The following is a 144,179-nucleotide window of genomic DNA, read 5'->3' as shown; positions in this document are numbered from 1 at the left end:
GACATTATTGTGTGCACATTCACATTGGAATTTACATTTCCTTGCAATAATACTGACCTTATCACATAGTTGGGTTGTCCTGTGAAGCTTTTCAGAACAACACAACTATGTTTTAAGGTGAATATTATTGCAAGGAAATGTAAAGCTAGTTATTATTGCTGTCAAGTGTAAAGACTGAATCTGTAGGCAGATGCAGCAGATATTTTATTCACAGCACTCCTGGATAAAGTAAGAGGTGCTGAAGCCATGGAAGTTGAAAAAAACCCTCTGCATTTTAAGATAGAAATCATTGGAGTTACACACAGAAAATCAAACTGGTGAAACAGCCCCATTACCTGGGAAATGAAATCAACCCCACATCTGTATTACTGTGAGTAAAGTGAACAATTTGACAGCTGTGCTGGAAATCTGTATCACTGGAGAACATTAGCTTGTATACTTCTGCTTAAATAGAAGGCGGCAACTAAAGAAAGATAGAGAGAGAAGGAAATAGATACAAATGAAAACAACCTTGTATGTTTAGTGCAAATTTCCATGTTTACTTCAAACTTGACATTAATACTCATAAAAATGATCTTAATTCCAGTCAAGTACTGTGCTATGTATACTGGAGAGCTATCTAAGAATGATGTTGAAAGATGACACACAATAAAACATCTGGCGGATGTGCGCTGAGTCAAAGTTTGTGGTTCTGTGAGAATAACAAATGTCCTCACCACCAGGGTGAACCTGTTGCAGAGAATACACACATTTCCATGTGGGCTATTTTACTTCCTTCCACAGGGACTGTTGCCTAACACTGAGTTCGGCAGTCAACAGCCTAGTCCACTGTAGGACAAATGCTTTGTTTGAGGGTTTTCCCCCAATTTAGGAAGCTGCACATCTATAATAAATAATGATAATTATCCCTGCAGGATTATTAAAATTTGATATTGCACCTTTCAGGTCAGGAGGATGGATTGAAGTGCTTCACAGAATTTAATGTCGGGTGTAGTAGCTGTAACTTGGAGGGGAAGCACAGCAACCCTCCACAAATGTCTTGAAATGAATCATCAGTTTTATCAGGGGATTGCTGACCAGGACATCAGAAGAAACTCATTTTTCTTTTCAAATAATGCCACAGGCTCTTTAATTGATCAACTGAACAGGCAGACGTGACTTTGGTTTAACATCTCATCCAAAAATAGCACCTCCAACGCTACCCCACCAATGCATTGGAGTGTCACCCTAGACTGGTTGAGCTCAGAGTCTCAACATGGGGCTTGATCAAATTTTACTGAATACTGAACTGATTGCTCTTATATCTTGTACGTAAAGCTGGACTGTGCCAGTTAAAGGCAAGCAGCCATATCTTTCCACCCCTTTCTTCTCGTTTGGACTTGGGTCGTATAATATATACTTGAATTATTATTATTATTATTAGCAAGCTACAGCCTGTAACAACTCAGTCACAATTTCAATGCAGGTCTCTACATGGCCAGCACCAGTTCCCTCTCCAAGATAATTTCCATATATCACAGGATTCCCAATCAGAATGTATATAATGATGAGGATATCCTGCACTATTCGTGTGATTTCCGACACTGGAATTGTTTGAAGTGGTTCCGGCAGATTCTGTACAAAAAAAATGCTTATTGCAGAGCATGGGGCAGAGGAGGCTCTTGGAGTACAAAAATAAAAGGTAAAAGAACATGAGGGGGAGTGAGAGAAGTGAAGAAGAGAAACAGGAATAAACAGCAAATGGAAGAAAATGAGTCAGAAACAGCAGAAGTTAGAAACATCCGGAAACCAACGGGTGAAAAGTCAGTAATGAACGTGGGGAAAGTGCCAAAATGAAAGCAGCAGCATAGAAAGGAGAAAAGAGAATTTTGAATATCCGCACTCTAATTATCTGTACACGCACAAGTGAAAGCACAAAGGCATGCACAGAAACGGTTTCATTGTTTCTATCCTTCTCTTGTGGTCAACCATCAAATGTATAGAAAAATGAAACCACGAATACAGGACTACAGTCCTGTGAACATCATTTTATTCGATCATGACAGTTATTTTAAGATGATACTCTCATTATTTCTCTGTATCCTTTTATATGCTCACTGTTTTGTCTGTCTGTCTCCCTGTCTGTCTCATATACTCACAGCACTTTCCATGAAGACGTGTTTCCGATTTCATTTTTAACTGGCTTAGCTCTAATGTTTTGGAAAAATTCAATCATGTTATGGATCTACTGCCAAGAAATTTTCAATAGATCCCAAGAACAAAAACAAGATCCCAAGAAAAAAAGCAATGGGCAAAGACATACATAGCTCCAAGTCCTACACTAATAGTTTGGGTATCAACCTCACACATTAAACTATTATGACAGTTTTTTGAAAAACGACTTAATGGCTTTATGTATAAGATGTTATTGATGAAACTAAAGGGAACCATCTTCGTTGAAAAGTGCTTCAAACCTTTTTTGTGTAAATAGCCACATCAAATCCTGTTGGTTTGGTATATCTGAAAATATTGCTCTAGTTTATTTTCTATATACTATTAGCATCTTGGGGATGCAATTTACAATTTTTCCTTGAGTTATTAAACATCTCAAATTTAATTTCTTAACTATTGCTGACTTTAATGTACTTGATAATCAGGCATAGCTCTCAATGCCAGGCTGTCATCTTGAAATCTCCCCCTCACAAGGTTCCTTTCATTGTATGTCAGCCTGGCTCAGATGGTAGCACTCTCGTCCAGTGCTTTGACATCCTTCCTAAAGTGTGGTGCACAGAACTGAACACAGCTGAGGCCTAAACAGTGTTTTATAAATGTTCATCATAACCTCCTGACTGTTGTATTCTATGCGTCTATTTATAAAGCTGAGTATCCCATGTGCTTTATTAACAACTTTATCTAGCTCTCCTGCCACCTTCAAAGATTTGCTTATGTAGACCCCAGCTCTCTGTGTCCCTTCACCCTCTTTAGGATTCTACCATCTGGCTTATATTGCCTCTCCTCATTCTTCCTCCCAAAATACATCACTTCGCATTTCAACGTATTAAATTTCCTGCCCATTTCACCAGTCTGTCTATTTCCTCTTGCAGTCAACTACTATTCTCCTCACTGTTTACTACTTTTCCTAGCTTTGTATCATCTGCAAATTTGTGCTCTCTATACCCAAGTCCAGGTCACTTATATACATTGAAAAGAGCAGTGGTCCTAATACCGACACCTAGGGAAAATCACTGTATGCTTCCCTCCACTCAGAGGAACAACCATTCACCACTACTCTCGACTTTTTGTCTCCCAGCCAGTTCTGTATCCCTGCTGCCACCGTCCCTTTAATACCGTGGACTTCAATGTCTCTTATTTAGCACTTTATCAAAAGCCTTTTGAAAATCATATACACTACATCAACTGCACTACCTTCATCCACCCTCACTCTCTGTTACTTCATCAAACAACTTTATCAGGTTTGTTAGACATGATTTCCCTTTAATAAATCTGTGTTGCCTGTCCTTTATTAACCCATATTTTTCTAAATGAAAGTTGATTTATTCCTGGATTATCACCTCTAGCAGTTTCCCCACTACTGACCGGCCTGTAGTTCCTCGGTTTATCCTTCTCCCCCTTTTTGTACAGGGGAGTAACATTTGCAACCCTCCAGTCCTCTGGCACCACACCAGTGTTCAAGGAGGATTGAAAGATTGTGGCCAGAGCCTCCATTATTTCCACTCTTACTTCCCTTAGTAACCTAGGATGCACCCGTCCAGATCGGGTGACCTATCAACGTTGAGCACCATCAACCTTTTTAGTGTCTCCTCTCTATTTATTTTCATCCTATCCAATTTCTCTACCCTCTCCTCCGATACTGTGGCATTGGCTGCATCCACTTCTTTTGTGAAGACAAATGCAAAGTACTCATTCAGTACATCAGCTTCCACAAGAAGATTTCCTCTTTGGTCCCTAATTGGCCTCACCCTAACTTTGACTAACTTTTTATTTTTTATATGCTCATAAAATATTTTAGAGTTCCCTTCTATGTTACCCTCTAATCTTTTTTCATATAATCTCTTTGCCCCTCTTATTTCCTTTTTTAATTCTCCTCTGTACTTTCTATATTCTGTTTGATTATCTTCTGCATTATTTGAATCCCAATTTCCTTAGTCATCCAGGGAGCTTTTGATGCCCTAACTTTCCCCTTCGTGGGAATGTATTTGTTCTAATGCATAATATAATTATTATTATATTTTATAAGTATTTAATAATTATTATTATATTATTATCTGGAGTAGATATTTGTATAAAAATCTATTAGAGGAACTCAACTTTATTTAGTCAGGAACATTGTCTCCCAAGGCCTTGGAAGCTCAGGAAAACCAGATGCAAATCTTCTGAGTCAGAAGATGTTGGGTTCAAGCCCCCCGTCAGAACTTGAAACTCATAGCCTAAGATGACACTCCAATGGACTGGTGGGGGTGTGCTGCAATTTGGAAAGCACTGTCATTTGGTTGAGCCGTTAAACCGAGTCCCTGTCTGCCTGTTCAGGTGAACACTAAAAATCCTATGGCACTATTCGAAGAGAACAATCTCTCCCCAAAAATTGGTCATTAACACTCATGGGTGTTTGTGGGACAAAACTGGCTGCATCTTCATCCACAAAACACACAGTCACTGTACTGTCAAGTGTTTTGGGAATTCTCCTGACAAAAAAGCTGCTAAGACATATGTAAGGATTATTATATTCTTATTATTAAATCACACCTGGAAACTTTGACTGCGCCTATGGTCACTTCCCCTTCCCCCGGTTCCGTTGCTCAGCATCTAATCCCATCATTGTACAGTGCTCCGAGACACTATCGGTGAAGTCCTGTAGCTCAGTGGTTGGAGCACTTGCTCACAAGTGAAAGACCCGGGTTTGATTCCCATCAGCACAAAATGTTGGGCAAGTTTCCTTATTCCACATACCTCTGTTTACCAAGCAAACAGCAAATAATAATCCTTGCATTTGATATAGCACATTATAGCATCTTCGAGATATCTCAAAGCGCTTCACAGAATATACTGTAAAGTGAATTAACTGTATATTTTGTGGGCGAAACATGGCAGCCAATTGCGCACAGCAGTGTCCCACAACCAGTCATGGATTGAAGGACTACTTTTTTTTGTTGAAGGGATTAGTATCCCTGGAAAAGCAATCCACCAATTGACTAACAACTAAATTCCTACTTAGTGCTAGGTGAACAGACACTTGTGGATTAAGGAAATTTGTCCGAAAGACTGCTCGGGAATCAAACCCAGGTCCTCAAGTTTGCGAACCAAGCGCTCTAACCACTAAGCTACAGGACTCCAAAGAACAACTAGAGATAAAACATTGTAGAGGAACAAAAGTCAAGGTGATTTGTAATGAGAATAAGTTTTTCATTCAAGATATATGTTTCAATATTTGCCACAATGAAGCAAAAAGATATTCACAGAAAGGGAAAATGTGCAACTCACCATTTAAATGTCAATACCATGTGTACAGTTTCATGGAATATAATGGAAATTGAAAATAACTGTTGAATATTTATGCAGTATAATCTTGTTCTAACCTAGGTGACCCATCACAATGTTGATGTATGACCCAGTGACACAGTGAATTGCTGACTTGAGAACCTGAGGTCAAATCTCAAGCTTGGCTGACATTCACGTTTACTATCAGGCTTGACCCAGATGGCAATCTTGGCTAGTTTGACAGACATACTAGCAAGCAAAGTGGAGGTGTCTAACTGACAGGAGGAAGAGCAAACCAGCAGGGACTCCACCTTGGGTCACCCTTCAGCACTTCTTGCCAGTTATCACAAAGAGGCAGTAATGGGAACCATGGACATATCCATGGTTACCTGTCTACACAGTCAAGAAGGTCACATAGAGGATAAAATCAGAACAAAGATGCATTTTAGAAAGAAAGTCTTTCAAATAATTTCTTCCTGTTTATTTATACCCTTGATTTTTCTAGCAACCAAATCCCTGCTTTTTTCCTTCAGTCTCTTTTATGGCTGCTACCAATGTCACTTTCTGGTAATTGACAGAAGGAGCATTTATCAGCACTGGGTGCCAAGCCCTAGTGAAGAAGTGTTTTGCTGTCTGAAGTGCATTTCTCTGCTACCATAAGGCATTCAACTCGGTGGCCTGGCTAAGAACAATTGAAATGCACTCACTGAGCAAAGCTGAGATTTAAGAGCTAGTCAAAGATGAGATATGAGCTGTGAAGCTCAATAATAATAACCTTACGTTTAGTATGGTGTCTTTCATGTCAGGAGGACGCCTCTCAGGATATACCGTAAATTGTAAATTGTATCTTTTGTGGGCGAACGGAGCAGGCAATTTGCACGCAACAATATCCCACAAACAGCCACAAAATGAACGTCTTTCCGACATGAAGACTGGAAAAATGTCCAGTCGGAAGACTGGGACGTCTTTGCAACGTGAAGGGCACTATACACATGTAATTTGTTGTTGTTGTTGTGAATAACCATTTTGATCTGGGAGATTGTTGGCCAGTACGTTCGGAGAAACTCAAATCTCTTTTTGAATAGTGCCAAGGTCATGAAGGTGAGCTTTAATGCAACCTAAATAAGCAGCCAGAGCCTTGATTCAACCGTTAATCCAAAGGATGGCACCTCCAACCATGCATTACACTTCCAACACTGCACTGAAGTGTCTGCCTAGATTATAGGAGTTTCAATTCCCAATGTGGTGCTTGAACCCACAACTTTCTGACTCAGAGGCGAGTGTGCTGCCCACTGAGCCAGACTGAACACACTGGAGGAACTGGATTATAAATTGTACAATTATTTCAGTACATTATGCAAATAAAGAAAAATGCAAAAATAGAGAGGAGTAAAAGGCGGCTACCAAAAACAGATAGTTCATTGAAATGATGATCTCATGCTAGGAGATACTTTTCACCAATGACATTGTCGTAGGAAACCCATTCTATTTTAGTATAAGTTGTAATTGTCCATTCATCAACAAAATTCTGCACCAAGTATTTTCAATCATATGACACCATATTATGAAGAAATACAACTTGAAAATACCACAGATCCACAATGTCACCTACTTTTACCCTATAAAAACTGGCATACAGTGCAATGCTGAGGGTCTGGTGCATTGTTAGAAGCTATGTTTTTAACATAATATATTAAACAATGGTCCTGTCTGCCTGTTCAGGTGGATGCTATGGAGCCCATAGCACTATTTGAAAGAGACAGGAATTTCTTCTGGTATCCTGACCAACAATTCCCCAGGTAAATTAGTTATTCATATCATTGCTGTTTGGGGAACATTGCTGTGTGCAAACGACTACTGCAACTATTCTACAGTAAATCCTGTGAAGCTCTTTGGGACACCCTCCCAACATGAAGGGCGCTTTATAAAATGCAAGAGTTTTTTTTACCAGGTTCAGAAGCTACTAGGATCACCACAGAGGATTAACTAGATTCAGATATTTAGCTGCCAAGCATGTCACCTTGGAGCCAGCTCAACTCCAAGGAGACCCAGCTTAACCCACACCCCACACCCCAAGATCAATAGTCACCTAGATCCCAAATCTGGCTTGGAGACCCTATGCCCTGGCTGTAGTTTCCTGGTATTGCTGGGACCCTATCCACTGCTTGTGTGTAATATTTAAATCATCTATAAACTGGACCTGACAGAACATGTCATATAAGCAAGATCACTTGTCATCAGCAACATCTTTAAGACTCACCTATTGACGAGTGATTGTTGCTGCCTGCTTCAGTGCTTTTGTGACACGTTTCTCTGCTCCCAAGGACGCTGGTGATGCCAGCACATATCAGTCACAGAATGAGCTTTGAAAGTGTATGGTAATTACTAAAGCTGGCAGCATATTAGTCATTTCAAAAGATAGCTAAAATCGACTCAGACTGTAAGACCTGCGATTTGAATGCGTATGGAAACCTAAAGAAATTAATAGCTTAATGCATTAACAAAGACTGCATGAATATTTATTTCCAAGTTAATATACATGTGCTATAACCTCTGCAAAGCTTTCATGTTAAGCTTCCCGAATTTTACCAGCAGATAAGCACAGCTCATATTAATACATTTCAAATACTTCAATTAACCGTTCCTCCTTGTCCACATAACTTTCATTGTCATCTTGTAATTAATACTCCGTACAAGGACAGAGCACATGCTGCCTCCTCGATCTTAAATGCGAGCACTTTATCAAGCGATAGCAAATCATTTCAGTACATTTCAAAAAACATACCCTCAGCATTTTGGATGCAAATCGAATCAATACAAATCTGTGAGGATTTGCTCTTGGAATAATAAAGAGAATAGGTTCTAGACCACAACAAGCCTGATAATAACTGTTGAAAGTATTGTATAATTCCTTGAGACCCATAAATTCCACAGTGATTCTGTACATGTCAACTTTCAAACTGACAAGCACCTTAATTCTTTGGATTAAAGCTTCACAGAATTAACTTTGTATTTAATAGTGCAAATTTTGGGGGGAAATCCATCACCAAAGTATCCAAACCAAGCTGAGATTTCCATGCATCCCACCTACATATGGAAATCTTATAGACAGATTGTTTGCATGGAATTCATACTCTCACACTGCATCCTGCTTACCTAATTCCGGAAAATCTTAGGTGCAGGTTAGGGAAAAAAAGCAGGATGTGTCCCTCCAGTGAGAGTGTGCATTCTATTCCAACAATATATCTCTGGGATTTCCTTGCGTAACATCTGCTTAGCATCTCATCTACACATCTTCCATGTGTAGGTGGGATGCCTTTGCACATTTTCTAATTGTTTGCCATTTTTAAAGGATCAATTTGACCTTAAATGTATGGAGAACAACAACAATAATTTACTTTTATTTAGCGCATTTCCCATTGTGAGGACATTTCAAATCCCTTCACACAAATGAGCAGGGAGTGGGGTGGGGCTGAGAAAGTGGCTTAAAGTACAGTAGAAGAGGGAGGACTTAAGGAAGGTTTTGAAGGTGTAGAGAGAAGGGGCAAGATGGAGGGTCACTGGGACAGAGGTCTGGAGAGCAAGGGCAGAATACGAGAAAGCTTATCCATTGATGATGGGGCAGAACAAGCAAGGAACATTGATGATGGGGCAGAACAAACAAGGAACATGAAGCAGGCCAGCGTTTGCTGAGTGGAGAGAAAACAACACCCAGACATTATAAGAGTTAAACATATGTCTGACATAGTTACTGCTGAAAAATCCTAAAGAGCAGCAAACCATATTATGCCATGTTGTGATGATACAAAGAGTATCATAAAATAAATTTTGTTTACTCTCAAATAATGGCTTTGATGGGCCAGCAATAACGGTATAATGGATAGAGCTGCAGCTTATAGACCAGGAGCTTGTTGATTTGAATCAGTCTGACCCTAACCTTGAGTTTACTGGTTTCAACCGGGTTTGCTTCATGAAGTTAAATTGGCTCTGACATCCCCAGGGTTAGCGGGGGAAAAAACAGCTAGGATTCTTGTTCCTGGTTCCTCTATGGCACACTCAAATTGTGATTTGTTTGTGTGTCAGTAACGGTTCATCAAGTGAGGCACTGATCTTGCAACGAGCATCCCGAAACCAGCTGAGATCAGTGGGCCTACCAAGAATCAGTCCGGCAGTATCTTACCAAGAGAAGGCTGGATCAGAAGCAGAGAGGCACATGACGGTGGGGGCAAATTAGGAAAATAATTGGATGCGCTAAATTTAGTTTTTAAAAAACTTTAAAATTCCAGCTATTTAGGGATAGCAGACAGTGATAAAAAGCAATCCTTCAATTTAAATTCAAACCATGATCAGAATTTCCAAATAATAGAGTATAATTGACTTTGAATAGGACACATTTACACAAGCAAAGTTCCCTTTGTGCAAATTAATAAGCTATCAACTGTATTACTTTTTGTATTGTGCTCTTATTAAAAGTAAATATAACCTGTTATCTTTGCAAACTGCTGTTATCTATTTACGGTTATTTTGCAAAAATGTAATGAATTCCATTAGTGTCTTATCTAGAATATGTACAGTGGCCTGCTACAGAGCTTTTAGCTGCATGTTTGTTGATTTTGGCTAACAGCTTCCTTCTTTTATTCACAACTCCCCCTTCCCGTCATTATCTTAAGTAGGCACCGCCAAGATTGCTTTCTGATGAAATTTGCATTGGCTTTTGAGGCCAAAAAGAGACTTGGTTCAGTTCCAAGTCAGTGACATGCAGGCTTTGGTGTTCTTTCAAGGTCATCTTCTATTCAGAGTAAGAGCTTATTCAGCAGGCTCAGGCTAATCTCCACAATCCTTTTTCTCGAGAGTCAAACAAGCAGCCCATGACTGCTGTGAATGATGTGGAAATAGTTAAATGGATCTAGGTCTAAAACGTCCAACCAAATTCTTGTTTAAATTACAGCACTAAACAGGTGAATCAGCCATTGCAAATGACTTTAGAGTCGGACAGAAGATATGAATGGCCCTGAAGCTTGAGCTGCTGCCTGGTTGACTTCAGCAAAAACAGATGGCTGATCTTTTGAGTGCAGATATATTGGTAATCTTTAGCACACCAGCACAAAACACTAGTAAAATAATAATAATCCTATAACAAGAATCCTTGCATTTGATATAGCGCATTATCATGTTGTTGAAACGTCACAACGTGCTTCACAGAATATACTGTAAAGTGGATTGATTGTACATTTTGTGGGTGAAACGTGGCAGCCAATTGCACCCAGCAGTGTCCCCCAAACAATCATGGATTGAGTGACCAAATTATTATTTTTTTTTGAGGGATTATTACCCCCAGAAAGTGATCTGCCAATTGACTAACAACTGGGTTCCGACTTGGGACATCTTCCCAACATGAAAGGTGCTATACAAATGTAATTTTGTTGTTGTTGTTACCAATTTCTTTTTGCAAAGAATTTTGTTGTAATTTGCAGACGCCATGTAAAACAAGCTCCAGTTCAAGTTCCTGGTCCTCACCCTACCTCTGTGACCTCCTAACTCCTTACCAACACGCCTGCTCCCTCTGCTCAGAGGCATTGAATGTTGAATGTTTCATTTATTTTGCAACATTTTACAATGTCTTCCACATCCATTGATAATGCAAGATCACAAGTTAGGTTCAGATGAAGAACTATCGATCTAGTCAGTTTGACCTCATCCTTTTGGAAAAACAATCGTTTTGCTTCTTATTACAGCGCTCACCTGGTTTAAATGAGTCCATTGGTCTTGCCCTCCAACCACTTCTTGGTAAACACTTAACCCTTTTTAATGATGCATTGCAGATGTTAATATAACAACAGCAACAACAAGATTCCATTTGTATAGCGCCTTTCACATCGGGAGCACGTCCCAAGGCGCTGGACAGTGTACAGCATTTCAGACTCGAGCTGGGGTCAGGGGGTAGAAGGGAGGGGAGGAGATGGGGTGGCCAATGGCATGTTCGAAGAGGAGGGTTTTGAGGCAGGACTTGAAGGAGGCTAAGGAAGGGGCGAGGCGAGTGACTGGGGGATGGAAATCCAGAGGTTGGGGGCAGAGTGGCTGAAGGTTCTCCCTCTAATGGTGGGGCAGGTGGATTGGTGGACGTGAAGCAGGCCAAAGCCGGCTGAGCAGAGGGAGCAGGCGTGTTGGTAAGGAGTTAGGAGGTCACAGAGGTAGGGTGAGGACCAGGAACTTGAACTGGAGCCTCTGAAGGATACAACAACAACAAACAAGATTCCATTTATAAAGCGCCTTTCACGTCAGGAGGACGTCCCACGGCGCTGCACAGTTGGGTCAGGACCCGAGCAGGGGGAAATGGTCAGGGTGAGGGGAGGGAAGGGAGGGAGCGAGGAGGGGGGAAATGGTCAGGGTGAGGGAGGGAAAGGAGGAGCGAAGAGGGGGAAGAGAGTCGAGAGGGGAGCTGAAGGCTCGGTCAAAGAGAAAGGTTTTGAGACCGGCCTTGAAGGAGGAAAGGGAGGAGGAAAGGCGAAGGCACTGGGGGATGGAGTTCCAGAGCCTAGGGGCTGAGAGGCTGTAGGCCCGACCACCGATGGTAGGGCGATTGGGGCGGGGACGTGGAGCAGACCGGAGCCGGAGGAACGGAGGGTACGGGCAGGTAGGTAGGGGGATAGTAGGTCAGAGAGGTAGGAGGGAGCAAGGCCGTGGATGGCCTTATAGGTGAGGATGAGGATCTTGAAATCAATCCTCTGGGGGATGGGGAGCCAGTGGAGGCGAGCGAGGGAGGGTGTGATGTGGTCCCGAAGCCTGGTGCGGATAGGGAGCCAATGGAGTCGGGCGAGAATGGGGGAGATGGGGTCACGGAATTTGGTGCAGGAGAGGACTTGGGCTGCAGAGTTCTGGATTATCTGCAGCCTGTGGAGGGAGGAATTGGGAAGGCCGACAAGCAGGGTGTTTGCATAGTCGAGCCTGGAGGTGATGAAGGCATGAACAAGAGTTTCAGCGGCCTGAGGAGTGAGGTAGTGGCGGAGTCGGGCGATATTACGGAAGTGAGGGAAGGCAGAGTGGGTCATGGCTTGGATGTGGGGAAGAAAAGACAGTTGAGGGTCGAACAAGACACCTAGTTATAATAATGATCCTTGCATTTGATATCGCACCTTATCTTGTCTTCGAGGTGTTAATCACCCTCTATGTAAACAACAACTTGCAAGTAGCATGATTCACTTAAAACGTCCATGAGAGGGAAAAGGAGGGGGGGGTGGGGGGGTTAAGAAACTGTTAAAAAAAAATCCTAGTATCAGTCCTAAAATTTCCCTTCATGAATCTACGTTACTGACACTGTTCTCATGCCTTGTGATAGGATGTGGTTTATTTCTGGGTTCTATTGAAATTGTTTAACAAGCTGCTAATTTGAGAAGAGACAATGTTAGTCTCCATGAATACCCCAATGCACACTTGTCAACCTACGACTAATACTTTCCAGAATTAGATGAGCAGGATGCGTCCCTCCAGGGAGAGAATATGCATTCCATTTCAACAATTTATCTCTTGAATTTCCATGTGTAGGTGGGATGTATGGAATTCTCAGCTTGGTTTGGATACTCTTAAGCATGGTAATGGGTTTCTGCATGTGTCAGACACCCGACTGACCAAAAAAAAACATTGTGGTGTCTGAATTTAATGTCCTTCAATGTGTGATTACCAATAAGTAGAAATGGCCTTTACTCTTTGATGCCTCCTCAATGAAGGAGTACTGCTGAGTGCGCCACATGATCCGATCTAGCTCAATTGGTCAACTCGACCAAATTATCTGGTATTAGCTAATCTCAAATAGACCATTCCAATCCCAGTGCAATTACATGAGAAGCATAAGAATTTGCTAGATGAAAGAAAACCAAGATCCATCCAGTTTGCCTTCTACCATCCTGGCAGTCGCTTAACAGGTTGTGTCCCAAATTATATATTGTATCCTAAGATATTATTATCTAACAGAAATCTTTCTAATTTGCGCTTGAAAGAATCAACACTTTCTGCTTCCATGGTCTCCCTAGGGAACCTGTTCCATACGTTTACTACTCGTTCACTGAAGTTGTGTTTAATAATAATAATAATAATAATCCTTGCATTTGATATAGCGCTTTTCACGTCGGGAGGACGTCCCAAAGCGCTTCACAGAACACACTGTAAAGTGAATTGACTGTATATTTGTGGGCGAACGCGGCAGCCAATTGCGCACAGCAATTTCCCACAAACAGTCGTAGATTGAAAATGACCAATTTATTATTGTTTTGGGTTTTGGAGGATTATTATTAGGCGTGTGGAGTAAGGAAACTTGCCCAAGGTTTCGCCCTGCCTGGAATTGAACTCAGGTCTCTCGCTTGCAAAGCGAGTGCTCTAACCACTGAGCTACAGGACTTGTTTCTATCAATAACAGAGGTAACAGCATGTTAAAATCCCCTAGTCTCTTTAGTGATTTAGCATTACTTTGCATTTTTCTGCCATGGACGGAACATTGATAATTCTGATCACCAGTCGAGTCATCAGCCAGTGACACCTCAGAAAAATGTTATGACCATAAATATAGCCTTGGCACAATATTCCGTAACAGTGTTAAATCTTGATGGATTTTAAAGTTCAAGATGGTCTAAACAAAGCATTCACAAATGAACAGCACAACCGATCTAACAGCAGCAATTGTTCAAAGTATACCAGTGTAAAGAAACAGCAACTGGATTTACCCAGTAGGAGAGAGAGTTGGTCCAGAAAATTTACATTCATTATATGAGGTGCTTGCCGCCATCCAACAAGAATGCCTCAGGAGTTTTTATGCTTAAATAGAAGTTCTATCTGAATTTGTTAGCGACTTAAAAAATTAATTAGAAATTCATGTTGTCCCTTTTCCCTGTGTTCCTATTAGCAGCTAAAGCAACTACAGCTACTTTTGTGCAACTGACTGCTCCCAGTACCTTTCACTGAGATAACAAGCTAACAGTCTTCAACCAAAATAAATTATAAATAACAAGTCGCAGTACTCCATCCATCTGCCTGTTCATGCTGAAAATCCTGTAGCACTGTTCGAAAATGAAAAGAAAGTTTCTTTCTGTGTCCTGGCCAACAATCACCCAAATAAAATTGTTCATCCATTTCATGGCCATTTGTGGAACATTGGTGTGTGCATATTGGCTGCCATGTTCACCTACAAAATGCACAGTTACTACAATAAATGCTAGAAGGACTTTGAGACGTCCTGCCGACATGAATGATGCTATACCAAATGTAAGTTTTTAAAATATATATATTTTATTAATAATAATTATAAGCTTTGCATTTGATATAGTGCCTTATCATGTAGTAGAAACATCTCCAAGCGCTTCACAGAATATATTGTAAAGTGGATTGACTGTATATTTTGTGGGTGACTGAAAAAAGCATATATATATTTATTTGTGCAAAGTTAATCCTTAGATATTATTGAGGAGCTTCCTCCTTCTGGGTTGTTACCATTTATTGCTTAAGTACAGGATTTTTGTTTGTGATAGTAATTAAATATTCAATAATCTGTTTTATTTGTTGATTACTCACCACTCCTTCATCATCAATGACCAAGCTTTCAACCATCATGTCCTGGTCCCTATAAAACTTGCTTCCAAATCCACTACGGTATTACCTTTACATCTATTCTCTCTGTTTCCAAATAACTCCTAAAACTGTAGCTCTGCTCATAATGAATCTGGAGTTTGATGGTAAACTTCTGAGAGACATCAATTGCTACCTGATGTTCCAGAATCCCATCTGAAGACAGTTCCACCTCAAACACTCCACTTGTCTTCACTGTAGACCTCTTCCACCGTTCTCTGTCTACTGAATTACTGTTAGGATTGTTCATACACACTGACAAAGTATCTGGTTTCTGGCTTGGTAACATGATGAATTCACTCACTATTGTCAAATGACTGACTAGTAACTACCCTCCAAGTGGGGAGAGGTAAGTGGGGTTTCCTTGAAGCTGAGCTTCAAAATGGAATGGTAGAATCAAGTCAATCCTCTGTGGTGGCCTCGGTAGCCTGGTTCCTAAATCGGAGGTCCTCAGTACTCCAGGCACTGCTAATGACAGATTAGCCCAGCCTGGCTTACAGGCAGGACTCGGAGGGACATCACTAGGATCTGGTATTCTTTCAATTCAGCCCTTGTTAATCCTGCAAGTCAAAGCCTAATGGGTCAGGTCATAGCTGGACAAGTAGCAAGAAGCTTGTCAGATAATGCTCACAATGGCAAGCTATGCAGTTTTAGCTGATATCTGGTACCAGGCCTTGTCTCCTGCCAACATGTGCCTAAACTCTTCAGAATTAGGTAAGCTAATTTCCTTTCAAGGGAAAGAGTGCACATTCCATTCTAGACACAGGGAAATTTACATGTGTGTGTGTTGCACATATGTGAAACATCCAGTCTAGTTTGGATACTCTTAAGCATGGTGATGGGCTTCCGCATGTGTTGGATACTCGGTTCAACCCCCACCCTCCCCCCAAAAAAACCTTGTTTTGGGTACTCCTTGCCTTGCTTTTGCATCCTCCCAACAAATCTGCACAAATGCACTTCAAAGTACTGGTATTTAGCAACGTTCACTTCTACAATAATAATAATAATAATCCTTGTATTTGATATAGCGCTTTTCATGTCATCTCGACATCTCAAAGCGCTTCACAGAATAGACTGTAAAGTGAATTGACCGTATATTTGTGGGCGAAACGCGGCAGCCAATTGCGCACAGCAGTGTCTCACAAACAGTCATGGATTGAAAATGACCAATTTATTATTTTTTTTGTTTTTGGAGGGATTATTATTAGGAGTGTGGAGTAAGGAAACTTGCCCAAGGTTTCGCCCTGCCTGGAATTGAACCCAGGTGTCTCGCTTGCAAGGCAAGTGCTCTAACCACTGAGCTACAGGACTCCGAAAAAAAAAAAAATTGATAAAAATAATAATATTAATATTAATAATAATCCTTGCATTTGCACTTCACAGGATATACTGTAAAATGGATTGATTGTGTACTTTGTAGTGTCCGCATTAACTGAAACTGTGCTTTCTAATGATACTGTTCATTCACTGGACTTGTTATCTCTATTAAATGGAGTGTTTCCAGAGGTTTGCATTTATGCTGTAAGTAGCATTTAAAATATCGTACCACACTGTTTTGTTTAATGTCAGCTTGAAGCCCTGCTGTTCACAGTGCAATATTCGCAAAGGACTTGGAAGAGACTTCTCATAATGTGATACAATCTGGTGATGATGCCAAGCTATGTGGCTACGCTGACAAGTGGAGAGGTGGGAGGGATATTCTGGAGTGTTTAATTGATTAGTTTTGCTGATGGGAATGTTCTTTATATTAGGTTCCTCTCCATCTTCTCTGCTCAACTGAATACAACCTTTTTTTTCATTATAACTGTCATTATAAGCTTTTCATTATAACTCTGAGACATTTCAATGACATGATAAGGCACTATAATGCAAGGATTATTATTATTATTATCATTATTATTATTATAACTGGTATAATAGTCCAGGCTGAATACTCCAATGCAATGTTGGAGGAGCATGACATTGTTGGAACATGCAAACAGCAGTAGGCCATTCAGTCCCTTGAGCCTATTCCACCATTCTATTAGATCATAGTTGATCTGTACCTCAACTCCATTTACTTGCCTTTGCTCCATATCCCTTGATATCCTTATCTAACCATAATCTATCAACCTCGGTCTTAAAAATTTGAATTGATCCAGCAACCATAGCTTTTTGTGGGAGAGAGTTCCAAATTTCAGTATAGCATAAGTCTGTGTGTAAATCAAATACCCGAGGGTTGGAATGGAAAAATTGCTCCTGAAGTATCTACTGGGTCTGGTTGATGCAGTTTGGAGACCAAATATTGAAAGGGAGTGGATGAAATGGCAGGCTCCAGAGAGGCTCAAATCATATTTTCTAACAGAATGAAGATGTTTGTCAAATCACTCATCCATGCTGTACTCGGAATCACTAAAATGCAGAGCGACCGTGAGCTTCTTTAGAAAGAAAGAAAATTGCAGTTTTATGGATCTTCATCACATCAAAATTCTTCAAAGTGTTTTTCAGTCACTGAGTGAATGTTTATAGACAATGCATGGGTTTTAGACCATGGATCCAGTTAAGATTCATTAAAGTCCCACACACAGTCATTATGTGAATTAATATTTTACCTGGAGAATTGTTGGCCAAGCCATCAGGAGAAATCTTTACAAATAATGGGATCATGGGAATCTTTGAGGTTTACTACAAGAACTAGAGGATGAGTCCTTGGTTTAACAGCTCATCCGAAGGCACCTGATACAATGCAACATTGACCTAGGACTGCACCAAAGTATCAGCTTGGTCTCGGAGCTCAAGCACTTAAGTGAGGCCCACAGCCTTGTGATACAGAAGCCAGATAAACATTAACTGAGCAGAATTAACAACAATATAGTGCCCTTCATATGGGCCAGCGTTCTGGAATGCTTCAGATTGACACCTTATATTCACTGCTATATTCACTGCACCTTTACAGTCTATTCTGTGAAGCGCTTTGAGACGTAGAGAAGACGTGATAAAGCGCTATATCAAATGCAAGGATTATTATTATATGAGATTGGAGGAGGTACATGAAAATTTTAAACTGTCTCACATGGACAGGATGTTATAGGGCTACAGCTAGTGGTGTCGGAAACAATGACGGCCAGTGTGTTAGATTTGCTATAATTGTAGCACCGATGTTCTGTGCCTGGGAGCATTCCCGCCACCTGCTACTCCCACTCAAGACTCAGCCCAACTCCAAATATTCATTGCTGTAAGAACATATTTTATTATTTTGTTTGAGAACATGAATAACTGGACACTTTTGACTACCACTTTTGTATCGACAGTATAACAAAAAGGTGCTCTGTGAGAGGAAGATTGTAAATGTCACCTGTCAAAGATGAACTCTGCACACTGTGCTTATCAAATACTACCTTTACTGAGGTAAAAAAAATCCACCATCTCCACCAGAGCTGTCAAACAGGGTTTTATCATCATTAACATTTCCACTCTTAATACAATATCAACCGTCTGTTTATTAACACTTGCCATTTCGGCCAGATGTGAATTTATGAGGGACAATAGCAATAGCATGCATGCACCATTAAAATAAACACTTAATGTGGTTCCCCAGTGAAATGGTTTACTGTGACACAGCTAGAGTGCTTGAAACTGTCACTAGAGAAAAAATAGCAGTGAACCAATGCTGAGCAGGTTGCTAAGACTATATTTCGATTGAATTCAAAGAATACAATATGGGGACAATTTATATCTCTATCTTCAGCTTTCTTGCCCAGCACTGTCCTTTGTCAGCTTGGAGACTTTTATGGTCCACGTCTGAACTTCTGTAAATGTTTCTTTGTCTAACAAATAACAGGGGGTTTGCATTGTGTGATAGGGTAGGCCTCCCTTCTGATTTTCACCCCCCCAGGAGGAAGCACTGAGCTATCACAATGCCATCTACAAGAACCAGCAAAACTCATCCAGAGAATGTTACTGAGCCTGAACAGGATTCCACCTAACATACTGAATGGCATTGCTCCATTGTTAACCCTGTACACAGAGGCTCTACATTATAATTCTCTATAACTTCACTTACAAAAAGGAAGTTTAAAAACATACGATTTAGTTGGGTTAGTCATGCAGCACACCTCATTACTGTGGTCATGTTAAAATAAACATTTTAAACATGAAATAGACTGAACAATATTGCATTTTAATTACAGTAATTATAATGAGACCAAACAACTCAAAACTACAAAAGGTTATACTTATCTTAGAGCAGCAGTCACTAAAGAGAGGCAGGGAGTCAATACAGAAAGGTCCTGCTGACTGGCATTTTCCCCTCATGCTGTCAAAGTTCCTATAAGGTCAAAACCAAAGCAATTTCTATTTCCTATTGTTCAAAAGCCATAATAGTCCTGCCCATTCAAAACAAGCTCTTGTGTGGTTTGTGTCAGATCCCCAAGCAAATTATCCTAAGAAGCTTATTTTCTATCTATTGAATTAACAGTTTAATTCCAATAAGTGACATCAGTAAGGGCAGTTTGAATCATGACGGACAGTGTCATTCTGGCTCAGTTGGTAACATTCTCGCCTCTGAGTCAGAAGGTTGTGTGCCCAATGTCAGGACTTTGAACTCACAGTCTAAAATGACACTCTGGTATAGTGCCTGGAGTGTGCTGCATTGGGAGAGGTCTGTCTTTTGGATGTTAAACTATGGTCCCGTCTGCCTGCTTCTGTGGATATTAAAGATCCCATAGTATGATTTGAAAAGAGGAGTTCCTCCCAGTATCCTGGTCAGCAATCCCCCAGATAAAATTGGGCATTCACCCATGGCTATTTGTGGGACATTACTATAATAATAATAATAATAATAATACTGTGCGCAAATGGGCTGCCGTTTTCACCTACAAATACACACTTTACAGAAAATCTTACGAGTTGTCCTCCCAGAGTGAAAGGTCTATATCAAATGTAAGGAGTAGTATTATTTTTTTGAATATAACAGATAGCTCCATGATGATGTGAGGAATGCAATTCACTAGTGTAAATTACAAATTCAGAACTTTACCCCCAAACAGCATCATAAATAAAATCTCTAGAACTTCCCGAGGTTATCAGATGCTAAGGGCTTAACATTGCATCAGCTTCACATTTGCTTATTTTCGTGACTATTGATAAATGTATATCCAGGGGCAGAATGTTAGGAAAAAAATACCAATAGATAAAATGCCAGTGTTTATTCATTCCTTGACCTTTAATGAAAAAGGAGGGTAACTTGTTAAGAAATAATTAATTGTGAAGTTGGGAAACCACATCAAAGACTGAATATTTCACTCTAGGTCAGGATATTTAATTCTTGGTCCTTAAAATAGCTTTTTACTACTTCTACTACTAATAATAATTTAGTCACTCAATCCACAACTGTTTGTAAGGCATTGCTGTGCTCAATTGGCTGCCGCATTTCACCCACAAAATATACAGTCAATTCACTTCACAGTATATTCTGTGAAGTCCTTTGAGGCGTCTCGAAGACGTGATAAGGCACTATATCAAATGCAATGATTATTTTTATTATTGTTATAAAACACGCAACCCCATCACTCTGGTCCATGTCAGGCTCCACCGGCTCCCTATGGCGATTTACGGATTTCAATGTCAAGATCCTCACACTCACCTACAAATCATTTCATAGTACCTCCCTGCATCTCAAACCTATTTGCACCCCTCTTTGCACATCCCTTTCCCCTCCACTCAACTATTGACAACCATGCTTTCAGCAACACTGGAACACCCCGCCTCAATACTTCTGCCTTTCCCCCTCTTTGCCTGTCTTCAGATTATGCATGAATACCTTCCTCTTCAACTGGGATTACAGTCACCTCCCCTTTTGCTCCGGCTGGCGTCAAGCTCTGCTATTGTTAAGTGCTCTGGGACACCACCCCATCTGAGGGGCACTATATAAATGCAAGCTACTGTTGTCTAGGTTAGACATGGAAAGATTTGAAATGCCACCAAAGCAATCATAGAAGTGAATGGTACAAGAGAGTTTTCTACCCTTACTGAGTTCTGATGAAGGGTCACCGTAAGAATATAAACCTATCATTCTCATTCAGATGCTGTTTGACCTACTGTGAAATTCCAACATCTCATTGTCCAGATGAGCTCCATAATTGGGCATCATTTTTCTTGTCTGAACATTCTTGGAGTCCCAGAACATCCAAGTGTTTAGAATTTACTGTCTATGTTCTTTTTTTGGCTTTGGTACAATTGATCTTTATTTTAAACAATAACAGTAAGACATACAAGAGAGTTTTAAATGAAGAAGCCGATTTTTCTTAAACTGGGATCTGCACAGCGGGAAAATGAAAGGTGTCAAAGCCTGGGTGAGTGATTGCAGGAACTGGCTGTGGGCAAAACCACTGGAAGAAAGTCAGAGTGGGCAGAGTTGGGAGTGGGAGTGGATGTTCCACTTTGGCAACTATCAACTGGGACATCTCCTGGAGTGGAATGTTTTATGATGTAATAATGACATTAGAAATAACAGTTTAGCTCAATATTTATATCTTTCCCTGATATGACAAGATTACAGGATCATGCGATTACTTTGGATGATGAAGGCCCTTCAGACCCATCTGATCCCATCCTTCCAGAATACCCATCCTACCGTCCTCCCATCACAGCATCAAGCTGTTTTTTTTAATTAATCCAATAACCTGGCCTCGACCACCCAGGCTGGCAATCTGTTCAGTTTTTACTTTTTCAATCTCATTTAAAATGTTTACTTTTTCAATCTCATTTAAAATGTGCATACAATGTCCTGTTGTCCTGCTTGCAGAGCAGTGTTCCTCTTTTACTTTGTTGTTTATCTTTTAAGTCATGCAGTTTCCTTTTCGCCTCTTGCCAGATTTTCAAGAAGCGCAGGCAACGTTGACACTGCCCATGACTGAGCTACAACCTGGGGCCTACTTTGCATGTTTGAAGGTACACACTGCAAATGTCATGACCCCCACACCCTACTCCATCATTTTGTCTAAAAGCCAGCTTTCACAACTTTACCAGAAGATATATTTACATTGAATTTCACATTCCTCAGCTGTGTTTAGAGATTTATTACATATGCTGTCATATGTTTTTACATTGGTAACGTACACCACTTTAACACTGTGAATTATCTGGTGACGGCACTCCTGGGAACAAATTCCCGAGAATGAGCACAGGTTGGCAAAAGGCAAGAGCCATAGCATGGGGACCCCATAGCATGTGTTGGGGGTACTGCTGGAGTTTAAACAGCTAAGAGAGGCTGAAGGCTCTCCCGCCATTATAATAGATGTGTTTACAATTTTTGTTAATTCCTCAGTTAGATTAGACAAATCAAATGCCACATGAAGGATTTGAAACTGTAAATTGGGCTGATCGTGTAACGCACAGTATTTTTTTTATAAACGCAAACCAATATTGATATAGCAACTCAAATGTTCCAAGTTATTATTTTTAAATTCTACCTTTTCCCAAGCAAATACTATCTTTTTGCATATTTTGCTGCAGGAAAGAATGAGCATGTTAGGGCTTTTTTCCGTGAAGATGAGATGATTGAGCAGGGACCTGATAGATGTTTAAAATAATGAAGGAGTTCAATAAGGTGAACATAATGGATTGTTTCCATTTGTTGGTGAGTCCATACCAAGACATATAAAGATAAGATAGCCACTATAGAAGATATAGGTTTAGAGTTGTAAAGGGCAATTTTGGGACAGACACCAGGATATTTTTCTTTAAGCAGGTGATAACCAATGATTGGAACAGGTTGCCAGGAAAGGTGGTATAAGCCAGGACACTAGACTCATTAAATAGACAGCTTGATACAGTGACAGATGGGTGTTCTGAAGGTATGAGATTAGATGGGCTGAAGGGCCTTCCCCATCCAGACCAATCTTATGTTCTTGTGATCTATGTGATGGTGTGTAATATTTTCTGGAATGTATTTTCACTTTAGTGACCTCAGACTCGATGCTTGAGAAGCATTGCAATTGCATTTGAAAGAAGTGAAAGAATTACAAGATGCCCTTTTGAATTATACATAACATGATTTCAAAGGACCTCAGGTATTGGGTTCAGTTTATCAAAGAGTAACCCCATCTCACCAGTTCTGGCCAGGCTCCAGTGGCTTATAATTTTCACTGTATAAATGATCATTAAACAGCTTCACACCGAACCACCAAGATTACTTTAAAATTATCGTCCCTGTGCAGGAGAAAGATAACATCAGCTCAAAGAAAGTGACATGAAGAAAGAATGAAAGAAATGGCAGTTATTATCAGGTTAGCTGCTAAACTGTTAATGCAATAATTTAAAGAAAGCCGGGTATGAATGTTAAAGCAATCAATGAAAGGACCTGAAAACTGAAGAGAAGTTTAATGATGAAACGTGATGCATTTTCTTCAAAGAAAGAGGAAAGTAGACCGAAATGTCAAGTGCCTGCCAATCAGCAAATCAGGCAATGAAATGTGTATGATCAAAATCATAATTATTCGTGCCAGGGATTCTCACGTATATCACCTCATTGATATACAAGCAAATGTAAATGGTCCAGTTGAGCTGAGAAATTCACTGTGCAGGGAAATAACAGGGCACAGTCAGGAGCCGTCCACCATAATTATAATCTACGGTTAACAAAGCTTCTGATCAGTTCAGCATTTTGAATATTATCCAACACTGAAAGTTTTAGGGAGCGATGCAACACCTTATCAAAGGTGTGGTCTGTTGGTTGAGATGTCCTGTCCGATTGCTCAGGTGGATCTTGAAGGTTCCATGACATTACAACAACAACTTACGCTTATATAGCGCTCTCCACGCAGGGTAGAGTCTCAGAGCACTTAACAGTGGCGGAGCCTGAGCCTGACGAGCTGGGGGTGGAATGGGAGGGGCAGGTGACCGTAAGCAAAGTCGAAAAGGAAAGTTTTCAGGCAGGATTTGAAAAAAGGGAGAGAAGGGGCAAGGTGGAGGGATTGAGGGAGTGTGTTCCAGAGATTCGGGTGTAGTGGCTGAAAGCGGGACCTCCAATGGTGGAGCGCAGGGTGCGAGGGACAAGCTGGAGGCCGGTGCCACTCGAGCAGAGGTGCCTGCCTGTGGATTGGAGAGTGAGTAGGTGGGAGAAGTAGGGACGTGCCAGGGATTGAAAGGGCTATACAAATTTCATTTTGTTGAAGGGATTTGAACACGAGTGTGAAGATCTTGAAATCGATCCGTTTGGTGATGGGGAGCCAGTGGAGCCCAGCCAGACCTGATAAGACGGGGGTATGGAGTTTGGTCCGGGTCAGTGTGCGGGCAGCAGGATTCTGAATGACCTGGTTTTTTTGAATAGTAAAGCTGGGGAGACCGGTGAGGAGTGCGTTTGAATAATCCAGACAGGAGGTGAGAAACTCATGCATGAGGGTTTCGGCTGCATTTCGGGTGAGGCATGGTCAGAGGCAGGTAATGTGGTGGAGGTGGAGGAAGGCGGTCCTGGTCAGGGACAAGATGTGGGGGAGGAAGAACAGCTGAGGGTCGAACCGGATGCCTAGATTGCACATTGGTTCGATGAGTCTGAGGGAGAGCCCAGGAAGATTGAGGAGTTCAGACCCACAGGAGTGAAGACGTTGATGGGAACCAAAGAGGTTTGCTTCCGTCTTGTTCACATTACTCAATTTGAAAGGAGTTTTGAAGTTTTCCTCACGTCTTGGCTCAAAATATTCCAGGTCATTCACTTCAAGGCTGTTGTTGGGACATTGCTGTCTGACTTTTATGTTTGCCTCAGACACCACACTTGACGGTGCTTTGAAATGTTTTGACATGATAATAATAATAATCCTTGCATTTGATGTAGCACCTTATCACATCTTTGAGACGTCTCAAAGCGCTTCAGAAAATATACAATCAGTTCAATACCATATTCTCATACTATATACAGTATAGTCAGTACAGAATATACTGTACTGAACTGATTGTATATATTGTGGGCAAAATGCGGCAGCCAATCGCGCACAGCCATGTCCCACAAACAATCGTGGGTTGAGTGACCAAATTATTATATATTTCTTAAGCGATTATTACTGCCGGAGAAGCGATCCATCAATCAACTAGCAACCAGGTTCCTACTTACTGTAAGGTAAACAGAGGCGTGTAGAGTAAGGAAACTTACCCAATGTTTTACCCTGCCCGGGAATCAAACCCAGGTCTCTCACTTGCGAGGCGAGTGCTCTAACTACTAAGCTACAGGACTCCACCGGTCATCATAACAGTGTAATGTCTTTTCTTAAAATGAAACTCCCGCACAGCCTGAACTCAAAGCTCTATAACTAAATAATGAGCAATAGAAATGAAGTTATAAACAGAAAAGTACCTTAAGGAGCAATAAAAAAAATATAAAATTCTCTCTGGTGTTAAACTATTTAGTACAGCTTAAGTGATCTCATGTGAGAAGTAGCTGTTGTAGTGCTATAAACCATATTAACATGTAGTTCTCTCAACTCGTCCAATGGCTCAGCTGGTAAAACCACTGCCCTGTGTGAAATTGAGCAGCACAGATTGGGAAGGACCTAAGTTTAATGCTCAATCTGTGCTGAGTTAGTTTATTTCAGATGAATGAGTGAGGGGAATAAAATCAGCCATGGTTTCCGTTCCTGACCATTATTCAATGACTCCTGCTGAGAACATGGAGAGAATATTCATTACTGTTTCCTAAACTTTAGGCGAAGTAGATAGCTCATTCTGAGAATCCAGACTCAGAGACATTGCTGTGTGTGTAAATGGGTCAATAGGTTACTGCGCTAAATATGGCTTAAATGCATACAAATTTACATTAATATAGCTCCTTTCACATCGAGAGGACATCTCAAGGCACTGGACAGTTCAGGGTTTGCTCTGAGGTGTGGTTTGCCGATCAAGTCGTTGGGGGTGAGGGGGCTGAGGGAGGAAAGATGGCCAAAAGTGCAGTTAAAGATGAAGGTCTTGAGGAGGACCTTGAAGGAGGAGAGAGAAGGAGAGAGTCAAAGGGATTCTGTGATGGAGTTACAGAGAGTGGGCGCAGATATGCTGAAAGTCCAACCACCAATAGTGGGGCAAATAGTTTGGGGGACATGAAGCAGGCCGGTGCCCGCTGAGTGGAGGGAGCAGCTGGATTGAAAGATCTTAAGGAGCATGGAGTCTGGTGCAGGAGAAGTCATGGTGGGACAAGGCCATAGAGGGATTTAAAGGTGAGGACGAGAATCATGAACTCAATCTGCCAAAGGATGGGGAGTAACTAGAACTGGCTGAGGGAGAGTGTGATAGGCTCATGGAGCTTAGCGTTGGAAAGGAGACAAACTGCAGAGTTCTGGATAGTCTGCAACTTGCGAAGGGAAGAGTTGGGCAGTGGAGCAAGTAGAGAGTTGATGTAATCTAGCCTGGATGTGACGAATGCATGAATTAGGGTCTCCTCTGTGTGATGGGAAGCCAGTGGAGTCGGGCGAGCATGGGGGTGATAGGTTCACTGAGCCTGGTGTGGGAAAGGACATGGGCTGCAGAGTTCTGGATGATCTGCAGCCTATGGAGGGAAGAATTGGGGAGGCTGACAAGCAAGGAGTTTGCATAGTCAAATCTGGATGTTTTGAATGTACGTTTGAGAGTTTTGGCACATACAAACTCACATACAAATCAATTCATGCCTTTGCACCTCCTTACTTCTATAATAATAATCCTTGCATTTGATATAGTCCCTTATCACTATGTTGAGAAGTCTCAAAGCGCTTCACAGGATATACTATAAGGACCTTTTACTGTATATTGTGTATGTCTCTGACCTGCATACACACCATTCCTCTATCTGCCTCTTCGCTTAGGTGCTTCCAGGCTCTTGCACGTCCCTTGCCCCTCCGTTCCACCATCGGTGTCCATACTTTCAGTCACTATGCCCCAAGACTCTGGAACACTCTGCTCAATTCCTTCACCTTGCCCCTCCATGGGAGCTTTTCCCCTTGTTCTGGCTGATAATCCTTCAAATCAATCTGGTTACCTACAAACAAAAATCACTGCAATTGACAATAATTACTATAAAGTGCCTTGAGATGTTTCAGGGAAAGTTCTTTCATTCTAAACAATTACAATATCAGAGAATCTGAAAGGATTATAGTGATGGAATTGTCCTCTGTTAGACTCAGTTCCTATCTACATTTTTTGTTAAAGTATCAACAAACCTTGTTCATATAATAATATTGCTTATTAAAATGTCACTCTCAACATGATGTCACAACAATACTGTTGTGACAACTTGAAAACGATCTCTTTTCAAGTTTGTCATTATGACCTTCCAACTAATGTATCATATTTTAAAGATGAAATCCCTTGTGAGCAGAATGTGATTATTCCAATGGTTTGAAGCATTTCACCTCTTCAAAATAACAAAGTCGCTTGAAAGATCCGCATTTGGTGTCAAAACCTGGGTAATTCCAGCTCTAGCTCTCAATTAATAGATTTAATTCCCTAGTGCCATCTTATCCTGGAGGGGACTTTTTTTTAACCTTACTTTATAGTTACATTAGCAGCAGATCTTGATGGGATTTTACAAGAATTCCTGTAACTGAAGCAATGTTTAGCTTGATCAATTACAGGCAGGCTTCCTAGCTTGTCATTGAACCATTTAAGCAATTGTCTGGAGATCTGAATCTTATTTGCAGACAGCGGAACAGTTTTTACTATATGCACACTGGGTAATGTATAAATTCTGCACCTTGAATCTGAATGGAAGCAATTTGGTATTGTTAAACAAATCCACATGGTTCTCAATTGGTTAAACTGAAACATCTGTTTGTGCCTACAAAGCATACAGTCAATTAATTCACTTTACAGTGTATTCTGTGCACTTCACATGGACATCCATTTCTCTCACTGTTATATCCATACATCCATAGGACGTAAATGGTATCTGTGTCTGGACACTGGACACTGAACAAACCTACTGTTACATAGAGAAATGGAATAACATTTGCAATGTCTGGAGAATGGACTTAAACAAATGGGAGCCTTGCCACATGGTTAGTGTTGATACACTGGGCAAGCACGGAGATACTCACAAATTATTTGAAAAGGAATGGGAAGCGTTATTTGCAACTTTGGGTTTGCCATTTAATTTGAAATAAAAGGTACATTAAATTAGACTATCTGAAGCTGGTCAAAGGGCCAAAAAAGGGTAGTGAGAGAAATGGCCTCTCCAGTCCAAATTATAATTTGGAGTCCTGTAGCTCAGTGGTTAGAGCACTCACCTCGCAAGCGAGAGATCTGGATTCGATTCCCGTTAGGGCAAAAATTTTCCTTACTCCAAGCGCCTCTGTTTACCTAACAGTGAGTAGTTGTTAGTCGATTGGTGGATCATTTTTCCGGGGGTAATATTCTTCCAAAAAAAAAAAAAATGGTCACTTCAATCCATGACTGTTTGTGCGACACTGCTGTGCGCAATTGGCTGCCAAGATTCCCCCACAAAATATACAGTCAATTCACTTTATAATTTATTGTATAAAGTGCTTTGAGATGTCTCAAACACGTGATAAGGTGCTATATCAAATGAAAGGACTATAATTATTGTATTCCACATGAGTGTCCATCCTAGATCTTATCCCTTGTCCCATATTCTGTCCCTTCCCGCATGTCCTTCAACTTTATTCTCCCTCAACCATGTATCCAGATTCGTCTCTGAGTCAGAAGGTTGTGGGTTCATAACCCACATAGGGACTTGGAATCACATAGTCTTTACATCAATATCAAAGTGTTTACAAATTGTCCAGTGAATATAATTAGCTACATTATTATGTTGAATCAGAAATTGATTATTTCAACAGTCTTATTAACAGTCCCAGTTCATCGATAATTATAGGAACTATGCTTGTTTTATACTACCATATATGATATGTCAGCATTCAATTTGTAAATTGATGTATTTCCTGATCATCTCTAGTTCCTTAAGTTGTAATCACTTGGGATAGCCACATCAATAATACTATATGCACAATCTCCATTTTTTAATATAATAATATCTGGTTTGTTACAGATCACTGTTCTATCTGTAGGTATTTTTGAGTCACAGATTATTGTGATGTTATTTTTCGATGTCATTTTTGCTGGAATATAATATTATTCAAATAAAACAAGTCATACCAAAGCCCTGTCTGCCTGTTTAGGTGGACGTTAAAGATACCATGGCACTACTCTTTACAGTACATCCTGTGAAACACTTTGGGATGTCCTCCCGATGGGAAAAGTGCTGTACTAAGTGAAAGGTTTATTATCATTATTATTATCTACATTTATGAAGTCATAGGGCAGCCATTGTTTTCCAAAATTTGAGATGCATCCACTCTAAGAGCTCAAGGGCTCCCTCTAGAGGTACCATTCTCCCTTGGATGTAAGACTGTATTGATATCGAGAAGAGACATCATTTTGCCATGAGATTGACCAGAACTACTTTGCTTTGCATTAAATACACACTACACAATACACATTAAATACATAGAGATACATCTGCACGTGCTGAGTTTGGTTCTAATCCATTGAAAACTTCTGGCATTATGAAGATGTTCATGTGTCGGCCTGGCTCATTTGGTAGGCTCGCGTCTCGGAGTCAGAAGGTTGTGGGTTCATGTCGCGTGTTTGGACTTGAAATTACATAATCTAAGTTGATGCTCCAGAGCAGTGCTGGAAGTGTGCTGCATTGTTGGAGTTGCTGTTCTTTAAATGAGATGTTAAACTGAGGTCCTGCCTGTTCAGGTCAAGATCAGGTGGATATTAAAGATTCCATACTACATTTGAAAAAANGGGAGTTTCTCCAGGGTGTTCTGGCCACCAATCCTCCCAAATAATTCATGGCTGTTTGTGACGTCCTCCCAACCTGAAAGGCACTCTATAAATGTAATTTTGTTGTTGTTGTTGTTTGTGGGACATTAGCTGCATGTTTGCCCACAAAACACACAATCTCTGCATTTTACAGTATATCCTGTTAAGTGCTTTGGGACATCCTCCTGGCGTGAAAGATGCAATAACATATGCATGTATTGCAATACACAAAATGCATATTATTAGTTTATTATTATTTGAGTAGACAACCACATGTTGAAGTTTTCACCATTGGATTTTCCACAGTATCACATGTGTTTACTGGATCACTCCATTTGGCTCATAACTACTAAGGGTTTGTCAAGTCAACTCACATAACTTGATTGCAACACATTACAAGGACTTTACACAAGTATAGGGCGTAACAAGAGAGTGGGATTAGACTAGGATAGAGAATAACATTGAGGCAAGATTTGATAGACCAAATCCCCTTGTCAATTTGTAAATGTATACAGTGAACACAGCAGCATTCCCACTGTTTTTCAAGGGAACATCCCGCAAAAGTGTGCACATCGCATGTATTGTTAACCTGTCCACACTCCCCATAAAGGTGGGGTGGTGGGGGGGAGTGAGGTACAAGACCCACCTTGTAACTGCACTCTGCAAAGGGCGGTAGAACACTGAAGCAGGGAAGCCTTGATCTCTCCACCAGTGAAGTGTACAGAGGAACACACCAACCACACCAGCCCCTCACTCCCGCTACAATGAATTGGGGCTGTTGTGTCCTTGTGTCCTGTAATGGGTCACTAATGAGTTGTGTTTTCTTTCTGTCACAGGAACTTTTTTCTTCGCGATAAGCGTAAATAAATATTCTATCCATAAATATATATATATTTTGTTTGAAAGAAAACATTTTCTAATTCTGAAGTTAGCAGCCTTTGATTACATGGTTATAACCTTGTGCAGAAGAATGAGAAACATTAGTTGCTATCTACTGTTTGTGAGCTGCTAAGCTTTAACACTCATCATGATATACCTCATGTAATAAATTGCTAATTTATTACATGAGCTATAAAATGTCCAACATTTCCATTTTCCATACCACTGATGGTGAGATGGATCCCAAATATCAAAATCCACAGATTCCCCAAGACATTGTGTGCCTTGTGATCCAACATCTGGCATTTATTTTCCCCAGTAACTGAAAAATACAGGTCTCCTCGGCTTCCTTCTGACTCCCACACACGCATAAAACGTTGTTCCAATAGATGACCACATCCTGGATGTGTTTTTAGGCAGGACAGCTTAAGGATTTCCACTTATCCTAAACATAGGGTTGTGGATTTGGCATTGCTTTTATGGTAGCTAGCAACCAGTAGCTGCAATGAAATATATCTTTTCTAACTGTAGCAACTCCTAATTATTATTAATAACAATAATAATCCTTGTATTTGGTATAGCTTGGGGATACTACACTCTGGGACCCTGCCTGAGAGACGCTATATAAATCCAAGTTGTTGTTGTAGCTTATGTAATGTCAAAATGCCTTAATGCATTTCATAGGTAATTGATGTCAAGTGTAGTGACTCTATTTTGTAGGCAAATTGATCACATAAATGTTGAAATAACAGTAAACCATTACCCATTGTTCCAAAAAATAAAGGTCTCTCCCCTTATTCAAGGCATGTCTAAACGTTCCTTTTTTGACCATGTTAGATCCATTCAAATTCAAGAATGAGGTGGATAGATATTTGTCAGTTAAGGGTATCAAGGGTTATGGAGCAAAGCCAAGTAATTGGAGTTGAGGTACCAATCAGCCATGATCTAATAGATTGTGGAACAGGCTCGAGGGGCTGAATGACCTACTCCTGCTCCTATGTTCCTATGGCCATACTTTCGGTCATCTTTCCCTTCCCCTTTGGCTCCCACCTCCAGTACAACTGCTCTTCCAGCAATGTTAAAACGTTTTGAGACATCATCCCAATGCAAAAGGCACTATGTAGATATACATTGTATTGCATTGTAAGAGCATACGAAAGTGAAGAATGTGAACAGCTATGATGTTGCCTCCATCAAGCACATTTCCCTCCATTTTGTGTATAAGGTTGTCAATATCTTGGATTCTACCCAACCCATCTAATCTCCTGAAAGAGGTAGACAACTCCAGCTAAAGCACCAATAATAAGATAAAGATGGATGAATTATCTCAAGAGTCTCATATTGAAACTGTCATTTTATCAATTAGATCTTAGATCCCTTGAAAACTGTCAATGGCGATTGTATTATTGCAGAGTGTGGTTTTATTCACAAGCTGGATGTTTCCTCCTCATGAGAAACCATGTACCAAATGGAATATAGGAATATATAAGACATGAAAAGACAATGTAGGTACAAGTATCCAGATCTTGTGCCACTTTTAATTACTGCCCACTCACCCAGAGCTGTTTCTAGTTAACATGACCTTCTGTTTTACATTGCCAAATACACTGCCAATCCATCGAGCTAATCTTCCACCAGTCCCATTTAATCTTCTGTAAAACTCTCACATGTGTGATGGGATCAAAAGTGACTGTTACAAATGCTTGGGGGTGGGCTCTAGATTTTCAGTGTAAGTAATTTATGTTGATTTACAACCTTTGTGGAGTCCTGTAGCTAAGTGGTTAGAGCACTCGTTTTGCAAGCGAGAGACTTGAGTTCAATTCCAGGCAGGGCGAAGCCTTGGGCAAGTTTCCTTACTCCACACGCCTAATAATAATCCCTCCAAAACCCAAAACAATAATAAATTGGTCGTTTTCAATCCATGACTGTTTGTGGGACATTGCTGTGCACAATTGGCTGCCACGTTCGCCCACAAATATACAGTCAATTCACTTTACAGTATATTCTGTGAAGCGCTTTGGGACGTCCTCCCGACGTGAAAAGCGCTATATCAAATGCAAGGATTATTATTATTATATTATTATATAAATAGAAGTTCAGATGTTAAAGTTACTTTTAATAGTATTAATAGTACTTTACATTTTCAAATATATGTTTACACTGTGGTTGGTGTTTTAAGTCAATGGATGGACTAAAACAGTAATTGAATCAACACTGATTACACTGCATTTTCTGAATTATACATACTATCAGTGTAAATTAGCCAAGCTGTATTCGTCCCAACAGTCTTAAATTAGTACGATTCAGTACAAGTGTCTTTGCAACAAATATGTTAATACATTATTCTAAATTTAGAACAAATTGGAAAAGGAAACAAGACCATTTACCAGAAGGTAATATTTTCTATTTTGCAACTAACCACATGGAAAAGTGACAGCAGAACCCACAAGAGTTTGTGACTAACCATTGCAGATAGCAAAACAGCTGCAACCAAGGGGGTGAAGAGTAACACTCCAAAGCAATGTGGTCAGCAAAATATGGAAACGATTTAAATACTGGAATGTTGAAAGAAGCATAACAGAGCAAAATAAACTGTTACTTTTAACTAATGGATTACCAGAAAGGGTGGTTGAGCTCATTTAAGGAACAGTTTGATACTATAATGCAAAGACGGTTGATACAATGTAATCTGGTTATACTTTAGCTCGTCCCTTTAACACTGAGGATCAGCCTCATTGCGCTAGTCCATACTGCTTCTAAGGCTTGGACAGTCTCATTACAGCATTAGTAACTAGAACTGCACACAGTACTCCAGATGCATCCTGACTGGAACACTGTGCAGCTTGAGAATGAATTCCGTGAATCTAAACTCAATGGATTGGCAATATAACCCTGGTTCCTGTTTGCCTTGTTTATTTGTACTAGTAATGGGTTGCAATTGCAGTAGGTGTTACCTGTAGCTTCCTCATCCCTCTACCCTACCATCCAGTACCGCAGAGTCCATTGTTTTAAAATCCCTTCATGCCATCGCACCTCCCTACCTATCCGATCTGCTTCTCCCCACTCCACCACCCACTGCCTCCACTCAGCTGGCTCCAGCCTCCTGTTTGTCCCTCTTCCCCTCTGCTCTACCATTGGTGGCCATGCTTTCAGCCATTATGCCCAGAAATTCTGGAACTCTCTCCCTCAATTCCTCCGCCTCCCCACTTTTAAATCACGGCTATAAACCTTTCTTTTTAATCGTGCATCCCCCACCCTCTCCCCCTGGCTTGGTGTCAGACTTCGCCACTGTCAAGCGCTCTGGGACGCTACCCCATGTGAGGGCGTTATATAAATGCATTGTTGTTGTTGTAGCTTTCAAGACATAAGCAGACAGGCATATGAAAGAGAGGAGCTTGAAGCGGTATGGGGGTAAGGTGAGGTGGTGGGAACGAATTGATCTCCTTGGTCCATGAGCCGGTGCAGGCTCGATGGGCCAAATGGCCTTCTTCTGCACTATAGATATGTATGTTTCTGTTTCTAACCTCTACTCTAAATTCCCATGCTTCGCCTCTGCTCCATGTCTTAAAAAGTTTGACAGAGATAGGTAATTGACCAGAGACTAGAGACTGACTAGTTCAGTAAGGCAATAAGATATGCTTTGCAAGGGATTTCAAAGGCTTGGAACTGTTTCTGTGTGCCCACCCAGTGTCCAGCACCATCTCTGGAATGTGCTTCAAAATATTTCGCTACGTGAAAGTGACTAAATAAATGCTAGTTGTTGTGAAAATTCACCACTTCACCCTGTAATATAATGTTGTTCTGGAACTCAGAGCTATGATCTGGAACTTCACCAAGTTGCAGCTCAGGAATTTATACTTGTTGAATCAACAACTCACAATGAACTGGGACTTAAGAGACTACGTCAGTAACTAAGGGAATAAGAAATGTTTTGCAAAGGATTCAAAGCTTTGGAACTGTTTAAGTGTAGAACTCAGGGAATTAGAAAGGCAGTGGACAAAGCTGTGGAAGAAGAATTGGAATCCAAGTGCATAGTAAGTGGTTTAGATGAATAGCTTCAAAAGCATCTGCGGGATATAGTTAGGTTCCTTGATGTGCCACATGAGAAATAGTAGCAGTTCGGATCCTTAAGATCTCTAACGAGGCTGGTGGGAATCTGAGCAAGAAATGCTTGGATAGGATTTAAACAGTATTGTATGAATGGTTGATGCAGAACTATGTTTGGATTGTGCTCTCAAGTGTTTTAGACATTTGCAGCTATTACATTTTTCCAGCTTCTATTTACCGGCTGCAGATTTTCACTTAAAATAATGTTTTTTTTTTGCAGTTTTCTTTTCAGCTTTAAATTTCATTGATGCCAAAGCAAAAGGTAATACAGTCCTGCTTTCTTTAGATTCTGCACAATGTGGTACACTGAGTTTAAGAAATGCCTGACAATTGTTTGGCAAGGGAAGGGTCCGTGCTGTCACAACATTGGATCCTATTTGACTCAGTAATTAATTAAATATGAAATGGACAAAAAATCCCTCTCCTAGATAATTAGGCTCAATTGTACCAAGCAACGTGTGACTTAAAGAGTATTATTCTACCTTTATCAGTTGATTTACTGTACTTGTTCTTCAGTGGTGTGTAATTTTTTCCCAAGATCAAATGTGAGTAGATTTACCAATTAAGTGGTGAATAACCCTCCATAGTTTGTAAACAAATCTAAATATAAAGATTTCTCAGTGTTCTGCAATGATGAACTTGAGGCTCAGATTTATAATAATAATCCTTGCATTTGATATATGCAGCACCTTATCACCTTTCAAAAATGCTTCACAAGATTTTACTCTGAAGTGTTGTGACTGTTTTTGTGGGTGATGCGGCAGCCAACTTGCACACAGCAATGATCTACAAAAACCTTTGGAGTGAATCACCATTTTTTTTGCTGGAGCACCAGGAGAAATTTATTTTTCGAATGGTGCCATGGGATCTTGAAGATCGACCAGAATTGGCAGACGGATCCTCAATTTAACATGTTATCCAAAGAACACCACCTGCAACATTGCAGCACACCCCCAGCACTGCCCTGGAGTGCCAGCCTAGATTTAAGTTCGAAGTGACAAAATGGGTCTCTGACTTAGAAGTGAGGTACCCAGGCTGACATGGTTCACATGTTCCCAATTTCATTGAATTCAATAATTGACAGTGGGGCCTAATTCTCAATATACGTAATAGTGGAGGGAACTTGGACTATCAAGTTGACATCTAATTTGCGATGACCTCAGGCACTGGCTGCATCAGCATGCAAGGATACACACTCCACCTTTCCAAGCAAGTCAGGAACCTAGGCATCTTGTTCGACTTTCAACTGTACTTTTTTCCCCACGTCCATGCCATGACCCACTTTGCCTTCCCCTAACCTCCGCAACATCGCCTAACTTCGCCACTGCCTCACCCCTCAGGCCGCCAAACTCACATACATGCCTTCATTCCATCCAGGCTTGACTATGCCAATGCACTGCTTGTAGGTCTCCCCAACTCCTCCCTTATCCAGATCATCTAGAGATCTGCAGCCCACGTCCTCTCCCACACCAGTCTCCGCGACCCTATCACCCCCATCCTTGGACGACTTCACTGGCTTCCCATCACACTGAGGATATAGTTCAAGATCCTTGTCCACACTTTCAAAGCCCTCCATGGCCTTGCTCTCCCCTACCTCTGCGAGCTCCTAACCCCTTACCAACTTGCCCGCTTCCTCCACTCAGTAAACTCCGGTCTGCTTCATGTCCCCCAAATTTTGCAAATTTTGCAAATTTGCACTCTCACTCTCCGCCCTCGCTTGGTATCCAACCCCATCCCTGTGAAGCACTCCAAGACATTACCCTATGTGAAGGGCACTATAAATGTGTTGTTGTTGTACATCCCAGTGTCAACATTCCTTACTGACATCCTTTGTGTGATCCATCTTAGAAAGGTCCTTTCGCTGCTGTAGTTAGTCCTCACCATTCTCATGAAAGATTCTGCTGTGCTTGTGTCCCCTGTGTAGCATCTGCTCACAGAGAAGCCTGTATCCTTTAGATCCATCCTGTTCATGATTCGGTATTTGACCTTTCCTGATTGCTTGGCTCTTCACTCATCTTCTGTTCTGTGGCAGCTTGATTCTCATCGTTTAATTTGCTTGCCTTTTCATGCACACCCATTGCTTATTGACGTAAATCATAATCCTTGCATTTGGTTCAGAATCTATGTCAAGACTTTCAATGACCTTCAAAGATAATTCTGTCAATTGTGACAGATTAATCTGTAGGCCAACGCCGCAACCAATTTGTGCATAGTATGGTTTCACAAACAGCCTTGAAAAAAGCATCCAATTTATCTGGAGGATTGTTGGCCAGGATACAAGGAGAAACACCCTTCTTTGTTTGAATAGCGCCAAAGTGTCAACATCCACCTGAACCAGACATTTGATTTCCAAATACTGACCAAGGTGATAGCTTGTCACTAGAAGGATTCAACAACCATATTTTCCTATTTGTATAGAATCTTTACACTTTGTATAATACCTTTTCACGTCGGGCAGAACTTTTAAATGGCTTCACGGGGTTTACTGTAAAGTGTGGTGTCTTTGTATTTCTAGGTCAATGCCCATTTGGACACAGCAGTGTCTTACAAACAGCCATGAAACAAATAACTATTTTTTTTATTTCGGAGATTGTTGGCCAGGACACAGGGAGAACTGCCTTCTGTTTTCAAATAGTGCCATGAGATCCTTAATGTCTACCTGAACCGGCAGACAGAACCTTGGTAAACGTCTCGTCTGAAGGATGACACCTCTGACAAAGCAACAGCCCCATCACAGCATTGGAATGTCATCCTAGACCAGGGATGGCCAACTTGAATGACTATTTTATGCATGCAGATTGCAAGTTGGCCATCCCTGGCCTAGACTATGAGCTCAAATACTGACATGGGGTCTAAACCCACAAATTTCTGACTCAAATGATTGAGTGCTACCAACTGAGCCAGGCTGATGGAGCAATACATCAAGAGTGCTTCACAATAACGGGATTGGACTCCAAGCATGAGAGAAGGGAAAGGAAGAAGTGACCAAAAGGGTATCATTAGCATGTTGTTTCAAATGGAAGGTTATATAACACCACTCATGATGTTAACAAGTGAGTTTAATGTCAACTTATATTAGCTGAACAGGTTCGTTCTGCCACTTTGAGCAGGATCTGATCATTATGGAATATCATTTTTACAAGTAACAATGCAATCCCTCTTGCACAGCAGTGGGTTACTATAGTCATTATCTGGAAATCTAGGAATGAGCTGGATGATTTTCCTCAGCAGTCGTCACTTTGACAGGCTTTGTTGAACATTATGAAGCAGTGTTATGATACCTAGTGTACTGTAAAATCCTATGCAAGGATGGAATTGAGTTAGGAATACTATATTTCCCTGGAGATGGGAAAGGAGGGGTGTTTCATAATATCAAAGGAGGTATTATCATAATTTTGCACCTTATTTGACTCTGTGAATTCATCAAATATGAAGAGGAACAGTGCTACCATCTGATGTATGCATTCCATTCTGGATCACTTTAACCTGTAAATAATAATAATAATATCAATAAGTAACCCTACAAGTGCAGCTATAGTCAATCAACCAACAGTGTTGAGTTTGCCTATATATACACAATAGTTACATTTGACAATTATTTGTAAATCGCTTTAAGTTATAAGCATTTATCAAATGTAAGAATAACTTTATAATATGTGGATTCTAAAAGGATTAGTGTTTGCATTATCTGCAAAAATGTCCTCGTCTACATACTTCCTCTTGACAATGTCATTCGCAGACACAGGGTCAACTTCCACGTGTATGCGGATAACACACAAATCTACTTCTCCTCTGCAACCTAGGCATCAGATTCGACCCACAGCTGTCCATCCTTCCCCACATCCGGTTCCTGACTGGGAACAGGCATTCTTCCACCTTCACCACATTGTCTGTCTCTGACCCGTACCTTACCCCATACACAGCTGAAACACTCATCCATGCATTTGTCCCTCCCGCCTCGACTATTCAAATATCCTCCTTGTAGTCCCATCACACTAGTTCTAGCCACTGGCTCCTTATCATTGAACAGATCGATTTCAAGATCCTTACACTTGTCTTTAAATCCCTTCATGTCCTGGCACCTCCCTAACGCTCTGCTTACTCCCCAACCCACTTTTCTGCTTGTCCCTCACGCTCTCCATTTCACCATCGGTGGCCATACTTTCAGCCACTATACCTTGAAATTCTGGAACCCATTTCCTCTATCCCTCTGCCTTGCCCCCTCCTTTCCCATCTTCAGGTCACGCCTGAAGACTTTCCTCTTCGACTGTGCCTATGGTCATCTCTATCGGGCTCAGCATCGTGCTCTACCACTGTCAAGCAGTCTGAGACATTACCCTGTGTGAGGGCCACATATAAATGCAAGTTGCTGTTGTTGTTAAACTATTTTAGGCAATAAACTGGAGTCCTGTCTGCTTGTTCAAATGGAAGCTGAAGACACTATGACACTATTCAAAAAGAGAAGAGAGTTACTCCGGGTATCTTGGCTAACAATACTTCAGATAAAATTGGTTACTCATTTCTTGGTTGTTTATGCCACATTGTTATGTGTAAATTGGCCTACAAATGCAGTCACTAAACTTCACAGTAAAAGCCTGTGAAGCACTTTGAGACATCTCACCAAAGTGATAAAGTGCTGTATCAAATGCAAAGATTATTATAATCGAAAATGTGTTCCCAATGAAAGAAGGTGGAAATTTATCATGAACCCCATCAAAATTAATACTAAACATTCATTAAACTAGTGTAGTCTGCATTTCATTCTTTCAAACAAAACGTCTGTCCCTCTGCCCTCCCCGATCCTGCCCCCAGCCCAGGTCCGAAACACAGAATGTCCAGCGCCTTGGGACGTCCTATTTCATGAGACATGAAAGATGCTATACAACTGTAATTTTGTTGTTGTTGATTTCTGGCAGACTGATTGACTAGCAGTCAAGTTGTTGGCAATTAATGATGTCAAAACAGCTTTTGCAGCGACATTGAACCTTCCATTTCTGTGACTAAGAATGATGACCTTGTTTCACACTCCAGCCACCAATAAAACATTACTAGCTTATGTAAGACATATCATTTTGCCTACAAATATAAATTGCTATATTTTACAGTAAAATCTTTTGTAGTGATTTTAAGATATTTCAAAGATAACCGTTAATATCAAATGGAAGAATTATTATAATTTCTGTTATAGTCAATTGTGGCTGTGAATCCACATTGAGGTGGGGGGTGATGGGAGGTGATATTAAAATAAATAAGGACCAATGACAAAATCCTCACGTGGCATGTCAGGGAGAAATGTCATCAGGAAGTGTACAAATGTTTAATTCATCTAGGCAGGAGCGTTGTAATGAAGGTCAAGTCATTGGGCATTAATAAAACATTAATGACAGCCATTAGAAAATTGACTGAGTTGTATGAATGGAACCCAGAGCTGTTGTGATTCAGGTAGTAAACCTCTCTGTTACAGTACCAAATAATGAAAGACCTTTTATTGCTCCAAAGAATATTTTCTAGAGTATCCTAAAATTGCTAGATTTGCTAAGATTGAAGATTCAATCTGACTAACCTCAGGGCGGAAGGAGGGAAGGGAAGGTATTTCAAGGTCGGAGATGTGTTGCCTGCAGGGTGCATGTCTGGCAATGGAAGATTGGAATTGAATCAATTCTCTGTGGTGGTCTCAGTTGTCCACTACCTAGATAACAATACTAATAATCCTTGCATTTGATATAGCACCTTTCATGGGTGGATCAACATCTCAAAACATCTCAAAGGATTTACTCTAAAGCTTAAAGTGTGTTTTGAAGGCAAGGCAGGCACCCGGAGGCACTGATGATGACAGGTCAGCCAACCTGGTTCACTACCAGGACTTAGAGGAACAGACCTGTCATTGGGGTTTAGATTTTTCCCATTCAACAACAACAACAACAAGATTCCATTTATAGAGCGCCTTTCACGTCGGGAGGACATCCCAAGTCGCTGAAGGGGCCTGATAACCCTGTAAACTGAAATCCTAATGGGTAGAGTGGAGCAAGCTGGAAAAGTTGCAGAAAGCTTACCAAAGAACTCCAGCAGTACCTTAACACACTTTCTGGAGTCCACAGGTCTTGGCTCTTAGCAACCTGCACCTAAATCTCTGGGTTTAGATAAGAAGGAAATTCCACACCAGACAAAAGGCAAACACATATGGGAAACACTAAAACACATAAATAGGTTATTGCCAATGTCAGAAAGCCAGCTAATCAAAAAATAAAATGTAATATTCTGAGTCTTTAGAAATGGTGGAGATGATTTGTTTTCTGAAAATATGAAGAAAACATTGGAAATCCAGTTATTCTCATTGAGGGGATTGTAGCATATCCAAAATGTGATTACAGGCTTGAATTTATTTTATTTTATATCTGTTATTTAGAAATTATAGATACCAGTAATGTATCAAACACTTTTATCAAATATTCTTTTTTCTGCTGAGTCTGGCCTTCAGAGACTTAGAAAAACAACCTTGATTGTCGCGAAATAACACCTTCATTGTATTGCAAAATACTTTACAGATAATTATTAACCATATTTGAAGGCAATTTCAGCAACAATTTGCTCCGGCAAGGTTTCACCAGCAGCCACGAGGTGAATGAGAAATTAATCTAGAAAATTGTTGGCCAGGATATTAGGAAAAACTCCCTTTCCTTTTCAACTGGTACCGTGGGATCTTTAATGTTTACCTGAATAAGCAGGCAGGATTTGGGTTTAACATTTGAAAGAAGGCAATTCTGACAGTACAGTTTCTCCCAGCAGAAAGAGGGCATTAGATTAGATTGTGAGGTCAAGTCCGCCTGTAATTCTTAGCAGTGCATTTATTTGCTGTCATCACTTCCCAACAGGATGCTGCTATATGGTAGTCAAGATATAATTCACATATGGTGGTGGCGTGATGGAGATCAGTACGGCATAAGTTTGCCAACGATTGTGTGGATGAGGGAGTAGCCAGAAAAAGACTGAATAAAGACATTATGCGACCAGTCTGACACGTATCAGACTGCTGAGCTACAATTTTCCACCCAGTCTTCAGCTTGCACCCACAGGATGCTTACACGAAACACTCATTGTCACATCACAACACACCCAATCTAAAGTTTCAAGAGCAAAAACAGTTTCTCTTGTTTTTCGATCACAGGGTTGTACCTTATTTCTTTTCACGAATACGTTCCTTCTGAACAGAAAAGTAAAAGTTTCATTATTTGTTTTTAAATTTTCCTCAGTTGAGCCACAAAATGTAAAAATTATCTTGAGAGAATAACATCCAGAATCAAAACAAACCTGTTAAATAACATACTTTGGCACTGGTTAGTTAAGAGTCCTAGTACGAGAATGATAGATTCTTCTATTCCATTCTCTAAGCTTCCACTGTTTTTTCTCACTGTGGGGCTATTTTCTCTGTGCACTAGTTCCTAATTCATACAACATACTTATACTCTTTATGAAATGCCTCACATTTCCATAATTCCAATGCTTCCTCCAAGGCTGTGATAGCATAGCAATATTGTCTCAATGTTATATCCAGTTTACTGGTTGCAGTGAATTTGTGAAACCAGGGATTTTGCAAAACCGTTGAAATTTTCAGCCCAGGGATTTCAGCTCTGCATTATTTGTTTGTTGATAATGCTAACAAATGTCAAGGTAACTTCATCAATATAATAAAATGATCACTTTTTCACAAAATCCCCAACTCCTAATTTCAATGATTTCACGGTTTCACAATATTACTGAAAATTTCAGGGATTCGCGAAATCCCTGGTTTCACAACTTTACTGTAACATATAAATACCCTCGGGTGAAAAATGTAGTGATAATTATTAAATCTCATGTGGTATTTTTCACCTGTACATTTGGATTATTATTTTTACTCCAAAATATAATTTTTCAGATACATTTGACATATTGGTGATCAATTTGTAGTATATTTTTAACATTTAACAATTTGAAGTAAATGTGCGAGGATTGGATTTCTAAAGCAAGAGGCTCAAATTCCATTTAGTCTTAACCCCCAAAACTATTTGGTCTTAAAATCTGAGGTTATAATAATAATATTAATAATAATCGTTGCATTTGATATAATCCTGTTTGTCCCTCAACCACTTCAGCCACTACGCCCCGAAACTCTGGAACTCTTTCCCTCAACCCCTCCGCTTTGCCCACTCCCTCTCCACTTTCAAACTCCACCAAAAGACTTTCCTTGTTGATCGCGCTTACCCTCACCTCCCCCCCACCACCCCCCTCCCTCGGTTCGGTGTCAGACACTGCCACTGTCAACAACAACAACAACTTGGATTTATATAGCGCCCTCCACGCTGAACGGCGTCTCAGAACACTTCACAGTTACGGATCCCGGGACCGAGCCAGGGGGAGGGGGAGGAAGGTGACCAAAGACGCGGTCGAAGAGAAAGATTTTCAACAGACACCTGAAAATAGGAAGGGAGGGAGCGAGACGAAGGGAGTGAGGAAGGCAGTTCCAGAGCCTCGGGGCATAGTGGCTGAAGGCATGGCCAACGAGGGTGGAGCGGAGGACTCGGGAGACGAGGAGGAGGCCAGACCTGGAGGAACAAAGGCAACGGGTACTGTTTTGAGGAGAGAGGAGGTCAGAGAGGTAGGGGGGTGCAGAGGAGTGCAGGAACTTGAATACAAGGGTGAGGATCTTGAAATCGATCATCTCTGGGAATAGGCAGCCAGTAATCGGGGAGTGGAGTTTGGTGTGGGTGAGAATGCGGGTGACAGAGTTTTGAATGATTTGGATTTCATGGACGGTAGTGGATAGGAGACCGGCGAGGAGGTCATTAGAATAATCCAGCCATGAGGTGACAAAGACATGGACCAAGGTTCAGCTGCTTTTGGGGAGAGGTATTGGCGGAGACGGGCGATTCATTGGAGGTGGAAGAAAGCGGTGCTGGTGAGGGACCGGATGTGGAGAAGGAATGATAATTGGAGGTCGAACCTGACACCTAGGTTGTGTACAGGCTTTAGGGGGAGGTCGGGTAGGTGGAGGAGGTGAGAGCCATTAAATTTTAGACGTTGATGAGAGCCAAAGAGTATGGCTTCTATCTTGTCAATGTTCAGCTGAAGGAAACTTGCGCTCCTCCAGTCCTTCAGATCTGACAGGCAAGCTGACAGAACATCAGGGGACTGGGAGTCGCAAAGAGAGGAGGAAAAATAGAGTTGGGTGTCATCTGCATACATGTGGAAGTGTACCCCAAGAGGGAGCATATAGATCAGAAAGAGGAGGGGGCCAAGGATGGATCCTTGGGGTACCCCGCAGGTCACCGGCTGAGAGCGGGAGGAGGGGTTCGAAGAGAGAGTGGGAGGAGAGGTGTGTGTGAAGTTGGTTGGCAACAACACGTTCTAGAACATTTGAGAGGAAGGGCAGATTAGAAATAGGGCGGTAATGGCTGGGGTTTGAGGGATCTAGGGAGGGTTTTTTCAGGAGGGGGGTGATAACAGCAGTTTTGAGGGAGGCAGGGACTGATCCGGAGGAGAGGGACTGGTTGATGACATCAGCCAGTAGCAGGCAGATGAGGGGGAGCTGGGTGACCAGTAAGTTGGTGGGGAGGGGGAACGAGGCAGCAGGTGGTGGGTTTCATGGAGGTGATGATGGGTGAGAGGGAGGAGGGAGAGATGGGGAGGAAGGAATGTAGAATGGGGGTGGTGGTAGGAGCAGATGATGGGGAAGGTGAGGGGGACAGAGAGGGCGTGGTGGTGGGTGACAAGGGGCAGGTGGATGTTAAGTATTTTAGATGAGGTCCATGACGTCCTCGCACTTGGCATTTGATACGAAGATTGAGGAGGCCTGAAGGGGGGCACTATAAATTTCATTTCACGTCGGGAGGAAGTCCCAAGGCGCTGGACAGTTGGGTCGGGACCCGAGCAGGGGGGAAAGGGTCAGGGTGAGGGGAGAGAAGGGAGGGAGCGAGGAGGGGGTAGAGAGTCGAGAGGGGAGCTGAAGGCACGGTCGAAGAGAAAGGCCATTTCTTGTGCGTGTCAAAGAACGGCGGTAGCTGTGAAGATGCTCGAGCCACAGTTGGCGGTGAACTGTCAGGCCAGTTTTCTGCCATCTGTGCTCGAGCAGATAGGTTTGGTGGCGGAGATGGTTGTTGTACAAGGGGGATCGGGTGGGTTTGGAGATGTTCCTGGATTTTAGAGGACGAGAGAGTTGAAGGTGGAGGAGAGGCGATCATGGAGCAGCTGGACGGCTGCTTCAGGATCTCCGCGGGTGGAAGGCCAGAGGGATAGGATGTTTGACGATGAGAGGGCCTTTGTGAGGGTCTCAGGAGGTAGTCTTTTCCAAGGGTAGTAGAGGATGGTTGAGGGCTTGATGGAGGAGAGAGGGATGTGAGAGGAGAAGCAGATGAAAAAGTGGTCCGAGATGGCCTTGTCCACTATGCTGAGGTTGGAAATGTCAAGGCTATGGTTGATGACGAGGTCAAGTGCATGACTATGGTTGTGGGTGGGTGAATTTATATGAAGGGTAAGGTTTAGGGAGGAGAGGAGGGCAGTGAAATCGGCAAGCACTCCGGGACACTACCCTGCATGAAGGGTGCTATACAAATGCAAGTTGTTGTTGGGTCTGAAATGCTGTACACTGCATTTGTTGTTGTTGTTGTGGTCACACAGAATTATGCAGGTTATGCAGAATTGTGGAACATTCTTAAATTTGGACTTAATTTAAGAGCTGATTATCTGCAGTTCTTCAAAAGAATTGACTTCCAATTTAAGAATGGAGTCAAGATTTTTTGACAGATCTGCACAATCTTAAATTTAAAGACAGAATTATCTTATAGGCTATGATTAGATGAAATTTTAGTCCTAAAATCTAATGCAGTATGAAAGATCAACTACAACCTGTTGGAACTGCAAGAGTCCTCATTCTTGCCTATAGCCACAATCCAAACCTTATCTGCATAGAATTGTAGCCTTATAAGGATTGCACAAGGCTTCTTTTCTTAAATCTTGGTCTCAGTGTTGTACAAACTCAATCACTTCCTTAACCAAATGAGCATCTAAGGCAGCACAAGTTGAGTCATGCGAATTATATTATTTCCTTTAAGCTTTCTACTATTTCCATCAGGCACAAGCTAATTCTTTGTGAAGGATTTTGCGAATCATAATTTTTTTCTTCCAATATTGTCACATGTAACCTCAAACTCTTAATATTGTTCACTTATCTTTCCGTGACAGGCTGTCTTCTCCCAATTCTGAGGTTTATCGCTATTTTTTACATTTCTTGTTCGAAAGCTGTTATTTCTTCTTTGATCTCATCTACTTTTTTATTCATACATGGTTTAATATGTTTTAGTTCCTTCACTGGAAATCCACAGTCAGGAGAGGCATTTGGTTCATGATTGACAGGTGTCAGTGATGGAGAAGAAAGCCTTCAGTCTCAGAATTTTTCTTGTTAGTACGCATTCATTTAGATATTTCCATCACACTTTTGAGATACTTTGCAGGTAGGCAAAACAAGCCCTACAGAACACCAGCACCTAATCATCAGATAAATTCCTGACAGTGAATTTTCCATACAATCCAGTAACCGCTTACATTTCTGAAGTAGCTTACATGTGACTTATAGAGCCAATCCTGAGGTTTCAGACCTGCATTTCAAAATATGCAATAATATCATATAGCTAAGTGTACCTTTGCACAATATGTAATTTTGAAACATGGCAATGTAGCAACAGTTGTACCCTTTTCAGCCCATTGAGTTTCCCCAAGAGCAAACCCAGAAAAATAAATTACTTGCTTGTCATGTATTTTTATTGCTAAAGTGCTTTCTGTACCACAAATGTACTCTGCCCCCTCTCTGAACCTAGAGGGAAGAATTATGGTCAACATGTAAACTGGGAATGAGCCACCCAGCTGAAAAAGCATCTACTATACTACGATTGAGCCTGTATTCTACCTTTCACACAAAAACATTTACATTTTTTTGAAAAATTCAACATCTTTTCTATTTACAACAAAATCCTAAAGGTTAAGACAATAATTATTTAGTAGAAGGAACTCACATTTTTATAGTGCATTATTATGTCTCAAAGAGAATATCTCAAAGTGTTGATGGTTACGGTGGTCCTAGCTTGACAGGTACTGTCATTTATATTTATGAATTGTTTTCTTCAATTACTTGAGTAGAATGAGGTGCATTTGCTGAGATATGCTAAACCAACACATTTGTAAACAAGGAAATACAGATGTCTTTAAATATGGAATTACGAACCATTGAAATACATTGCAGGTGAAGTCATTTTTTTATTTAGTATTAGGTTGCTGATTGCTTCACAATTTTATTAAATCTGACAAATGTAATTTGTTTTAGACTATACATCACTATACAGGAGTAACATTTCCTCTTTCCGAAGTAGATTGTTGACAAGTGTAAGTTAGGAATAATAAATAATCCCTGCAAGTGCCTATAACATCCACATGTCTCAAGGAATTTCACAATAACTTACTATATTTTTAGACAAATACGGCAGCTAATCTGCACATTGTAATAGTCAGATGATAGATCAATTTTTCTGGAGATTCTTGGTCAGGCGACCTGAATAAACTGCCTTTACATTGGCCTGTCATCCTAGTTATTATCTTCCTGGGGAAGGGGAGGAGGTAAGCGGGGTCTCCGTAGACCTGAATTGGCTCCAAGGTGATATATTTGGGAAATTCTCAAATATATTTTGGAATCGAGAATGTATGTTTTTTTTTGGTCAGCCTCTGTGTGCAGTCTCGGTAGTCCAGATTCTGAGCCAGGCGGGTCCACAGTAATCCAGGGCACTGCTGATGACAACACAGCCAGGCTGGCCTATCAGCAGGATTTGGAAGAGCAGATCAGTCACTGGGACCAGGGACTCTTCCCACTCAGCTCCTGTTAAGCCAAAGCCTCAATGGCTAGGGTGGTCCTAGCTGGATAAGCAGCAGAAAAGCTTGCCAGGCAGTGTTCTCAATGACAAGATATGTGGTTTTAGTTTTACACTCTAGCAGTACTTGAACATGCACACTGTGTTCCCCAATCCTTGGCACTTGCTGACCTGCACCTAATATTTTCCAGAATTAGGTAAGCAGGATGTGTCACTCCAGGAAGAGAGTGCCCAATCCATTCCTATGAATATCTCTGGGAATTCCATGTCTAGGTGGGATGCATGGAAAGTTCAGTTTGGTTTGGATACTCTTAAGCATGGTGATGGAATTCCGCATGTGTCAGACACCCAGCTGACCCAAAAACAAAGTCGTCCTCGATATATGTTATTTTTTGGTCAGCCATCACCATTCTTAAGAGTATTCAAACCAAAGTGATAGTTCATGCATGCCTCCTACACATGGAAATTTCCGAGGTTGGAATGAAATGTCCACTCTATCCCCGGATGGATGCATTCTGTGTACTTAATTCCGTAGAGTATTAGGCGCAGGTTGCAAGAATTTAGGGACGCTAGACTGTGTTGGGTTATTGTTGGAAATTAACTAGCTAAAAGCTGCTGGAGTTTAACCAGTTGTGTACTCAAACTAAAACAACAACAACAATTTGGATTTATATGGCGCCCTCAACGCCGAACGGCATCTCAGAGCGCTTTACTACCCAACTACCCAGCACGGGGCTTGAACTCACAACCTTCTAATTAAGTACAAGAGTTTCATCAACTGACACTTTATGCTGAATCTGGTAAATTATCTCTTGCACCCCCTAAGCCACCTACAGCAATGGCTGATAGGAAAAGGCACAACTTCCATCTCGTAGGAAATGCAGACTGTTTACATGAACTGTCAACCAATTGATATTCAGCAAGGAATCAATGTGAGTGAACATTGATATATTACCAAAGATACTGCATAGAACTTACATGATGCAAAGATGCCTTTATCATCTATTTGTCAACTGGACTGAAAGTCTGCCTTTATGAGTTGATCAACAGTATATTTCTATCAACTGGTCTTTGAACTTGTATCTCAATGTTATGAAAATAGAACCAGTATAAATCAAGGTATTCATTTACACTAAGTAATCAACACATTTGCGTCAATTCTGTTAGAGAACTGACTTTTGATGTGATAAACCTGTTTACAAATTCATTTAAGAATGAGTGTTGCTGAATAACTCTGAATAGCTCACCCCATGTTGACCCGAGTGTTGTAGACTTTGTTCTAGAATATAAGGGAGTTAATGTCAAACGGAGGGGATTTCAGTTTAAGAGGAGTGGTATCCCTTAATTAACATTTACTAGCTCCTAAATTGCTAAAGAAAAGAAATAGATCCAACTCTAAAGATCTACTGATATCAAGAGATTTTGCAATAAATTCCAAGTAGTTCTAAAAATCAACTTATTAGAAGTGAGATAAAGCCTCTGTTTTTCTACCAAGGTTAATATTTTCAAGGCTCCAGAAATTGTCAGTGTGATCTGGTCCACTACCTTTTTAGCTTCATAGGCACTATATGATAAAGAGATGGACCCAATAGACTCTCTTGTGCAACTTACTGAATCTAAACAAGAGACAATATACAGGCAGTTATTGGACTGACGGCACATTACCTTGAAGCATCTTACAAAAGAGTAATTACATTCTGAATTGTAATGAAATAATTTCAATCCAAAGTAGTCTTCCAATATTGATCATTGAAGCACTTTGAGATGTATAGAAATACAAATTGTACTAATTGAATAATGCAAATATGTATAATATATATTATATTATATGATATATATATGTGTGTGTATCAAGACTATTTGCTAGGTAAAGAGACATTTTACATTTCCAGCATCAGAAAAGGGTTTGCTGGAGATCTGCCATGTTGGAACTCCTGCCAGAAAAGACCTGGCAGAGTGAACTGTATGATGGGTTTAACATTGATTGATTCTCCTTAATGTTGAGAAAGTATCAGTCTTTGGATCCCAATCCTGGTGCTCCAAACTAGTGTTAAGTTTAGTATTGGGAGTGGGTCAATTCACATATATCAACCAAATGTTTTTTTTCCCCCAACCAGGAAACCCAGCTGCCCAATTGATTGCTTCATGACTAACATTTTTTAGTTTACACAATTGTTAGCTCTATGTTTGGGATGTTTGTGAGGCTAAATGTCTTACATTGTCTAAGAAAAAACTAAAGTTTATTATTATTAGTAGTAGTATTAGTATTAATAGTAGTATAATAATGTCAAAGTGGTCACATGCATAAGTCCTGTAGCTTAGTGGTTAGAGCACTCACCTTGCAAGCGAGAGGTTCTGGGTTTGGTTCCTCGGCAGGGCAAAATGTTGGCAAGTCTCCTTACTCCACACGCCTCTGCTTAACAGCAATTAGGAACCCAGTTGTTAGTCAATTGGAGGATCGCTTTTTCGGGGATAATAAACCTTTTTTTAAAAAAATAATAACTTGGTAACTCAATCCACAACTGTTTGTGGGACATTGCTGTGTGCATTCGCTGCAAGTTTTCCCCACAAAATATACACTCAAATTCACTTTACAGTATATTCTGTGGAGCGCTTTGAGACATCTAGAAAACATGATAAAGTGCTATATGAAATGCAAGGATTATTATTATTATTTTCTGTTTATAGAAAAATATCAAGGAAATCAATGCAATTATTTACATACAGTTACTTTTAAAAATTAAATTCCGCAGAAAAATCCATACGCTGTCACAATTGTAGTCAAAGGTGTAGAATTATAGTTATTGAGAAATGCTACCTATATTATAGGGATGAAATTACAAAACTTCATAGCAACACTTCAAAGTGACGTTACATTAGATCTGTTATCAAACATCTCAAATTTTACCTGACAATGTGAAACAGATACCTCTGTGTAGCAATTTCTTTCAAGTGATTGTCTAACAAGTCAAGATTTAAAAAGATTATTTCAAGACAGACACCAGGAAGTATTTCTCTAAACGGGGAGTAGTTTAATTGCTGGAAGGCTTTATTATTAGGAAACCAGTTGAGGTCAGCAGGCTGGACGTACTCAAGAAACCGTTTGATGCTGTAATGGGAGACGTGAGATTGGATATCCTGGAAAAAAGCGATTAAGTAGGCTGAAGTATCTTTTTCATCTGAATCTCTCTTATGATGTCGTGACCTTGAAGTACTTTTCAACACAGGTACCTTTGAGCAAGTGTTTGTTCATACACAGCCTTTATTTCTATGTATCTACAATGCCAGATGGTAAATAATTTATTTCATTGGTACTTTAGATTTCAAATTACTACACAGGACTCTGGGAATGATTTTTGAGAGTCTACTCAGTGGGGACCTCTGGAATGTAATATTTTACTCGTGAAGACCTTCATAACACGAACGATTATTCGTAAGTGACTGATATATTCAGCATGATTGGATCAACATTGAAAATGTGGTTATTCTCTTAAAAATATCTAATTTAAAATATTTTATATTGCGATGATAAAAACTACGGCAAGCATTGAAAGTGATTCTATAAATATGCACTCCTCAGATACTCAACTGAAGGGGCTCTCACTATAGAAATAAAATAGAAAGCACCCAACCAAGAAATGCATTGAATAATAATGGTAGCAAGGAGTCTTAGCTTGATGATTGGATCTAAACACAAATATAGAAATGGTGCACTTGCACAATATTTTGGTAATCCAATATTCTGTGCCAAATAAATCTAGAATGTAGGTTTATAGCCATGATTTCCCATTTGGTGAGTTCTCAGTCATAGAATCAATCAATAAACGTTACAGCACAGAAACAGAAAAATTACAAAAAGAACAATACTGTAGAGTCCTGTAGCTCAGTGGTTACAGCACTCGCTTCACAAGCGAGAGACCTGGGTTTGATTCCCGGCAGGGTGAAATGTTTGACAAGTTTCCTTACTCCACACGCCTCTGTTTACCTAGCAATAAGTAGGAATCCAGTTGTTAGTCGATTGGCGGATTACTTTTTCAGGGATAATAATTCCTTAAAAAAGTATTAATAATAAACTGGGCAGTTCAATCCATGACTGTTTGTGGGACAGTTTGTGTTTGTGCCACATTTCGCCCACAAAATATATAGTCAATTCAGCGCTATATCAAATGCAAGGATTATTATTATTTATAGCACCCCTCATGCAGGGTAGCATCCCAGAGTGTTTGACAGTGGGAGAGCACAATGCCGAATGAGGGGGAGGGGGAGATGACCATAGGCACGGTTGAAGAGGAAGGTCTTCATGCAAGACCTAAAGATAGGGAAGGAGAGGGCAAAGTGGAAGGATAGAGGAAGAGTGTTCCAGAGTTTCAGGGTGCAGTGGCTGAAAGTGCGGTCACCGATGGTGGAACAGAGGGCAGGAGGGATAAGCAGAAGGCCGGAGGCAATCAAGCGGAGGCAGCGAGTTGTGAGTTGGGGGACGTAAGCAGGTAGAAGAGGTAGGGAGGTGCCAGGGCATGAAGGGTATTTGAAGATGAGTGTGAGGATTTTAAAGTCAATCTGTTCATGATAGGGAGCCAGTGGAGCCTGGCTAGAACTCGTGTGATGGGGGAGTTTAATACGGGAAATGAGAAATTAGAGATGAGAAAGCAAGGAAAAAAAGAAATAAATACATGAACACAAGTGTCACTTGTATCAGAGCCTGACATTCTTAGGATAACCACAAATGTGAATTCAGTTACACTGAAGTATAAATGGGAGGCCACAGATACAGAATTTTGTACGCCAAGTCAAATGAGTCTCGAGTCCTGGGAGTCAACAGGCAAACAATACAGAGGCACAAACATTCCACAACATCTTGCACTTTACTGTGAAATACACATGCCCTCATACCAAAAAAAAAGCTGTGGCAAATGAATTATAATTATGAATGAATGAACTTGCTTTTTTGTCTAAGAGCACTTCACGTTCAATTCTGTCGTGCATTTTGACGTTTTATTAGTTGGCAAACACACCCTTTACACACCCTTTGCACACCAATATTCCTCCAGCATGAAGTTTTCACACACAGAGTAGATAAGATATGAAATGCTTTAATGTAGAATCCATGTTAGTTTTCGAAAGGAAACGAGAATAATATCTAAAAAGGAGTATGGGGAAAACGCAGGTCAATGGGAGTGAAAGGATTGATCTTTAAAAGAACCAGCACAGACACAATGGCCTGAATGACGTTCTGTGCTGTACTTTCTATAGTTCTATGAGGTGAATGGCCAATTTATCTGGAGGAATGTTGGTAGAGACCCTGGGAGAAATTCTATTTTCTTATAGTATATTTTATTTTATTATATTTTAGTATATTCTGCGAAGTGCTTTGAGATGCCTAGAAAATGTGAAAAGCGCTATATCAAACACCAGTATTATTATTATTATAGAACAGTATCATGTTACATCCACCTGAAAAAGAGGTAGAAGGAAACTTTGTTTTACGTCTTATCTGAAGGACAGCATCTCTGACAACATAGCACTCTCCCATTATGAACCAGATTGCCAATCGAGAGTATGAGCTAATTTTTGGGCTTGAACCCATAACTTTATTACCCAAAGGCAAGAGTATCATTAACTGAGCCAAGCTGACATCAGATAATTATCAAAAATTAAAGACTCAATTGGCAAAGCAAGTATAAAACTTCAACCATACAGACCCAGAAACTCCCAAGTACCATTCTCAACCTGTCCTGAGAGCAAGAGATCAGTAAGGAAATTAATTTGCTCTCAACGCTCTTGACAAGGAAAGGAGAAAATCATTTAGAATTTATGCTGGAACGTGTGTAATGTTGAGTGAGGACAAGATTAGGCTTGACTGTGATCCCTCCCTCTCTCCTCCTCCACTCCCTCTTTTTGATTAAATATTCTGCTGACACTGAATGTCGAGACTCAAGCATGAGAAATGGCCATTTGCGTACACATCAGAGAGCAGCTGATGGCAGTATCTCAGCCCTAGGCATTGCTTTCAGGAGGAGGAGAAATCAGCAGCAGCTCCAATATTTCAACAGTCGAATAATACTTGATCTTTTCTGTGCTGCTCATATCTTTTGCAAAATAAATAACATTTGTAAAAATTTGAATGTCTTCATCTGCAAAATTTCCAGAAGGCACAGCAACAGCTGTCATAAGATAATAATAACTTAGACATTACTTAGCCTAATTTCAGTCCATTTTTTTAGGCAGTAATAAGGAGGTACATAAGTGCTTCCAGTAAGTAGTTGTATCTCTCACAAAGAAACGCTCTAGTCAGCAGCAATGCCATTTCTGAATTATTACATCGACGACTGTACTTTACGCTTCACCTGCTCAGATAGAAATCACTTTCTTCAGGGATACAAATAGCTTCCATGGGCTTGTTGACAAGTATTTTCATAGGTGAGAGCACTCTTTGTGTGCTGCTCATCTCTTGCCACTTTCAAAAAGGATTCAATTTCCTTCAAATTACATGCCAGGTATAAGCGAGCTTCAGGATGGCTGAGGATTTGGGGCAGTGTGTGTGTGTTTCTCAAAAGTGCTCAAAAATAGGTTATATGTCTACAAAACACCTCCTCCCACCATGAACAGCAATATGTTTTTCAAGGCATCATGGACTTGCAATTTTTTATAGTCTTGACATTACGACCATTGTCTTAAAATTTTATAATTGTAATAATAATAATATTCCTTGCATTTGATACAGTGCCTTATCATTTCATCAAGATATCTCATAGTGCTTCACAGAATATACTGCTAAGTGAATTGACTGGAGGATTGGGTAGATTTTTGAAAAACATCTTAAATTGAGTCTTAAATGTACGGCTGTTTGTGAGTCACTGCTGTGCGCATTTGGCTGCCTCGTTTCGCCCACAAATATACAGTCAATTCACTTTACAGCATATTCTGTGAAGCGCTTTGAGATGTCTCGAAGGTGTGATAAGGCTCTATACCAAATGCAAGGATTGTTATTATTAAATTGTGATGCTGATTTTCTTTTTAAGACAGAATTTTCTCAACTTAAAGTCTGTGTTTGAACTAATGTTGATTCAACTCCCTCACATTCTGGGCTCACGTGTGTGTTCCCAGTCAGTGACACCACCATCCACAATCAATGCCATTGGAGCCAGTGATTCTCTAGGAGTGGTTTGTGTTCACACCTGCAGAAACCTGTGGTGAATTTCTACAGGCTTCTATAGAATACCATGGGATTTCTGTGGAGGTCTGTACAGATTGCAAGTGGTTTACTTAGAAATTCCATACAGCAGTGAAGACATACGCCAACGAGGAGGAGAACCTAATATGTTGGCCACTTTCATTCAGGATATTTACTAACCACAGGAATCAGCGGGCCACCTCTATTTGAATTTGTTTATCTTAGGCAAACAAACATGGCTGCTCATAGGCAGCGTAATTGCTTGTTTATATTGTCGACAAACGTGAATTGTTGCCTCAATTCAATTCAGTTTATCACATCAAAATGTCTCAAAGAACTACACAAATTATTATCTCTCTGCCTCTCCCTCTCTCTATCCACCTTAAAACCACCTGTGGTTGCCCACCCCAACCCCCCACCACCAGCTCAGCATCTAACTACACCGTTCTGAAACATTTTGAGACGTTATCTTATGTGAAGGGTGCTATATAAATGTAAGTTGTTGGTATACTATCGTGTAGAGTCTGCAAATAGAACAGCAAGATCCTATGGCACAAAAGAAACAACTTGCAAATTAAAACTGAATTAAAGAAACCTCTATAACAAGAACAACTTGCATTTATATGGTGCTCTTCACGCAGGACTAGGTCTCAGAGCGCTTAACAGTGGTAGGGCCTGACTCCGACGCTGGGGGAGGATGGAAGTGACCGCAAGAGAAAGGTCTTCAGTCACAATCTAGTGTGGATGAGAATATGAGTGGTGGAGTTCTGGATCAGTTGTAGTAGTCAAGGCCAGAGGTAACAAAGGCATGAATGAGGACTTTGGCTGCGTTGTGGGTGAACCTGACACCCAGGTTATGTACAGGTTTGGTAAGTGTTAGGGAAAGCCCAGGGAGGTTGAGGATGTCAGAGCCAATGGAGAGAAGAGGTCGATGTTAGCCAAGGAGTTTGGCTTACATAACCTATACAATTCTGCATGATCTTAAATTTTCTGCAGTACACCTGGTGACAGTCCAGTCTGCTGGCTTGCGTGTAAGATTTGGAGAGGCAGATCAGTCACTGGGGTAGAGGTTCTTCGCCGGCTCTTGTTAATTCTGCAAAGTCATAACATGTACCTAGGGCTAGCTGGACAAGCAGCGGGACAGCTTCCCTGAAATAATTATAATAATCCTTGAATATTGCACCTTATCATGTTTTCGAGATGTCTCAAAGTGATTCACAGGATATACTGTATACTTTGTGGGTGAAACACGGCAGCCAATTACACACAGCAGTGACCCACAAACAGTCGTGGATTGAGTGACCAAATTATTATTATTATATTTTTTGAAGGGATTATTCACCCCAGGAATTCAATCTGCCAATCGACTAGCAACCGGGTTCCTGTTTACTGCGAAGTAAGCAGAGGTGTGTAGAGTAAGGAAACTTGCCTAACGTTTCCCTGCCCTGGAATCGAACCCAGGTCCTTTCACTTGCAAGGTGAGTGCTCTTATGAAAGTGCTCATATTTGCAAGCTATGTGGTTTTAGCTGTTAAATTTCTGAACTGTTTCAACACCCACTCTGAGGTCCCTAAGCCTTGGTCTTCCAAACCTGCGCTTAATATTCTCTGGAATTAGATAAGCACGGTGCAGGCCTAATGGATTTCATTATGCAAGGTGTATCAGAAACAAAAATCTACAGTGCAGGAGAAGGCCATTCCACCCACTGAGTCCACATCGGCTGACAGAGCAAGGAGATCAATTCAGTCCCACCGCCCACCTTATGATGTTTAGCTGTCAATTCAACATGACTAATAATAATAATGATGATAATAATCGTGCATTTGATATAGCGCCTTATCAAGTCATTGAAGACATGTCATAAACTAATTTGAAGCGTTGTGCAAATTTGTTAGGGTTTGTATAAATTTACCAGCCTGCAACATTCTTCAGCTTATACCTATTTCCAGTCGCACCATCTGAAGAGCATATGCTATTAATCTCTCCTGACACCCAGTCACAAAATAATACCTCCTACAGTATCTGGAAGGAATGCTTTCATACTTGTGCTGCCACTCGCATTCGCCGAGGGTTGAATATAATAATAATAATCTTTGCATTTGATATCGCACCTTATCAAGTCTTCAAGACGTCTCAAAGCGCTTCACAGAATATACTGTAAAGTGAACTGACTGTAGATTTTGTGCGTAAAACGCAAGTAACCCAATTATATCTATCACCAGTAACTTTCATGACGTTTGAAGACAGGGATATGGATTGTGAAACAAGTATTAAGAGCAGTTCTTTTCAACTGTCTTCTTTTTTTTAAAAAAAATAGCCACAGTGCAAGGCGGGGGTAGCTGTTTAATGAACGATGCCTTCCTGCTGGCCTGGCTCTGAAATGCTGCACAGCAACACCGCAGTGCCCATGGCATGGCATGGCATGGCATGGCTGGTTGGTTGTGCTCCCTGTTGGGAGCTGTACCCTGGGGCAGGTTTGCTTATTATCCGACAAACTGCGAGAAAAAAAAAGCGAGCTGCAAGCAATGCAATGCAATGCACTGCACTGCTCTGCACTGCACTGCACTGCACTGCACTGCAAGCCCTGCCAGGTCTGAATCACATAAGGACTCTGTGCACCGTGCACGACATTCACAGCGTCAGACAGAAAGTGCTAAGCCGTAGCCTTTTTTTTTCCCCCCTTCCTTTTAACGTGAAAGCCTCAGCTGTAACTTGCAATGCCTTTCCTTTTGTTTACACTGCAAAGTGCCACTTCCTTGTGCTTTACCCGGCGTATTTCCTCATCGGGACTGTGGGAGCACACGCGATCTGCACCGCTCTCTCTGCCTCTGCATTTCTCCACCGCACACTTTTTAGACGAGTTGTCAGAAGACACTGCACTTTTGACTGCGGGTTCTGTGCAATTGCGGTGTTTGTGTGAGGCTTTGATGATGCGATCGCGCTTTTGGAGGATGAGATCTCTCAAGGAAATAGTCTTGGGGTGAAATTCTGGCACTGTTTTTAGTCTGTGACCGGGCAAAGTCGGAGTGGTTAGGAAAGGCGAATCAACCTGTTACATCTTCTTGAGCATTTGCAGTTTCACTGCTGCAGAGGCACTGATTCTCACAGTCGTCGCGAGAAAAAGATGCAGAAAGTTTGTTAAGAAAAAACAAGAGGAGAGAGACAGAGAGAGAGAGAGAGAGAGAGAGGAATAGCTAAACCGTAAAGGACGCTTCGGAGATTTTTTTTAAAAAAAACAAAAGGGATTTATTGCAACCTTCGCCCTGCAAGGATTTTTTTTTTAAAAAAAAATATTATTTAACGAGTGGAGCTTTGTCATTAAAACATCCCAATGTTATTGCTATTCACACTGGTCATAGTGTTTGCTGACTTACGGCTTCATGGCGTCAAAGCTCAAGGCGGATCTATTAAAGCTTTGCGATCCTCTACTATACAGAGAGACGGTAAGTTCCAGTTTATTACACATTATAACTGAGTGCAGAAACCTGCTCAGGAGAGCAAACATAAGCTTTAAGACAGCGAAATAAAGTAAGAGTTCTTTGGTATTGTTTGGCGACTCCTATTGGACTGGTTGTAGTTGGAAGAAAGCACAGTGCAAAAAACTGCAAAACTTTTCTTCGCACTCCCCAAAAAAGTGCACATCTGTATTTGAGAAAACTTTTAGAAACTTTCCCAGTGGGGGGCGGGGGGGGGGGTGTTTTTTTTTAAACCAGAGAGTGTTTTAATGCACCCCATCGGGTGCAATGGCTTTTAAGGGTGTGTTTTTTTTTGCTGAACTGGATCGTGTCTCTCACTTCGTGTCTCACTTTGACAGGGAGCAGAACATTTTTTTTTATCAACACACACTCGAAATATTTCTGAGCGAGGATTGCACTCCGAGGCAAACTGCTTCCCGAGCGTTAGTCCGGGTCACCTATTATTTTGCAGCAAAAAAAAAACCCAAATGGCAGATGAGAAAGAATCTCCTGCGGGTTGAATACATCAAATAAGCCTTGAATGTGGGTGTTCATCTCACTGATTCAGACAGGAGAGAGAGAGAGAGAGAGTCGAGCTCCAGTGGTGTGAGTTGTGACACCAGACTTTCTTGTTGCGTTTCGATCTTCTGATTTTAAACGCCACTGTAGTTATATTGACTCGTGGAGTCGGGACAAGAAGAGAAGCAGATCTCAGATCCACACACACACACACACACACACACACACACAGAGTGCCATGAATTACTGTGGTTTGGGATCACTGAACTTTCAGTGATGACACGAATCATATAAGAGCCCTTGGTTTCAGATGGGGGTGGGTGGGGGGGGTGGGGGGTGGGGGGGGGGGGGGGGGGGTCTCGCCTTTTAGGTGTTGTTTTCTGCTCTCTGGTTTGTTTTTGTACGCTTTGCATGCGTCGGACTGACAGTGTGCGCCTGGTGCCTCGTTGTGTTTAACGCTGACAGATGTGTATGGGTTGTGGGTTGGGTTCTGGTTGCAGGACATGTGGGTACTGCATTCCAGCAGCTGGAGGAATGTGCCAGTGTTATTGAAGGCAGCAGATCTATTACCCTGGGGTGGAGGGGGGGGGGTGGGGGGGGGGAGATGTTAGTGAGATTTGGAAGGAACCCAACATGACCTCATCAGGATTATAGTTGCAACTGCAATTACTTGCTGGGATGTGGTCCTTCAAAGCCTTGGATCTCCTGCTCGGGTCCTGATGATGCTGAGAGAGCAAGAGATCAGGGAATGGGCCGACAAAAAGGTCCCGAGCCCTTAAAGGTGCGGAACACCTCGAGGACGTGTTGCCTTTTGGTGGGACCGGCCTCGTCACAATGGGGGGGAGGTCCCCCACGGGAGCATGACATCATCCACAGCCAATGACCGAGAGACTGGGCAGGGCACTATGACGTCAGAAAGCAGCGGTGGGGGGGGGGGGGGAGGGATTGCTGCAGCTCAGGCTGAGGGTCCAAATAACTCTTGGAGCTGTGTGGTCTCCTCACCCTCTGTGTGTGTGTGAGTGTGTGTGTGTGAGTGTGTGCTGCACAACATCTAAAAGGAAATTTCAGTTGTTGAGCAGCGTGTTTCCGGAAGTGCAACTCGGGCGGTGTTTGATATTGTTGTTATACTAATGCATAGCATTGTGTTCATTTATATGAGAGTTTCGCCCACACAAGAGACCGCCAATCCACTTTGCAGTGTATTCTGAGAAGCGATTTGAGACGTCTCAACGACCTGTTAAGGCGCTCTATCATATGCAAGGATTAGTAGTGGCAGTAGTAGTATAATGTCAACGTGGTCACATACATGGTGGAGTCCTGCAGTTTAGTGGTTAGAGTACTCGCCTCACAAGCAAGAGGACCTGGGTCCAATTCCTGGACAGGGTGAAATCTTAGGCAAGTTTCCTTACTCCACACGCCTCTGTTTACCCAGCAGTAAGTAATAACCCGGTTGTTCGTCAATTGGTAAATCGCTTTTCCGGGTGTAATAAACCCTTAAAAAAAATTTGGTCACTCAATCCACAACTGTCTGTGGGACACTGCTGTGTGCAATTGGCTGAATACATTCTGTGAAGCGCTTTGAGTCATCTCGAAGACATGATAAGGAGCTATATCAAATGCAAGGATTATTCCATTCCAAAATCCAACTGATTCCGGGAATATTTATTTTACTGTCTGTGTTCAGTATTTTATTGAATATAATGGAAAGATGATGTACTTAATTACGATAGTTTTAGTGTAACAAAGTGGTAAACCATTCTCTGATAAATTAACATCCATTTTTTAGCTAATTTTTACAGTTGTAATATTACAGAGGTAGAATAGTTTCAAATAGCAGTATCCATCGGTCCTTCTAACCTACCCATCCAACTTCCCTAAGATTCTTTCCACATACTGTATCTATCTCATCCTTTAATATGAATCTCCAAGATCTTATCTAGTTCACTCACAAAACAGTCACTCCACTTTGCATTATATCCTGAGTAGTACTTTGAGCTGTTGCACTCCCTCTCACAATTTAATATCTTTACAACTCCAGGGAACATTTGTGATGTTAAAATTAAATACTTCTGAGCATAATTAATTTAGAAAGTAATCCTTGAATCAAAAATAGTTCTTCAATCATTAAAGTCATGTTATAATTAACAGTAATACATTTTATTTAAAATTAAGGCATTTCTAGCTCATTCAAAGGATGCATAGTTCATCAATTTTGAAACAATTCGCAAATTATTTTATTCATGAAGGCATATACATATAAATTAAAATTGAAAATTCCGAACTCACAGTGTGGTAATATATTATGCATTTAAGTATTTTATTAACTTATAAATTTATAAAAATGTATAAATGGTGACTGCTGTTTCACTTGAACATATATAACTTCAATTTCATCTCCTTTCAATTTAATTTTTAGTTCAAATGGGTAGTTTGCATCCTTATAAAAAATGAAAAAAATGAAAACATTAATAATTTATAGAGCAGTTAGTCCTTGGCAAAAAAAAACGTTTTCGCTCAAATATTTATGCTTACTTTATTGGACTGCCAACAAGTTTACCAGAACTAGCTTTCTCTGCTCTCTACAAGGAGTAGCTTGCTGAAGGGGTATAATATTATACGTTTTATAATAATAATCTTTGCATTTGATAAAGCACCTTATCGCATCGTTGAGACATCTTAACGTGCTTCATCCTAAGGTTTTGATTCCAGGAGGATGAATTTCAGAGGTGGTTTTTTTTATGTGTGACAGAATAAAGTCGTTAACCACGGATGGTGGCCACATTATTTGGGAGGAAACTTTACAGGAGGAAAAAACGGCAAATTATTTCCTCTGCCCTGATTTTGTTCCTTTGTTAACTTCCTCCTCCAGTCACACATCTCCCAGAGCTCTCAACACAGGATTCCTATCTCTGTTCCCAAGCCACCACCAATGCTGATCTTGGCACACGAGCAGAAGAAGTCCAAACGCGATCACCCCAGCAGATTTTCCTTTCCCCTCAATGTTTGAGAGGACAGCACTATAGGGAAAATTAAACCTGTATCTTTCCTTCCTGGAACACTGTGTGTCAGCCCAATGCCACTGAACTATTTGTACAGATTATGCTAAGATTTTGAAAGAGGAGGTGCAGTCACAAATATTTTTTATAGAACATCTATCTTTGCCTTTTCAGTTTTCTCTCCTCCTCTCCCAACGAATCTGGTTTATATATGGTTCCATGTGTTCACTTGATACCTCAGCAGCTTAATCCTTCCTTCATGAGTCATCCACATACATTCATTCTTCAACAAGGATCACAACTAAGACCACAGGAGTGCGAGTCAGGTTCACTGTTACCCTCCCTGACCAAATGATGCTGAGGACTATTGTGGGCATCCTATTGTTACTCTGGAATATATTAGCTGACCCAACACACAAATGGACGTGTTAGTTTCACATTGTGTAGTAGTCATAATGGAAGCTATAATATAATACCATCATGTCTCAAAAGAGTTTCATAAGATTACTGTACAGTATTGACTTTTATTGTTTTCACTGTTTCCACTGGTGGGTGTGTCGGTGACTCAAGGTCACAGATTCAAAATAGTCTCTAAAAGAAGCAGAGGGGTGGTGAGAAGAAATTTTTTCACGCAGCGAGTTGTTTGAATCTGGAACGCATTGCCTGAAAGGGTGGTCAAGGCCGATTCCATAGCTACTTTTAAAAACGTGGTGGATGGGTATTTGAGGAGGACGGGTTTGCAGGGTTATGGGGAAAGGGCTGGGGAGTGGGACTGACATTAATTGCTCTGTTCAAAGAGCCGGCACAAACTCGATGGGCCGAATGTCCTCTTTTTGTGTTGTACGATTCTATGATTCTATCATATCATTTGTCTTTCATGGTTATTACTTCACCATCTCTTTGTTTTCTCTGTTTATTTTGACAGTTCCTTATCCTTCTCTTATTTATTGTGTGTCACCCTGGCTCAATTTATTGCACATTCACCTCTGAGTCAGAAGCTTGTGTGTTCAAGCCCGCCCTCGAGACCTGAATTTAAATCGTCTAAGCAGAAAAACCCATGCAATGCCCGGGGGGGGGGGGGGTGTTGCACTGTTGGTGGTGCCGTCTTTCAGATAAGACATTAGAAAATCAATTTCTGATTTAAAAGAACATCTCAAAATGTTATCTACTACTTTAATAAATAGTGATGACTTTCACAATCTCTGAATTCTTAAAAACAATATTACAATATAGTTATATTCATAGCTCGAATCAGTAAACGTGAACAATTAAAACTTTCTACAAACTTCAATAACCCGTAATTGTGATTTTCTCTAGATTGCTTCTCAACTTGCAAACTTATCAGAGATAACAAGTAACTAAACTGGGTCAGATAAATTAATACTTGAGCACCAATATCTTCAGATATTCTGCTTCCACTCTCTGGGATTCCATCTTGAGTTCCTCTGCTTTGCCCACTCCTTCTCTGTTTTGCCACCTCCCTCTCTCCTTTCAAATCAGGCTTTGAATCCTCTCTTTGACTCAGCCACCTTCCCACCACTCACCCCCTCCTTAAATCCCCCCATCTACACCTTCCCCCCACCCACCCCCTCCTTAGATCCCCCCACCCACCCCAGTTGGTGCTGCTAGTCAGTTGCACTTTGAGAGATCCTTCTGACATGAAAGATGCGATATAAATAGATATAAATTATTTTAGTAGTCGTTGTTCTTGTCACAGGATAAACTGAATTGCCAGATGAGCATAAGAAACCTACAACTCTGAACTCACAATGAAAACATGGTATCCATTATGGTGGACATTTTGAAAATGACACATCAAATGTTGAATCTAATAACATGCCTCATTTTATTACTTATGGTACTGAGGAACACTTGAGTGTTCCCTCGACCCTTATAACAATAAATGTATTACGACATTAATTTTTTTTAAGATTTGCAAGCTGGATAAGCACTCCACAGAATAATACAATTGACTTTTAGTATCAATAAATATATTTTACAGTTTAGTGCGGCTGCGTTATAACATCATTATAGCATCATATGTGGGGTCAGATGCTGGGCTACAATTCTCTTGCAAAGAAAGCAATTTGATCCAGCCTGTCTGTGCTGGCTGTTTGAAAGAGCTATCCATTCAATTCTATGTATCTCCTTTTCCACTTACTCCATCAAATTAAACTTTTTTTAGATACCTATCCAGTTCCCTTTTGGAAAACTAATATCTACCATCATAACCGGCGGGGCATTCCTCATCCTAACAACTCTGTGTTAAAAAATGCTCCTAATCTTGTTCCCTTTTTCTCTTTTGGTGATTATCTTAAATTGTTACCCTCTTGTCACTTGACTCGTGAAACAGTGGAAATAATTGCTCCCTATCTGCTGCCTATCTAATTTTAAAAACAGATCTCCCCTCAACCTCTCTCTTGCAGTGAAATTAGACCTAGTTCCTCCAATCTCTACTCATAGGTCAAATCTCCCATCCCAAATATCAGTTGGACACAGCTATGTTGGTGAAGGATGTGTGGAGATAGCTTCTCCCTCTTCCCAATACTCCAGTCATCTCACTAATAGTATTGCAATGTATTCTCTTCTCAATACCCCTCTCGAGATTATTTTTCTGTGGCTGTCAAAGTTCAGATCGGGAAGAAAAAAACACAAGTGAAATAGTGTGCTGAGCTTAAGGAATAAGAGAGTTAGTGTGTGACAGCTCAATATAGAAAATGTGACCGGTAAAATGCAGCTGGTACCAATACTGCAATTTCACTCCCTCCTCTCAGTCTGAATTTGGGATTTTTCCTCATATTCGTGCACTGGACATGGCATCAACACTGTGTGAGTCTCGATGTCACTAATAATGAATTTGCTACTTTGCTTGTGTTTGTGTAGCTTGCATATTTGCCCGTATTTAAGGACAATATAACATGAGTGGATCATTACAATTTCTTCAATTTCTATCAGTTGATCCTTTGACAACTATTAACACCACTTTAAAAATATTTTAAAGAGTTCTTTACAGATAATCAAACATTTTTTATGTATTCCAAATTTCAGTTATGAAATAGTTGTGAGTAGTGTGTAATTGTGGGTCAGGGGAAGTGAAGTAAGCTAGTGCTTAGCTGAGCCGAGGGAGCAGGTGGATTGTTAAGGTTTAAGAAGGTCACAGAGGTAGGGAGAGATAAGAGCATGCAGAACCTTAAAAATGAGGATGAGGATCTTCAATACGATCCTCTGGGGGATGAGGAGCTGGGCAAGGGTGGGTTGATAGGCTTGAGGAGCCTGGTGAGGGAGAAGATACGAGCTGCAGAGTTCTGACTGATCTGCAGCTTGTGGAGGAAAGAGTTGGGAATTCTGGTGAGCAGAGAGTTAGCATAGTAAAGTGTGGACGTGATAAAAGAATGGTTAAGAGTCTTGACAGCCCTAAAGGAAAAGGAATGGCAGAGGCAAGCAACGTTGTGGAAGTGGGGGAAAGCTGAATGGGTCAATGGGTCAATGCAAGGATGTGAGGTTCGAAGGATAGTCAACTGAGGTTCTGTATGGGCTCAGTGAGGTGGAGAGCGCATCCATATATAGTGATGCTGTCAGCATCTGCGGTGAGGAGGCACACAGGAGGGACTCCGTCTTGTCGACATTCAGTTAGAGAAAGTTGGCTCTCATCCAGAAATTGTCTGTCAGGCTATCTTGCCTCACAAGTGAGAGGGCTCAGGTTCAATTCCCAGCAGTGCAAAACCTTAGGCAAAGTTCTTTACTCCACACATTCTCTGTTTACCTAGCAGTAAGTAGGAACCCGGTTGTTAGTCAATTGGTAGATCACTTTCTGGGGGTAATAATTCCTCCAAAAAAAATACTAATTGGGTCACTCAATCCATGACTGTTTGTGGCACACTCCTGTGCGCAATTGACTGCCAGGTTTCCCTCACAAAATACACAGTCAATTCACTTTACATTCTATTCTATTTTATTATTATTATTATCTGTCAGGACACAAGTGGTCCTAGAATTGAGGGTGGACGCAGAGAGAGTTGGGTGTCATCTGCATACTCGTGGAAGTTAACCCCAAGCCTTCAGATAACATCACTGAGTGGGAGAATGTAAATATTAAAGCAGAGAGGATCGAGGTTAGAGTCCTGAGGATAGGGATAGGTAAGAAACTTGGCAAGGACAGAACTGAAAAGGTGGAGCTGCGAGCAAACATGGTGAAGAATAGAATGGTCAACAGTGGCGAAGTCTTAGCATAGAAGACCTTTTTGCCTTAAAATTTAAGATGATGCAAAGCTGTGATCATGATTTGGAATCGTTTCGTTTTAATAACTGTGGAAAAATAAGATGAATCTAAGAATTTTAAGATGGACTTAAAATTTAAGATTTTAAATGATCTTACAGGCAAAATACATGGAATTTTGAGCCATCAGTGCCTTGGTCAAACATCAACTAAAGGGCGTTTTGGTTGTTACACATGACTAGCTATAAGGAGTTTATTAGATTACTTCTGCCTGGTTCTATATCTTCCATTGTGTTTCCTTTTCAAAAAGACTTTGGTAAATATCTCAATTTACCTAAAAGCCAATGGGATTCTTAATTGACTCACTGAACTTATATGAAACAATGACTTTTGACTCAAGTTCAATACAAATTTACATTTAATTAGCTCCCTTAATGTCGGGAGGACGTCCAAAGGCGCTTAACAATACTGGGTTGCCACTCGAGCTGGTGATGGGAACCAGGCAGGGGGGTGGGAAGGGGAAAATGACCAAATGTGAGGTGAAAGAGGTGGGTCTTGAGAGAGATCTTTAATGAGGTGAGAGAGAGTGGGGGAGAAAGGCTAAAAGCCCACCTGCCAAAGTAACATTTGAACAGTGTAAATTTTCCCCACCACATGCTCAAAATAAAAGTGAGAATAATGTGCACTTCCATTCATTGTGTGCAGTTAAACAAATTACCCTTCAAAGAATTAATAGTCGGGAAAAAAATACTTGGCAGATATTGACTTTGATGAAGTGTGCTGATACTATTATACACATGTTCAACCGCTACAAACACATGATCTTTGGGAAGCAGAGTTGAGATAGATGCTTGAACAGTCCTGTCTTAAAGAAAGTATTTGAGAGCATTGCAGAGGTGAGGAAAACCACCCAAAAAAGTGACATTAAAAATGACATTAATACAGTGCTACTGAAAAAATCCCTGAACATTATGATTTGATTTTGATTTTGATGTACATTCAAACAATGGTCAAATGTTTAAAATAACTACTGCACCTAATAGTTTCGGTGTTCATTAAACATCATGGTCTTCATGTAAGCTGATGACACACTTCAACAAGAGACTGGAGGGACTTTTTCCATTGGAACAAAGAAGGTTAGGGGGTCACCCGATAGAGGTCTTTAAAATTCTGAGGGGTTTTGGTAGCGTCAATAGGAAATAATATTTGCACGGATTAGTGAATCATTGACTAGAGATCATCGATTTAAGATAGTTAGCAATGAGCAAATGGGGAAGTTAGAATTTTTTCATACACAGAATTGTTAGGATATGGAATGCCCTGCTGGAAGTGGTGGGTGAGGCAGAACCCATATTAGCTTTCAAAAGGGAAGTAGATGAATGACTAAAACATAGTAAACTATGGGGGTATTGGGAAAAGGCAGGTAAATGGGACTGAGACGATTGCTCTTAAAAGAGCCAGCACAGACACAAAGGACTAAATGACCTTTTTCTGTGTTGTAAATTTCTATGTTTCGATGATACAAAATTCCTCCTCTGTGGAATCTCGTTCCACTTATACTGTGGGCAGATTTCACATCACCAACGGCAACATAATTATGATAGATTGTATTCTCCCCCCCCCACCCCACCCACCCTGCTCACCGCTCAATGTTTAGGGACAGTCGGTACAGTGAGAAAGACCATTGAGGCAAAACACACATCTCTGACCTGATGGCTCAGCATTCCTGCAGGCAGACCAGCAATGCTGGAGGCAAATATTTATATTGCCTCCCCTGGTGCTGCTCTCACTACATGCGCCAATGAAAACCACCTTTTTGGGTGGTTTTCCTCACCTCTGCAATGCTCTCAAATACTTTCCTTAAGACAGGACTATTCAAGCATCTATCTCAACTCTGCTTCCCAAAGATTGTGTTTGCAATGGTTGAACATGTGTATAGTATCAGCACACTTCACCAAAGTCAATATCTGCCAAGTATTTTTTTCCCGACTATTAATTCTGTGAAGGGCAATTTGTTTAATTGCACACAATGAATGGAAGTGCACATTACTCTCACTGCACGCTGTATAAACGTAACTGCTGTCAGCTCATTGTTGTTCAACAGTGATTTGGAAGTACTGTTTATGCCCAGTCACTGCGAGCCAAGATATTGGGAGCACGAACACAGTCCTCTGTTGCAAAATGGAGAGCTCACCTCATCCCGTTGCACTAACACCAAGCACATGCCAAGCTTGGCAAAGAATTTGGAGTGTGCTTGAGGTTGCAGATTGTTGCCATGTGTTGGGAGATCTGCCAAACCACTGTAGGATGTGCTTCAGCATATTGATAGACACAGGCACTGTTCCACAGCAGACAGCTTCAGCTGGAACCAAGTCACTTGCGACGCATTGCATTGTGAATTGATGTAAACGTGCTCTCGGTCACAGGGAATTCATTGTCTTCAGTTAATGAATTGTCTTTGCAAGTCTTGCAGATCTCATTAGCTGTTTACCAGTTTTACGTAACCTGAAACATTACTGGGTCTGAACTACCTGTATTTCACTCAGTGCATCAATGCATAGTAATGTTAATAAATGAGTCAGGCCGATAAAATCAGACCAATCCCATTGCCTTCAGATTGCCTTTACTTGACACTACATAAGGACCCATACAATTGCACATTACAGTGTCAGAATACAATACAAAAATATTTTTTGTTATTTGTGAATAAATTTAACTGATTGGATTTGGAAGTGGCAAAGGCTTTATAGATGGTACTAAAGGCTTATGTTTGTCATTGGTGCTATTCTTCTATTTATACTATATCATTGGTAGGTTATTTATGTATTATTAATTTTCCACCTGTGGTTTTATGATGTTTTTTATGCCTGAAGTAAAGAATACCACTCATAGGATAGTGAGTGAAATGTTGTCAATTCTGAGCAATATTACACAGGCCAGATAGAAAAGCTTACATTTTATGCTTTGAATGCTGTAAAAACACACAGCTTGAGTCCTGCCAACATTTGTAAAAGAGGAGAGGACTTCTTTATTTGAAACTAACAATGCAGTGTTTGTCTTTTACAACCATTGATTTAACAAACAAATGGAAATTCCTTTGCAGGAGTCGTAATTTCACTACCGCAATATTGTTTTCCAACTACATTGGCAGAAAGCCACTACCGGTGGTGTGATCACCAGGTAAAAGCATTGCAAACTTTGGCAGTGAATATACGAAAGACAGGAATATTCCATATCATATGTTAATTTGTGGTAAATTGTGACACTTGTTCAAACATTCTTAATTTCAATGTTTTTTTCAGCCCAAATTTTCTTGGTGTTATCAATTCGCACATGAAGTACAGCTCGGCTAGTTTTGTGGAACGCATGCTCAAAAAGGCTATTGTTTCCTGCTTATTTTTACAGTTCTCCTTCACATTCTTTTGACTTACTCCCTTCAGTTTGCTCTCTCCTCTCCTGAAGGTGTTCTGGTACATTTTTCCATAAATGCTGGTCACCTTTCAAAGTGGCCATGCTTCATTCATAAACCCACAACAATGAATGCCAGTAACAATTAATGAAAAATGGAACACACAATAACCAAACTTTTTCCTGTCCTCACCCAATACAGTCCTACTCATTTATCTTAAACCCATTTATGTTGACATCCCACTTATATCAACAAAATAGTGAAGTTCCAGTCCCTTCTTAATACTAAAACCTACCATCTAAATTGATGTCAACATAAACACTGGCACACTTATGTCGACAAATTGGTTAGGTCCCTAATAAAGGCATCGTTTTATTACCACTTATACAATGCAATACAAAATTATATTTGCCTAGCACCTTTCACGTCAGGGGGACACCTTAACGCGCTGGACAGTCGTGGGGTGGGGGGTGGGGGTGGAATCAGGGAGGGTAGGAAGATGGCCAAAGGCTTGATTGAAGAGAAGGTTCTTGAATCAGTGTACTATTTTTTACTTACATGACTATTTTTGTGAATATGTTAGCAAACTTTTTGTAAATAAGGTAATGAAAACACATGTAAATACATGGTAAAGAAATTTTAATCACAGAATACCTATTGTCTGGTTGTGACCGTCTATATTGTCAAACCGCTTATGTCGTCAAAGCTCGAATGGTTCCTGACATGTTGACATAATTGGGTAGAACTCCACAAAGGCAGCAGAGCAAAAGGGCACAATTGCAAAGGGCAATTTCTAAACAACAGGAAGTATTTCTTTCAATATTGGGTAATTAATGACCCAAAATGGTTACCATAAGGGTGACTGAGACAAGGATTCTGGACTCATTTATAAACCAGTTTGATGTTGTAGAGGTAGGTTGAGGATGGCAGATTACGGCTGATCAGATGAATATTAATTATGCAATGATGAGATCAAGTGAGCCAAAGCATCGTCATCATCTGAATCACTCTTGTGTTGTTATGATGTGTGATCTTGGAAACTTGCCATCAAAGGACATTGGATAGCGATCAAGAAGAAAGAACCATAACTCATCTTTGCCATCTCTCTGGCTGAGGCCTAGAATTGTACATATGAAAGCAATAGCCATTTGGCCACACATTCCACAGCCCTCACAAATATATGCCACATTTGAATTGATAATGAAACCAATGTTGACGTGCAGATATGGGACTCACTGCAATAGAACAGCAGATATTGAATACCTCTACTGCTGCCCTCCCTGGCTGCAAACCTGATTTAGCACATATCACATCCTTGATCTTTCTGTTCTGCACATCACAGCTCCACAGTGAGCAGTGCATCTATCAATTGAGCCATCAGAGAAGTTCATGAATTATTTTCTCAAGTTATAAATAGATTTGGGAATTAATTTCTGACATGTTTTTACATCAATGAAAAACATAAGATATGAGATTCATACATTAGGTGAACATTGTGTTTTCAATTTAATGGTCTCTTTGAAAAGGAATTATATTTTATTGGGTACTGCAGATTGTAAGTACTTATCCTCAGATAATTGGTAATTAAATGCTTTAATTTTTAGAGAGTTAATGAAATGATCCTAGTTATAATACCAGTTTGTATTCAAAAAATGTACAAGTGCGCCCCTGTGATTGACTGCCAAGTGCCCCCCTGTGATTGTTGCTGAGTGCCCCCCACGAATCAGTGCCTCTATTTTACTTCAGAGTCTCGAGTACTTTTTGGGAACCAATTTGCCACTTGGCCCATTATTTATAAATAGAGCGCATGAAGATGGGGGAGGGGGGGGAGGGGGGTAACACAAAGATTAAGGCCCACACAAGATTAATCCTGCCCAGAGAATAATCCTTGCATTTGACCTTATCACTATTTTTCAAAGTCCTTCACAGGATTTACTCTAAAGTGCAGTGATTGTAGGTGAATGCAGCAGCCAATTGTGCACAACAGTGTCTCACAAACAGCCATGAAATGAATGACCAATTTTAGCCTGGGGATTATTGATCAAGATGCTGTGGAGTAACTTATGGCTGATCCTAAGGCTAAACCTCTGTATTGAGTTACTAGATATTTTATGGAGTTACTGTTTTATGGAGCAGATGTGCTGGGGTGCCATAAATCAATTATTGTATTGCTTTATGGCACATATGCTGCTCTGAAATGAACACATTTCTGTCTCACACAGGACTTATATGACATACTGTATTTCATTGATTAATTAAGAACATACTGTATTTGGTCATTTTTGCTTTATATTTTGTTCAGACTGCATGTTTTGTGGAGAATCGCTATGATTTTGAAGGAGATGGTTTCAGAGCAATTTGATTAACCAGGAAGCCGTATAAATACACTGGAAGCAAATCATTTTCAGCTAGCACCCCTGTGGTCTGCTCAAAGCATCCGATTAGTTCCAATGGCTTGGAGCCACCTGTATTCATACCTCTTACTGAAAGCATCAGGCGAGGAAATCAAACCTGGAATGTTTATGGGTTGGTGGCTAAGCTTCAAACTGGATGGATGTTGCTTTAATAACCTGAGCCAACTAAGCAAACATTTTGTCTTACGTTTTCAATTTTAGTAAAGTGCAATGGATGACCTGGGGATTCTCAACTTATTCATTTTTCATGTCAAGAAAGATTCAGTCAGACAAAGTTTGCAGATTGTGCTGAGCTAGCTGATCTGGGAGGTTATGAAAAATTTATTCACACGAGTGGTTGAGGCAGAATCCATATTGGCCTTCATGAGGATCTAGATAAATACCTGAATAAGAGTCAGCTTTAAGGGTATGGGGAAAGGCCAGATAAATAGGACGGAAGGAATACCTCTTATTCTGGAGCTGGAACAGACATGGTGGACTATATGGCTTTCTTCTGTGCTGTAAATTTCTACAATTCTATCTCAGCTGCAGCAGAAGTTGGAAAGATACAATGTGAAGTTTTAGGAACTAAAATTGTCAATGCTTAACAGAGTGCAGTAATTGGCAGAAAACATATTGTCACCTCAATAAACAGCATATTGGCTGTTATTCCTAACATGATTCCCAGCAGGGCAAAATTTCCTTACTCCACACACCTCTGTTTACCTAACATTAAGTAGGAACCCGGTTGTTAGTCGATTGGCGGTCGTTTTTCTGAGGATAATAATCCTTAAAAAATAATAGTTTGGTTTATTCCACAGGCCTCACAAATATATGCCACGTTTGAATTGATAACAAAAACAGTGTTGATATGCAGATATGGACTCACTGCAATAGAACAGAACATATTGAAAGTGAATACCTCTACCGTATTCGATAGTGGAGTCCTGTAGCTCAGTGGTTAGAGCACTCGCCTTGCAAATGAGAGACCTAACCTTGGGGAAGTTTCTTTACTCCACACGCCTGATAATAATCCCTCAAGGAAATAAATAAAATATTAATTTGGTCACTCAATCCACAAATGTTTGTGGGACACTGCTGCTGCGCAATTGGCTGCGGTGTTTCGCCCACAAAATATACAGTCAATTCACTTTACAGTATATTCTGTGAGGCACTTTGAGAAATCTAGAAGACATGAAAAGCGCTATATCAAATGCAAGGATTATTATTATTTTTATTATTATTATTATTATACACCAAGAACTTGTCTGTGATCTTCCAGGGTTGAATGCCCCAGTACAGCACTGGGCATTGCGCTTACCTAATAAAGTATTGGAGGAGCTTCATTCGTAGTTGTAACTCGTTCTTGTGCAACATTTGTTTAAAGTCATGTTTAAAGTAGTGTTGATTTCCACTGGGAATTTCAGAAAACTACCTGGAGCACTTTTGAAAATTCATTGTATATCCTGCTAGAGTCACTGCTCATGCTGGTAAGTATAGGGAGATTTTGACTGACGATGATGCTGAGAAGTTCCAGGCAGATGTTCTTAATTTACAGACTTCTCTTTAAGAGTCAATTCACTGAGGCGTTTCATTGTGAATCGCAGACTGTTTACAGTGAATTACTTGTGCCAGTCAAATGGCAGATAACATGACTTAATCACGAGGCAGGAGACAGCTGTAACTTTCCGCTCAGGAGCAAAAGATTTTTCTGCCATTCTGAATGTGAGACATCCCAACACTGCAGAATGGAGTATCTTTCTCCCTTATTTTCTCTTCATTGACCAGAATAATAAGCATCCATTCTCCTTCCCGGCTCAAGGATACCCTTTGACAGCATTGTTCGGGCAATATCTTTGCTTTGCAGGTATTGCTCTGTACAGGGCAGATTTCAGGCCTAGGTCCAAATACAACAAGCCTGCAGTGGATTACAGTACCCAGTTATACTGAAGCAATGTGAGGCAGCAGCACAGAGTTGTACATTGCCTGCTGATGATGTCTTGCTCAGTAATCGATCCTCTGTGGGTTGAGGAGCCAGTGGAGCCAGGCAATGATGGGGGTGATAGGCCTACGAAACAAGCTGCAGAGTTCTGGGTGGTCTGCAGGTTGGGGGAGCAAAACCATGGAGAGATTTGAAGGTAGAATCCATGAATGGGGATTGATCGATTCAAACTCCAGGAATTCGCTGGTTAAGGGGGTTCATGATAGGGATACATTAAGATTGATTTTAAGATCCCACAATTTAGCGGGATTTCAAATGTTAGGAATAAAATGGTCTTAAAGGCTAAGACGAGGTAGAATTCCAGGTCTCATGTCCTATTCCAGGTTGGACCATGTGTTCAAATGCAGAATTTTGGTCTCTGTTCTGAATTGACTTACATGCGTGAACTTGCATGTAAATAGACAGAATATCCGAGTGCCTTCCAAAAGTGCTCTATGCGAGGAACAGAATGATAGAGAGGACCATTAATGTTAGAAAACATGCTCATGTACTTTAGCTTGATCTAGCACTTAGATGTCAAAATATTTTGCGTCTGAAACCATTATACTACCAAAAGTGCTAACATATTTGCACATCAGTATATTCTGCATTTAAGGTAAAGTGGGAAAACTCCTTGGGTTGAATCTTTCTATTCCTGTCTGGCAATGCTAAGTAACATAAGTAATAGGACACTTGGCACGATTTAGAGGTGAATTCTCCTAACCTCATTAGTAATGGTGATGGATTTTGTGCAGAACATAGAACCACATGACCCCTTGCCTCACTGCACAAGAATATTTAGGGTAGAGATAGCATAGCTCCTTTAATACAATATAACAGGACTGAGAAAGATATTGATTTTGTAAGATTTCCATGGAGAGGGTTAAATGTAAGAGCACTGATAATGCCACTTTATACATGGAATAGCAAAAATACTGCACCACAGCACATATTGCGTGACAGAGAAAACAATAAAACCTGCCAGCCTCAATGGCAGTGAAAATTCTAAATGATCTTTGGCCGTGCTGCTGAATCCCAGGTACCTCAGTCTAAACTGGAACTGGAAGGTTGTGAGTTTGAATACTTGCACGTACACTCAGCCACTCGACTTCAAGATCCTCACCCTTGTCTTCAAATCCCTCCACTCCTCTCGACCCCCCTACCTCTCTGAACTCCTCTCTCCTCAAAACAGTGCCCGTTGCCTTCGCTCCTCCGGGTCTGGCCTCCTCCTTGTCCCCCGAGTTCTCCGCTCCACCCTCAGCGGCCGTGCCTTCAGCCACTATGCCCCGAGGCTCTGGAACTGCCTTCCTCACTCCCTTCGCCTTGCCCCCTCTCTTCCTATTTTCAGGTCTCTGCTGAAGACCTTTACAACCACGCCTTTGGTCACCTTTCTCCCCCTCCGCCTGGCTCGGCCCCAGGATCCGTTACTCTGAAGCGCTCTGAGATGCCGTCCAGCATGGAGGGCGCTATATAGATCCAAGTTGTTGTTGTTGTAGAGTGTCTCCCTCGACTTGTGTTGGCTTTCAGGAGGTATCTCTAGCAGAGGTCCTCGGTAATCAAAGGCACTGTTGTTTGATGATCTGCTTCCTCAATGATGCATGGAAATGTAAGTAATTCCTCAATTCTATGAGCTAAAGCCCTAAGGTAGTCCTAGTTGGACTCACATTGTGAAAACTGCTTCATATTAGTAAGCTGTGCCTCACTAAGCCAGTCAGGAACCTGGGTGTCTTGGTTGACCCTGAACTGTCCTTTCTTCTCCACATCCACGCCATGACCAGCATTGCCTACCACCACCTCTGCAACATTGCCAGACTCCACCACTGCCTCACCCTTCAGGCTGTCGAGACCCTCACCCACGCATTCATCACATCAAGGCTCGATTATGAAAACTCCCTCCTCATCGGCCTTCCCATCTCTTCCCTTCACAAGCTGCAGATCATCCAAAGCTCTGCAGCTCGTGTACTTTCATGCACCAGGCTCTGTGACCCCATCACTCCTACCCTCGCCCGATTCCACTGGTTCCCCATCCCTCAGAGGATCGAATTCAAGATCCTCATCCTCACTTTCAAGGCCATCCATGGCCGTGCCCCCATCTACCTCTTTGACCTGCTGACTCCCTACCAACCTGCCCGCTTCTTCCGTTCATCGGGCTCCATGTCTCCCACCCGACCCACCTTCCATCGGTGGCCGGGCTTTCAGCCTCTCTGCCCCCACACTCTGGAACTCCATCCCATGGTCCCTTCGCCTCGCTTGCTAGTCTTGCCTCCTTCAAGGCCTTGCCCCTTCCTACCTCTCTGACCTGCTGACTCCTTACCAACCTGCCCACTCCCTCTGTTCAGTGGGCTCCAGCCCGCTCCATGTCTCCCGCCTGACACCTCCCCCCCCCCACCATTGGTGGCCGAGCTTTCAGGCTCTCTGCCCCCACACTCTGGAACTCCATCCCTCAGACCCTTCGCCTTATTTCCTCCCTTGCCTCCTTCAAGGCCGGTTTCAAGACCCTCCTCTTCTATCGGGCCTTCGATCGCCCTCCCACCTCTCCGCCTTCCCTCACCCCTACACCACCCCTCTCCCATGCTCGGGCCCCGACACCTGACTGTTCAGCGCTTTGGGACGTCCTCCCGATGTGAAAAGAACTCTATAAATGTAATTTTGTTGTTGTTGTTGTAAAGAAGCTATAGATCATGGCTTCAATGAAAAATCAACTAGTTATCTCTGACTGGTAACAAAGACCTTTTTGAAACAAAGGATCTTTATTGGGTGCCCGGTTTATGTTGTATCTGAAGTAATAAATGAGCTCCCTTGTAACTCCCTCTCAACAATCCAACGAATCATTCTGACTCAACCTAAAGTATCCAACGCTAAAAGGGACAAGTAGTGTCAATGTTGCAGAAATCAAGGCCTCACTGAAACAAATATATCCTTGGATAAAAATGTTGAATACTACAAGAAGAGTCTTGTTGTTGTTGCTCTATGGTTACCAATGTTAAACTCTGTGTGATACTCCAGTACAACAACAAAATTATATTTGTATAGCGCTTCCACATTGGGAGGACGTCCCAAGGCTAATCAGTGTTTCAGACCCGAGCTGGGTGTCGGGATCAGTGGGGATGGGAGCCAAGGGGTTTAAGGAGGGTGACTGAAGGCACAGTTGAAGAGGAGGGTCTTTAGACGGATCTTGAAGGAGGCAAGGGAGGGAAAGAGGTGGAGGGCCTGTGGGATGGAGTTCCAGAGGGTGGGGGCAGAGTGCCTGAAGGTCTGTCCACCAATGGTGGGGCGTGCGAGGTGGGGGCCGTGAAGCAGTCTTGAGCCCGCTGAGCGTAGGGAGCGAGCAGGTTGGTGGGGTCTAGATGGTCGCAGAGGTAGGGGGGAGCAAGACCATGGAGGGCTTTGAAAGTGAGGACCAGGATCTTGACCTGTATCCTCTGTGTGATGGGAATCTAGTGGAATTGGGCAAGGATGGGGGTGATACGTTTGCAAAGCCTGGTGCGGAAGAGGACACGGCTGCAGAATTCTGGATGATCTGCAGCCTATGGAGGGTGAAGTTGGGGAGGCCGACAAGCAGGGAATTGGCATAGTCAAGCCTGGATGTAATGAAGGCATGTATGAGGATCTCGGCAGCCTGTGGTGTGAGCCAGTGGCAGAGCCGAGCAATGTTGCGGAGGTGGAGAAAGGCAGAGTGGGTCATGGCACAATTGTATGAAGGACAGTTGAGGGTTGAACAAGACTCCGAGGTTCCGGATTGGCTCTGTGAAATGTAGAGTGCATCCATGGGGGGAGATGCTGTCAGCGCCCAAGGTGTGGAGGTGCTGACGGGAGCCAAGCAGGAGGGCCTCGGTCTTGTTGACATTCAACTGCAGGAAGTTTGCTCTCATCCAGGACTTGATGTCAGTCTGTGAGGACAGCAGTGATCCTGGAATCGAGGATGGAGGCTGAGAGATAAAGTTGGGTCTCATCCGTACACATGTGGAAGCTGACCCCATGTCTGCGGATAATGTCACCAAGGGAAAACATATAGATATGAGAGACTCCACATGTGACAGTGGGCTCTCTACCCCATGACCTCTACCTCTCTACCTCTTGACTCTCTACCCCCTCCTCGCTCCCTCCCTTCACCCTGACCATTTCCCCCCTGCTCGGGTCCTGACCCAACTGTCCAGTGCCTTGGGACGTCCTCCCGATGTGAAAGGCGCTCTCTAAATGCAATCTTGTTGTTGTTGTTGTTGTAGAAGAGAAACCATTAATGGTGACAAAGTGGAGACGATGTGAGACGTAGGATTCGAACCAGGCAAGAGTAGATCCGCGAAGATTTAGCTGAGAGGAGAGGTGGTGTCAGAGGATAGAATGATCGACAGAGAGTTCGAGGAGGACCCTGGTCGCAAATGTTCAGAATGTCATTAGTGACTTTGACCAGGGCTGGTTCTGTGCTGTGGGCAACACCGAAATCCGATTGGAGGGGTTCAGAGAGAAAATGGTGGGAGTGGAAAGAGCGAAGCTGGGACACGGCGACTCATTCCAGGTCCTTGGAGAAGAAGGGGAGGTTGGAGATGGGGCAATAGCTGGAGAATAGGGATAGGTCCAGGGAAGGCTTTTTGAGGATGGGGGTGATGACAGCTGTTTTTAAGGAGGTGGGAACAGTGCCAGTGGATAAGAAGATGTTGATAATGTTGGTTAAAAGAGGGGCCAGGAGGTGGAGCTGGGAGGAGAGGGATGGGTACAAGGGAGCAGGTGGTGGGCTTTATTTTTGAAATGATGGAGGTGAGCGAAGATGGGAAGACAGGGTTGAAGGCGTATAGGAAGGAATGGGTGGGGGCCAGGGCATGGGGGGAGGCGGCGAGGAGATAACGGTAGACAGGGATATGTGATAGAAGTAGGTTGAGTAGGGGGAAGGGGTATGGAGACGTTAAGGGAGAAGAAGTGGTGATCCGAGATGGCTTTATGAGTGATGGTGATGTCCAAGACGTGAGGCCCCGAGTGTATATGGAGGGAGAGGTTGAGGGGGGAGAGAGGAGAAGTCAGCAGAGGTAGAGCAGGAGAGGGTGAAATGGAGGTTGAAGTCACCTAAGGTGAAGAGGTGTCAGAGCAGAGGAAGAGGGAAGATAGGAGAGTGGAGATGTTAGGGAGGAAGGTGAGGGAGGGCTTGGGGAGGGTGATAAATAAGTAGAATTTTGAGGGAAAGGTTGGAGGGGTGACAAAGTGTAAGATGCTCAAAGGAGTGGACAGTTGATGGTGGAGGAAAGTGGGAGACGAGGGGGTGGGGAGGGAGAGGATTGACAGAGAGGGTGGGGATATGGATGAGGGAGGAGAGGTTGGCCCCCGGAGTCAGGGACTAATGGGCCTTGCAGCAAGAATGGGGGATGGGGCAGTCAGAGCGGCCCCTGTTAGACAGCCATCCGAGTCTGCCTCAATGGACCCGATGGAACAGAGGGAGGCTGTGGGATGGTCGAGCAGGGATAGGAATCGGGGAGGGCGACAGGAGAGGAGGACCGAACGGAGTAGTGGAGGATAGAGGACAGAGGTAGGAGCATTTTGGGAAAGCAGCTCGGGTCGGTGGTGGTAGCCAAAATGCTAGCAGTACACTGCTGGGAGATTGCTGCACCGTTAGAGATGTATTATTTGGATGTGATGTAAAATGGAGTTCCCGGCTGCATATTCAGGTGCATTATGGATCCCATGACAGTATTGGAAAAGAGAAGGCACTTTCTCCCGGTATCCTGCCCAGAAGTCCTCTGGATTAAATTGATCATTCGCCTCATGATTGTTTATGGGACTTGGTGGCACAAATAGTCCATTTTCCTACACGTCCCAAAAATTGCATGTGAGCCTTTATTTGATGTGCTAAAGCATTCCGAGATGCTACCTCCTGTGAAGTTCACTATATAAATGCAAGTTGTTGTTAAAGCGTTTTACAGACACTGCAGTTAGAGAAAGGAGATCTTTAAATTAAGAATCTGAGATAACCATCAATTAGAGTGCAATTTCGCATTGAACTACCCAACAACAATATAAACACTGCAAATAACCAGTAAACATAGCATTGGAAATATTCTGTACACAAGAGCTGCTGAACCATCCTACCTTCGTCATGCGTTCTTTGCTGGAGTAATAATTTCTTTTTAAGAAGATGGTGACACGTGACATGAGGCATGGCAGCAAGTGAGTTACGAGGCAGTAATTCAATAGAGCAGTCTGGATGGCATCACAAACCACGAGGGTGAATTTTAAGCTGTTTAGGGATGTCAGGAGAACCAGGAGATTGACTTCCTACTTAAGATCACCGCCAGCTACCTGCTCCCTTTTGTCATTCCAGGCTGTGTTTTTTTGCCAGTACATCTTTTGAGTTCCCCTGATAGCTCAATAGATAAATCTGCTACACTGCATAAAACTGGCCTGTGGAACTGCCTACAGTTTTTGAGTTGCAGTCTAATGCCTTGCATAAACTGCTGGAGGTCATTTGAAATAATTTCTGGCGGTAAAGCGATTAGGAGCCGGAATCTGGATATTTGCCCTCCAAAATTGCATTTGCTGAGAGCTGAGGAAAGCTCTGCATGTGCACAACTCCTTAGATATGTCAGGGCAGCAGATAAGCATGTGGATGTGAAGGGAGATGTTAGGACAGACACTGACATCTTTACACAGAAATTAATTGACAGATAGAGCACATTATCAAGAAGAGTGTCAGAGGCCAAGCATTGAATTAATTTTTATTTTTGCGCACAAAATGCAGTCAATCCACTTTACAGTGTATCATACGAAGCGCTTAGAGACATCTCAACGACGTAATAAGGCACTATATCGAATGCAAGGATTGTTATTATTATTACTAAAGAAACAGCTTTCCATTCTAATCAGTTTTGGAACAAAGAGATCAAGTGATCCACATCAAATACAATTTACAACACCTTTCATGTCACCCAGTGGATTTCCTTAACAAGGAATCTGTGTTATTCAAGTAGGGGACTCTTTCCAACAACCCAAAGTATGTTACCCTGACCCAGTCTGTCTATTTCCAGAGTGAAGTTCAGCGAGAAGCACTTGTACAATTCTCCACCCAAACTGGTCCTGAAGGTCAAGTCATTTTATTGTGTCAGTAAGGGACACACCATATGGAGTAAATCTTTAGTAATATTAAAGTTATAATTTCTATTGTTGGACCACACTGAAAAATCTAGATTGACGATTGAATGGATTTGCATTATCTGTATCTACACTGCAAGTTCACGTTCAAGTGGTGCAAGTTCATTTCCTATCTACCAAAACCACCTCTTTGATGTGATTTTGGCAGATGGTTTTCAGCACAATTTGCTGCAAGATTGTGATTGCAAACAAAATTGATACAATCTATTTTATAGCAGTTCAGCACAAGAATCCTTTTTTTCTTGCCAATTTTTCTCCTCTGATTTTTCCCTTCGCCTCACTACAACTGTTTTTTCCACTTGAGTATATTTATACAAGTGTTGTCACCCTCTAATACCATGAATAAGGAATCCGTAACCCCACATGAAACATGAAGGGTGCTGTATGAATCAAATTATGTTGTTGTAGCTTTGTGAAGTTTACAGATATCCTTTAAAGTTGAAGGATATTTGATTGTAGTAAGCATTACAGCTGAGACCGACCATAATCTTACCTGGCACCTACATGCATGCACCTTCTAGCCTCACTCAGATACCTTGTAAAGGTGGATAGTGTATGTGTGAGAGAGATGGAAACAAATGATCATACTGGTGCCTTAAAGAGAGTTCTTTAGATGTTAGCAGCTCAAGCAAAGCGTTGGAATTCCACTATACTGATTAGGTAGGATTTGAACTTGGGAGACGGAAATGGGAAAATTGTTTGCTTCCTCAAAAGTGATATTCTTTAAAGTTGACAGACCTAAAAACATAACTAGAAAAATGTAATGCAAATAGTTATATGGAATAATTGTTTAGCAACTGACATTTATATACAAAAGATCGCTCTTGAACACCACAAAACAAAAAACTTGCTGTTTGGTTGTCCTGTATGGTTCTGGAACCTGTGACTGGTACATATATAATAATAATAACAATCCTTGCATTTGATATAGCTCCTTATCACGTCTTCGAGATGTCTCAAAGCGCTTCTCAGAATATACTTTAAATTGAATTGACAGTATATTTCATGGGTGAAACGCAGCAGTCAATTGCACATAGTAGTGTCCCACAAACAGTGTTTATCTGGATATGTGTAAATATATATATATAAATATATATAAATATATGTATAAATATATATATACATATGGATCTTTATTTATATTGCTCCGATGCTATCAAAATATTGCTTCTTTAGTTACAATAATCAAATAGGGAGGATATTTAGATGCCACAAGTTGTAATCTTTGTAATAAATAGGCCGAATTTGTGCAACATGCTATTTTTCTGGGAAGGCTTAACAACATTCAATGTGTTTTAATCAATGTAATTCAAACAGTGGGCAAATTATTCCCCCAAATATTTTAAAGTCAAGCCTTGTCAATACCTGGTAGAAATGATAAATGAAAGGCAAACAGAAAGAAATGAGAAGTGCCTTCACTTTGACGTTTTCATCATAAGGTTACTGCTCGATGCAAGTCACATACTAGCGAAATAACAACTGTTCAGAGCATGCATTATTGATGAATACAGGGTTAAAAGTGATTGGCCTTCAGAACTTATTGATGGATAAGTCTTATGTGTTAGCTTATTTACCTGGAGGTAGAACTTGAGTCGTCTTCCAGGGAAAGTAATCTTTACAAAAGGAAAGAAAAGTAGATGTTTTCTCTGAGTTCTTGGCAAACTCATGACTCATGTATTGAGAAACCTCTCACTGCTGGCTCTAGGCCAATGCAGGATTTATGAGATTTAGTTTTATTACATTGTGATGTTTCCTCCAGCATTGTAATTCTTTGTGAGTCACGAAGCAATGTTCCTACCTGGGTAATAATCCCTTAAAAAAAGGTTACTTAATCCACGACTGTTTGTGGGTCACCATTGCCGCTGTGCGCAACTGGCTGCCACATTTCACCCATGACAGTATATTCTGTGAAACGCTTTGAGGCGGCTAGAAGATGTGATAAGGTAGTATATCAAATGCAAGGATTATTATTATTATTATTGTAAACATCAGCCTTTTCTTCAGTGTGGAAAAATGCACTTCTTTAGATAGATATTGTTTCAATTGATGTTGTAAGTGGCAGTTGTATTTAACAGTTATGTATTTTGGAATACTTAGCATTCAGTATGCATTGTTGATGAATTCTTAGCATTCTTAGCATTTAATTTAAAAATATGTCTATTTAAAGGTCTCTTTTAAGAATTGTTAACAGCTATATGCTTCAAAAGATGTTGTTTTTCTTTTCTCCCCATTTATTTTTGTGGGCGGGGGGGGGGGGGGGGCTTTGTGAGTCACAAAACACATGCTATTAATGGCGCAAGTGGGTAAGAAATCCTATTTCTGGACTTGTGGTAATGGTGCTGCGTAAACAGACAAGAATCCAGAGAGCGGCTAGGCTGATCAGTTTTGGTTTGCCCTCACTTCCCATAGTATCCATTGACTATAATAATAATAATATTAATAATAATAATCCCTACATTAAGTGTAGCATATCTTACACTACAATACTGGATGCCCCAAAGCACTTCACAGGATGTACTGTTAAGTGATGTGAATGTGTGTATTGTGGGTGAACGTGGCAGCCAATTGCAATAGCAATTACTCACAAACAGCCATGGAGTGAGTGACCAATTTTATTTTGGGATTGTTGACCAAATTCCCTTCTCTTGTCAAACAGTGCGATGGATCTTTAACATCAACTTGAACTGGCAGACTGGGCCTTGGTTTAATGTCTCAAACAAAGGACCGTATCTCCAACAATCCAGCACTAAGTTGGAGTGTCAGTTTAGCCTATATGAGTTCCAAATGACAGCAATCTTCTGACGTAGAGGAAAGAGCACTACCAATTGAGCCAGGCTGACATTCTACCTGTGGAAGGAGAGAGATGGGAATCTCATTGAAGTTGTTGGCTGTACAAAGCGAACACAATACATTTTATATTCATCCAGTGCCTTTCACATCAGGAGGTCATTTCAGTGTATTATCAAGCAATAATCCTTTGCTGGAAAACCAATTCATGAAAAATAATGTTTAAATGATTCTATTGAGGGACATTCTATCTCAATTCCACTATTTATTTTGTTTCACTAAAAACCTTAACAGTTTTAGTAAAACATTCTTTTTGCAAAGCTAATGGCAAAAAAGTGAACCAAATAACTATTAAAAAAAAATTAATACCATTCAACCTATGTAATGGATAGCTGCTGTTTATAGGTCCCACCAGAGTAGGCTGGGCTCAACATGTGTTTCATTTTCTGTCCCCTCCACCCATCTTTTAGTATTAATACTTCCTGCCATCTTCCTTTATAAGTGACAATATTACATTTAAAAAGGCTAAGCTGAGAGTTCACATGAATTCAGTTATTCCGCCAGTAATGCATGATACCTGACCAGCCCCTTGTATGTATTTTCCCTTAATAATCCCTCAAGAAAAAAAAATAATAAATTGGTCACTTCAATTCACGACTGTTTGTAGTATACTACTGTGTGCAATTGGCTGCCGCATTTCGCCCACAAATATACAGTCAATTCACTTGGCAGTATATTCTGTGAAGCACTTTGAGACGTCTAGAAGAAGTGAAAAGCACTATATCAAATGCAAGGAAGGATATGTGGACCTCGTGAGTGCTGGCACGATATTCGACTGTGAAAAGGAACATCAGTCAATGCTCTCACCCAGCATTTCAGACTTGTCCTTTCAGCAGAAGTCGCGGGACAGTATTTGAGTGCGAATCCTGGCAGATTTATTCTACTTGTCCCTAGAATGAGGGTGGGAGCAGTCAGTATCACTCAGTACAGTGCCCCCATTCCACTCTAAGAGCAGGTCACGTAGCTCCAGTATAACAACAGAGATGAATAGGTTGGTACATGAGAGAATGGAGAATGAAAACTCCACCCAAACTTTATGAGCCACATAAACATGTCAAGAGTCAGGACTGGCTTTCATCTTTTGTCTCTGACCTACCATTAGGAATATCATATACGAATATCATATGTGAAGCGCTTTGAGATGGCTCGAAGAGGTGATAAGACGCTATATCAAATGCAAAGATTATTATTATATCTTGGACATGTAAGATTTCTTTATTTTGATTTGCTTTTCGTACCAACCTAAAGCCAATTACATTTTTGTAATGTTTGTGTAAATCTGTCTAAAGAGACCAGAGGGACTAATTTGTTGGATTTCTTAAGTTCCCCACTGAACTTCATTCTGGAAATAGACAGCGCTGGACTGGTCAGTATTGTTGGTTGTTGGAAGGAATTCCCCATTTGAATGACTCAGATTCCTTATTAAGGAAACTCCAAGTTTTAGACCCCTCAAACAACAACGACAACAGTCACACTTTAGATCTATATAGTGATATAACAGAAAATATAAATATATGGATCTTTCAATTGATAAAGTTTTCTGTGTATGTGGCTTTGCAGAACTGACAGGATGATTTAAAAACAGTGACAGGTTACTCTTTTGCCTTTTTTTAATAAATCATTGATAACATGTGAACACCTATCTGCCTGTTCAGGTGGATGTTAAAGATCCCATGACACAATTTAAAACGAGTAGGGAGTTACTCTCAAAGTCCTGACCAATAATCACCCAAATAAAATCTGCGAGTGTATTTATGGCTGTTTGTGGAACATTGTGATATGCAAATCGATTGCCACATTCACCTACAAATACAAGGTCACTTTTCAGATTGTATGCATTTACTGCGATGAGGGTTGCCATCCAAATTCCCAGTATTTGAGAAATGGCCACATTCTTGCCTGAATGCAGCTTCAATTCTGTCAAGTGACAGCTTCAATCTGTCACCCTGTGGTTTTTTTCTAAACCAAATCCTACCATCTTTACTGACACTTATATATTCAGAGATTGTCCTTAATGACTTGGCTGATCAGCACAAGTGCATCTGGCTAGTTGGCAATACTCTTGCCTTTGAGTCATTTGGGACTTTGAGCTCATGGTCTAAGGGAGTTGTACATTGTTGGAGTTGCACATAGATCATCCTTTGAATGAGAACTATGCCACTATTTAAAAAGAAAGAGGAGTTCCCCTGGTGTCGTAACTCCCTCCTCCCACCCCCGCAAAAAAAAATTGGTTATTCACTTCATGGTAGTTTGTGGAACAGTACTAATTGACTACCACACTCATCTGCAACTACAGTTTACAGAAAACTTTGCAGAGCACTTTGAGACATTTCAAGATGATGAGGCGGTAAATAAACAGCAAGCAATATTATTACTGATATTTTCTCACATGCTTATATCAGAATGAACATTGCTAACTGAGAAACATCAGGAACTATGTATGGATTAACCTTTGTCCTATACAGTAAAAGTCTAAGTCTTTGAATGTAAATTTTTCATCACAAACTTTCAAATTTATATTGTAATTAGATTGACCATATTTTATCACTTAAAGGTACTTCCTGTAGAATTCAAACAACTGTAGCTCTTAAATGGCATCAAAGTACAAAGTAAAGTAGAAAGTAAGTATTTAGCAATGAGAATTATTAAAACATACAAGTCCCAAAATTCAACCTAGCCTGAAAGACCATTTTGCCTAAAAATTTAAGATGACAAAGAATTGTGGAAAATTCTTAAATTCAGTTCAATTGACATTACCCAAAGGGTAGTGGAAATCTGAAACTCAATCCCCCAAAAGGCTGTGGATGCTGGATCTATTCACATTTTCAAGACTGAGGTGGATAGATATTTGTTAGGTCAGGGTTTTAAAAGATATGGGGCAAAGACTTGAGGTACAGATCAGCCATAATCTTATAGAATGGCAGAAGAGGCTCAAGAAGCTGAAAGGCCTAGTCCTGTGTCTATGTTTCTATAGAAACTGGTTCATTTAAAGAATAGAAGAAAGCTACTTTTAAACTATTACGAAATTAAAGAACTTACCCCAAATCAGTGTTGGCTTTAAACTTAAGGCTCGATGGAATTTCTGGCTTATTGTGTCAATTTCTATATTGCCAACTGTATGTTATAAGTTCTATTGATTGTGCTGCACGGCAGAACATTAAGACTGCAATATGGTCAAATGGAGATTATAATCAAATCTAAATAAAATATTTTGTTTGGTTTACAACAATGCATTATCATTTCAGTCCCTTTAACTGAAATTAGCAAAAATTACTCCGAATGTGATTTGTTATGATGCTGAACAGCATTTGGGTTCAAATGGAAATCAAATGACTTCAGTGTGATGTTCAAAGCACAGAAGTGATTGTCAGGTAGTAAAAGGCATGTTCATCCCATGAGATATGCGGCAGGTGCCTCAAACATTGAAATGTGACATGGAACGGCCAACACCGTGAGCGGCATCTAACAATTATTCACCTTTGTGGAATCCATTACTGAAAAATAATAATTTTTACTTCCTTAAAAAGATTATTAGTAGTGTGACCCTCTACCTCCCATGTGATTGGAAGAGTGTTAGAAGATGATTGTCTTCACTGTGTCTGTGATGAACCTGATAATAGATGATATTAGAGTACAAATGGGGAGGAGCAGGTGGAAGGAATAATTTTAGGGGGAGGCCTTTTTATAATAAATAACTTTTATTATCGTATTTATTTTAAATTAAAAAAATATATATTTTTAAAATGAGCTGCTTTTTTAAATTTGGATTTGGGTATTTTCTAGGTTTAACATGTAAAACGTGTGTTTAGATTTGGATTAAGATATTTGTTAGTTTTAAAATGAGCCGCTTGTTTAAGTTTGGATATGGATGCGGAATTTTTATTTATGAGGCACATTCTGTGATGTTGATCTAAAACACTTGCAAGGACCAAAAATGGAAAGACAAGATTTGTGCATTAAGCCAAATTGTCTGGTTGGTTGTCTGTAATTTCAAAAAATGTATAACCCAATCCACAAAACCATGGCCCTTCTTGTAAATCCATTGACTTATTTATAAAGAAAATTATTGCTTAAAATATTTTGAAGATTTAATCCATCTTTTTTATACTTTGTCACACTCTCTCGTGAGAAGTTTATGTTAATTATTTATACCTTATTAAAACATTGAACATCACCAGTGCAAGAGATGATGGTGGTTTTAAAGTGGTTAATAAACATACAAGTCTGTGCAGACAGATATTTATCATACATCATATTACCTGCAACATTATTGAGCTGTTCATGTGGATTGTTTTATATATAAATTTCAGGGAAATATAGAAATGCTCAGTGGAGAATTATGGAATACAGAAATTATATTACCAAGGAGGAATTAACGCCTCATTTGTGGAATACATTCTACTTTTCGCTGTTAGGTTGTGCAAAAATGCTATGAGTTGAGTTTCAAACTGAAAGCTGCAACACCGTCACATATTAATACCTTTCTACCTATTAAAAATGATTAAATTACTAATAATCCACAGTAAAGCTTTTAATGTCCATTAAGAACAATGCAATTGTACAGAGGGTTAATGTAGTGCCTTGAATCACAGGGTAATAGCATACCGGTTGCTTAATTCATTTCTCCACATTAAGAGCCATGTCTCAGCCACATTACTGGAGACACTGAGTTGAAGCCCTGTGCTTTCTAAACATAGGGAGCTAAAATCAGAGAATGAGCAACATTATGTTCGCCACCTCTAAGAGCTTAAATACAGGTCTTCATGTTCAGATGAAGAATTAAATGTAAAATGAGTAGAATATAATTGGAAACTTTCTGATGTGTAATTATATATTTTGATGTGTAATTACATTGCTATTCGTGAAACCACAACAGAAATGCACAAAGTAAAGTTTTTACTGCATAATCCATAAATTATTAGTGTGCAATACATTGTTAATTGTACAACTACATTCATCGAACATTTTATTAGCATTGCATTTACAAAGATACTTCTTTAAAATTTTATTTTATAGACTGAACTAAAAGTTGCCCATTAATTGTTTGTGGATTGCTCATTATAATTGTGTAAAAGATTATACTTGGTTAAGTAATATGAACTTAGTTAGTTTCTATCCCATTTAACCTTCGTAATAACTATTATGAAAATAGCACTATGTGTCATACAAAATTACGACGTGTGATGTGTTAAGTAATACTGATCGTTGACAGAAACGATTCATCAATAATGTGTTATCGACTAGGGTGTGGCTTCACTCTGATTTTTCTTGTTGAGTGAAGCCAATCGGCAATCCAATGTGGAGTAGATTCTTACCATTCTGAAAGACTTGGTGGGAATGGGTGGGGGAAGGTGTCTTTCCTCTAACACCCCCAAAGACCAGTCAATAATTTAATACATTGACTGGTCACTTTTTACCTCACGGTTTGATTAAATATGTTGAAATTTTCAACCCCCTTCCCCCATAGTCAGTGAATGTTTTTTAAAACGAACGATTCATGATTATTCTGTTTGTCTGAAATGCTTAATAAAAGAGGGTAGAACAGTAGGGGAAAATTAGAAAGAGCCTTCTTTAGTTGCCTCCCATGGCCTCTTCCATGTGGATAATCAGTGTTTCTAAACAAATACCTTTCTACCTTTATATTACTGCCATCTGATTGCACTATTGCCATTGTTCTCTCATTGCTGCAGCTGCCCAACCTCATCACTGTTTTGTGTTCAACAGCACTGTTAATGGTTCTTTTGCAGAACAATTCTTTTCTGCCAAATGTTAGCTATCAAGAGTTTCATTATTAGTAGATCCTCGCCCTTAAGTGAGAGACCTGGGTTTGATTCCCGGCAGGGCGAAACCTCGGGCAAGTTTCCTCACTCCACACACCTGATAATAATCCTTCAAGAAAAAAAGCCAATAATAAAATTGGTCACTTCCATCCACAACTGTTTGTGGGACACTGCTGTGAGTAATTGGCCGCCGCGTTTCGCCCACAAATATACAGTCAATTCACTTTACAGTATATTCTGTGAAGCGCTTTGAGATGTCTAGAAGATGTGATAAGGCACTGTATCAAAAGGATTATTATTATTAATGCTATTATACCAAAATAATAATTTGGGTTAAAAAAACAGGAGCAGGAATTCTATTTGGGTGTAGATTTATTCTATTAATCTAGCATTATCCAGAAATTGTCATATTTTTAAATGCAGCCTTAATTTTGAAACGTGTTCTCTGAAAGTCTTTTGAAGAATTACAGAAAATTGGTTTCAAAGATTAAAACTGGATTCAACAATTTGCCAAATTCTGCATGTTCTGTAATAAATAAAATAAATCTGGATCGTGGTATTATTTCAATTGCAAATTTGATTAAAAAAATAAAATTTGAAAATTATAAAAAACGTCAACAGTGGTATCGTTAGAAGCTTCACTGTCCTGATGTTCTTCCATTTATTACTGAATATTGTTTTGAACAAACATCTTATGTAGCAGAAGGATAACATTGTTTTTAAATATAAATCAACATTTCTGTTGTCCCTTTGAAAAAAAATGCCATTTAACGTCACTGACATCACAGGGTACAAAATCACTGCCAAAGTTCCCACAAAGTTGATTCAGCACATTCCTGCACTCTGACTTTGAACTCAGTGCCAGTAGATCAGCAAAGTGTTAGTGGATTTTGCAATGCTGCCAGTTAGCATTCAAACCACCAGCAGAGATTTTTTTNAGCAAGGTTAAACATGGGACACCCAAGTATTCAGTCCTCACTCTGTCATGAACACTGTTGTTGTTCTGGCTTTAGCTTGAATCCATTTTTCCTGCTGAAACAAACTTTGATGATGACAGAAGGATACGCTGGTAAATATTGCCATCTGCAGAAAACAGACGTATTTCAAGTCCCATTTGGATGGCTCCCTTTTGCAGAAAATCCTTGTTGTCATGTAATTGAACTGGACCAAAATATCAATTGAAAATTGTTTCAATCTGGTGTGATTATGTCAGTTCTTTGCACCTAATCCAAAGGACTTGGTCTTGTTTTACTTCAACTAAAGACAAATAATAATAATAATAATCCTTGCATTTGATATAGAGCTTTTCACGTCTTCTAGACGTCTCAAAGCGCTTCACAGAATATGCTGTAAAGTGAATTGACCGTATCTTTGTGGGCAAAACACAGCAGCCAATTGCGCACAGCAATGTCCCACAAACAGTTGTGGATTGAAAATGACCAATTTATTATTGTTTTGTATTTTGGAGGGATTATTATTAGGCGTGTGGAGTAAGGAAACTTGCCCAAGGTTTCAAGTGCTTTCGAGAGCGAGTGCTCTAACCACTGAGCTACAGGACTCCTGTCTTAACATTTTATCTCAATTGCTGTTTTGTATTTGGTTTGTTGCTCGTGAGAAAAGGACAGCAAGGCTTCGTGTAAGGGCCCAAGCTTCTGTTGAAGGAAAGCAAGGCAAAAATAAAAAGAGCAAATTCCTCAATAGGAGCTGCATCCATTTTTATATGTTGGCATCTATGCTGTGGGCCTACACAGGTGAAAAGCACAGACAAGCTGCAGATAATTCAGGATCTAAGGCACTCAATCAGATCCTTAAGAGTACTATTGATATATCAGTCAATCCTGTCATTGTACATTTGAAGGGAAAATACCAACATAAAACACATCATAAAAGTCCAGCAGATACTACATGTGCTCTGTCAGAAATTGATCCTGTTGGTTAACATGACAGAGTTAAGCTTTCATAGCAGGTTGTCACTGACTTGTCTGAGATTACAGAAATATGTTTGTCTATCTTAAAGATAACCAATGCTTAACCCTTTTCTGGTCAATATGGGACCACGACAGCTGAAAACATTAGGACTGCACGTAATATGGCTGAAACTAAAAGGCACTATTAAAAAATAATAACCTCAGGTGCTAAAATCTTTTTATTCTGGGAGTATATTTCTGACCGCTAATAATTTAAAGATTTAGAATTTACTGTTATGGCTCGGTGCATATTTTTACATTGTTTTTCAATAATTAAACAGCCAACTAATTTGTACAAGTTGTGACTACTAACAGAGAGCAATCACCTCACAGCAATTTATCGACAAGAAGATGCAGTCAATGTCGTGAATAATGGGTTCATACAGAGTCCAAGGTTTCCTCTCAACTATCCAAGGAGCATTTTATTGACCTGGAGATTGCTGTCCCCTGAAAACACAAGGATACAGCTAGTTTTCGATTCTCGCTTTGGCCTGGAGGAACCAGAAAATGACATTTGCAGGTAAGCATAAACCTGGGTAAGTTATCAGACTCATCCATTAAAGCTTCAGTTCTTTATTATAAGTGTTGTGCAGAAAGATTCTAACCTTCAATCACCTTTGACTGTGTCTTAAACAGTACTTTTATTGGTATAAATAGAGTTAAGTTGGCTTGAGGGTTTACATGTACATGAGTGGTACAGGCACAAGGACAAATGCAAAGAGAGAGCGAAGAGCTATAGAATAGGGAATGGACAGGTTACAATCATTAACAGCCAAATGCACATTTTTGTTGCTGTTTAAAGCCATTGCGTCTAACTACAGTATTTTGTACCTAACCAGTGAGGAGACAGAGTGCAACGGGACACAATATTTCATTTCCTCCTCTAGATTAGAACAAGTCAGCACTTGTAACAAGATTCCTGATATTATATAAGACATTGAAACCATCCATTGTTTATTTTTTTATTGTACAGTCTTCTTTTCTTCTTCCTCCAGTCATGCCAGGAGTCTATCAGTTTGACTTGCCAATGTAAGGGAGCAGGATTTTCTTGAAAAGCAGCAAATTAATATGAACAATTCAGAGATTAAAAATGTATAAAAGTAATAGATATGTCCTGATCTTACCTACATAAATCCCAAATACAGTACAATAAAGTGCCTGTATTAGCTTGATTCTTGCTTGATTCTTTTGCTTTTAGTTGTTGGAGTAATACTGTAAACATGATTAGTATAATCATATACCAGGAAGTTAACACAAGTAGCCGTCACACAAGCAGACAGGTTTCCGCCATATTGCCCGCCCCCGTCCGTACCTCGTTTTCAAATCACTGAATTCACTCACACCTCCCTACCTACCCGACTTGCTTACACCCCCACTCCACCTCCATTCGCCTGTTTGTCCCTCGTGCCCTCCGTTCCACCATTGGTGGCTGTGCCTTCAGCCACTGTGACGTGCTCCAGGACGCTATCCCTGTGAAGGGTGCTATATAAATGCAAGTTGTTGTTGTTGTTCCTAAACAGTTAAGTAGATGTTTCCCATTTAATCTTACTCAGTTCCCAAAGGACACAAATCCAAGATGTAAAGCTTTGCAGGATTTAACACTAAATGGATAATTACTTTCAAAGAGCTGAGTGTGAGAGTTGCAGCTGCTCAACATGTGACACATGGATAAACTGCAATTTGTGGGCAGTGAAAAGGGCACTATGACCTCCATCTAACCCATGTTACACCAGACCCGGGCATGCCTGATATTGAGTGCACGCAATAAAATATTAAAATCCCCTGTAATGGTAGCCTTTCAACTCACCTCAAGTAGCTCCCAAATAATATTCTGGTAAATTTAAGCAGAAGCTCCCTTACATAGTCAAGTCACCCGGCTGGACCCCAGGCATAAGGTAGCAGAGTCTAAATTATGGGATTCACAGAATGATTTATAAATAGAGAATTCTGGATGTGCTACAGCTGACTGTCTGCCCTTCTGCTCCAATGCTGATTTCAGTTCTGACTTCTGTGAAGTCAGCATCTGAACAATGTCCCACCAGGTCAACTGTGACACCCCCAGGGTTTATAAATCCTTTTGCAATTCCGCAATATAATTATTAGATTTTTCTACAAAATATACAGTATACCCTGTAATGTGTTTTGAGACATTCTCCTGATGTGAAAAGTGTTATGTCAACTGTAAGGATTATTAGTATTATGAAATTCCAATGGTAGATTTCCAGCTATGTTTCAATATTTGTTCCTGGTGGTCTTGTATATCACTGTTTTGGTACTTTCGTAGGCCAATTTTTATGCTAGTTTTTCTTAGCAAGACAAATATTAAAAATGCTTTATAATAAATAACAAAAATAATGTGTGCATTTATACAGTTCAGAATCCTCGCCCACACCTTCAAGGCCCTCCACGGCCTTTCCCCTTCCTACCTCCGTGACCTGCTTAGCCCTTATTAAGCTGTCCACTCTCTCCGCTAAGCAGGCTCCAGTCCGCCCGACCTTCAGCAGTTGGGTCTTCAGCCTCTCATTCCCCACTCTCTGGAACCCCATCCCACATTCCCTTCACCTCGCTCCATCCCTTGCCTCCTTCAAGTCACATCTCAAGACCCTCCTCTTCCACCATGCCTTCAGCCACCCTTCTATCCTACTAGCCCTCCACTCTCCCATATCCCAACTCCCCCCTGCTCGGTTTCAAATCCTTGACTGTCCAAATGTAATTTTGTTTTGTATTTGAAATAGCTCCTTTTACATTAGAAGGACGTCTCTAAGCGCTTCGCGGGATTCACTGTAAGTTGTAGTGGCAATGTATATTGTAGGCAATGACTGCAGCTAATTTGCACGTATCAGTGTCCCACAAACAGTCATGAAGTGAATGATCAATTTTTTGTCTGTGGGATTGTTGACCATATCGCCGAGAGAAACTCCCTTCTCTTTTCAAGCAGTATCACAAGATCTTAAACAACCACCTGAACAGCCCTTGGTTTCACATTTCATTCATGTAATTTTTAATAATAATAATAATATCATTTTTGTCATGATATGTCATGCACAAATAAAAATATTGCCATGATCTATGATATGTTTTCAAAGAAACAAATATCCATGCTTGTCAATAATTTTTTCAAGGAGGCACTTCCCCTTTAGATGAGCATACTTGAACATGCAGAGTATCAGAAACCACAATAATATCCATCATATTATTCACAGTGAGAAAAACACAGGAGGCTATTTGTCTCTAACTTTCTTGTATGTGCACAATTATGCCCCTGACAGTGTTTGTGACATTGAAAGGTGAAAATGGGGCCTCATTATTTCTGTTTTCTCCTAAGGCAAATTAATAACAATTTGAAATGTCTCTTAGTGACTGCTCGTTAATGCTTAAGTAGATTCGGTTACCAATTAGCAGCACAAAATAAGCCAAACAGCTGCTTTGTGCCTGTACTCAGAGAGGAACCTATAGATCGACTGCCTTTCCAGTACAGAGGTAGAATTTCTAGGACTGGACAAATGATAGTAATTTCAAATAAGGAGATAAAGGGCAAACTGAGGGCACCTTAGCAGACAAGACACCAGGCTCAAATAGATCTCACACAAGGGGACTTAAGGAAGTGGTTAATGAAAGGGTTCATATCCTGGTGGGTATCCATCTCTAGAGAGTCATTGGAGTGATGCCTGACGATCGAGGAGGACAAATGTAACACTAATTTAATGTGGATAAATGAGAAGTGGAATAATCATTGATAATAAAGTAAACAATATTAAACTGTAGTTGAATCTGGCATTGCTGATGGGTAGCTCGCTGATACCATAATTTAAAAGATGCTCCTTAAATATGGAATAGAATGCATTTAGGAATACCATTATATTCCCATTATTTTAACAGAAATGCATAATTGACATAGCACTATTACACATCTGATCAGGTGTTTCTCACAACACCCACAATCAAGAGACTTTACTGCCTAATTATATTATATTCTGTTTCAATTTCACAATCCAGTTTAATGTTTGAAAATTGGCTTTTCAAGTACACACAAAGTCCAGCTTTCATTTGAACTTAGATATAATGTAGTATTAAACATTTTTATCCAAGGATATGTTTGTTTCAGTGAGGACGTCACAAAGCATTGAACAGTCAGGTGTCGGAGCATGGGAGAGGGGTGGTGTAGGGGTGAGGGAAGGCGGAGAGGTGGGAGGGAGACCAAAGGCACGGTCGAAGAGAAGGGTCTTGAGACCGGCCTTGAAGGAGGCAAGACTAGGAAGTGAGGCGAAGGGACCATGGGATGGAGTTCCAGAGTGTGGGGGCAGAGAGGCTGAAAGCCCAGCCACCGATGGTAGGGTGGGTCGGGCGGGAGACATGGAGCAGGTCGGAACCCGATGAACGGAGGAAGCGGGCAGGTGGGTAGGGAGTCAGCAGGTCAAAGAGGTAGATGGGGGCAAGGCCATGGATGGCCTTAAAGGTGAGGACGAGGATCTTGAACTCAATCCTCTGGGGGATGGGGAGCCAGTGGAATCGGGCGAGGGTGGGAGTGATAGGGTCACGGAGCCTGGTGCGTGAGAGTACATGGGCTGCAGAGTTTTGGATGATCTGCAACTTGTGAAGCGAAGAGTTGGGAAGGCCGATGAGGAGGGAGTTCCCGTAGTCAAGCCTTGAGGTGACAAATGCATAGGTGAGGGTTTCGGCAGCCTGAGGTGTGAGGCAGTGGCAGAGTCTGGCAATATTGTGGAGGTGGTGGTAGGCAGTGACGGTCATGGCGCGGTTGTGGGGGAGAAAGGACAGTTCAGGGTCAAACAAGATACCCAGGTTCCTGACTGGCTTAGTGAGGTTGAGGTTGCAGCCATGGAGGCTGATGCTGTCAGCGCCTGAGGTGCGGAGGCACTGGCGCGAGACAATCAGGAGGGCCTCAGTCTTGCTGACGTTGCGTTGGAGAAAGTTGGCCCTCGTCCAGGACTTGATGTTGGACAGGCAGTCGGTCAGGGCACCAGTAGTCCTGGAGTTCAGGGTGGAAGCAGAGAGGTAGAGTTGGGTGTCATCCGCATATATGTGGAAATTTACCCCATGTCTGCGGATGACGTCACCAAGGGGAGCATGTAGAGGGTGAAGAGGAGGGGACCGAGGACAGAGCCCTGAGGAAAACCGCATGAGACAGTGCGGGGGGGTTGAGGAGAAACCGTTTGCCGCGACGTAGTGGAGGCGGTATGAAAGGTAGGACCTGAACCAGTCAAGGACAGAACCTTGAAGGTTGAGGTGGAAGGAGTGGTGGTGGAGGAGGATTGAGTGGTCTACGGTGTCAAAGGCTTCTGAATCCATGTTGACTACTCCACTCAGCATAATTAGATCGAGAATGATGTAGTGTTCGTCAGACGGGGAATTTTCTCATAGTCCTGGCCAACATTCCAATGTAGTCCTGGGGAAGTGCTGTATTGTTGGACGTGCCATTCTTCATTTGAGATATTAATGAGAATCATTTGGAGTGTTTGTTGAGATAGACGTTAAAAATCAATTGACATTATTTGAAAAAAGGAAGCAGTTTTCTTGGTGTCCTGGGCAACAAGGCGCAACAACAAAATCATAGTTAAGTAATATATAAATTCATACAACTATTCCGGAGTATAGCAGTGCCATTCTGAGTGGAGCTTTTAGTGTTAAGCACATTGTACTGTGCTTTCAATGATAGCCACCTGCATGTAATATTAATGATTACAGCTCTCCTGCTAAGCTTCAGTCGCTGCCTTATCAGGAGCTGACATCATCAACCTGCACGAAAGCTCATTCCACCTCATGGAGCTAGTGCAGCATGTCAGTGCAGACAACTATCCTTCAAACCCTTCATTCAGGCTCTCACTCTGCATTCCATCATCTCTGCAACATCGCCTGACTCCAACATTATCTCTCCCCTGATGATATCCTCACCCGCCCCTTCATTGTGTCCAGGCTTGATTATTCCGATCCCTTCCGACTTGCCATCTGCTCCCTATACAGGCTGCAGACCGTCCTGAACTTTGCAGCCCTTATCCTCTCCTGCATCGGTTCTGTGAGCCTATCACCTACAGCCAGGAGTCCCTTCACTTTGCACTTTTTGACTGTGCTTTTGGCCAGGTTCCTCATGCCCCTCCTCAGCTCTCCTCCTCCCCCTAGGCCGAGCTCCCAGGCAGGCGTATGTCGAGCCTTGAGACCTCTTCCTGCGTGGAAGACATCAATGTAAATTGTTGCCATTGTAGTATTCTACAGTTCTCGAATTCAGAGCATAACATAACATGTATCAAGCCTAGATACTTGTAGAGGCATACAACATAGAATCAAATTAATTTGCTCTATTTGCAGCAAACTTATAAAGAATTCTGATTGTTCATCTATTATTCTGTGTCTCAAAATGGTGACATCATCAACATTATATCATCAACCTCATGCATCAGGTTTTCACCCCAGCTTTCTCCCCTTCTCTACTCTACTGAAAATGGTGACATAAACTGTATTAGGATATAGCTGAGTTTTTCCCCCAACTTCACTGGTTCAAGGCATATTGTGATCAATTATAGCTTCCATTCTGCCCTCCACACCTCCCTGACTCAGATCAGCTAAATTATCAAACCTATGAACATTCTGCTCTGTATAGTGTTTCACCCACAAAATATACAGTCAATTCACTTTGTAGTATATTCAGTGAAGCACTTTGATGCGTTTCAACGATGTGATAAGGCATTATATCAAATGCAAGGATTTTTATTATTACAATACAATACAAAATTACATTTGATTAGCACCTTTCATGTTGCAGTACCCCAGGACATGATGAATGCAACTGCATTTAAATGATTTAAAATCATTTTCCATCCTCGACAATCTGAAATCTTGTAAAACAAACCTATTATTTGCAATTGCTCATGTATTACAAATAAATTGATTGAAAGGCACTTTAACCCAGGGTATTCTCAATATCATTTCAATCTAATGTTATCCCTTTATTCCACATCACAGACTTGCTCGCTGAGAGCTAAGTTTATGTTTTCTTTTAATTGAATGTTTTGGTACAACATTATGTAATGAATATTTGAAAGTGCTGTGATAAACTATAAAAATAATCAGCAATATTTTATTTTTCCTCAAAGGAAATCTTGGCTCACTCCAATAAGCCTTATTTCCCTGTTTAACAAACAGTTGTGAGTATAGTTTGGCTGCCCTTTGAAACGTGTTCATTAACTTGTCTGCAGCTGCTAATAAGTACAATTTCCTGCTGCTGGTCCCTGCCAAAACATAGCATAAGAAGGAACCAGAGAATATCAGTACTTTAAGAATTAATATGGAGTTTGCCTGTAAATTAGTGAAACTACAGTAAATGACAATAACCATGACACAGGTCATCCTTAATGTAGCCTATTATCATAATTTAGAAAATAAACCGTACAATTAAAGAGGTAGCAAGTACAGGAAGAGTTGCTTTCCCTTTACGGAAAGCGCTCTGAGATGCTGCCCTGCGTGGAGGACACTATATAAGATCAAGTTGTTGTTATTGTTGCAAACTGTTGATTTTATTGAAGTGTCTGACTGACCAGGGAAACTGAAGTTGTATAAGGTATATGTTCGGAAGCTGAGAACTTTAATCTCACAGATAATATTAAAAAAGATTGAAATGGACAAATGATTTCTGATATGAAATAAGACATTTGGCCTAGCACACCTTTGCTAATATGAATTGATCTCATTTTAAGTAATTTATATTACTATATTGCTATATACATTATAGTTATATTTTACACATTTGCTCACTTTACAGGAATTCCTTGTGATATGCCTTATTTCAACATCATAGACACAATACAAAATGCAAGAAATTTTATATAATATTTCTTACATTTGATATAGTATATTTTCACTCTGCATTAACTGAATTTCATAAGAACTGGTTCTGCTTCTGTCTTGCTTTCAACAATATCTATCAATCTACTAAATAGATTTTATAATTTGCTCTCCTTTTTATCTCTAATCTATTAAATATTTTCTATGTTGAAATGGTTTCAAAGTTGTTTGTCAGCATTGATTCATAAAGTCAGTACTGGATACTTTGAATGTTTTAAGGAGCCATACCTAATTGTCTTCAGGGTTATTTATGTAGGCACACTCTTGCCTCTGAGTCAGAAAGTTGTGGGTTCAAGTCATGCATTTGGAGGTTTAATTCACTCTCTAGACTGCTGACACGCCAATGCAGTGCTGGTAGAATGCTGCATTGTTGGAGATGCCATCCATCTTTCAGAGGAGACATTAAACCAAGGTCTTGACTGACTCTTCAGGTAGATGTTAAAGATCCCATATCATTGTTCGAAATATTTGTCATAAAATTGATCATTCACTTCAAGGCAAATAGCTGACATGTTTGCCTACAATATACGCAGTCTCTTTACTTTTATTGTAAAATTTGGGGAGCAATTTGAGATATTATCCTGAAGAGCAAGGCACCATATCAAATGCAAAGATTATAATTAACCCTTGTTTAGTTTTCCCTAATCGCTTATACAATAGCTGGAGGGTAGAGATGAGCTTGGTGCTATTTCCATAGATGCTGCAAGTCAGAAGGTATGCTTGTGTATTGAAATCTAGCTGCTGAATTGAATGGGGGAAGTAACTCTTTGTGGTTGGTGTCTTCTTTTAGGTATGACTTTGTAGAGGTGGAAGATGTCTCTGAAACAAACCGTGTTATTCGTGGAAGGTGGTGTGGAAACAAAGAAGTTCCCCCAAGACTTACATCAAAAAGCAATAGGCTGAGGATAACCTTTAAATCAGATGAATATTTTGTGGCCAAACCTGGTTTCCGCATTTATTACTCCCCAGTGGAAGTGGTAAGTAACATCGATTAGTTTATTTATTGATAGGGATCACACGGAAAGATTTACTTTATTTATAAAGCATTTCAGAAAGTCCAGAATTTGGCAAATTGTTAAATACAGCCTTAATTTTTAAGGCAGTTTTCTGTCGGTTTATCTTAAAAACTACAGAAACACGACTTCCCCAAGTTAATACTGGACTCAACAATTTGCCAAATTCCGGACATGCTAAAATGGTATATAAATAGGGTAAATCTAGACCCCAGTGGGATTAGATAATAATTACCGACTCCATGTTCCAACTCAGCTCCTGCTCCTGACATTGCTGACGCTGGGAGAAACAAGAGGAGCAGGAGCTGAGTTGGTTTGGCACCAGTACTGAATCATTGAACTGCTGACTGAGAAGCTGCAAAGTAGTTAAGAAAACATTGTGATGAAATATGATGAATGATGTGCTTGGTAACGGAATTTCAGAACTGAGTTAATCCTCTGTGTCGGTTTTGGTAATCCTGCGTCAGATGAATCCATAGTAATAGTAATTATGATAACAATTCTTGCATTTGATATAGCGCCTTTCATGTCATTGAGACATTTCAAAGTGCTTCACAGTAAAAATAATCCTTGCATTTGATATAGCGCTTTTCACGTCGGGAGGACGTCCCAAAGCGCTTCACAGAACACACTGTGAAGTGGATTGATTGTGTATTTTGTGGGCGAAACGCGGTAGCCAATTGCACACAGAGATGTCCCACAAGCAGTCATGGATTGAGTGACCAATGTTTTTGAGTGATTATTACCCTTGGAAAGTAATAATAATAATTATTAGTAATAATAGGGCACTGCTCATGACAGCCCAGACAGCCTAGCTCGGCGAGACAACTTAGAGAGGCAGATTGGTTACTGGCACCAGGGATTCTTTCCACTCAGCTTCTAATAACCCTGAAAGCCAAAGCCCTAAAGGGTAGGGTTATCCTAGTCGGACAACCAGCGGGAAGCTTGGTAAACAGTTCTCTCAATATGAGTTTTAGCTGCTTAAACTCCAGCAGTACCCCAATGCACACTCAGAGAGATTCTGGAAGTGGCCCCTCAGGCATTCACACATGAGTCTGTTTTAAATCAATGTTTTGTTTCCATTTTTTTCTCGATTCAACATTTTAAATTAAGAAATATTCAGTCAAGAAGATGTATTTTGTTGGCTGACCAAAATGGTTGTCCACCACTGCTCTAAAACATAGAGATGATCTCCCACATGTGTCAGACAGACAGCTGATTAAAAGTAAAGAGTAATAAAGGTTGCAGATTGATTAACAATACAGTAGATACAAAATAATTCTAAAATAGCAGTGTAGTTCAGAAGTCATTAAATGACAAATCCAATAATGAACAAAACTTCTAATAATCCGATTTGGGGATGTATATTTAAACCTCTTTTTGTTATCTTTAAACAGAGAAATTAAATTCAATTAAAGATTACAATAGTAATCTGTTATCAGCCTGATTCAAGTATTGCATTATTGTAAATAATTGAGATTCTGCAAAACACACGCTTTTGGTTGCATAATACGATGCAGTGTATAGGAGCAGTGCTATCCTGTGTATCTACAAGGCAATCAATGTTATTGACAATTTAGTGCAGTGTTATGTATCCAAGCATCATATCCCCACTTTCTGCTTACAAAGAGAATACATTAGGAATAGAGCAATATTGGGACTTTGAATTCACAATTCTAGGGTGGTTCAATCCGCGGGCTGTATCCCGCCTCCCCCCTCCCTCCATTTTGTCTGGCCCACTCTTTCCCTCCTTAACCCTTAATTGTTATGTTTCTCGTAGGGAAGCACAAAAATATTTGCTTATGCGACCCACGTTTGTCAAATAGGGCATCTGGCTCTCGGCAGCCAAAACGTTAGACCACCTGGATTTAGGCTGAAACTCCAGTACGGTGCTAGGGGTGTGCTGCATTGTTAGAAGTGCTGTCTTTCAATTATGACGTTAAACCGAGGTCCCTTCTGCCTTATTCAGACGGATGTAAACGATCCTAAGGCACAATTGGAATAAGTGAAGGGAGTTTCTCCCAGTGTTCTGGCCAATATTTCATGGCTGTTTTGGGACATTGCTGTGTGGACATTGCCACATAAGCTTCTGATGATGTTGTAATTAGCAGAAGTGATAATTCTGACATCAAATATCTAATTTTTCGCACGGAACTATTCAACGAAACTCCTAAAATTTCAGGATTTTCAAGAACATTTTAAAAACGAGCAAAAAATAACTAGTTACAGCTTCACTAAAGCTTTGTAAATAGGGAATTGGAAAGCTCTGTTTTAGAACTGGCTACAGGACCAGTTTTTCTATTTCTGGTGGTAAAAATGCTTAAAACACACAGTCACTATACTTTACAGTAAATCCTATGAAGTGCTTTGAGACATCCTCCCGAAATAAAAGGGACTAAATCAAATGTAAGGAATATTAATATTTTTATTGCTTATCTGGTGAGCTTTGTTGAGGAAGATGTTGTAAAGCTCATTTTACCTCTACAAGGCTTAACGAATATCCTTTTGTTTCAAGCTCCCCTACAACCAACCGAGGAGTTTAAATAATTGACATTTGGCTCAATAACCAACCACATATTTCCATCACATTTTTTACCCCAATGGATTTATTGTTGATAATCACTCCAAATTGATCAGCAAACGACAGTGCTGTGAATGAAATAAAGGGAAATAGTATTACTGCATTCAATCCCAACAAAGATATTTGCCTCAATCCCCCAGTTTCCCAAACGATTATGCAGAACATAGACGAGTGAACGTGCAGAAACCATGCCTTGATAAATGCTAAGTGAACCCATACAGACTTGCCTGAAACGGGTGTTCTCTGATGGTCCAGTGTAAGGACAAGCCATACAATGAGTACTGTACTCCATTTGCAGGAGTGTTGTTGCCAAACACTTCAAGAAAAGGATTTGATATGTCTCTACAGAACAAGTTTCAAAACTTCTCATAATTGTCTAATGAACAAGTGCAAAGGGGCAGGGAATAAAACAATAAATTGTAGCCCCACAGAATATTTTCCAGACATGTGCAGCAAATTACACAACATTTATTCCTTATCAGTGAGGAATGCACTTGATCAAAACAAATGTAACTTTACAATCTAGTAAAAGAAATCTGAAAGAATTGGCAGCCTTAGAAACAATTACTTAAAATGATAAACGTGTTTCACTTTCATAGTAATGCACTGCTTGGCTGAGCTGAGCAAAAACAGTGACTCAACCTGAAATATTTACAATTAGTATTATCTGCTGTCAGCTTATTTATATTTTCACGTGTCAGTTTGTCATTTGCAATAAGCAGTCAAGATGTCAAGAGGTGAAAAGAAAGTGCTGATGCTAAAATAATTGAAATTCTTTATGATAGATGGAAGGTATTCTTGTGACTTTTCACTTGTATATGTGTTGTGTTAACCTGGTTTCTGTCAATTCACATCAAAATGAGGAGGATGGTCTACACTCAGGACTCTGCATTGGTCTTGTGTAAGTTTTTTAGATGCATATTCCGTGATTTTGGTGCAGTGTGCTAAAGACACTGACATGCTTGATTAGCTTTCCTATTTGTGAAAGAACCTAAACCACTCTGCTCCCATCCTCTGGAAGTGAATCCCAGAATTTGTCTCCTCTGAGCTTCTCCCCACTTATAAAACCTGTGGAGTCCTGTAGCTCAGTGGTTAGAGCTCTGGCCTTGCAAGCGAGAGACCTGGGTTTGATTCCGAGCAGGGTGAAATCTTGGACAAGTTTCCTTACTCCACACGCCTGATAATAATCCCTCAAGAGAAAAAAAAAATAATAAATTGGTCACTTCAATCCACAGCTGTTTGTGGACACTGTTGTGCGCAATTGGCTGCCGCGTTTTGCCCACAAATATACAGTCAATTCACTTTACAGTATATTCTGTGAAGCGCTTTGAGATGTCTAGAAGACGTGCATTTGCTTTATCAAATGCAAGGATTATTGTTATTATTATTTTTATTTAAGACTTTTCTTTTTGATTGCGCTCTTTCGTCACCTTTCCCGCACTCCTTCTTTAGCTCTCCCCACACCTAGCTCGGGCGCTTAGTTGACTATGTGAAACGCTTTGAGACATCCTCCTAATGTGAAAGACACATTAATTTATTTATTTATTAATGTAAAATTGTTGATGTCCTAATTTACAATTAGAGGAAATACAATCAGAAGGTTAGAAGAAGTGCGCAATATTTTCTTCCAATTCTATCTTCTGATTATTTGATTATTTCTAATAAGATTCCCTAAATAAGAATTCTCATCGACCTGCAGAAATTCCACTTTTGGGATGGTGGTTCTGTTGCCTGGTTACTGGAAGAAGTCGTCATTTCAGTGTTTTGGATTCTTTGTTAAAGAAATATGTTAAGAAATGCAACAGCAGCCATTTGCATTTACATAGCAGCGTTCATGTAAAAGAATGTCTCAACAACAACAACAAGATTTCATTTATAGAGCGCCTGTCACATTGGGAGGACGTCCCGAGCAGCTGGACAGTTGGGTCGGGACCTGAGCAGGGGGGAAACGGTCAGGGTGAGGGGAGGGAAGGGAGGGAGCGAGGAGGGGGTAGAGAGTCGAGAGGGGAGCTGAAGGCACGGTCAAAGAGAAAGGTCTTGAGACCGGCCTTGAAGGAGGAAAGGGAAGAAGCAAGGCGAAGGCACTGGGGGATAGAGTTCCAGAGCCTAGGGGCTGAGAGGCTGAAGGCCCGGCCACCGTTGGGAGGGCGATTGGGGCGGGGGATGTGGAGCAGACCGGAGCCAGAGGAATGGAGGGTATGGGCAGGTAAGTAGGGGGATCGTAGGTCGGAGAGGTAGGAGGGAGCAAGGCCGTGAATGGCCTTGTAGGTGAGGATGAGAATCTTGAACTCAAGCGCTTGACAAATGCGGTGGACACCAAGCAAGGTAATAAGAGATCTGAAGATGTTGACCAAGGAACAAAGCGTTTTTTCAATTCCGTTGCCCTGCCCTATTCCAATACTCCTTCAAGCTTCTAACTTTCAAACACCTGCCGACTTCCTTCTTGAAACCCACAATGGACTCTGGCTCTACCACCTTACTTGGCCACATCCAACAATTCTCTTTGTGAAAAAAATCCCTCATACTTTTGTACATGTCTATCAAGTTCCCTCTCAACCTTCTCTGTTCCAATGAAAACAGACCCAGTTTCTTCAATCTCTCCATATAACTAGTACCGACTAGTTGGCATAATCTATTTATGTAATTTACATAGATTGTACAGGAAACAGGCCATTCGACACAATTTCCAATTTCCTATAAAGGAATCCTATTAGAATTCAGTGAATACTACAACCCGTTTTCTCCATTTCTCCCCATTTGGTCCTCCATCTGTCGTCAAAGCATCTCTACCCAAGTGGGGAGGTGAAGAAGTTCAAGTCCCAGGCTCTCATGTTGCTACTCTTAAACCAACCACTAGGTGGTGGACAAGAGCAATCTGTGCTCTCCCTCCCTATGGGGAGGTGCTGGTCTTTGCTTGGCATTTCCCCACAATGCCACAACTCAGAAGACAATCCACCCTAGGGATCATTAAAGGCACAAATCCATTTACTGTAGTTCCTTGTGACTTAACCTGCACTGGCAATATTGGTGCCATTTCTTGGCACGTTTATTGGCATGTTCTGAGACCACAAAACATGAGACTACACAAGACGAAATATGGCAACATGTTAGTGTAAACCAGTTTAGAAAACAGAAAGCAGGAAATGCATGGATATTAAGGGGTGAATTTGGTGTGAATTGTACCAGCCAAACCATGTTGTACCCTTTTCATATGTATAATAAATACTTTTACTCTTGAAGCTTCTGAAAAGTGAACATCCAATTCAATGCTGCATGAATACGTGTGTCAGTTTAACAGCAGCTAAATATTATCTATGGAGATGACACTATGCTTTTTATGAGTCTCAATTACAGACACAAACAGTGATATGCATACACATACACACACAGCCAGGCAGTGATATCAAAGCACTCAGTCTTTTCAAGCAGCACAAATAAAAAAAAGGCACCAAAGTGTTCACTATTGAACATTCTAGATCACTAATGTGGGGAGTTTTGACACGGTGTATATATTGAGCCCGTCGGCAAAAGGAGAAAATTAAGTGTCAGCCAGAAAATTGAATCAATCATGTTTTATTAAACGTTTCAAAATGCAGCAAGGAAAGATATCCTTTCTTTGCAATTTGATCTCATTCCAGGTTTGAGTAATATACAATTTCCCTTTGTGCAGCAGAAAGTCACAACGGCTCAAAACCACTGCAACACAAATCACTGCATTCGAGACATTATATCAAAAGACAAACTCAGCACTTGTGCCAACTGTTAGCCTCTCTCATTAGGAAGATGACATTCAATACATTTGGTAGCACATGGAAACTGGAAAGATTTATAAGACAAAAAACGATTTGTGGTTAATAATATGGACATCTACTTCATTTCTGTTTCAGGACGATTTACAGCCCCTACCCTCAGAATCAAATTGGGAAGCTGTCCCAAGTTCAGTGTCGGTGAGTAATTTATAACCCTCATCTCTGGAGGGATGTAATAAGATTAATACTGCAGAAAAACAAACATTTCTTAAAAACCTACCATCGCAGTTAATTCTGCTGCATTGACAATAGGCAACAATCAAAGCATGTGGATTAATTCAATTTATTTGATTCATGCTTTATTTGAGTCAAAACATATTTTTGGGAAAATTGATATTGCAGAAGGTTTAGATCCTGGGTCCTGGTCCAGCCCAGATGCATGGAATTGTTATCTCCTCTGGTAATATCATCTGATTTGCGATATTCCCCAGCAAATTGAGAGGTGTCTATGGTAGGTAGTGTGTGGTGTATAAAGTCGCATGTTTGATGGGCCAAATGGTGTCTTCTTGCTCCAAAAATTTTATGATAGTGCAATAGTTTGATATGTTTTGGTTTTGCCATTCTGCACAGGGGGCATTCTGGCATTCATCAGCAGTCACTGCTTCACCCCAGACTGCAGACACTTTAGATGAGGCTATCGCTGGATTCAATACAATCGAGGAACTCTTGAAGCATTTAGATCCAGAGACTTGGGAAGATGACCTGAATAGTCTCTTTCAAGACACATCCCAGTTTCGGGGGAGAACATTTCATCATGAACGTAGGACCAAAGGTGGGAAGCTAGTCAATTGTACTATATTAGTTGACACAGTTCCTGAGGTGCCTTCAGTGGCTAAACAGATAAATGTACTGCATATTGTAATAATAATAATAATCCTTGCATTTGATATAGCGCTTTCCACGTCTTCTGGATGTCTCAAAGTGCTTCACACAATAGGCTGTAAAGTGAATTAACTGTATATTTGTGGATGAAATGTGGCAGCCAATTGTGCACAGCACAATTGTGGCCTGTGCTGATTTAGCTACACTTTGCAGAGTGGGATGCTATAATATGCATATTTAAGCGAGAGAAAACATCAAAGGTTTGTGCTGCTGGCTGTGTCTAATAACCTTTAGTGGAAAATGTGCATGTAGGGATATTGGGTGTGAACAGGATTGGGTTTGGTTTGACATTCCCATTATTGAATCACCTGTCAACACTTACTATCTGAATTCATGCCAGAAGAGTAGTAAGTTGGGTGAGGTACCATAGGTTTGTTCTGCTTCTATGGATGAAAAACAGTTTAGACACTTAGTGTAATTCTTTGGAATATTCTGCATCTTTTTATCAATTCCAATCAGAATTCAGACAAGGTTAGGGTTCTATATTTAGCTCTGCTCCAGTAAATTGCAGCAAAATTGAAAGACTTGTTATCTATTTATATTTCATGCTTTGCCCTTTAAGGTGGCTATGTATAAATATAAAGTCTATTGAGTTAATCCTGTTCTGCTCTCCTTGTGCTTTATTTAATTTATCTCTTTACCTTTCGAGGTACAAACGGGTCAATTAGACCTCGTTCATTATATCTCCATTATATTCATTTCCAAAGAGAATTCAATGTTTTAGTCTCACTGAAAAAAGCAATGCTGGGGTAGCTTATCAGGGGGATGGTGGGAACCATTCCTCCTTGAAGCAGGCAGATAAACACCAAATGCTGTTCAGAAGAGGAAGTGGCTCAATTTAGCAAAATGCTGTTTGCTGTTTGAGGAAGGTGACTGTGATACAGAGAGAAGAGATATGTAGTAATAATAATAATCTTTGTATTTGATATAGTGCCTTATCACGTCTTCAAGACGTCTCAAAGCGCTTCACAGAATATACTGTAAAGTGAATTGACTGTATATTTTATCGTGAAATACAGCACCAAATTGCGTACAGCAGTGTCCCACAAACAGTCGTGGATTGAGTGACCAAATAATTATAATTAAAAAAAANTTGGGGAGGGTTTATTAACCCTGGAAAGCGATCTGCTTTTTTAAAAAAAATTAAAGTTTAGCATTGGCATCGGAGTAAAATAGAGACCCGCCTGAAAATGCTGAGAAAGACCGGAAATACAACAATGTGTTTAGAATATTAATTCATAAGACTTTTGTTTTAAGTTGTATTGTTTAGTATAAAGTAGGAATTGCATTCATCAGTCTGCTAAAACTAACTCCACGTGCGGGATGGGGAAAAGAAAATTAAGTTGCAGATTTTAGATAAAACCACCAATTGCTAAAATGAGCCAAGTTCTTAATCCTGACAGATTACCAGGGACTGCAGTGATGTTTCGAAATATAATTCCAGCCTTCAACTTTCACCAGAAAAATAAATCAATTTGAAGTTCAGAAATCGTATTGCAATTGCCTTTCTTGGTGAAAGATATTTAAGTCTTTACATTAATATTATTAATATTTAAGTCAGTGGGTTGAGTTCAGGGTTTTCTGTTCCAATTTTATTATCTATTCTCACGTTCATATTATATTAAAAGAATTTATTTGAAACAACAACAACAAAATTACATTTATAGAGCACCTTTCACGTTGGGAGGACGTCCCAAAGTGCTGAAACAGCAACAGCTTGTACTTGCAGTATTTCTTTTTTCACTAGCCAGATACGAGAGAACTTGCTAATGAAGGAATTGGCCTTGAGCCATTTCTTCTCTTTTAACAGCTCATCCAGTTGCTTTTTGAAAATTAGAAAAAAAATCTTGTTGTGTAGCAAATGTTAATCGGTTTATATAACTATTGTAATGTAGTACTCAGTCTAATGGCTAATCGACTCACTTTAAACCTTTGGTCCCGATACCAGTGTCAATTCACTGAGCCACCCTGCGTGTGCCTTGCGTACAAACAAAGGAAAGAAGTATGAAGAACAATGACAAATTACATTCAGATAACAGCTTTCACATCAGGGGGATGTTTCAAAGCATTTAATACAGCTGACTGTCAGCCTAAGGAGCTCATTAAAAAATCCCTTTTGAACTTAAAAATGTTGGGGTCGTTTCATGATATCACTGGCTGCGTTTGTGATCTATTGCAAGTTATAAGGCCCCCGAGTAACCCTGGCAACTAGCATATTAGTGTCATTGGCTGACAGCTACTCTTGACACTAAGCTTACAATGAAAGAGTCATGTCCTACTTTTTGCAAATTTTTCTTAATCTTTTTTCAAGTTTGGATTCCTTGCGGCAGAAATTGAATTGATTTATTGAGGTTGCAGTACATGATATGATTACAAATAATATATATGAATAATATATATGCATACATGTGAAAAGGTTGAATAGAGTATTGGGGATAAGGGATTAGAACATTGGGCTTTTCAGCTAGGTTTAATAATAATAATAATAATAATAATAATAATAATCCTTGCATTTGATATAGCGCTTTTCACGTCGGGAGGACGTCCCAAAGCGCTTCACAGAACACTGTAAAGTGAATTGACTGTACATTTGTGGGCGAACGCGGCAGCCAATTGCGCACAGCAATGTCCCACAAACAGTCGTAGATTGAAAATGACCAATTTGTTATTGGTTTTGGAGGGATTATTATTAGGCGTGTGGAGTAAGGAAACTTGCCCAAGGTTTCGCTCTGCCTGGAATTGAACTCAGGTCTCTCGCTTGCAAAGCGAGTGCTCTAACCACTGAGCTACAGGACTCCACAAGTTTAAGTGACTACCAGAAAAGAGAGTTTTTTACCATTGGCTGCTTAACAACGGTTTTAAGGAGCAAGTTTTACCTGTGTTTCTGCTGCATCTATGCACCCATTTTATAGCACTCCGTTACCCTGAAGTTGTTCTCCCCAGCTGTGGGAGCATTTCCCCTGCTTGAAGTTCTCACAGATGCTGAAACATATGTGACCTGAGTGTATTAACTGGGAGCAATTTGGTATTTTAGTGCTATATTTGGGACAGTGCCTTAAGCCACTTAGTCTTCCCCTTTGGATTGTATGTTGTGGAACAGTTGCTGAAGCACCTTCACACCAAAAGGAAAACAGTCTCCCCTCCTGTTATCTTTTACAGGTTTATTTTAATTTTTAATTTTATATTGTGTTGTACTTGGACCCTTGCCCTCATTCACATATTGACATGATTTTGTATGTGACAGTGTAGCCTGACTGGTTAATTATACTTTTACAAAAAAACAATTTGTGTGCTTACAATAACATTTTGCTCAAAGTCCTTCAGGAATTCTATCATCCTATCATCCTGTCATACTGTCATGGGTTCCCTAATGGGTCATTATTAACATTTATGCTTTCTTTCTTCAAAAAGCCACAATCATACCCAGTTGTCAATGCCAAATGGCCTTTGCATTTCTACAAACTGTAATAACACAGGAAGGAGCCATCCTTTATTGTTTTGATAGTTCAGCGTGCTGTGAAGTGAGGGTGGCACTTACACCAATGGAGCAGAAATTTACGGCAAAAGCTTTAATAAACTCTGGTTAAGTGGCCTCCAGCAAAAGCCATGTCTAATCAGCCTGTGCAAATGTTCTCTAATCTGCTGTTTTCATCTTCATGTATTTATAATGTGATTGTATCAATATTCCTGTACATGGCATTAGTGAGAACCATAGTTGAAGAAGAGGAGTTAATGAGATACAAAGTATCTGGGTTGTCTAGATTGTAAGTGGCAGGTAAGGAATTTCACAGTCTTGATGGGCCTGGGAAAGAATCAGTCAGAGTAGGAAACAGTAAATGATTTTTCATTCCAGTCCAGTGAAGATACGGAGAGTGTTTTCCAAGTCCAATTTCAGAATAAATGGCATTTATCCCAGAACAGGAATTAATTTCTCTTTTCATATTTTTTATACAGCTGACTTGAACAGAATGAACGATGATGTCAAGCGCTACAGCTGCACCCCTCGAAACTACTCAGTTAATCTTCGAGAAGAGCTGAAGCAGACGAACGCTGTCTTCTTCCCTCGGTGCCTTCTGGTTCAGCGCTGCGGGGGCAACTGTGCCTGTGGCACCGAGCATTGGCGGTCCTGCACCTGTATGCCGGCCAAAACGGTTATGAAATATCATGAGGTATTCATAAATCAATGCTAACTCATCCTTGATTCAGAATGCAATATATAACTTGGTGTTCATTTCAGAGAACATGACTGTTCAGGGATGTATGTGACTCTGCATTGGTTTGGGAACAGCACCAATAATAATAAATAATAATAATAATCCTTGCATTTGATATAACGCCTTATCGTGTATTCGAGACGTCTCAAAGCGCTTCATAGAATAGACTATAAAGTGAATTGACTGTATATTTTGTGGACGAAACGTGGCAGCCAATTGCGCACAGCAGTGTCCCACAAACAGTTGTGGATTGAAGGGACCAATTTATTATTATTATTTTTTTGAAGGAATTATTACCCCTGGAAAAGCGATCCGCCAATCAACTAACAACTGGGTATTTACTTATTGCTAGGTAAACAGAGACGTGTGGAGTAAGGAAACTTGCCCAACATTTCGCCCTGAATCTATTTGTAATGTCAGTCCTACACAGTGAAGGGTAATATCCAGTCATTTACCTTATTACTGTAATTCTCTGATAACTGGGTTCATTGCCTATAGCCACAGCTGACTAGCTGTCACTTCCTGCGCACACCAGGAGAAACTTTCTTCTCTTTCTTACATAGTGCCATGAGGTCTTTAATGTTCATCTGAGCAGGCAGATGGTACCTGGGCTAACCTTTCATCTAAAGGTCCGCACTTCCAACAATGCAGTGCACTTGAGTGTCAGTGCAGACTGTGACCTCTGAAAGTTCTGATCTGAGGCTTGAACCCACAATCTTTTGTCTCAGAGGTGAAAGTGTTACCTATCGAGCCAGGCTGACATCTCACACCATTTTTAATGCTAACATCCCTGTGGCTGGGTTCTTCTTCCACATCACAGGCTTTGCTTAAATTCAGAATAAAGGCACTGTAACTCTCATCGATAGCCACAATGCCACAGGCAAAAGATAAATACAGGAGTCCTGTAGCTCAGTGGTTAGAGCACTCTCTTTGCAAGTGAGAGACCTGAGTTCAATTCCAGGCAGAGGGCGAAACCTTGGGCAAGTTTCCTTACTCCACACGCCTAATAATAATCCCTCCAAAACCAAAACCAATAATAAAATGAGTCATTTTCAATCTATGACTGTTTGTGGGACATTGCTGTGCGCAATTGGCTGCCGCGTTCGCCCACAAATATACAGTCAATTCACTTTACAGTGTGTTCTGTGAAGCGCTTTGGGACGTCCTTCCAACGTGAAAAGCGCTATATCAAATGCAAGGATTATTATTATTATTATTATTAAATGTATGACCTGACTTGACAGATGTCAGCATTGAGAACATTGCATATCTAGGTAATTTATTCTCAGTACTTAAGGAACCTCTACATTTAAACTAGAAGTTAGACACTATAATTCCAAGAATGTGATCATTTTGGTGATTAATACAATTTCAGAATAACTCCTATTAACTTTAAAGTTATCGAAAACAGAATCCTTGGCCACAATCTATCGTGTAATGTAGTACTTCAAAAAGGTCATTGGGCTAATCTACTTCAGCTAGTCACAGGCAGAACCACCAAAGGAAGCTGGAAGATAAGGAAGAAGCTTCATTGCTTGCTGGATGACAGTGTAGCATTCAGATAGCATTCGGGACAGAGATAATGCAATTCTGCAGAAATAAATGTGTTTGTGGGGTGGGGGTAGGGCGGGGGAGGAGGAGGACATGTTTTAAAACAGACTTTTGGTGTACTTATAGTCTTAGAAATTTGTTGCACAATTGATTTAAAACCATGTTCTCTGGTCCAAAATGATAAAAATAATAGACACCCTTTGTGGTGTGCAGAGTATACCTTCTTCCTGTCCCCACTTGGAATATGTATCAGTATTGTCTCTCATTCCTGCACTTTAATGTGCTACAAATTTCACTTTGCAGTATATTCTGTGAAGTGCTTTGAGACATCTTGAAGATGTGATAAGGCACTATATCAAATGCAAGGATTATTATTATTATAAATGGAGTTGACATCACTGTCTTGTCTATATGAATAAAGAAGCCCAAATGTATCATTTCGATAAGCAACGACACAAAGCTTTGTTGGAGTTTAGACAAAAGTTCGTTGGAGTTTAGACCTTAAAAATGCTGTGATGGGGAGATGGTAAGGTAGGTATTTTGGAAAGATGAGATCCGGGTCTCCTTCATCCAAACCAATCTTGTGATCTTGTGAATGACTTTCCCAGAGTGGGCAGGCCTGCTCCATCAGTACTTCATTACATGCAGGAAGACAAAATACTGGCCAATGTGGGGGTAGTCCAAATGATCACTAACTTCTGTGTCATCAGGTCATCACCTATGTTACTCCATGCATATTGGACATGCACAACATATTCTAACAAACAACTTGGTGGAAGTCGAACGATAGTTCACTAATACCTGGCATCCTTCACTAATATGTAGAATCCTATAGCTCAGTGGTTAGAACACTCGCCTTGCAAGCGAGAGACTTGGGTTCAATTCCTGGCAGTGCAAAATGTTGGGCACGTTTCTTTACTCCACACGTTTCTTACATAGGTGATGACCTGATGACACAGAAGTTAGTGATCATTTGGACTACCCCCACATTGGCCAGTATTTTGTCTTCCTGCATGTAATGAAGTACTGATGGAGCAGGCCTGCCCACTCTGGGAAAGTCATTCACAAGATCACAAGATTGGTTTGGATGAAGGAGACCCGGATCTCATCTTTCCAAAATACCTACCTTACCATCTCCCCATCACAGCATTTTTAAGGTCTAAACTCCAACGACCTTTTGTCTAAACTCCAACAAAGCTTTGTGTCGTTGCTTATCAAAATGATACATTTGGGCTTCTTTATTCATATAGACAAGACAGTGATGTCAACTCCATTTATAATAATAATAAGTAGGAAACCGATTGTTAGTCAATTGGCGGATCACTTTTCTGGGGATAATAATTCCTTCAAAAAATAAAAAAATTGGTCACCAATCCACGACTGTTTGTGGGACACTGCTTTGCGCAATTGGCTGTCATGTTTCGCCCACAAAATATACGGTAAATATAGGATATTCTGTGAATCGTCTTGAGATGCCTCGAAAACATGATAAGGTGCTATATCAAATGCAAGGATTGTCATTATTATTATCCTGGGGAGTTGTTGGTCTCATGTTAACAGTCAACAGATATAGGGTCCCTCAACCTCACTCCACAGGTCCAGCAAAGCTCAGGGTATGGAGTCAGCACAGGAGTAGCAATATATCCATATTCAGCCAAATGATTCCAATCATGTTGAAGAAAACAATTTGGGTTAATACATCCACAACCATTCCTAACACATATATGAACCAAAGATAAGTAGGTGCTGTTCCTACCATTATGTGGTGAAACTGTTGTCAGGTTGCAGATTTCAGATGGGAATCTGGGAATGTTCATGCTGTAGGAGAGAAGGCTCAGGGGATCTTCAGTGAGATCCTAAAGAGTATAAAACTCTAATGACAAGATCCCAAGATTGGTTCAGGTGAAGAAGGCTTTCAGTTTATCAGAACATCTATCTGAGCATCCCCCATTACAGTATCAAACAATTTTTAAAAAAAAACAAGAGGCTTATTGTCTGATAAATGACTCTTCTTTTCCCTCTAACAAGTAACTTTTCTTTCTCTTGTATTATCATATTTCTTGTCCCTGATTTTATTTCATAAGTTCCACTTTGGGCATTGCTCCTCTGAGTTCCTACCGTGTTTCTTTCAAGCTTCAAACATGCCATTCCACATGCTCCTCCTTCTCACACCATCCTCGATATGCAGCAATGAACAATTTACCCTGAAAGTGCTGAATATATGGAACAGACAATCTGGGAGGTGGTGGAAGCAGATTGAATTCTGCAAATTCAAAAGGGAATTTAGTGAAGAATTTGCGAGCAACCCTCAGCTGTGGAATTTACTACCTCTGTCAGTCTTTCCCTTTTCCTATTATCCTCAGCCTTGTAAAACACATGCTAGCTGTCACGTAACCCACTACGTATTATCCTGCAATATAGGCCTTGGCTCTTTCTTTAAGTCTTTTATTTTTAAAAATCCATGGCATGTCTTGAAATGTCACTGAATCCTAACTGTTGATTGATCCTGAAAGTCAACTCCTCTCATACAGATAAATCGAGATGGATTGTGAAGCTGCATCACATTGCCGGACCTTGCAGGCACCACGAGACACAAATCATGTGACACTGCATTGCAGCATTTAATTATGTTTGTCTTCACTGCACGTTTCCACCTCAAAATCCTGGTTCTTAAGTACATCTTTCCAACCCATTAACTGTTCAAATCCTTGATAAAGCTGTCCTGAACCTGGAAACATTGCTCATAATAGTACTTTCAAATTTATATCATAGCAGGTCTAAAGTAAATCTTTGCACTTATTTATATTCATGAAGTACCGTGAAGTCAAAGAGCAACAATTTACACCATAGTCTGCTTTTTGTACTTCACTTGATAAGGAAGCCAACCATACTTTCTTAAACCTGACTTTTAACATCTGATGGAATAAGTCACTTGGAAGGTCAATTATTCTTGAGCTGTGAAACAGAATAGAAATCGAGCTTTAATTTGTAGTCACACTGCATTCAGTGACTCATCTACAGTGTGTATCAATCAGAACTCCTTTAGCCCTGTTAAACTCAGAGCTTTTTCGCCAGAGTGAATTTGGAAGGGATTCAGCTGAAAGCTGCCTTTGATTTCCTTGTCAGTGTGGAAGTGATTTTGTTCCCTGGAAATACTAGACATCCTCTTTAACCAGATTCAAGATCTCTAATACACTGAGCTTCACATGTGTCACATCAAACTAAGCCATCGTTCTTGATAATAGCTGAGGTATGACACAAGGATTCATAGCTAAGCCAAGCTTTTCTGCATAATGATTGATGAGATGATACTTCACTTGCTGCTTGGGGCTGTCTTGGATGATCAAAGGTGAACCTGGGTGTAGCTGATAATACATTGCTCATTGATTTGCTTTCTTCATTCATTGTATGGAAGAACGGGCACTTTTTGCATTAGCCATTATATGGGTCAAAACTAGAGTACAATTACTTTCTAACTTTGTAGTCAATTCTGAACCTATTACAGGTAATAGATGTATTCAGTGACTCCGTGGCTTTGGAACCTCCTTGTGCTGATGTTGGTCTTGATGCCTTAATGTCTCATTCCCACTGTCAGTAATGTGATTCTCCTGCTTTATGGCAGTGAATTATCGACTCTGAAGGAAGATGAAATTAAACCTTTTATTTGACAATTAGGACCTTGTGTCAGATTCCTAGTAGTTGAAGTAATAAAGTTGGCACACCGAGAAATAGTACATTCCACATCTTCCCTACTCTTTGTGTGAAAACATACTTCCTGACCTCAGTTCTAGTTGTCTTAGTCCTGATTTTAAAACAATGCCTCCTTGTAATGGATCCCTCAAAGGAAGAGTTTTCCACTATCTAATCTATTAATTCCTTTCTTTTTACATGTTCAGATGGACATGACAAATTCCATGACACTTATTTGAAAAGTCAAGGGAATGCCTCCTGACGTCCTGGTCAACAATCTTCCAGAATAATTGGTCGTTTGTGGGACCTTGTTGGAAAAAATGGCTCTTGCAGAAAATAGTCACTACACATCACAGTAATTACTTGTAATGTGCTAGGAAGTGTTTCAATCTAATGCTATACTATCAAACTGCAAGGTCTTTCTTCTGTGCTCTTTTTTTCCAAGTTAAAAAGAATTACACCCCATTGGGTTTCTGAATAACATTCACAGCCACAATATTATGTGGTTGTAAATGTTATGATGAACCTTTATAAAACACTGGTTAGGCCTCAGCTAGAGTATTGTGTCCACTTCTGGGCCCCACACTTTAGGAAGGATATCAAGACATTAGAGAGGGTGCAAAGGAGATTCACCAGGAAGGTACCAGGAATGAGTCCTGGAGTCCTGTAGCTCAGTGGTTAGAGCACTCGCTTTGCAAGTGAGAGACCTGAGTTCAATTCCAGGCATGGCAAAACCTTGGGCAAGTTTCCTTACTCCACACGCCTAATAATAATCCCTCCAAAAAAACAAAAACAATAATTAAATTGGTCATTTTCAATCTACGACTGTTTGTGGGACATTGCTGTGCGCAATTGGCTGCCGCGTTCGCCCACAAATATACAGTCAATTCACTTTACAGTGTGTTCTGTGAAGCGCTTTGGGACGTCCTCCTGACGTGAAAAGCGCTATATCAAATGCAAGGATTATTATTATTATTATAATGAGGGACTTCAGTTATCGGGAGAGGTTAGAGAAGCTAGGATTATTCTCCTTGGAGCAGAGAAGGTTAAGAGGAAACTTAATAGAAGTTTTCAAAATTATGAGGGGATTTAATAGGGTGAAGAATGAGAAACTATTTCCAGTGGCGGGTGGGTCGGTAACCCGAGGACAACCATTTAAATTGGTTGTCAAAAGAAACAGAGGGGAGGTGAGGAGAATTTTTTTCACATAGCGAGTTGTTCGGATCTGGAATGCATTGCTTGAAAGGGTGGTGGAAGCCGATTCGATAACAATATTTAAGAGAGAAGTAGATAATTACTTGGGGAGGACAAGTTTGCAGGTCTATGGGGAGAGAGTGGGCGAGTGGGATTGATTTGGGCAGCTCTTTTCAAAGAGCCGGCACAGACATGATGAGTCAAATGGCCTCCTTCTGTGCTGTATAATTCTATGGTTCTTTGATTCTCTTCCCAAAATACCGCCACTAACTGTACAAGCCAATTATGAAAAAGATTTTACAACACCATTCAAAAGAGACATTTATTCTAGCAATATGTTGTTTTGTGTGGGAATGTGTTTGCCAATGCCTGTCATTGTGGTTATCAGCAATTGGTATATTCTAGTCGTGCATCCAACCAATAAAACTTTGAGGAAAATACAAAGTTGTTCAGATGGGTCGGTTTAATTGATTGTCCAAAGTAATACTATCAAAATCCACTTGAGTGTCCAGTAGTCCTGTGAGAATTGTAGTTTGACCAATTATTAAAAACAATAAATAAGGAAGAGGTCTGATCACTATGACTTCACTATGATTAGTCACTATCACTAGTGACCATTTCACGATGTTGAAGCTGTAATAGTCATTAACACTCCTATTTAAACCTGTATCCAATATCTAACGTCAGAGGAAAGACATTTTGGAGGTAATATAGCAGCGGCAGAACTGAAAGATTTGATAAGAAAGCAAATACGTAAACCCCAGCAAAGCATATTGAATTCCAGAAAAAAAAGCTCTGCAAAAGCTACAAAGTTTCTGATCAAGATTTATTTGCAGTAAATATTTGTGTGCTTCATCTGGGAGCCAACATATTCATGTTGGTTTCAGTTATCCCATCTGCCACCTGTGCATTAGTGATTCATGAAAGCCAGTGGTTTTCAGTGTTTACCAATTTATGTTGCCATTCACTCCCTCCTGGCAGTGCCAAAACACAAGCAGTAGCTTGAGAATGTCCCAAAAGGATACAAGAGTCACAGTGCACATGGTCTGAAAATAATAGTAATAATCCTTGCATTTGATACAGCACCTTATCCACATCTTCAAGAAACTCAAAGTGCTTCACAGAATATACGGTAAAGTGTAGTGACTGTATATTTTGTGGGCAGAACGCTACAGCGCATCGCAATGTCCCACAAACAGTCGTGGATTGGCTGACAAAATTGTTATTATTATTTATTTATTTTTCGGAGGGATTATTATCCCCAGAAAAGCAATCCGCCAATTGTCTAACACCCAGGATTCTACTTACTCCTAGTTAAACAGAGGCGTGTGGAGTAAGGAAACTTGCTCAATATTTCGCCCTGCCGGGAATTGAATCCAGGTCCTCTCACTTGCGAGGCGAGTGCTCTAAACACTAAACTACAGGACGCCACTTAAGTTAATTTACTAACATCTTCCAGTTCCTTATGAACCACTAATGCGGTTGCACACATGCTTTCAGACAAAAAACTCCTCTATAATATTTTTTTCATCACATGCTGCATTCTTCACTCTCCCTCTCCAGTTTAACGGACCCATTGTATCATGTATCATGAATGGATTGTATAAATCTGAAATTCAGATACTTGATGCGATGAAAACACTCTATGTCCTAGGTCCAACCAACCTTCCCGCTCCCTCTGTTCAGCGGGCTCCAGTCTGCTCCATGTCTACCGCCCGACCCGCCCTACCATCGGTGGCCGGGCTTTCACCCTCTCTGCACCCACACTTTGGAACTCCATCCCACAGTCCCTTTGCCTCGCTTCCTCCCTCTTGCCTCCTTCAAAGCCAGTCTCAAGCCCTTCTCTTCGATCGTGCCTTTGATTGCCTTCCCTCCCCCCTACACCACCCCTCCCCCATGCTCGGGCCCCAACACCTGACTGTTCAGCGCTTTGGGACGTCCTCCCAACGTGAAAGGCGCTCTATAAATGTAATTTTGTTGTTGTTGCTGTTGTAAAGAAACTCTTGGTTTTATTTCAGGTGCTGAGATTTGTACCTGAACCAGGACAACCAGGGCAGCAACGTAGGAGGAACAAAAAAAAGAACATTAACATGGTGGACATCCAGTTGGCACATCATGAACGGTGTGACTGTATCTGCAGTTCCAGACCACCCCGATAAAGGAAGAAATGGAGCCTTTAAGGACCTTAAGATTTCTTAGCGGGACTGTGTCTGAGTACAGATGGTTGCTCTCAATGGAGCTAATATTTCCTAGAATTACAAAAAGCAAAGAATAACTGCTATGCTTGAACATAGTCTCCTTAAGTAGCATTGTGCCAGCCAAAATTCCATAGTATCACCTTGCTTATTGTAGACAGACCATTATAAGACTCAATTTGTAATGATGCAGCCAGCTTTGATGCAGGATAATCTTTTGCCTTTTTTCTAACGTTCAGAATATCATCTCAACCAGTTTGATGAGTTTGAGTCTCTTAATTTGTGTCAGTTTTAAGGGCGGCACAAATGTTTAAAGAGAAATTACTGAAGGATTGGAGAAGGGCATCAAAAAATGTAAAACAAAATACTCTTATTGCTGCAATCTGTTGATTTTTTTTTCTTTTGGAAGCTAAAACCTAACAAGATCACCATAAAAATTGCACAATTTACCAATGTTTTATTCCCCCCACCCCAAAATAAAATGGGAAGCGAGGCGTTTTAATCAAGCCACGGGGGTTAGAGAAGCAAATGTCCCCAATGTGACTCATTAATAGACATTTAGAGTGGCTAACAGAGAATCCTGCTGAGGATCAGAAGTCCATCATGGCCAACTCACCTCATCCCAACTCCAAGCACCGGTGCATTGGCCTGTGACGTACTGCTAGTTACTGAACAGATTCCATATCACTGACTCTGAGGAACTATTAGTGAATTGCATTAGGAACCAATGCTTGTTTTTCCCCTTCTCCCCCTCACCCCACCACCCCCACCCCCATATGTGTTTCTCAGGCAATGCTTTGTTTATGATTGGATTTCTGACGTCCAGTTTTATCCCCTGAAATGTAAATGATATTTAAATGCTTCTCTTTTTCTTCACTGCACGTCTGTTGAAAGGTATTGCGAGTTTCTGAATATTGTTTGTCCAAGAAACAAACTCTTTGGGTTTCTGTTGTTATCACATTATGCTTTTTCATTAAGTTTAATTTTATTGTGAATCCTTTTATGAATTGGGCTAACATTTTCTGTCCTCATTAACAAAGTTGTTCAGTATGATTATATCCATACACGGTTGCTTTTAAATTTTAATCTGAATACTAAAGTCCGTCACCTTACAGGTGGCACATACGCACAGAATTTCTGGTAAAGAACTATTGAGTTATTTCTTGCTCACAACTTGCCGTTGTCAGTATCGATCGCACCTTTGACTCACTGTGCTCTCTGGAGAATAATAGAAGCAAAGCTAAGTAGTAAATGATAATATATTGCAGTATCCTTGGTGAAGTATCCTTTGGAATAGCATATTTTAAAATCCTAGAGGATTCTAATAGGATTTTGGAATACATCCTATAGAATAAATCCTATTGAATTTTTACTGAATCTTTTAGGATCTCATATGCAGCAATTTCATAATCTTTTAGGATTAGTGGTTAAGGATTTTAGCTGAAATTTAAATTATGTAAATATAAACCAGTTGTCCGAGGGCATGGATTTTACGAGGAGAGACTTGTAAGGTACACCCACACCTTACAGGAGTGCTGTCAGCTTCTGAAAGCTACTGGGGGGGGCATTTAATTTAAAGCTATCTGTGTCTTATAAATTAATTAAGTAACATTCATTATCCCAAAAGCACTTTTAACCATTTCAGTTTCTTCAATTTCCTCCATCATGTTATTTTCAGGTAATAAAATAAGTAATAATCAAAAGGTGATTTTTTTAGGAAAATGTTAAGAATAATTTCAGTTTCTTACATGTAGCATAGTAAAATGCTGTGCTGTACTATCAGTTCACTTTCAGTAATACCGGGGCTAATTGCCCTTTGAACAACTCCACAGGGATACTGTGTTTTTGTTCTTGTGCAGTAAGCAAAGAATTTCCTAAAGTGCAATTCTTGTATTTTAACAGCAGCGTATTTCTAAAACAAATATATGGCTCAAAATGGCTTTTTTTGTGTATGTATTATATGCTTCCTATTTTGATGGAATGTAAAGATTGCTTCAGAAAGGGATTTGTAGAGGATTATTTTTTGTTATAAAATAAACTAAAATTGTCAACTTCATTCACTTCGTTATTTTCTATCCCATTCACAAAATACCCATGTTTAAAGGACACAATATTGAAAGCCAAGTACGGCCAAATAAAACTTTTAGATTTGACATGGGCCTTTGGAGTGTTTTTGCCTTCGAACAGGTTGCTCCTTCCTCTTCGTTCCGCCCAACGTGAAAGGTGCTCTATAAATGCAATTTGTTGTTGTTCATTCAAGTGCCAATGAGGACTGTCAAGTGCCTTGGGACGTCCTCTCTACATGAAAAACACTGTATAAATGTAAACTTCTTGTTGTTACTTTGTATTTGAGACTCAGAGGGTGACTTGGTAAAAGGGAGTTTCTCCCAGTGTCCTGGCCAACGATTCCCCAAATAAAAGCAGTCATTCGCTTCACCATTGTTTGTGGGTCATTGTTGTGTGCGAATAGGCTGCCATTTTAGCCTACAAAAATATGTAGTTACTACATTCTAGTAAATCCTAGGTATTCCTTTGAGGTCTTTCAACAACATGAAACCTTAGCAATATGAAATGCAAGGATGTTATTGTTATAATGGGCCAAAGAGCCTTCTTTATTCAAACAATCTTATGATTTAATTGCATGTCTTGTTTGCCTGCAAATTGTGCAGTCTGCTGTGAAATTCAATACCAAATTTGCTTAAAATAATCAACATCTTAAAGTCTGGTGAAGGCAATTTTGTGGCTGAAGTTTTGCTCTCTGACCTCTTGAGAGACTAATAAGTTTTTCTTCTTAGCCACAATGGACATTAAAGATCCCTGCCACTATTTGGAAGAGTGTATCATGGTTTCCTGGCCATCAGTCCTCAAAAAAAAATGGTTATTCACTTAATGTCTGTTCGTGGTGCTTTTAGCCGACTTTCCCCTTCTCCCGTGCATGCAAGAATTATTATTTTTATTAATAATAAATGCCCCAAAGACATTAAAATACAGGCCACAATTGCAAAACTGGAAGTCACTGTTAGCGTAGTGACATCCTGTTTCTGAATGTTAATAATAATAATAATAATAATCCTTGCAGTTGATACAGCGCTTTTCATGTCTTCGAGATGTCTCAAAGCGTTTCACAGAATATACTGTAAAGTGGATTGACTGTATATTTGTGGGCGAAACACGGCAGCCAATTGCGCACAGCAGTGTCCCACAAACAGTCGAGGATTGAAGTGACCAATTATTGTTTTTTTTCTTGAGGAATTATTATCAGGCGTGTGGAGTAAGGAAACTTGCCCAAGGTTTCGCCCTGCCGGGAATCGAACCCAGGTCTCTTGCTTGTGAGGCGAGTGCTCTAATCACTGAGCTACAGGACTCCACGATTTGCATTTCAACCGCAATGTTACACATTGTTCATCAAGAGTTGGAGGCTCAGGTATCTTTGACATATTGTGCCACTCACTGAGGGACCGCAGCTTGTTTTCCGTCCTCACAGCGGAGTTCCTGACTTTGGATTTGCTGAATGAAGGGAGAGCACATCAGAGGCGAGGTCACTCCAGGCTACAGAGGTTTCAAGACAGATCACCTGCTCAGACCATCAGTCAGGGAATAGTGTCAATCTAGAGAGGAGGTCAACAAACCCCAAACTACACGAGATTAGAAGGCATATTTTGCCCTCAAAGCAGTGGAATAGATTGAACAAAAGCAGTTAATACAGTGTTGATTAACTAATTCAAAAAGGTCTGGGTAAATATCTGTTTAGGAATGATAGAAAGGCATTAAAGATAGGTGCAGCTATCAACCAAAGCTGATCAAACAGGATTAGCAGCACAGTATTTCCTGAGCTGCTGGAACTCTGCAGATTTTAAATCAAAGAAGAGAACAGGTCAAATATATGCTTGATCTAAAATTAGATCTATTCTGCAAGCTTTACTCAAGTGAGATTTATGAAAACTTTCTCAGCTTGCCTTTAAATAATAATAATCCTTACATTTGGTATAGCGCCTTTCACATCAGGAGGACATCCCAAAGTGCTTCACAGGATACGCTGTAAAGCACAGTGACTATGTTTTGTGGGGATACAGCAATGTCCCACCAACAGCCATGATATGAATGACCAATTTTATTTGAGCAATTGTTGGGCCAGGATACAGGGAGGAACTCCCTTGTCTTTTCGAACAGTGCCATGCGATCTTTGATATCCACCTGAACAGGTAAACGGGCCTCGTCTAAGTAGTTGCTTTACAGCTGAGGTATCGGAGTTCTATTTTACAACTTTATGAATCTTCTTTTTAGTTAAATATATACATAATGAGTAGCTATGTCACCATAAATGTATGATGTTACAAGCCAATCTTTCATATTGAAAGCATAATTTACATACAAATTAGCCCTTAGAGGCAACGAACGACATTGGTTCCTTTTTTGTCCTTTTTTGCAAAGATTATTCCTATATGTGTAACCAATTATAGGGTCCTCTGCTTTATTTAAAGCTACCTTTTCTACCTCTAACACAATTCTATTGCTCATCATCTGCGCTAAGCTGTTTTACTAGCTTCAATACATTTCACATGACCAGAAGACAAACTCATGCTCTGTTTAGGGCATCCTGGGTACTGTGTACAGTTCTGGTCACTGTGATATAAAGGGGCTGTCCGGGCACAAAAGGCAGTGCTGAGGAGAGAAATTAGGCTGAATTCCATGTTAGAGGGACCAGCTATGAGGAACAATTACACAATCTTTGACTCTACAAATTTGAATTTTGATAGGCATCTCACAGAGGAATTTTGCAGGTACATAACAACAACAACAAAATGACATTTGTATTGTGCCTTTCACATCAGGAGGATGTTCCAAGGTGCTGGACAGACAGAGTTACGGACCCGAGCTGAGGGTCGGGTATAGGGGAGGGGAAGGGCAGGGGGTGAAGCAGGGAGATCGAAAGCACGGTCGGAGAGGAGGGTCTTGAGATGGGTCTTGAAGGTGACGAGGGAGGGGGCGAGGCAGAGGGACTGCGGGATGGAGTTCCAGAGGGTGGGTGTAGAGTGATGGAAGGCCCGCCTGCCAATAATGGGGCAAGCAAGGCAGGGACGTGAGGCAGGCCAAACCCCGCTGAGCGGAGTGAGCGGACAGGTGGTAGGGGGGTTAGGAGGTCGGAGAGGTAGGGGGAGCAAGACCGTGGAGGACTTTGAAGGTGAGGACCAGGATCTTGAATTGTATCCTCTGTGTGATGGGAAGCCAGTGGAGTTGGGTAAGGATGGGGGTGATAGGATCGCGGGAGAGAACACGGGCTGCAGAGTTCTGGATGATCTGTAGCCTGTGGAGGGAGGAGTTGGGGAGGCCGACAAGCAGTGAGTTTGCATAGTCGAGCCTCGATGTAATGCAAACGTGTATGAGTGTTTCGGTGGCTTGATGTGTGAGACATGTCGGAGCTGGGCGACGTTACGGAGGTGGGGGAAGGCAGAGCAGGTCATGGTACAGTTGTGGGGTAGAAAGGATAGTTGAGGGTCAAACAAGACCCCAAGGTTCTGGACTGGCCTAGCAAGGTGGAGTGTGCAACCATGGATGGTGATGCTGTCAGCGCCTGAGGTGAGGAGGTGCTGACAGCATCACCATCCATTGTGATCCGTTCAACTGAAGAAAGTTAGCTCTCATCCAGGACTTGATGTCTGGCAAACATTCTGTCAGGACAGCAGTGGAGTCAAGGGTGGAGGCAGAGAGATAGAGTTGGGTGTCATCCGCATACATGTGGAAGTTGACCCCATGTCTGTGGTTGATGTCACCAAGAGGGAGCATATAGATATTGAAGAGGAGGGGACCAAGGACAGAGCCCTGAGGAACATGGTGTAAGAGGTACGATCTGAACCAATCAAGGACAGCCTTGATAAGATACTGAATGAGGTTTAGAAGGTAAACACAGAACAATGGTTGCAGATATAATTTTAAAAATCCTTGCATTTGATGTAGTACCTTTCACATCAGGAGGATATCTCAAAGCGTTTCACAGGCTATGCTATGGGTGAATGAGTCAAACAATTTGTATATAACGTTGACCCATAGAAAGCCAGGGAGTGAATGTCCAATTTTATTTGGGGCATTGTTGGCAAGGACACCGGGAGAAATTCCCTTCCCTTTTCAAATAATGCTGTGCGATCTGAGGCGCTACCCTGATAAGGGGTACTATATAAACGCAAGTTGTTGTTGATCTTTAACGTCCACCAGAATAGGAAGACAGGGCCTTGGTTTCATGTCTCATGCAAATGACAGCTCCCCCAACACTGAACTAGAAGGTCAGCCAAGAATATATGAGTTTGAAATCCTGATGTGGGACCCCAACCTTCTGACTCAGAGCCTTGCGTGCTACCCACTGAGCCAGGCTAACACCTACTTTAAGGCAGTAGGACAAAAGGGCACTTTTGGGACAGACACAAAGCACTATTTTGTTTATACAGTGGGTCATCAACAGGTTATACTGGTTACCAGGAAATATAGTGAGGCTAAGACACTGGATTTATTTAATTAACAGCTTGATGCTTGTAATGATAACATGGTGGAATTGGAAGGATGAGATCAAATAGGCTGAAGATCTTCTCGTGTGACTTTTATTTCTGGCTATTAACTTCCCAGCCAGGCTTTACTGAATTCTAAGGCTTGACTCCCATCCAGCATTGAGACGTCACCGAGAATTAACATCACTGGTACATGAATTCCTATGAATTTCATAGGAATTTATGACAAAGAATGTGAGCAATATTTCCACAGAAGTTCTGTATCATTATACAACCATGTAACAGAAGGGAGCAAGTCAGCATGCACAACAAAAGACCAGTTTTATATTAATGCTAGGTGAGGATTGTGGAAAATGATGATTTGAATTCAGTACATTCTGGCATCAGGAGATGAATATGTAATTTGCCATATGTTCTCCCAACTCTCATCTGTCAAAATGTTTTATAAGTCGTTTGATCCCACGGCTTTGATTCCCTCCACTCCACAATCAGATTTATCTCTGATGAAGGCATAACGTTTAGATGTAAGATGCTTTGTTATTGTTACACATAAAATAGCTCAAAGAGGGTAGGGCTGGGTTTAAATTTCTTTTAATTAGTCTGGATAATGCTACATTTTTATCTGCAAGCACTAGAATGCGTGATCATTTTAAGTAATGTATTTCCCACCAGGCTGTGAATGGGCCACCTTTCAGACACCTCTTTCTGCAAGAAATCTGTAATCAGTTTGTGTTGTGTTAGATCTACTGCAAGGATGAATGTGAAACAGACGACTCTACACCACAGTGAGAAACTTTAATGAGAGGCATTTAACATCTGTAGCTTTTTCAAAAAAATAAATCTTTTTGCTGAATCTATATGGTTCTGTGATCTATCAACTGAAATGTCGGGTTGCTTTAACTTTTTATAGTCTTTTTTACTTGTTTTTCTTTTGTTTCTTGCATTAAAGATGAGGTTGTAATGTTTGCATATGATTCATTGCTCTGTGCACCATGTAAAAAGATTTTCATACACATCACGCAAAAATGCTTTAATCTATTTTTCTACACTGATCACACTGACTGAATATTTGGTAGGATTCAAACTGAGCCATCTTGAGTTTAACTCTGTCCAGAAACAGAATTTATTACAATGTGATAAGACACAGACTCCACATTATTTTCTGACAGTGTTTTTTTATTCTTTGCATTTTAATCTTGCTTAACAGGGCATAACAAACAGTCCAAGTGTACCCAGAATTTACACTGTGAGTGTGTGACAGTGTATACCTGATTAGCAGAAACAATTCCTATCCTTGTGCTTAAAGACATGTTTCTCTTGCCTTACACAAAACAATCAAAATTCAGATCATGATAGCATTTTCCTCTTATTAACTGCTAAATGTTTTGACTTGCCTTCATTGTAAGGTTAAGAATCACAGAGTCAATCAGCTGAAGTTAGAAAGACTTTGTCAAAGATCTGTGGACCTGAATCCCCAGATCTCTTCGCTCCTCTTACGTTCCTACCATCTTGACTGCTCTTCTCGTTTCTTAGAAACTATGTACTGGCCCTGTACAAAATTTTAACATCCAATGAAAACTTCAAACGACACTGTACTACCATACCACCTCTCCCTCATTACCTACCCTCCACCCATCTCCCCTTGTACTCCTTCGACCCTATCTCTCCCTCCTCCCTCACTGCATCGTTCGCAAACTCAAACCCACCAGCTGCTCCCTCAATCCTATCCCCACCTCTCTCCTCTGCTCCCAGCTCTACCTTGTGGCCCCTCTACTGTCCGACGTTATCAACCTCTCCTTGTCCACCGGGTTCAGTTCCCAACCCCTAAAAACAGCCGACATCACCCCATCCTAAAAAACCTTCCCTGGACCCATCCCTCCTCTTCAGCTACCTCCCCATCTCTAACCTTCCATTCCTCTCCAAGGTCCTGGAACGTGTCATGGTGTCCCAGCTCCGCTCCTTTCTCTCTTGCCATTCCCTCTTTGAACCCCTCCAATCCGGCTTCCGCGCTGCCCACAGCATGGAACCAGCCCTGGTCAAAGTCACTAATGACATTCTGAACATCTGCGTTCATGGCTCCTTCTGCCTCCTTGTCCTCCTCGACCTCTCTGCCGCCTTTGACACTGTCAACCACTACATCCTCATACACCGCCTCTCCTCTTTACTTAATCTTCACAGACCTGCCCTTGCCTGGATCGAATCCTATCTCTCTCACCATCTCCACTTTGTTGCCTCTAACAGTTTCTCCTCCAGCCCCCGCACTGTCACGTCTGGCATCTCCCAGGGCTCTATCCTTGGCCCTCGCCTCTTTACAAGAACAACAACAACAAGATTACATTTATTGAGCGCCTTTCACGTCGGGAGAACGTCCCAAGGCGCTTTAATATCTACATGCTCTCCCTTGGTGACATCATCCACAGACATGGGGTCAACTTCCACATGTATGTGGATGACACCCAACTCTTTCTGCCTCCACCCTCAACTCCAGGACAACTGCTGTCTTGACAGACTGTCTGTCGGACATCAAGTCCTGGATGAGGGCAAATTTCCTACAGTTGAATGTGAACAAGACTGAGACCCTCCTGATTGGCTCGTGCCAGAGCCTCAGCACCTCAGGCTCTGGTAGCATTAACCTCCATGGTTGCACATTACAACTCACCAAGCCAGTCAGGAACCCAGGTGTCTTGTTCGATCCGCAACTGTCTTTTCTTCCCCACATCCAAGCCATGACCCGCTCTGCCTTCCCTCACCTCCATAACATCGCCCGACTCCGCCACTAACTCACCCCTCAGGCAAATTAAACTTTTGTCCATGCCTACAAATGTAATCTTGTTGTTGTTGTTGTTGTACTAATACCATGAACAAACGTCTTTTCCTGTGCTCTATGTTTAATCTGGTGTTTTAGCCATTAAATCTTTCGTACTTCATAAAAGCATTTGTTATTTGGCTGCCTGATTTGAAATGACAGCAAATCACTATCCACTATCTGGACCATGTTTCAAGGATGGCATTAATATTCGACACATCCCCATTAATGCACTTTAGTCATGATAAAACCACATCCACCACATTTACCATTATCTTCACCATAAACTATCCTGCAGAGTTGTGGACGGTGGGGGAAGCACCGAGCTACTTGGGGCCCAGCTAACTCCAACCCCTAACAGGATATTGGAATCGAGTCAACCATCTGTGGGAGTGTCAGTAATCTGGGGTTAGGCAGAGCTTCATATCATCCCTTTAGCTAGACACCCCAAGATCCTATTCATTTTCTCTCTTGCTGTCACACAAGTTTCAGCAGTCTCAACACAAGTAATAGCACTTGTCAGGTCCTAATCCTTGACTGTTCAGTGCCTTGGGACCTCCCCCAATGAGAAAAGCGCTTTACAAATGTAATTGTGTATTGTATTAATAATAACGTACTAGTCATAATAATCTTAGCATTTGATATAGCAATTTATTACATCATTGAAATGTCTCAGCATGTCTTCTGCATTTGCCCTCATTAATGACATCTACCACTTGTCAGCCCAAACTCCCAAATCTACCCAGCGTTCTCTGTAATGTATTTGGTTAACTTGTTCTCTGTTATTTGCAACACCCTCCAATTTGGCATCAGCAGCAAACTTACAAAGCTTGGTTTCTGTCACCACTTTTAAATGATTTATGTACAGTGATTTACGGACCACCATCAACCCTGGTAGTGATCCCATGAGGTGCCTACCACAGGTGTTTCCTTTCATGCTGATGCAGCTCCAACTACCCATTGTGTTTTCACTGTCTAATGAGGATTATAAGGTAGGAAGGACCAGAAACCTGGGCTGGTTTTTCCAGCAGATATTGAGGCCTATTATTGCAGCCCAACCACTATAATCAGCTGAGATCTGTTGGCTCAGATTGAACAGTTTAATGCTTCACACGGTCTTTTATTCACTGAGGCCAGACTGTAACTTTAAGAAGCCAGCAGACATGTGCATATATAATTATACAGGCAGTAGAGTTTAAATTCGATCCTACGTGTATTCAAATATGATGTTCGTATGTGAACTGAAATGTAATGTAACTGATTAAACAATGAATCAGTGCGACTGAGACTGTACTTGAATAGCAAATGCAATTGTGCTAGATCGAATGACATAAAAATTAAGCTAACAACTGGGGGTGGTGGGGGCAGGGAGCAAATGGTCAGTACATTTGATGTGGCATCTCACTAAAGCACATTTGATTCTGAAGAGATCTGAGGCAATTGTGGAATAAAATTCCAATTTTATATTATTTATGAGAAACTAAGATGAAATGATCAATACCAAGACTGAATAAACCAGGGAGAAATGCAAGCAAGAGAAGGAGAGAAAACAAAAATAGCGGTGAGGTTACATGATACAAAGTTTGAGCGTTTAAATATTTGGAGTTGGTGGCAGGTAAGAAAGATTGGAGGAGGAAAAGAAATACACAATCCTGAGTACTGAGATTTCTCATAGTCTTGTACTTAAAAACTTAAAATCCTGTAGGCTTTTGCAAAAATCTTAAAAAGAACTTTAATTTGTAAGACAGTTTTGCAAAGTTCTTTTGTTAAGAACTGCGGACAAAAAATAGCTTAAAATAAGACTGAATTGAAGAAATTTCCACAATTCTGCATAATCTTACAATTGGCAATAATTGGTCTAATATGTTTATTACTATGAATGATTATAAGTCTCTGGGGTCTTTGGGAAGAATTAGTTAGCTGATGGGGTGATTTCAACAGAGTGAGGATGTAGAGAGGAGGAAGAGCGTATACTATGGTGATTTAAAACTTGGAAGGATCAAGAGAACAAAGTTCATCAAAGGAGCAATGTTGACAATAGTATCAATAGAATCGAAAAATACAACAATACAATAGAAAGAGAGAGGTTGGGGACTAGAGGTGAGAAAGGGTATAAAGGTACTGAAAAGGTGTTGAAACTATTGCTGGAGGAGAGTGGATTAGTATTGAAGTCACAACAATCATCACATAAACAGAAATGAGAATGACTGGAGAACTTCTTTGATATGGGACGCAATGTGTCTCCAGGCAACCGAGCTACTAATGTCTCAGCACAGCATGACTGCATCCAGCCTTTGTGGTGCAGTTGCACAGGTCAGTGGTTCTGATCTGAGCTCATCTGCATCTAAACATATAAACAGAGCAAGAGATCAGACAGAAAATAAAACAAAAAAAGATGAGCTCCAGAAAGAAATTGTGCTTCTGTAAGTAGGACTGCGGAGAAACCAGCACGATCCATTGGTGAACTTAGAAGATGAAAACAAAGGCTGGACGTGATAGAAATACATTCTGGTTCTATAATCAGCAAAAAAACACTCAGTTATATCGGTCATCGTAATTTACGACCAAACGCTTTGCAATTTCTGTACTTTTTTTCTGGACAGCTGGGTGTCTGACTTGTGGTGGAATCTTATCACTCTGTTTAGAGTATTCAAACCAAACTGAGAATTACATATATCCTATCGATACAGAGATGCTTATTGGAATGGAATGCGCATTATCTCTCTGGAGGGAGCATCCTGCTTACCTGATTCCGGGAAAGTATCTGGTGCAGGTTGGCAACCGCTTGGTTACCCCAGAGTGTGCTTTGGAGTACTGCTGGTACCTAACTAAATAAAACAGCATAGCTTGACATTGATATTACTGCCTGGCAAGCTTTTCTGTTGCTTGTCCAGCTCGGACCACCCTACCCATTAGGGCTTTGACTTGTAGAGTTAACTGGAGCTGAGTAGGATGATTCCCTGCCCCCAGTGACTAGTCTGCTCTTCCAAGTCCTGCTGATGAGCCAGACTGGCTGTGCTGTCACCAGCAGTGCCCTGGAGTACTGCAGACCCGCCTGGCTCAGGAAATGGATGACCGAGCCTGCCACAGAGAGCTGACTTTCTGTTGTCAAACATGTCACTTTGGAGCCAGTTCAGCCCCAAGGAGACCCAACTTACCTCCCCCCAAGCAGGATTGTCCATCTGTACTGTAAAATACGTATCATTATATATTATTTGCATTTAACCAATGTAAAAGGTGCTATACAAATGTAAATTTGCATTGTATTGTTATCACTTTGGCAAAACATCTCATCACAGGATTTACTGTAAAGACTTTTTAGATAAACAATGCAGTCAATTTGCATAAAACAATATCCCACAAAGAGCCAGAATGTTAATACCATTTATTTTATCGGGGATGTTTGGCCACGACACCATCTCTTTTTGAACAGTGCCTTGCAATCGTTAAAATTCTTCAGCACAGGCAGTCAAGCATCCAAAGGACAGTACTTTCAACAAGACTGTGCTCCCCTACCACTGCATTGGAGTGACAAGGCTGCAAATTCAAAATGCTAATGTGGACTTGAATCCATCACTCTCAGAGGTGAGAGTGTTATTTTGTCATTTTTATTTTTCTTGGTCTGTTGTGTCTCTGACACATGAGGAAACCCATCACCATGCTTTCCATACATCCTGCCAGTTGACTGTGGAAGGGTCAAGGGATTGTAACATTCAACCCTGTCCTAAATTAATTTTGATGGTAACAATTTTCCCAACTTCACTCATTGCATTGAAAATACTGAATTTGCTTTTGGCTGCTGTACAAAGTTTCTATTTGCAATTTTATTTGCTTCGTGTATGTTTACATATTTTCAAAGCAACTAAAAAAAACTTTGTTAAATAAACTAATGTTTAATGGTCATTCTCTACTAATGTTGTCCATCTTACATCTGAGACTAACCTCATGTTTTACTGCTGGAATCTTCTGGTTAAGTTAACTGTTAAGTACTGTAGCTCAGTGGTTAGAGCACTTGCCTTGCAAGTGAGACACCTGGGTTCAATTCCAGGCAGGGCGAAACCTTGGGCAAGTTTCCTTACTCCACACGCCTAACAATAATCCTTCCAAAACAAAACGATAATAAATTGGTCATTCTCAATCCACGACTGTTTGTGAGACACTGCTGTGCGCAATTGGCTGCCGTGTTTCGCACACAAATATATGGTCAATTCACTTTACAGCATATTCTGTGAAGCGCTTTGAGACGTCTAGAAGACGTGAAAAGCGCTATGTCAAGTGCAAGGATCATCATCATCATCCCACTTACACATGGAAATCCCAGAGATAGATGGTTGGAATGGAATGCACACTCTCTCCCTGGATGGACTCATCCTGCTTATCTAATTCGGGAAAGTATTAGAGTGTGCGTTGGGGTAGTGCTGGAGTCTAACCAGTTAAAACCGCTTGGCTTGCCACTGATATTGCTGTCCCGCAAGCTTTCCCGCTGCTTGTCTAGCTAGGACCACCCTACCTGTTAGAGCTTAGGCTTGCAGGCTCAGCACATTTTGTAAGCTTATTTTGTAAGCCAAGCTAGCACCTTATAGAACACACTTTCACTGAAACATTTATTGCAATAAACACAATCTGAAGTAACCATTTATTTTAAGAATTTCTCTATGTACCTGTAATAACAGATCACACGCTGCATTAATAATTCACTTCAAATAAAATGCTTGAATTTGAGGTACCTCCTGCCTGTCACTGTCCAGCATGATACCTGCCTTAGGCAATAAAAGAAATGAACACGAAGAGAACAAAATCTCTCCCACTGATTTCACCTGTGCAATGGTATATAGATGCCATTTAGACTGGAGCACGTCTGATGCTGCTGATGTTAAATTGCTTGGCATCGCTCTCCTGGTTTATGATAACGGAACCTGCTTATAAACCATATGAAAAACACAATAAGAAGAATAAATAAACCTTGCATTTGGTATAGCACGTTTCACATCCCCACATGATGCGCATTCAGTCATCTTTCCCTTCCACACACCCTCCAGACTCCACTCCCAGCTCAGGTGCCCAGCCAGTAGTGTTGAGACATTCTCCTGACAGGAAAGGAAATTGTATTGTAAAGTGTATTGTGTTGCTCCTTCATGAAATTTGAAACAACACACAAAAAACATGAATACTTCATGGGACTTGATACCCAGCTCAGAGTCGAATTAAATTCGTGAAGACAGTATCTGACTTTAAGCTGTTAAAGGTCACAAGCAAAAATGAGCAGCTGACAGTTTTAGTTTTATCCCAGGGCACATGAATCGTAACATACTTTCTCCAGATGGTAAATCTCTGGACTGAACTTGTTAAACATGGTACAGCAGTGTCTCATAGTGGAATCTTCTATAGTCGTGCTCAACCAGCGAATAAACTACCACTGTAAAAATGCAACGATTTTTATCACAGTAATAACTTACTAAAAAAAACTCACTGCCAATGGCTTTTGACAATCATTCTCTTTCATATTGGGGATACATGGGGGAAGAAATGAAAGTGTTGACTTAACAGAAGTAACTATATGAGCAATGTGGTCTAGATTTGTGATGCCATCTGCACTGGCCGATTTACAATTGTAGTTCCATGGTAATCACACACCTTTCCAGAACGATTAACATTTAAGTAAGTTTCTAGAAAACGTTGCCCCACACCTTGCTTTCACATTGACTACAGTTTCACCTACATCCTAATGTAAAATTGTCAGCTTGATTCAATTGGTAGCATTCTTGCCTCTGAATCAGAAGGTTGTGGTAACAAACTCCACATCAGGACTTGGAACTTATATAGTCTAGGCCAGTAGTGGCCTACTTTTATACTTGCCAACAAAATAACATTGATTGAATATTTCTTGATTTATGCCATCAATCGAGAAATAGTCAATCAAGAAAAAACAAAAACACACTACCGTGGAACACGGACTTAGCTAGACCTGTCCAAATGATTAGGCCCAACACATATTGGCCACACATCTAGGCAGATACTCCAATGCACTGTAGGGAGTGTGCTACATTGTTGGAGATACCATCCTTTGGATGAGATATTAAACCAGATTCTTGTCTGACTGTTCAGGTGGAGGATAAAAATCCCATGGCACTATTTGAAAAGAGAAAGGAGTTTGTCCCAGTGTCCTGGCCAACAATCCCCCAAAATAAAATTGGACATCCCTTCATGGTTGTTTGTAGGTCCTTGCTGTGCGCATCCTGGCTGCTGCCACATTCACCTACAAAACACACAAGTGTTTCTAGTGTATACAGGGTTGAGCTGCATTGTTGGAACTGTTGTACTTCAGAGATCCAATGGCATTATTCAAAATCGAAGGGAGTTTCTCTTGATGTCCTGGCCAACAATCCCCGAGTAAAATTTATCATTGACTCCGAAGAAGTTTGTATGCCATTGCTGTGCACAAATTGGCTGCACGTTTGTCTTCAAAATACACAGTCACTATAGTACATTAAATCCTGTAAAGTGCTTTGAGACATCTTTCTGATGGGAAAAACACTATATAAATTGCAAGGATGATTATTATTATTATTAAGACATGACATCCTATTGAGAAATAGAGCTGGAATGCAAAAAGACAATTTCACATATCAAGTCTCGTTCTACTATATACATGATTTGAGATAACCAACAGCAATGAATAAATTCAATCAATACTTATCAATACTATCCCTTGTGCCTCTGCCTGGAACTCAGCTCTTTGAATCAAAGAAACATAATATAAATAATAACAAATAAATTGATTATATTTTAAATAATACTTTGCATTTGATACAGTGCCTATAATATCTCAGAGCTTTTGTAAAGTGCAGTGTTTAGGTAATAACCAATTTTTTAGCAGAGCAATAGTTGGCCAGACACTATAACATGACATCTACAACCACTGAACAGGCAGACAAGATCTGATGCAAAGGACAATGTCTCCAGCATTGCAGCAGCCCCCAGCCCTGCTCTGAAGTGATAGCCAAGCCAATGAGCTCAAAGTCCTGACATCGGACTTGAATCCACAACTTTCTGTCTCAAAGACAAAAGGTCTCCCAACCTATTATCAAAGGCTGAGACCTATACGTAATGAGACATTATCTGTTGCAGATATTAATAACTTTTTTTTTCTGCAGGCTGGTTCTGGTGTATTCTATGAGTTTGTCACACGCTTTGAATATTTTTTCCTGTGTTTAATCACTTCTCCATTAACATGGTTGGTATGACCTCAGCAGAATCTAAAATGTATTTCAGCTGTGCTCGTTTCCTTAGAGAAACAATGACCCTCTCACCCACTAATGTGCATTTCCCACATTGAGGAGCGACAGATGATTAAATCAGTTCCATTGTCCACCTCAATCTCTTTAGATCAGCGGATTGTGCTGTCAGGTGATATTCAGACAGAACTAGGTTGGAGATATTTTTGGGCAAACTGATGTCCTTTAAAAGCAGTGTATCTAATTTTATATATTAAAAAATTGTTTGTAAACACAAGGGAGAAGGGAATCAAGGGGTATGGGAGGACCATGAGCAAGGAAGAATTGGAAGGGAGAGTTGATCATAGGCATGGTCAAAGGCAGTTTTTAAGGTGAGAACGAAATAGAGATAGAGAGGAGGCGAGATGGAGAGATAGAGACAGTGAGTTCCAGAATTGAGGGCCATGGCGACTGAAGCCTCAGTCATTGATAGGGGATGAACAGCAGGCCTGTGATAGCTGAGCGGAGGGGACAAGCAGAGGAGTATGGAAATAAAATAATTTTCTGACCTTTTAAAAATAGAAGTAGAACAAGTTAATTAAATTAGAGACAATCGGAGGATGAAAGAGTTGTTGTGTCTAATATAATAATCCTTGCGTTTGATATAGAGCCTTATCATATCTATATGACATCTCAAAGCGCTTCACATAATAATAATAATCCTTGCATTTGATATAGTGCTTTTCACGTCAGGAGGACGTCCCAAAACGCTTCACAGAACACACTGTAAAGCGAATTGACTGTAGATCTTGTGTGCGAAATGCAGCTCAGCAGGCTCCCTCCCGTCTGCTCCACGACCCCACCCTGCCCACCCCACCATCGGTGGTCGGCCCTTCAGACGCTCTGCCCCACCCTTTGGAATTCCATTCCACAGACTTCCCCTTGCTCCCTCCCTTGCCTCCATCAAGGCATGTCTCAAGACTCTGAGGGCATTAAGGTTCAATTGTGCAAATTTCCTTTTAAAAAAACACTTTTATAAAATATATAAAATATATATAAAATATAATTCACACAACCTTATAAAACAAGGTCTTTGAGCCCTGAGCAATTTAACTTTACACATTGTGGTAAATTGTAAATCTATTTTTAGTTTCAGTATGATCATTGTAAATCTAATATACAACATTTTGATTTCCTAAATTATTGAATTATAAAATCAAAAGAAAGGGGAAGAAAAAGACAAATCTCAAAGATTGCTCTTTGTTTGTAATAATTTACTTTAGGAATTTTCAAGTGGGCATGAGGATCAAATAAGAAACATCCCTCCATTATATCTTTGGAAGCTGAGCCTTCTGGTATGAAGTCCCGGTTATCTGAAACTCTCCCCAAATCACCTACTCTCCTTGCTGGCAAAACCCTCTTAAACCTGTCAACCTGGTGACTCAAATGGTAGCACTTTTGTTGTGGCTGACTCTCCAATTCAGTGTTGGTCTAACACTATATTGTTTTAACACTAACATGTTAAACTAAGGTCCTGTCAGTTAAACATGAATATCCCATGGTGTTACTCAAAAAGCGAAGGGATCTTCTCTTTGTGTCCTGGCCAACAATCCGCCAGATAAAATTGTTTGTTCACTTCATGGCTGTTTGTGGGACATTTCTGTGTGCAATTCAGCTGCCACATTCACTTTGCATGTGAATACAAAGTACACAGTCACTTTGCAGTTAATCTTGTTAAGTGATTTGATGTTAAGTCCTGCTGATTTTAAAGGTGCCATAACAAATGGAAAGATTATTATCATTATTGATTTGATCACCTCTTTGATCACCACCTTCAAACTTCCCTTCATTCCAACTATCTTTTGTGCAGCATTTTGAGATGTTCATCCTACATAACCGGTGCCATATAAAGGTGTGAAAGTAGTTAATGTTGTTGAATCCGAGGGGCTGAATATATTTGTTGTTTCAGACACAAGTGCTCTGGTCCAGTAAGAGATAATGGGCATTAAGGAGAGAGCAGGGACTAAAAACCTAAAAGCCTTCAGAATTATAAACCTAAAATTCTGTCAATTGTGGGCAAATAAGGAAATCTTGGTCTCGGTATTGATTTTACAGTATTTTCAGACCATAGCAGTTCACCTTCCCCCTCCCACTCTTCTGTGACTTACCACATCATCTAGGTCTTTCTCTCTCTGGTCTGCCTGTTTTGTTGCAATTTCCCAATTTACCCCCCTTTGTTTTGGATTATTAACACTTCTTTTCCCCTGTTTTGTTGCAATCCCCACTTTGTTTTGCATCACTAACACCTCTTTAACTCATCATCCCCTGTACCCCATTTTTTCCTTTGTCTTCCTTGCCCTGCCTCCCCCCTCTCTGATAGTCCTTAAAAGCCTCTCCCTCCCAGCATTCCCCAGTTCTGATGTAGGGTCCTGGACCTGAAACATTGACTCACTTTCCTTTCTCTATAGATGCTGCCTGACCTGCTGAGTGTTCCCAGCGACTTCTGTTTTTGTAGGAGATCTTGGTATTCAGACCACTTGCTCAAAATCCTAATCTAGGTAGAATCGTGGAATTTATAGAAATTTACAACCGAGAAGGAGGCCATTCAGCCCATGTTGTCTGCACCAGCTCTCAGAGCAAGTTGTTCTTTCAATTGCACTCCCTGGTATTCCTGAAACAACAACAACAACAACAACTTGGATTTATATAGCGCCCTCTACGCCGGACATCATCTCAGAGTGCTTCACAGTAACGGATCCCGGGGCCGAGCCAGGGGGAGGGGGAGGAAGGTGACCAAAGGCGCTGTCGAAAAGAAAGGTCTTCAGCCAAGACCTGGAAATAGGAAGAGAGGGGGCGAGGCGAAGGGAGTGAGGAAGGGAATTCCAGAGCCTCAGGGCGTAGTGGCTGAAAGCGCAACTGAAACCCCAGCTTAGCAGGGCGATCCATATTGCAACAACTTTTGTGTAAAAAACTGCACACTGAAAGTCCAAGCTTGAAGCAGCACAGCTTGTGTTGTCTTGTAAGTATGTCTTTGTATAGGTTGTTCATGAAGCAAAGAAATGTTTTTCTCTTCTCCTCCGCCCCCACCCCAACCCAAATGCTTCACACTGTCCAGGAAGTGTTGGGAAGAGTGAAGCTATCTGAAAGAACAGTCTTTGCAGTTTGAATATTGTGAATGACAAATAGGAATTATCATGTCAATTCAGTGCTATATTATGTCAAAGCTAAGCAAGTTATAAATAAGACATAATTTCACTTTCCAACTCCTTTAAGATAGAGGGTTGTCACAAGCAAGTACTGTGTCTATTTTAAGAGTTTCAGCCCTTTTTATAACTGTAATCGCTTTTTATTTGAAAACTCTCTAGTTCCTCCTCTGCTGTTCCTGGAAATCTAATTTCTCACTTGGCAAACTTCCCGTCCTCTCCTTCTGTAAAGATAAATGTGAAATAACAAGTTTTTAAATTGCTAAATTTTATACCTGGTTTCTCACGAATATTTTAACCTTTCTTCACTCTTCAATTGGTTGGCTTCACAGCTACATGCGTATTTGCCAAAGCTCCTCACATAAGGACCTGGATTAAACAGCTGGTGCTGAGTAAGCCTGGTATATGGCATTGGCCTTGGAACCTCGAGAAAATCAAGGTGTCTGGCATGTCGCAAACTGTCCCGTAAAGGTCCTCCAACCACGCTGAAGGCCAGTCAGATAGCTGATGAGGAAACTTTGAGACTTGGGCTGACTGTTGTTGGAAGGTGTTACCTGAAGGCAAGGGCAAATTATGATGAATCCAATTGTCAGGTTGCAACACTCAATGTGGTATTAATTGGAACAAAAGAAAATGATAACCTTATAATTATTCCTCTCTGCAACACTACCATTGAAGAGATAACAATATCATTGAAGAGATTAAAGAATATTAAAGAACTGAATATTTTAAACTGAAATATAGAGTTGAGATTTGTGAAATTTCATGATGTATTGACCAAATACATTATGCAAATCAGTCAGGCTCAGTTGGTAGTACTTTCGCCTCTGGTCAGAGGGTTGTGAGATCATTCTGCACGTCAGGATTTTGAACTCACAGTCTGGGCTGATGCAATGATGCAGTATACAGTATATACTATGAAGAAAGGATTATTATTTTTGATGGAATTAGCAAGACACATAGCCTTAATAAAATTAATGGAATGGCTAACTTATGTTGGTTATAAGTGTGAATCTCATATAACCATTGAATCATAGAAATTTACAGGACAGAAGCCCATTTGGTCTAGGGTGTCTGTGCTGGCTCTCTCAAGAGCAATCCTTTCAGTCCCACTTACCTCCCCATACCCCAGTAGCTGACTCTTTTTAAGATAACTCTTTTTTATGTTACCTGTTTTTCAAATTCAATTAATTTGGAAGCTTCCAGGAGAAGGCTGCATGATGACAGACACTCTCAAGATGCTGAACATTTATCTTTTGTTATGTTTAAACTTGTTTCCGCCCATCTCGTTTGCATTAGATTTCTCTACCACAAAAGAACCGCTGTGCTTGTGTCACTACAAAGAAAAAAGCCAATTGATCTGCATTCAGACCGTTTTCAAGACTATTTTTGAACTGATTGCTAACAGTTTCCTGAAAACATTGTGCCCTGATGTTCCTCGCTCGGTGGGAAAGTGGTAGGTGAGTGGATGAACTCATACTTCGCCCACAAATATACAGTCTATTCACTTTACATCCTATTCTGTGAAGCGCTTTGAGACGTCGAGAAGACGTGAAAAGCGCGATATCAAATGCAAGGATTATTATTGTGCATTAGAAAGAGGAGAAATAAAAACACAATACAAGTCCAGACCTCCAAAGGCTACAGTAAAAGATATTATACTTACAAGTAGTGTTGGACTTCATTTCATATTTATTTTCCTAGCTTTTAGCAAAGGAAATATTATAATTTGGGGGTAAACTGTAATTCCATTGCTAGCTTAAGAACTTCAGAGGTCTACTGTTTCCAGTGTTGTAGTGGGGCATTGTTAATACCTTAGGTAAGTGTTCATATACTCTTTCTCCCAGTAAAGATTCATGTTAGCGAGATGAGCCATGAGGAACAATTAAATAAACCTTAAAAAAAACTTTCAGAACATATCTTATAGAGGTATATAAAATGCTAAGAGGGTTAGATAAAGTAAACCTAGAATGGTACTCTTAGATACACCAAGACAGTAGGACAGATTCAGAATGTTGCAAGGATGCATATCAGGAAATAGATAAATGACGGCTGGTATGGGTTAAAGGAATAGTGGTTGAGGCCGGGACACCAGACATCTTTAAACATGTTGGAACCAAATTGTTGTAGATCCTTGTTGTGCACAAATTGGCTGCAACATCTGCTTACACGTACACATGCACTATACTTGCTAGGTAATGCCTGTGAAGTGCTTTGTCACCTTTTGACACTATATCAAATGCAAGGATTATTATTATAAGCTTTAACCCTTCCTAGTCCCTTCACTTATACCTCTGTTCCCTTCTCTCTCATGTATGCACCCAGCTTTTTCTTAAATACGCAGGTGCTTTTTGCTTTAACCATAGTTTCTGATAGGGAGTTCAACATTCTCACAACCCTCTGCATAAAATGTTCCTCCTAAACTCCCTTTAGATCTGTTGCTGGCTGTCTTATATTGCTGTTGGCTGTCTTATATGCTTATATTTATGCCCCACCTATTTTGAACTCAAGTGTGAATTCAGCCAAGTATTTGTGAAGATGACACCAAATGCATTGAACAACAACAACTTGCATTTATATAGCGTCCTTACTCACGGGTAGCATCTCGGTAGGACAAAGAGGCTTTTGGTTCCTCTTGTAACCACAAATATATAGTCCCACAAATGTACAATCTATTCTGTGAAGCGCTTTGAGACGTCTAGAAGATGTGAAAAGCGTTATATCAAATGCAAGGATTATTATTATTATTAACCTTCCACTTAATTCCAACCTCTCTGGGAGACGACACCAAGTCACCTGGAGAAGACATATTAACTAGTGAAAAAAGCAAACAGTTTTCTTATTGTGAATCAAATTTGATTCATACATTTTGCCTTTACATTAGGATATTAAAAACAAGTTAAAATACAGTACAATACAATACAAAATTACATTTGTATAGCTCCCTTCACATTGGGAGGACATCCCAAGCTTGGGTCCAAATCCTTGACGGACAGTCAAGATTTGGACCCAAGCAGGGGGGGTGTCGGTCTTGAAAATTATAATTCAAGACTGTATTATAATTTTTGGTGGGGGGATCAACCAGGTATTTGACAATGCGATGGTTCCACCAGGTGGAGATGAGGAGCTTAAGCAGCAATTTCTTACCTCTACAAACCAATCAAGTTCATATATGAACTTCACATGAACTTGTGTGTTCACACAGCTGGCTTCCAGGTAATGCTTTCCAGCCGCTGTTGTCTCAAGCCCCAGAATTTCCTCTATTCAGCTATTTAGTGGACGTCTACCTTCAGCAAGGAAAATAAAGTGTTGGATGGTAACATTTGATGTCTATCTAAATTTATGAGAAAATCGGCTTTTTGTTTCCAAACAATTAATCTTCAGGATATTGTAAGTTATTAATTACAAGTCAAAGAGATTTACTATGTAGACAAATATACTTAAGTTAAGAATATATGCACACCAGGTTGTTATAATGGCATTGCTTTCATCACTACCTACTTCTTTGACCACAAATTGAATACCAAGATGTGTGTTGTGCATACTGAGCCACTTTCCTCTCATTTCTTGGCACCTGTTTAGCATAAAATAATTGCAGCTTTAGGATTAAACATATTTCAGAGCAGTGCACTCATTAGTTCCAAGAAACAGTAATAAATGCACAGAGAATAATTATTACTGCCCTTTGAAGTGGATTGAAATAACACAATACATATTTCTGGCTTAACGTGCTGTGCCTTCGTTCTAGAATCCTATTATTTATCAAACGTTTGCCTACAAAATACATAGTCACTCCAATCAATCGTGTGAAATGCTTTGAGAGGTCTTCCTGATGTGTAAGGCACAATATCAAATGTTA

General features: G+C 40.6%; 1 protein-coding gene across 2 annotated transcripts; it reads left to right on the top strand.

Annotated features, from left to right (window-relative positions):
* The first annotated feature begins 57,675 nt into the window (after nt 1-57,675).
* pdgfd (platelet derived growth factor d) lies at nt 57,676-122,656 on the top strand. 2 transcript variants are annotated; one of them, XM_042334564.1, is made up of 7 exons: nt 57,676-58,363; nt 91,933-92,137; nt 100,262-100,448; nt 106,953-107,012; nt 107,445-107,646; nt 111,711-111,925; nt 120,424-122,656. In XM_042334564.1, the coding sequence occupies exons 1-7, from the start codon at nt 58,252-58,254 to the stop codon at nt 120,562-120,564; spliced, it is 1,122 nt and encodes a 373-aa protein (XP_042190498.1). In that variant the 5' UTR covers nt 57,676-58,251; the 3' UTR covers nt 120,565-122,656. The 2 variants fall into 2 exon arrangements, with proteins under 2 accessions (XP_042190498.1, XP_007902621.1); XM_007904430.2 differs by having other exon boundaries at nt 57,677-58,363; nt 91,951-92,137.
* Nucleotides 122,657-144,179: the final 21,523 nt, after the last annotated feature.

This window comes from Callorhinchus milii, unplaced genomic scaffold (genome assembly GCF_018977255.1).
Source record: "Callorhinchus milii isolate IMCB2004 unplaced genomic scaffold, IMCB_Cmil_1.0 Scaffold4, whole genome shotgun sequence".
In the NCBI taxonomy this organism is placed as follows: domain Eukaryota; kingdom Metazoa; phylum Chordata; class Chondrichthyes; order Chimaeriformes; family Callorhinchidae; genus Callorhinchus; species Callorhinchus milii.
The sequence above is the reverse complement of the archived record's forward strand: the minus strand, read 5'-3'. Positions and strand labels throughout refer to the sequence as shown.

Excerpts from the sequence above, each read along its gene's own strand:
- pdgfd (XM_042334564.1), top strand. The coding sequence starts at position 58,252 with ATGTTATTGCTATTCACACTGGTCATAGTGTTTGCTGACTTACGGCTT. Across the intron at positions 92,138-100,261 it reads CCAGAAAATGACATTTGCAG|GTATGACTTTGTAGAGGTGG; the intron begins GTAAGCATAAAC and ends GTCTTCTTTTAG. Across the intron at positions 111,926-120,423 it reads CGGTTATGAAATATCATGAG|GTGCTGAGATTTGTACCTGA; the intron begins GTATTCATAAAT and ends GTTTTATTTCAG.